The sequence below is a fragment of the Alosa sapidissima genome, chromosome 17, assembly GCF_018492685.1.
Source record: "Alosa sapidissima isolate fAloSap1 chromosome 17, fAloSap1.pri, whole genome shotgun sequence".
Lineage (NCBI taxonomy): Eukaryota > Metazoa > Chordata > Actinopteri > Clupeiformes > Clupeidae > Alosa > Alosa sapidissima.
This window is the reverse complement of record NC_055973.1, coordinates 13,271,318-13,415,005: the sequence shown is the minus strand read 5'-3', so window position 1 is coordinate 13,415,005 and position 143,688 is coordinate 13,271,318. Positions and strand designations below refer to the sequence as shown.

The window sequence follows — 143,688 nt, the reverse complement described above, 5'->3', positions numbered from 1 at the left end:
AAGGTGTGTACTGCTGAAGCATGTCTGACAAGTATTTAGGTCCTGCTCCATTTACTGATTTATAAACAAGCAATAGTGCTTTAAAGTCAATTCTGTGACTTACTGGAAGCCAGTGCAAGGACTTAAGAATTGGAGTAATGTGGTCAGTTCTTTTAGTTTTTGTTAGAATCCTAGCTGCTGCATTTTGTATCACCTGAAGCTGTTTAATAGTCTTTTTAGGAAGGCCTGTGAACAGTCCATTGCAGTAATCAACCCTGCTGGAGATAAATGCATGAATGAGTTTTTCTAAGTCATGTTTTGACATCAGCCCTCTGAGTTTGACAATATTTTTGAGGTGGTAAAAAGCTGATTTAGTTATCGCTTTCATGTGGCTGTTGAAATTTAGATCACTGTCAATTAATACAACAAGATTTTTAACAGTATCCTTTGCCTTCAACCCGTTTGTGTCAATTTGAGTGGCAACCCTAAGTCTTTCCTCATTTTTACCAAATATAATTACTTCAGTTTTTTCTTTGTTCAGCTGAAGAAAATTTTGAGACATCCAGGTGTTGATTTGTTCTATACACTGACACATAGATTCAAGAGGACCATAGTTGTTTGGTGATAGAGCTAAGTAAATTTGTGTGTCATCTGCATAGCTATGATATGAAATCAAATTATTTTGAATGATTTGTCCAAGTGGGAGCATATAGAGGTTGAATAATAGTGGCCCCAAGATCGACCCCTGGGGAACACCACAGGTCAAGGACGTTGGTGTTGAGGTACAGTTTCCGATGGCAACAAAGAAGCTCCTTTCTTGTAGATATGATTTTAACCAGCTGATAACTATGCCTGTAAATCCAACCCAGTGTTCTAGTCTGTGTAGTAAAATATTGTGATCAACAGTGTCAAATGCTGCACTAAGGTCCAGTAGCACTAGGACTGATGTTTTACCTGAATCTGTGTTGAGGCGTATGTCATTGGAAACTTTAATGAGAGCTGTTTCAGTGCTGTGATTTGCCCGAAAACCAGACTGAAAGTAATCAAAATACCCATTTGATGTTAGGAAGGTGGTTAATTGATTAAAGACTACTTTTTCAATAATTTTGCCAATAAAAGGTAGATTGGATATGGGCCTGTAATTGTTTAGCATGGAGGCATCCAGGTTATTCTTCTTGAGAAGTGGCTTTACAACAGATGTTTTCAGTGACTTAGGAAAAGTGCCAGACAGCAGTGATACATTTACAATTTGAAGGACATCTGCCGCTATGAGGTGAAAAACAGTTTTGAAGAAATTGGTAGGCAGAGTGTCTAAGACACATGTGGAAGGGCTGAGATTCTGTACCGTTTTTTCAAGTGTTTCGTAGTCTATCAAGCTGAACTCTGACATCAAGTTTAGTTTCCCTCTGTTTGTTGCTGGAAGTTCAGGTTGTTGAATTTGTAATTGAGCAGATATGTTGAGTCTGATTTTGTCAATTTTACCTTTAAAAAAAGATGAAAACTCATTGCATTTATTAGTTGAGAGAAGTTCAGGCGCTAATTGTGAGGGGGGATTTGTTAACTTATCAACAGCTGAAAATAGAATATGAGTGTTATTTGAACTTCTATTGATAATGTTAGAAAAGAAAGACTGTCTTGCTTTGCATATTTCAGAGTTATATGTGCGGAGCATCTCTTTATGGATTTCATAGTGGATCTGAAGTTTGTATTTACGCCATTTTCTTTCAGTCTTCCTGCCTCCATGGTGCTTCTGCCTCCATGGTGCTTTCTGTTTGTCCTTAACTTTCTTGAATTGTAATGGAGCAATGTCATCCATAATGTTTGCCATTTTTGCATTAAAGTGATCAAATAAGTCTTCAGAGTCTGACAGTTGACTTGACTTTAGTGAAAGTGCTTGCTCAAAGAGAGCACTTGTCTGATCATTTATGATTCTCCTTTTTACCATCATAGCTGTGTTTTGAGTGTGTGGGGACATAGACACATCAAAGAACACGCAAAAATGATCAGATATGGCCAGGTCTTTAACAGCTGTAGAGACATCGAGACCCTTTGTGATAACAAGGTCGAGGGTATGGCCGAGAGAGTGTGTTGGCCCCTGTACATGCTGTGTTGGGAGAAAGTATCGATTAGTGCAATGAATTCCTTGGCATAATTGTTTTCAGGATTATCCACATGCAAGTTTAGATCCCCTGATATAATAAGACAGTCAAACTCTATGCAAACAACTGATAGCAGTTCACCTAGCATCGATCTCAAATATGGCATTTCTAAAATCAAACTGACGGAAATCCATCGTACGACGGAGAACTTTAATCCTTGAACTTTCCCCCTATCAATCAATCAAATTGTGCCCTTGAGCAAGGCACTTAATTGATGGACGTAAGTCGCTTTCTATAAAAGCGTGAACGATCATTATTTTGTACCCAATCTCTCTTTGCTCTGTGGTGGTTACTCAACAACACTTTCGTAGAGACGCAGTGGTCCTTTTTCTCTGATGTTGAGACGCACCAGGGCTGTCAATTTGCCAGCCTTGAGCTGCATTCTCTTCATAGTCTGTAATCAAGCAAACAACCCCTTTAAAAGGACCTGGGAGGAACCCCCCTCCTGGTTTCTAGTGGAGTGGAAAAGCCATTTTTGTCACTTTTCAGTTTTTTTCATCAGATCCCCAGCCTCTTTCATCATGAGCAGTTTTCTTCTTCCCACTGTGCCTAGATTAGGGTGATCAGGACTTATGGGTTTCACAGAGGGGGGCTGTTATGCCCCATCAGAACTCTATTTAAATAGCTGGGGGAAGAGGGGGGGGGGGTTCAAATCTTAGCCTGGTGCTTTCCTCAAATCAGACTGGCATACAAAATGCAGGTACTCTGCCATGGGTAGCCTAGTAATGTGGAGCCACCCAACCCCTGGCAGTACATGCGGTTTCTTGTAAAAACAAACCTGACTCACCGGTGAGGATGTTACACTGCTGATTGGATATTAAAATGCCTCTCGGTGTGATGCAATCAACATGCAGGAAAAGTAAACACAGAGGTACCATGATGGTGATGCCGATAATGATGGCTTTTTTAAATTCAATCTTTGAACCAAAATGATGAGAGATATTCTGTGTGTGTGTTCACGCAGCGCACTGTTAGCAGGTTTAATGGCTGCGAGAGCTTTAATGAATGCTGGTGCGTGTTGCTGTAGTTGAAATCAAGGGTTTCTCAGGACCAAAGTCATCCAATAATTGTAAATCAAAGACAGACCTGGGATCCTCATTTGCACGACTATTTGCTTTCACGCATCTAAAATCATACGAGCCCATTATCTCTCCCTCTCCCTCACGGACAGACACAAGCGCGCACACACACACACACACACACACACCCAAGTCATATTTCATGTGTGTGTGTACACACATGAAATATTACTCATGTCACCTTTTGCACAGGAATGATTACTCTGTGAGGGCAGGGGGGAAATCCATGAATATAACGAAAGAAAAGAAATGAAATGAAAGACATTTTTCAGTAGGCCTAATCTGATTGTACAGATGTGTGCAAGTGTGTGTGTGTATATGTGTTGGTTGGTTGGGCGGTGGTAGTGTAGTGGTTAAGGAGCTGGGCTAGCGTGCAGTAGCCTGAAAGTTGTCGGTTCAATTCCCGGCTTCCACCGTTGTGCCCTTGAGCAAGGCACTTAACCCCAAGTTGCTCTGGGGACAATGTGATCCCTTGTAATATAGCTGACATATGTAAGTCACTTTGGTCAAAAAGTGTCTGCTAAATGTAATGTAATGTAATGTGTGTGTGTATATATGTATGTGTGTGTGTGTGTGTGCATGCGCAGCGTGATAACCGTTCCCCTGCCCTGGAGAGCGTTTTACTACAGTATCAATACCATTTGTGGCGAGACTGGACACACATGGTGTAAAGAGGTCACAGTGCCTGACCTCAATGATGGGATTCAGCAGTCATTATCAGCCAGGTGACAGCAGGAATGCTGACCACCAACCCTACCCTGAGCATTCCAAGTCTGTGAAAGATATGTAAATCCTGTCACCACAGTGTACCAAACAAATACCCCGACAGCGGACCTTCCATTAGAGCAGAGAATATGCCTTCCTGCAGCCTTTTACCACTGCCCAATCTTTAAAAGTCCATGTTTTCTGATGTGTTCGTGACCAACATGCAAAGGGATGCTGAACAATGCAAAGTGTTACACAAGATGCGACAGCAACCAGAAATGGAAACAACCCCTGCCCCCTGGTCCTGGTGACAAGCCACAAAGTTTCCCCGTAGCAGAGAGGGATGTTGCCCCGCCATTGTATGACTGTATTGTCCGGGAAGCGAAGGCAAATAATGTCCAGATAAGTGGGTATGAATGGTCCGTTAATAGGCAGAGTGGAGCAGAGTTGCGTTGACAATGACAAGATGCCCAGGGGACAGGCGTTACCCTGCCCATTGTGCAGGTTGATTAAGAGGCAGCGGCAGGGGTGGGCACACACACGGAGGTGTGGATCCTGTCAACCACGGGCGGAACACTCACCTCAGCAGAAAATGAATGCACAGGGACTGTTTGCTCAGGCTCCATCATGTGTCTGTTTTTTATGAACTGAGGGCGAGAGGGGTCTGTCAGCCGTTAAAATGAAAAATAACCCTTAATAAACTGGGCCGGGATGAATATGTTTTGGAAGAATCCTTTGGTGAGAGTAAAAAAACACACAGTATCCAGTGTTTTAGTCAACTGAAAAATTCCACATCAAGCCTTTGTGTGTGTGTGTGTGTGTTTAGCCTGAGAATACAGTTGCTAGCACTACCAGTAACCTGCAGAATCTGCTTATAGTTCATGTATTCAGAGGGAGCAGTCAGTTTGTCACCACGGGTAAATTGCTGTGGCATTTTTCTCTTGCTGTATGGTGCATGAGATGGTGATTGAGCCATGCAATGCATCAAGACTAATCAATCCTCCCAGTCAGAGAGCTGGCTATGTGGCTAATCAATGACTGTTATCAGCAAGGCCAAAAATTAGAGCAGAGAAAGATCCTCACTGTGTTCTCACAATGAGAGGGAAGATTCACACATTCTCAGTGGAGGCGGTTCATCTTTGTACTACTAGGCAGATCCTTTAAAAAACATGGCAGGTCTTTCTTATGTGAAAGCATGTGCCTGTTTCTTAAGATGCAGGTAAAATAACACAGTTGTTGTTAGACCAAATGTGTCAGTAAACAGTAAACACTACCAATTGTTTTGAGCTACAGAAAGAAAGTAAGAAAATTGTGTGGTGGTAAAACAGAACCTATATTCATCTGTGCCTGAGAGAGATAGTATACTGTAAGTATAAGTATATATACTCTTTTGATCCCGTGAGGGAAATTTGGTCTCTGCATTTATCCCAATCCATGAATTAGTGAAACACACTCAGCACACAATGAACACACAGTGAGGTGAAGCACACACTAATCCCGCAGTGAGCTGCCTGCAACAACAGTGGCGCTCGGGGAGCAGTGAGGGTTTAGGTGCCTTGCTCAAGGGCACTTCAGCCGTGCCTACTGGTCGGGGTTCGAACCGGCAACCCTCCGGTTACAGGTCCGAAGCGCTAACCAGTAGGCCACGGCTGCCCCAAGTAGAAGAGTCTCATCCTTACAGTGTCATACTCGCATCGAGGTCCGGTTCGCCCTGTCGGGACTTATTTTCCCAATAGGCGTTCTATACATTATCCCTTACTTAGCGATTAATTATAATTAGGGCTGTCAATCGATTAAAAAAAAAAATCTAATTAATTACATACTCTGTGATTAATTAATCTAAATTAATCGCATATATAATTTTTGCCGTGAAAGCATTTTAAATATTTAAATTGAAATGAATCATTGAATAATCAGCATTAGCGACATTAAAGTTCAAAAACTCTTATTATTATTTTCAGTGTTCAAATAATTGCCATAATAATCTATGATATGATCTAATATGCTGAGGAAATAAATTCAAAAGTGCTTCGGGAATAAGTTTTTTTTTCACATACAAGGCATTTCAGGCCACAGATATAACCTAGGGGACACAATGAAAATAAATTAACACTCCCCTCAATGTCTTAAACACTTATTTCTTTGCATTGATGTGCGACTATAGAGTTGATAAACTCCAGTGATATGCAAATTCCTTGCTGCAGACATTGCAGAGGACTTTATTTTCAACACTTTATTTTTATCAACACAATCAGGCCGTTTTTTAAAAGTAAATGTTCCAATCAATGATCCAGGCAGCACGTTTTCTTCTCTCTCCTTCATTTTACAGTCTAATTTTTACTGACTAGAACGGCTCGGGGTCAAAGGTCATACGGAATTGATTAATCTGCACTAATTTTTTTAATCAGTTATTTTTTCTCAAATTAATTAATCGAAATTAATCAGTTATTTTGACAGCCCTAATTATAATGTGTAGTTAGAATATACTATTCAGAACATTACGTGGTGGTAAAATAAAATTTGTGGCTTGACTACTTTCAGATCCAATTGAATTGAATTATGATCACTGCTGTAAAATTCTGTAGCATAATTCCCCCGATTCCTTTAAAAGTTTGAAATAGGCAATTCTGTGTGCTGACTCCGCAGTAAGGTCATATTTAAGACAGTTTAATTTATCATGACTATTTCTAGCGGTGAGCTAATAGTTCCTTATCTGCTGAATGCCTGATGCAGTGTAATTTAGGGCTAGTCCACACATACGAAACCGATCTTTTTTTCCTCCGTCTTCCCTGAAACCGCATCAAGAATATTTGCGTCCAAACGGATCCATCTCAACACGACTCAACACGTTACTTCATACCCCAGGCCTATAGGTGGCACTGTTTCTTTACAGAAATTGACCAAAGTTTGCGCTTTAAAAACAGACAGAATAGGCTACGGCGAAATGGCTAGTGCAAGGAAACCAGAATTGTTTGTGTGGACTGATGGTGAACTGTCAACTGTAGTCAACTGTAAAACTAATAAACTTTATTTTACGGTTTGTGAAGGGTGCAGTCCCGTCCTTTATTTGGCTAACGCAGGTAGGCCTACTAATCACCTTTACTTTCTTTGGTTGTAGGATAGTCCGTGATTCACATTAGTTTTGGCTATCATCGCAATTAGGCTACTAAACGCAAGGCTTACCCAAGTTCTAGGCTATTCTGTCGCCACATTTATAATATTGCTATAAAACCTTCGTTAGTAACAGTCAATACGTTTGCCTGCATAAATCGCGCATTTGCATTCAGTGTGCTACCATCGGCTTAACGTGAGTTCTAAGCGTCTTTGTATGCTTATATCTGATTTCACTCGACTGAATGCATGTAGGGTATATGTTGTAAGACATGTAAAATAAATGAATGACACTGGCACTACGCACAAATTAATGTAGCCTAAACTTACACCGCACTTTCCTAATAACTTAAGTTCTCTTGCGTCACTGACAGTAGCTAGAATGCATTAAAAAACACCGGGAAAAAACAGTGTTCAGTCCACCAAGTCATAAGCTATCGGCGCTGCGCAGCACCAGTTGTGATATTTATCTTACGGAGTGTAATCGTAGGTAATGTCATGTATGAAAACTAGTATTGTTAGGCAATACTATAAGTGCAAGTCCAGGGCAGCTGAGGTGTGGCGATGACATCATCGATACACAAGCAGGATGTGCGGTTTCGCTGTCTAAACGAATTCAAACGGGCTACGGTTTCAGATTTCTCCACTCTGGGACCAGGTTTCAGAAAAGTGCGGTTTCGGGCAGTGTGTTTACAGGATTCGTTTGGACGCTCGGCCAAGACGAAGCAAAACCTCTGCGTTTAACCTAAAAAGCGTCTCCGTGTGAACGGGCCCTTAATGTGTGGCTTATGCAGATCAGACAGACACACAATTAGTCACGTTAGTGTGACTTTTAGAACCTGACCTGTCAAAACGTAAAGCACAAACAACTGTCACAGGAATGCATAATCATATTGACACGCTCTGTTTTCGCTCCTTGACATCTTTTCAATGTATGTGTAAGACTATAAATATAACCGACTTTGCAGTTGAATGGGTGTCGGCTTCTCAGTGGGACTATCACATATTTCTGTTTTTTCCCCCCATGGTCCTTTGGGCTCCTCTCGTCGAGCCAGCGAGTTCACCTGATTACAAACCCCAAAATACATTAAAAATAAATGCAAATGTCAGAGGCAAAAAAATGTCATTATTTCTGTGGCACCCCTCCTGTGCTGGTGGGCCCTTAAAGAAATCTTTGATGTATAAAGCTGTGTGTAGATGTCGACAAGATGAGATACGAAGGCCGCTGCACAGCAAGGGGTCCCCGTGAGTGTGTCTACGCCAGTGGTAGGTGGCTGCATATTTTAGGGGCCAACTTCTCTTGGCCCCTAACTCAAGGGGGAAGTCGCTCTGCGGCATGTTTAATGCTTCTTGATTAAACACAGCCGACTGAGCTCCTGCCCGATCACAACGAAGCCCTTGATTAGAAGTAGAGGCTTCCAAATGCTGCGCTGCCTAGGATCTGCAGGTGCCGGGGTTACTGTTACTGCATGAAGGGCTCTTGTGAGGCACCCAGTGTGTACATGCTCCACCAGTTCCGTAAGGAAATTGAATGTAAGCAGACAGAGGCAGGTTGAAAACTGAAAACATGGTTAAACATTTATTGGTTAACAATGGTATTAGAACTATGAGCTCGGAGGCCAGCATAGCTAACCACTTATGGCGGCTGCCAACTGACCCTCTGCATTTAAAGCGCAGCCCACCCTCTTTGATTGTGTCATGTGATTGTGTCATCATTTGATTCACAAAGGTCACAAGAGCAAAGGGTTTGTTTGGCATGATCAAAGGCTGGGGTGAAAATGAATGTTGAAGATTTCCACTACACCATCCCTCCAACACACATATATATACACACACACACACACACACACACACACACACACACACACACACACAAATGCGCATGACATATGAAGACACCATGACCACAAGGGGAGCATGCAGAACGTGTGGGTGGGGAGGCAGTGGCTCATTAAGACTTCTCCACGGGTCTCAATCACAAGGCACCAGCTTCTAGAATTAGAATGGGTATCAGCATGGGTGATCATCTCACATGGACCCCTTATTGTTGGGAATTTGTAAGCATCAGATGTACACTAATGAACATGTTTCAGCAGGAGAGAGTGATGCAGAGAAAAAGAGATGGATTGAGAGAACAAGTGAAGGAGGGAGAGTGAGGAAGTGAGAAGGCATTCCACATCTCCTGAGGGCTACTGCCACAGAAGCCTCTTTTCCTATTATCTCTGGAGTAAATTAGTTTCCCCCTTATAGTCAAAGGAGGGGGGGTTAATTCCAGAATAAATTCAACCCAGAGACAGGGACAAAACTTCATTGTTGCCATCAATATGTTATTACAAACCCTTAATCATTCTTCAGTACCTTGGAATTAAAACATCTTCTATTGAGGTGTTGCATATTCATGAATATAGTTTATACAGTTAATGAAGATTAAATCAAGTGTTGTTCTAACTAATTCCAAGCAATACAAGGTTAACACTATTTGGAAATAAATCACCCTCACTTGATCAATACATTTGACTTTTTTCACTCCCTCAACACTCGGCAAATCTGTGAACTCTCCGTAGATGATCTGCACAGGATTTGTGAAGAAGATTAAATCTTCTGATTATTGACTTTCGCGCCACCATTATCACTCATAAAAAGCAGTACCATTAGGCACTGGGGCAAAGAGAGAGAGAGAGAGAGAGATAGATATATAGATAGATAGATAGATAGATAGATAGATATACTTTAATTATCCCACAAGGAAATTCAGTTGTTTCAGCAGCCTTAAGAACATACAGCAAGCACACACACGCACACATATAGTCCATACATTACATTACAACAAGAAATTACTTTCACCCACAAGACATAGCATATGGTAGCTGACAAGGTACCATACACATCCAAGTACCAAAGTGTAACTGCCTAATAAGACATAAATCAAGACAATTGCATCCATATTAGATATAAAAGATTAAAAGATAAGTTGTCTCTCTCTACTCAAAGGAGAGTCGTTGTAAAGTGCTATTGCTGTGGGTAAGAAGGTTTTCTTATATCTGTCCTTACTGCAACTGAGTTGGCGAAACCGCCAACTAAAAACACTTTGTTGTTTTGCCAGTGTACTGTGTAGGGGGTGTGATGCATTGTCCATGATGTGTAACAATTTCTGCAACATCCTCCTTTCCACCACCAACTCTAGAGGCTCTAGAGTAGTCCCCAGCACAGAGCCTGCTTTCCTAATCAGCTTGTTCAGTCTGTTAGAGTCACTGGCCCTGATACTGCTACCCCAGCAGATGACAGCAAAGAAAATTGCACTTGCTACCGCAGACTGATAAAACATTTGTAACATCTTAGTGCACACATTAAAAGACTTAACCTTCCTCAAGAAATAGAGCCTGCTTTGACCCTTCTTCTAGACAGCCTCAGTGTTATGCTTCCAGTCCAGTTTATTGTCTATGTGAACCCCCAGATATTTATAGTTCTCCACCACCTCCATCTCTTCCCCCAGGACAGTGAGGGTGTTTGGTTTAGTCCTGTTCCTGCTAAAGTCCACCACCATCTCTTTGGTCTTGGCCACATTCAAGAGCAGGTGGTTGCTACCACACCACTCCACAAAGCGATCCACCATCCGCCTGTACTCTGTTTCTACCCCCCCCCCCCCCCCCTTAACACACCCCACCAATGCAGAGTCATCTGAGAACTTCTGCAGATGACAAGACTCAGAGTTGTATTGGAAGTCAGAGGTGTAGAGTGTGAAAAGGAAAGGGGATAGCACAGCTATTTGGGCAGCTGTGGCCCACTGGTTAGCACTCTGGACTTGTAACCAGAGGGTTGCCGGTTCGAGCCCCGACCAGTGGGCCGCGGCTGAAGTGCCCTTGAGCAAGGCACCTAACCCCTCACTGCTCCCCGAGCGCCGCCGTTGAAGCAGGCAGCTCACTGCGCCGGGATTAGTGTGTGCTTCACCTCACTGTGTGTTCACTGTGTGCTGTTTGTGTTTCACTAATTCACCGATTGGGTTAAATGGAGAGACCAAATTTCCCTCACGGGATCAAAGAAGTATATATACTTATACAGTCCCCTGAGGTGCTCCTGTACTACTGACCACCCGCTCAGACACACAGCCCCCCAGCCGAACAAACTGTGGCCTATCTGAGAGGTAGTCCATAATCCAGGAAGTGATGGTGGTGGCCAGCTGCATCCTCTGCATCTTCTCCCCCAGCTGGGTGCATTTAACACCTGGATGGTGTTAAATGCACTGGAGAAATAAAAAAAACATGATTCTCACAGTGCCGTCTGCTCTATCAAAGTGAGAGTGGACTCTCTGGAGCAGGTAGATGATGGCATCCTCCACTCCCTCCTTGGGACAGCAGGCAAACTGTAGGGGGTCCAGGGAGGGGGGCCACCAGTGGTCTCAGATGGGCCAAAACCAGCACCTCTCTCCAGCACCTTCATGACATGTGATGTCAAGGCAACTGGTCTATAATCGTTGAGGGCCGATGGAGAGGGCTTCTTTGGGATCAGGACCAGGCAGGATGTTTTCCACAGCACAGGTATCTTCCCCTGCCCAAGGCTAAGGTTGAATAGGTGCTGCAGAACCCCGCACAGCTGGTCGGCGCAGGACTTCAGTACCCTGGGACTGATGCCATCTGGGCCTGCAGCCTTATTCAGGTGGAGTTTTACCAGCTGCCATTTCACCTGGTTACTGGTGACAGACAAACAGGTGGGAGGGCTGGAGGAGAGGGAGGAGGAGGAGGAGGAGGTTGGTGCATGTGGGGAGGGTACATGTGTGGAGGTGGAGACAGTGGGGCTTGTGGAGCTGGGAGGGGCGGTGGAGGTAGATGGAGGCCCCATGCTGAAGCGGTTGAAAAACATGTTCAGCTCATTGGCCCTGCCAAGGCCACCCTCCGCCTGACTCCCCCTCACCTTAAATCCAGTGATGTTCTTCATCCCGCTCCACACATCCCTCATGTTGTTCTGCTGGAGCTTGTTTTCCAGCTTACGCCTGTATGCCTCGTCGCTCTCCTTCAGCCTCACCTTCAGTTCCCTCTGCACCCTCCTGAGTGTCTCTCGGTCACCCTCCCTAAAAGCTCTTTTCTTTTCGTTTAATAGTCCTTTCAGTTCACTTGTGACCCAAGGCTTGTTGTTGGAAAAGCACCTCACCGTTCTTGTAGGTACTATGTTGTCGACACAGAAGGTGATGTACTCTGTAAAAACAGTCAGTCATAGAATCGATGTCATCTCCATGGGGTTCACAGAGCACATCCCAATCTGTGACCTCAAAGCACCCCTGCAGAAATTCTGTGGCTTCCGGTGTCCAGTGCCTCACAGCCTTTGTGGTCACTGGTTGCTGCTGCACAATGGGTGTGTAGGTGGGGGTGAGCAAGACCAGGTTGTGATCAGATCTGCCCAGGGGGGGAAGGGCAGTAGGCATCCTTCACATTTGCATACAGTAAGTCCAGTATTTTATTTTCCCTGGTATGACAGTCCACATATTGTTGAAATGTTGGAAGTGTTGCAGAGAGAGAAGCGTGATTAAAATCCCCAGAAATTGCTATGAATGCATTTGGATGTTGAGTGAGTAGACTAGCAGTGACTGTGAGTTGATGACATCACATGCAACGTCGGCATCAGCAGAAGGCGGAATGTAAACAGCGACCGCCATGACACAGGTGAACTCACGAGGTAGATAGAATGGACGCAGGCTCACTGCTAACAGTTCGAGAGAAAGAGAGAGAGATGGCACTCTTTGGCCAATGTAAAGCATCAATATTCTGTCAGCATAATATTTAGGGCATCTTGTCACAGTCATGACTTCCTCTCAGCCTCGGCGGGAGTGCAGAAGATTGTGGAACAACGAGGTGCATTTACGACATGTGTATACATTGTGGATGTGTGTGTGTGTGTGTGTGTGTGTGTGTGTGTGTGTGTGTGTGTGTGCGCACATGCGCATGCACTTGTGTGTTGAAGAGATAAGGTGGGAGGGGTGGTGGTGGTGGTGGTGGTGAAAAAAGAAAATATGACTTTTGTGGAATACAGAGTGACATAATTACTGAATAATTTCACCTGAAGCGTCCATAAAGGCTTGTTAATTACAGAGCACATTCTCTCGTTCATCACTCTAAAGAGCCTGTCACCGGCGCCAGAGCCGCAGACTCTCAGCAATAATGATGGGCTTTCAGCTCAGCCTGTGAATGCGGTTTCCCATGCTGGACCATAAAGCATGTCTTTTTTCACACCATTTTATACATAGATAGATAGATAGATACTTTATTGATCCCCAGGGGAAATTCAAGATTATAGTGTGTGTGTGTGTGTGTGTGTGTGTGTGTGTGTGTGTGTGTGTGAATGCTCAAATGTGGCAGAAAGCATTCTGATCACATACATGGTAGCGTTTAGATGTACAGAAGTGCAACTGGATGTGTCAAAGCACGTACAAAGCCCGATTTGGTTTACGAGGACACTGAAAAGACTAAAACTCTTAAGAATAGAACAAAACTGGCCAAAAGGTTAGACCAAATAAGAATGGTGATAAGAATGCTGATGGTGGAGGTCTCTCCATAGCATGCAATTTGGATGATGGCAATCTGGCCCCTGGTAACCAAGGATGTGAAGCTGGCCACCAGGGGCGGACTGCGACCAAAAATCGGCCCTGGCATATTTGGCCCAAGCGGCCCTCAAATCGGTCGGGCACACCTAATTAAATACAAAATCTTTGCATTACCCTTAAATATGCATATATTTTCTGCACTGAAAGTGATGTAGGCCTCATTGGCTATCACTCTGACTGATCAGAGGTAGCCATGGAGCACATGATCTCCATATTCAGGTACAAGCGATTATTAAAGAAGAGTTTCTGCTTGAATTCAAAGTATCATTTCAAATTATTCAATAGGCTACATTGATTTAAACTATACAATGCTCAACTGACAGGAGCACAAAACAGTTACTGAAGCCTATGTGTAAAAAGGTAAATTTTCTAGATTGTCATAGAATTCTAGATTGTCATTGTAGTACAACTGAAACAACACGAAATAAACAGGGCTGTTGCTGGAAATATTTTATTCCTGTAGGCCAGTGTTTCTCAAACTTTTTTTCTGGGGACCCACTTTTTAAAAATGACAGACTATCGCGACCCAACTCGTGACTGTGGTAGTTAACAAACTAGATCAGTGGTTCTCAAACTTTTTCTTTCATTCCCCACTTTGATCAAGGGGGCATTCTCGAGCCCCACCTGTCCCTCATCGCTCTAAGAAAGTGGTAGGTCAAGCTTACAATTGTCAAATTTATTGAAATAATGACAAGTTCTAAATATATCCTCTTCAACAGAGTTAAAATCAGCTGGTGCTGCAGATATAATAATAAATAAATACATAACACACATATTTCTGTTTTCCAGCAACTTATTAGGAAGCATAGGCCATTTTACAGCATTGTACAATATATTCAATGAAATACCAACATGCTGCATTAAATGGATCCATAATCCAGTCATACTGAGCACTGCTGGTTGGGAAATATTTTTTAAATAAACTTTGCAGGGATGTGATGTAGGCCTACTGTTTAATACATGGGATTACAAGAGTGCCTCCCAATCAGACGTTTCAGCGATTTCGTATGGGACAGGCGCGATCGAGGCGCCTGTCCCATACTCAAGTTTTTTTGGTGAATGCAGTAATCTTATTTGCTAGGTGAGGTAGGTGTTTGTCTTTGCCTTGTAACTGGACATTTAACCAGGCCTGTCGCTAGAAGGCAAGCAAACCAAGCAATTGCTTGGGGCCCCGAGCTGGCCAGGGGCCCCAAGACAACGACTGGTTGAAAATAAAATGCAACGACAAACTGTGAGCGCCCTTTTGATAGTCAATGCAGTAAAGTGCAATGACACTGTTACTGGCAATACCGGGATCCCCTCAAGGGGGCCCCTCTCAGTAGTCGCTGCCAGCCAGCCAACCAGGTTTGTGGTCTCTGCATGAAATTTGGCGCACACATCAAGTGATACAGTGAATAGACAAGGATAAAAGCTTGGCACCGGGCATTGCCCAGGAACTCCATAGCGCCCCCTTATGTCACTGTGACTTGTGGTTGGCATATAGTTTTAGATACACACACCAAATTTGGTGGGTGTATGTAACTCCCAAAAACAAACAACTTTTGTATTAACATGCCATTAGCCACACCCACAGGAAGTGAGGTAATTGAGAATTTGTGCGTTGTGGACATGATCAATTTTAACGTACTCCTCCTAGACGGTTGATCCGATTCATGTCAAAGTTGGTATACATGACGCCGAGATGTTCCTGATTCTAAATTGTGAAGCCTTTTTTTGATATGTTGTAATTTGACGAAATGGCGAAATTATGAATTTTAATACCCTTCGACACAAACAGTAAATGTGTCATAATTCATTGTGCATGGCTTGAAATGTTTAACATTTCAGAGGTCATTGAATACCATGTTAATGATAACATTCACATGCCCATAATGCATGTTTGGCATAGCGCCACCAACTGGCAACAGAAAGAATGGCAATTATGCTGATTTCACATGATCAATTTGAACATACTCCTCCTAGACGGTTTGTCAGATTCATGTGAAATTTGGCAAACATTATGCCAAGATGTCGATGATGTTAAATTGTGAAGGGATTTTTGATAACTTATATATTTGATATGATTTTAATATCTCACCACATAAACAGGAAATGTGTCATAAATCACAGTGCATTGAATGAATGGTCTGAAACTTCTCAGGTTAATAGATATCATGATTATGATGATATCCAGACACCCAATGGGCCTGCCTGACATAGCGCCACCACCTGGCCAAGCAGGAAATGTGCCAGAAATGGACAATGTTCTCTGCTGCTGCCGCGAAAATATAAAATCTCGGCAGCCATAATAAAGCGGAGTTATGCGTCCGGAAGCCAGAAGAGAAAGGAAGAGGATGACAAGAAAAAACAAGATAGTGGTAAGTGATAAATTACACTGGATAAAATAGCTCTACTTGTCTTGTACAAATGGTGTAATGTCGCAGCAGGAAGGCTAGCCTACCAAAAAATGTTAACTACCTGCCTGACGGCCCATGCTGCTTGTAACAAACTAGAACAGTTAGCGCAACTTTTTTTTCCGAACGGACGGAATATGGTTACATACTGTAATATGTTTATTAACGGGATAAGGAAGACGCAGATCTGTTCCAGAATCACTGTTTATCGTATTTAATGACATAACATTGCTATAGCTTTGTAATAGGGTTTGATGAAAGTGGCATAGCTTCTCTGCTATACTAATTATTCAACCGTGATAATCTATTTACCGAATGGGGGTTAGGAAAACCACACGATAAATTCTGTGCATCAAAGCAGACTGGAACATTCATGTCTAGTAGTATTCATGCACGCCAGCTGTTTACTGTCTTTAAAGCATCAGGTGCGTCTGTCTAATTCTCAAACAGCAGAATGCTTAAATGTTATGTTAAGCTACAAGTAGGCCTAGGTCAATGTATAACATTAGCTTGGGATGTTTTTACAGTAAGCATTGGTAGTTGTGAAAGCAGCTGCATCCCTTCTAAATATCAAAATATGGAAATGCTAACATATCTTTTCTTTCTCCCTCAAGGTGCTTTGCTTAAATTTCTCAGCCCTCAGGCTCTTCCTAAAGATACCTCCACTGATGAAGATGGCCTGAAAGGTTAAGGCTTTGCGTGCGGTAGGGGGGGGGGGGGGGGGGCTCCAGATAGACGCGCTTTTAAGGGTCGGGTTTTGATGAAATTCACCACTCTCACAACAACGTTCAAAATCTCATGTAGGTCGGGACTAACTAAGCTGCCTTGACCTGAGCGCTTCCCTGTGAATAACACAGTGCGTCCATTGCGCATCGGGTGCTACCTGCTATACCCAGGCTACAGATAAAAAAATAAATTAAAAAAACTCCTGTTTTTCACGTCAGTTCGAGCCCCACCTGGCATGTCTCCGCGACCCAGTAGTGGGTCAATCTGACCAACAATTAACATCGATTTGACACTCTTTTGCTGTCCGGGTTTGCAAATCATTCATTTAGAACATTTAAGTTGCACTATTTGTTATTATAATCACAGCACGGCCTTACTATGTTATCATTACCACATCATTACATTATCGCAATTAATAAGTCATCATAATCATCATCGTCAGCATGGCATGTCACACTTAGCCTACCTGCTCCACCACTGAGTTGTTATCATGTAGCCTCAACTAGGCTCCACCACCTGCTCACTGTCCCTCGGCTCTGTACTGTATGCTTGCTTACATCCTAGTTCAAACTCAACGAACTTTAACATGTTGCTGACATATGCTAGCCTACTTGCAATATTATATTTTTGAAGCTTCTACATTGGTGTTACTTTTGCACTATTGTCACTACCGGTGTTACATGGCAACTGGCAACTTGCGCCACGAGCCAGCTGACGGCACTCATAGAAATTGACTTCAGTTGTAGCCTATGATTAAAAGAAGTCAGCTAACGTTATGATAATTGTAACAAGTTAAAGGAGAATTCCGGTGTGATATTGACCTAAAGTGTATTGAAACATGATACCGAGTGTGAACGTATGTCTCATAGCCCATCTCGGCTTGTCCCCTGCACTCCAAAATCTGGCGCTAGTTAGCCGATGCTACCAACAGCTTTTTCAATAGTGGTGCTTCGGCATCGGGCTAGCCATGCAAATAAATCACTGTTTTACACCAATTTACGAGGCTACTGCTGCTACTGGAAGAAACTGGAATCCATGCATTTCCACTGAATTATTTTTGGAATCTGATCCCTTATCATACCTGTTCATTCTTACTCGTTGCTCGACTTATCGTGACTAAATTCAAGATGGCTGCAAACGCTAAACTTCGTGAAGATACTGTCTGTATAAATCGTCTTGTAAGTAAACTACCAGTGCTTTTTCAAAGTTCTCAATGTCTCGTTTTAAATGTCAGGGCCCTCGGAAGTACCAATGAAGTGTGGAGATACATTGAGCCTCGTAAATGGGTGTAAAACAGTGATTTATTTGCATGGCTAGCCCGATGCCGAAGCACCACTATTGAAAAAGCTGTTGGTAGCATCGGCTAACTAGCGCCAGATTTTGGAGTGCAGGGGACAAGCCGAGATGGGCTATGAGACATACGTTCACACTCGGTATCATGTTTCAATACACTTTAGGTCAATATCACACCGGAATTCTCCTTTAACATAGCTGTTCATGTTATCTGGCTACCATGTTATCATGCTACCGTTGCCCAAGCCATTTAGTAGGCCTCAAAGTATCATGGTTAAGTTTTACAAACGTTTAATTGAAAAAAAAAAAAAAATCAATAAAGTATCAAACCCATGTTTACATGTCAGCAACATTAATGTTAATAGCCTATAATCCTAAGTTTTGACTCTCCCTGTGCGCAAAGTTTGTGTAAAATATGGACACGTTATAGACTTCTCCTGCCCATTGCAGTGTGCATTTCAATGCCTGTGTTTCATGAACTGAATTCTTAAAAGAATAGGCTGGACAAAATGATAAACAATTAGGCAACACATTTTATTTGATTTATTTGCTGACGTTCATGTGGCTTTACAGACACTTCAGGTAGGGGCGGCCACAGCCTAACCTCAGTGAAACGTTTGTAAAACTTAACCATGATACTTTGAAGGCCTACTAAATGACTTGGGCAACGGTAGCATGATAACATGGTAACCAGATAACATGAACAGCTATGTGAACTTGTTACAATTATAATAACGTTAGCTGACTTCTTTTAATCATACAACTAAAGTCAATTTCTGTGAGTGCCGTCAGCTGGTTCGTGGCGCAAGTGGATAGACGCTATTACCAAGAAAACAGGTCAATTTATTCATGGTTCGATACCCATGTGGAATTAATTTATGCTATTTAGGTGTTTGTTTTTTGGGTGGCATATTTATGGTCCAATGCATGTAGTACTACATACAATTTTGACTTTTAAACATGTAATGCATATTTGTGTGCGTCTCTAGTATATCAGAAAGTCACAAATCTGCAATCGGCCAGAGAGATAGATAGATAGATAGATAGATAGGGGAGACCGGGGACAGTTGCAACGCTTTTTGCATTTGGCTCTGTTACTCAGAGACGGTTTGGATTAGACAAACCAATTTTTTATACAATACACTTACATATGTCTGTTAATAGTCTAAACCATTTAAAGATAATTACAGAATCTACATTTTTCACAATTTGCATTTGAATGTAAGGAGTCAGATGTTGCAACTGACCCCGGGCCGGGGACAGTTGCAACATTGTTTGGGGATGGTTGCAACATGTTAAAAATACAATATATTACAATATATGTCAGTGCAGCAAAATGATTATTTTTGTATGTAAATACAAGTTATGTAAGTTATAATAATATTACAGTGTTATTTATTCACCAGCTTTGATTAGATGACAATTATAGATTTGTCTAGATGAGTAGGCCTTATGTGCAGATGTCAAATATTGAAATTGATATAAAATACAGTAGGACTTTAGTGACATAGGAAGAATGGAACAATTTGGGAGGCAATTCACTTTTATTTAGACTATTGTCATGTAAAACATGTTTTTAAAAATATATATTTTATATGATCATATTTATGCATTGTACGGGACTGTACGGGGACAGTTGCAACAGTTGTTACAACTGTCCCCTTTCCTGTCAGCCATGATAAAACCTCATGTGCTAGCTTAACACATGCTAACCATAGTAGCTTAAAGTTAACATATCACTCATTTAAATCATATAAGTTTGAGCTGAATCACAAAAACAGTGACAGCAGTTTAACAGAAACAAAGCTCAAGAAAATAAATACTTTCATACCTAAAAAACAGTTTTTTTACAATAAATCCTGGAGCAGTTCAGGAATCTCCTTGCCTTTTCTCTGCTAAGGGGGGCATCCAACTGAGCATATGCAGTGTGAGTGTCATCACTCTACCTTGTTTCTGATTGGAGAAAATTGACATGTTGCAACCATCCCCTGTTGCAACTGTCCCCGGTCTCCCCTACTTTATTGATCAAGCACATCTGTCAAAGACTCGTCATCAATAATGAAACGCAGGGGCGTCGCTAGCTATTAAAAACATTCGGGGCTAGAGCCCAGAAGTTGGAGACCTTTTTGTCCGGGGGTTCGGGGGTTTATCCCCCGAGAGATTTTGAAAATCGGGCTGATGAACATGCAATTTTAACCTACTTTGAGAATGAAAAGGAAGGCCAATTGTAGTGACTCACGTCACGGCATTCTGAATATTTTGATGTTTAAAGACCGTGTAAGGAGAACGTCTCTTCTGCCAAAGTGCACCACATACAACACCCAAAATGTGACATTAAAATAGCCTGTAGAATAAACATCGTCATGCACCTCTGTCAAGTGCACAGGTGTGAGCGTTCGTCTCGGGATAAACATTTGGACGTCATCCCCTTCAATTAATGGGCTATGGGTGCCTTGAAAGCAATGCATTTGGGTTGTGTATCACGAACTTTTGCCCCCCCCCAAAAAAATCCATTCTGTCAAAATCAAGCCCAACATGCATTGCTTGGAAGCCCCCTCAAACGAGGTCAGGTTTACTATATTTACTGCGCATGTGATTCAATAGTAAATCACGATATATTGAAACTGCAGCTGATCGAAATGTCCTCCTGGGTTGCAGGAGATGATGACACACTGTTAGTTTCCACTTCTTGTCCCTGCTCTGCCCTTTTTTTCTCTAAAGAAACTTCTAATATCCATTTGTCCTTCTGTACACTTATTTCGCTAAGGCTAGTTAGTAGAAGAACGAAACAGCAATGCGTAATAGCGTAGAGGAGAATTGAAATTGCAACATTTTGCAACAAATGTTTCTAAACCTGCCCACGTCAGATTTTCTTGCGCTGCTGTTAATGCACACAATGGACACAAAACACAAAAGTCTCTACGGGGCTATTTATTTCATTCACGATTAGAGTTTTTGTTGTTGACGGCCCATAGATCCGGGGCTATCCCCAGAGGATCCGGGGCTATAGCCCCGAATGCCCAGGTCTAACGACGCCACTGATGAAACGTCATCAACGCAGCCAGTTAACATGGGAGCCAGTTGCCATGTAACACCGGCACCCACCGCAATTTCGTGTAGGCAACTTCGATTAACTTTTGATGCTCACAGAATCCTGGCTCTGAGCCAAAATGCGAGGGGTGGGGCCTGACGTGAGCTGTTATTGGATCAGTCTATTGTCAATATGGAAATGTAACCAATGGGCCGCTGATTGTCCTTCCTTTGGGCCGATCGTTGGCCAAAATGATTAATGCCTATTCTATCGGCCCAAAAGGAGCATCGGCCCACCGGGAAAATGCCCGGTATGCCAGATGGCCAGTCCGCCCATGATGGCCACCATTTATTTCTGGGGTCAAGGGTCACCCTCTATTCCTGTGACTGATCCATATCACAGTCCTCTCCACCTCCCTCTGCATTCCAGTTTGATTTTCTGCCGGCCTCGACCGCAGACTCCTGGAACGGCTCATCAATTAAAGCTGAAGATTAGGAGACCCACGAGGGAAAACTATAAATCAATGCACACAAACGAACGGATAACATGCAAGGTGGCGCTCCCAGTTTACAGCTTCCTCTTTAGATCTATGATTTTGCTCTCAAGGAAGGAGATGAAAACACAGGAAACAGTGTGAGTGTGTGTGTGTGTCTGTGTGTGTCTGCATGAGTGCATGTGTGTGTAAATACCTATGCATTAATTCAGGGGCGTAGCAAGCGTGAGGGATATGGGTGTTAAAACATCCCCACTTTTGCTGAAACACGATTCTATCCCCCCACTTTTTGAAAATGTAGAATTGAAGGGAGTCAAATACGATGAAAGCGGATGTGCTCGCACCAAGCCACTTGTTGTTTCTGTGTAGACACTAGACAGGCCCTTGTACAGAGCCCAGGAGTTGTCATTGCAAGATATTTTTGTATATTGAGAGAATGTGCACACGTTTGTCTCATTTTACTAGATTGTGTGCACAATTTAGTATATTGTGTGCTCATTTTATTAAATAGTGCGCTCATTTTACTAAATTGTGCGCTCATTTTACACAAATTAAAATGAGAGCACAATTTACTAAAAGGAGCGCACTATTTAATAAAACATACGCCCAATTCAGTAAAACGTGCGCACGATTTAGTAAAAAGTGTGCAGGATTTATTAAATTGTGCTCACAATTTAGTAAAATGTGGGCACAATTTATTAAATTGAGAGCACAATTTAGTAAAATAAGCACACGTTTTCTGGATATACACCAAAAAATATTTTGCAATGACCACTCCAGGGTTCCGTACCCTTGACTACACTTGACACGCAACTGCGTTTTGTTCTCAGAGCATATACTTTCTCTGCCTATGATCTGCAGCTTTTCTCAAACTACGGGCCTCCTCAACAAGAGGATTACTGGTCCGCGGAGCCACAAAGTTAAATTATGCCGGTACTTCTGTCACGTCTGATCATTTGCAGCAAGATATGGTAATATGGAACCGTGGACTGAATTGAAAAATGTTTGAAAACATTTAAAATATAAAAAGTGTCCCCAATCAGGAAATACATACGTTTGCGAACATGCTTTGGGTAGACTTCAAATATTTTTGAATTTGATCTAGTTCTGTCATTATTCTGTAGGAAAAATATCCCACTTGCCAGTTCGGTGTATCCTACCCTATACCCTAGAGATTGTTGCAAACGTGTGTATAATGGCAGAGCCGGCAAAGAAGCAGCGAAAATCCTTGACGGAAGATGCAAAGAAAAGGAAAAGAGCTTCACACCGAGCGAGGGGGAGTTTCGTAGAGAAAAAGCATCAGGCTTGCCTGGTGTCCCTTTAATTAGTGAGATGATCTGCATCTCCGTTCACGTAAAGCTATGGTTGTGCTAACCCATTTGCATAAAACATAATTTCTGAAATGTTTTCTTCATTGATAATATGAGGTATGTCTCCATGTAGGGTAGTGTCAAGCAGTGAAGTCATAGCAGGTAGATAATGTGGACCTACGTACAGAAGAGGGGTGCTGCTTGCTCTGTTCTGTCCCTCCCAAACTGCATTAAAATGGTGTGTTTAGCAACCAGAATTTCAAAATTTTCCCCTGTACTGGACACCTGCCAATATCGTCTGCACCCCCTCTGAGAAAATACGTCCCTATCCCAGAACCCCCCTACTTTTAAAAAGCTTGATACGCCTCTACATTAATTCTCACCTGCACACTTACACACACTTAATACAGAGAATACACACTTAATTAAGTCTTCTGAGTCTCTCTCTCTCACACACACACACACCTTTAACACATTTGTGCCCTGTCATCTTGTAAAAAAGTGGGGAAAAATGGACCGGCCGACAGCCAGGCAGTTATTTCTGCATCTGTGGCCACCAGTGACCCTCTCTCACACTGGTTAGGGAAGAGGGTAATGGCTTTGCAGATGAAAGCTTCCTTCAGCCAGGCCAGTAATGGGGTTCCGACTCACAGCTCTCAAATTTGCATTAATCCCCCCTTTGTAATCTCGCGCCGTCATCTCAATGTGTGGTGCAAAAGGGGGTCCGAGTGAGCTGAGGCAATCTCCGCTGACCGCAGAGGTCTACCGGTGCAGGTATAATGGCGGGAGCCTACAGGACTGGAGGCTGTGGAGGAGGTGAGGGTGGTGGGGGTTTTGGTCAGCTGGGGGAATTGTGCACCTCGGAGGAAGCCAATTACAAAGCCAGCGTTAAGTGCAGACTGGCTGTTTTTTCCCGCTGACCACTGGCAGGTTAAGAGGCTCATTGAAGGCTGATGCAGAACAGACGTGTGTGTGTGTGTGTGTGTCGTGAGTGTGCATGTCGTGAGTGGAGAATGTAAATGGGCTGAGACATGGGACATTTTTTATAAAGCATGATGTTATGTCACACACACACACACACACATACATGTCATGCATGCATGCATATGAGCGTTCGTCCATACACACACACATATACACATGCTCCAAATAAATACTGACTAGATTAATAGTGACTGAGACTCAGCTGGTTGTATGCCTTGTTCTATCTTTGCCCTCCCTGTATGTGTTTGGGGCTAAACCCCTCTTTCTGCCTGCTACGCACCATACACTTGCATACACGCACGCACACACACACACACACACACACACACACACACACACACACACACACACACACACACACACACACACACACACACACAGATATGCATTTCCGCCCCTACTCCCCACCCTATCATTTACCTCTGGGTACAACGAAAATAGCCCAAACAAACACTCAAACAAAATAAACAAACACAGACCACACATGGAACACACAGCCTCCCTCATTCCAAACACACACCACACACACACACACACACTCCCCTAGACACAGACAGCCAGGGGCTGGCAGGGTAGGCAATCAGAGCCTGTGCACTCATTAGTCTGCTTTATGGGGGGGACTGAGGATGAGTCCATGGGCTACTGAGCCCACCGACACTTCGGCCTTTAATCACAGATGTGATTGTGTGCATGTGTGTGTGTGTGTGTGTAGGGGAAGACCCCTCCAGCTTAATTCTATGCCTCTCTGTGTGTTAGTCACGATGGCCTGCTGTAAATTAGGGGAATAATTGAAAGATAATTAGAGTACACACATTTGCACCGACCTGCCATAAGGGGGACAGCCGACGTCAACCGGTTTGGGTTGTTAAAAGCAGCGGGGCATTTTTTTTTATTAGCGTTTAGGGCATACTTGCTCCCCGCTCCCCCCCCCCCACCCCCCACCCCCCACCAAGGACCTGACCTACCCAGACGATTCTACTCATTAGTTCTGCTTGCAGCTTAACAAGAAATTGTGTCAATAATTTCTAAACCTAAATGCTTGACAGTCAGTCAGCCTACACTGGCCACTCCAGGGGGAGGCCCTCCTCTTTCTGCACCGTGTGGCAGTGCAGCAGTGTGATAGAGGAGGGTGGAGGGGGTGACTCTATTAAAGCGATTCAAATGTCCACCAAATGGTCTCCTCTAGACATATGAAGATGTGAAGCGTGTCTGCTAGTCTTCAGCAGGCCAGTATTCTGATAAGGACGCTGCTTACTCCGACCTGGTTTTTTCGCTCACAGAGCAGCAGCAAAGGACACTGCTCACTGCTCCTGCTACTATTCAGTTTCATTAAAACCTGCCCAGAGGTGCAGAAGTCTGTTGAGGGGAAAGGAGGGGAAAAACTCCCCTCGGCGTCTGCCAACTTGCCAAATTTCTGTCTGTCTCCTCACACGGGCTCTTAGAACATGCTCCACAGGTTGCCGTTGGCGACAGGAATTTATTTCGCTGCTCCGACTCTGACTGCTACTCCGACATTTCTCAACATCCACTAAATATATCATCAATCTTAAATACACATCACTACGGGGTGTGAGGGCTCAGCCAGACTGTTCTCCTGTAAGCCATAGAGATGATGCCAGAGCTGCAAACACCAGGGAGAGGAATTAAGGGCACAACAGGATAGCTTCTCATAGACAGAGAGACAGAGGAAACACAGACGGCTTACTAACATTTTATGTTGCACTTGTATAGATTAATGTCCTGCCTAATCACATCTTAATATGCCATGGTGACGATGAATTGATCACTTTGTTGCCATACACTATTAATGGCCTACTTGATATGCCATGTTTCATTTTTGAGTTCATTTCACGGTTCTGACTAACTACTTCACCTAGGCCTAATGCTCTTGGCTCTTATGCCTTTATTCTAGCACACATAGGCTACAGTAGTTATCACCACCAGGATTAAACAAACAGGTGTGTTTATAACCAGACCCGAGTATGATTTTCCAACCTTAAATAAATGAAATAAATAATAATAATTAATGAATAATGTTAAGTTGGAGTGCCACTTCTCTTTCTTAGCACTGGTGTACTTGGTGTCACCCAAGTAGGCCTATAAATAATTAGAATTTTCCTCTCAATTAATAAGTCTCCTCCAATGACTTCATTTAAAAATGTAGGCCTATGAATAATTCACAATCGGTATCTGCATAGTAAGATGAATGTTTGTAAATAAAGGCATACAACACGTCATCTCTAATTAACATTACCAGCTTGTTGTGAAGGTGAAGACTGGGGCCCTGTCATCGCCCTAGGCAGCTTCCTGACTGCTTAAGGGAGATCGGCGTGCTGCTTTTGATCCCTTAAGAAATGCCTGACTTCTTAAGACCCACTGAATGTCTCCCTCCGTCTCCCTTAAGCCACCATGAATGGAATAAACTCGGCCTCTACTCCTGACAGCCCTATACCCATAAAGGGCTTTATTTCCCTCCTGCAACTCTAAAATCATTAGTCTGAACGGTGGTGGTCGGCCTCCTGTGAAAGAGGTTTTTTCGGTAAATTCGATAAATAAATAAATAAATAAACAAATGGGGGGGAAAAAAATAATAATAAATAAATAAATTTAAAAAATTTAAAAAAAAAAATAAAGAAATGGAAAGAAAGGAAAAGTCCCCCAATGAGGGGGGGGGGGGGGGTGGAGGTGGGATAAAAAAAAAAAGGTTTTTCGGTAGACTTCCCTCAGCACTCTTGTGGTCACCATTTCTGACCTCGCATTCTGTTGCCGTAGAGCTCTTCTTTTTTCTCATCTGCTTTTACTCCCTCTCTCACTCGCTCCATCTCTTTGTGCCATTCTCTTTCTTACCCTGTTTGTCTGTCAGTGTTTTGACAGCTGTGATATACAGATGGAATATCAAACGTATTTCCACAAAGGGCGCCCAAGCTTTTATGAGTGAAAAGACTTGTCTGGATAGAGAGAACGGAAGAGCCGGAGACAGATAAGAGATGGAGTGAATGAATGTGTGTGTGTGTGGTGTGTGTGTGTGTGTGTGTGTGGCGTGAGGCTACAAGCATCACCACCCACTTCCTACGCTACACTGGTGGCAAATTGTATCGTGAGGGACCTCCCAGCCATCCCTGGCCAGACTCTCCCTCTCGTTCCCCAGAAGAACATTCACAAGTTCATTTGAAGTTTTACAGCCCTCCATTACGGCAAACTTCACAAGACTGTCTCCCGCTCGGAAATGAATCTGTCATCATCAGGGGCCGGGGTCTCTAAGCTCCTCAGGCCTGCCAGCTCTGTCGTTTATCTTGTTCCTCAGGCTCAGGTGGGCTTAAGTGTGTTACAGGAGGATACTGTTGCCATCCTGCGGTATTTCTGTTATGCATAATTACCAACACCATGCGTGGCTATGTCCAAAGATCAAAGAAGGGGGGGGGTCCTTTTTGATCCTCTTTTTTGATCCTCTTGTTGTTCTTAGAGTCTCTAATAAATGTGGCACTGGGAACTAACAAGATCACTAAAGCATGTAAGCACTTGGAGTGTGTCAACTTCACATGCATAATTCTATAATCACGTCTGTTTTTGGCCACCATCACCAAAGTTAAGTCGGTGGCTCTGTCTTGTTTTATGTGACTTGTTTTATGGCTGTGCTAAAAAACACTACAGACCGTAGAATTAAAAAGCACTGAACTGCACTGGTGGGATGAAAGGAACAAAAACATTATTGGACTGAATCTCAAGGAGATAGAATATACTTTCCTCTGTAACTGGGATGTCACCAACAGATCTGAGATCTAAGCAGTGGACTCACACACTGCGCTGTCTGGAAGATGTATGAATAACTGACAAATGGAACAGCTTGTACCCTTCTTGCACAATCTGTCAGTACTCCTGTCTCATTCCGTCCAGGATACAGGCAATTTATATCCACAGATATATCCGTATCATAGGCCTACTGAAAGTATTAGCCAAGCACATTTAGGATATCTACAGCACACAACGTTTAAACAACAAACACCACAAGTGCTAACGTTTAACAGAGAACAGAAACTCAAAAATCAATCGACTGTGTGATGCAATCATGTTGGGGTCAAAAATGGGTACATGCGCTTCAGTTATTTTTTCATTGGTCTAAGTAGCCTATGCAGCCTGATTCTGGTCTGGCATTAAAGTGGTCTGTTTAAGCCGAGTCATTTTCAGACCGGGGTGATTGAGGAGGTAGGGGAGGATCCACTGACAGCTTTATAGTACAGGACGGTCATATCGCTCTTATCGACGCAACTCTCAGATGCTTGTCTGGGCACTGTCCTTGCCACGCGCTTTCAACAACTTCACACAGATAGATAAAAACAAACAAAAAACTTCCCAGAGCACCAGAGTGTGTCGTGTCTGTCTAATAATTGCATTAACTAGTCTCATTTTATCACAACTTTGTCAAAGTCTTTTGGGAATTGCACCAATGGCAGGGGGTAGAGGATAATGTAATCGTGTCTATCCGTTTGTCTTTCTGTCTGCCTGCATGTATGCCTGTGCTCACAACTTAAGATTACATTCATACTATTTTGTTTTCATTTTGAAATGTTTCATTTTAAATATGTTCTCTGTCCACACGCACACAAAACACACACATTACTAAATCTTGTCTGCATGAGACACCTAGACAGTATACCTGTATCCCCCATAACATGACCATTCACGCAATAACGTTGCAATAACATGATCATTTACGCAACTGTCATCATTGTAAAATGCAGAATTTAACTGCACTACAGATGATACCAAAGACAGCAAGGCTGGTAAAGCTTGTTTTCTTTTTTTTCATGTTACATTCACCGTTCTAGTATAGTGAAAGTTGAAGTGAGTCATGGAGAGTCATGAGTCAAGAGTCATGAAATATCAGACTGACAAGGAAGGAAGGGAACATGGTTGTTTTCAGATGTTTGTAGATTCACTGTCCAGATTAAAATACAAAGCAGGAGTTTTCAAATGAATATGTAGCCAACAGCAACAAAAGTGTTTCAGATTCAATTGAAAACGAAATATTGTGGATCAGGGTAGGAATTTCACGACGGCCACGACGGCCATGGCCGTCGCAGCCCCTTGCGTTGGCCGTGAGGCCCCTTTGAAAATCAGAGGTTTACAGGCCACGGTGGCCTTGGTGCCCCCTTCTTTCAATATTCTGCTTTGCATCCTACTAATAGCAATTTTATTTAGCCTGTGGCCTGTCAAAATAATCTTAGCATTCACAGCGCAAATTTATTTAGTCTTTTACACAGTGGAGAAAGTGACAGCGAAGAAAGAAATTGCGTCCAAATTCACCCATTCTCAGTTGAACTACTCGCGAAGTAGCCTATTCATCACACAGACATCACAAGTATAACATGAAAGAGCTTTTTCTCAGCTTTTAAACGATGTTAGCCGATAATTGCTGTGTTGAACGGTTCGCGAGAAAAGTAAATAATATAATTAAATTTAATCATACATTCTACTGAAGGTTTTGCGTCCCATGATCTCCCTACCCATTCATCTCGGTGGAATACTTTACGAACCCTTCTTTTAACACATGACAAACCATATATCAGAATAAACAGGAGACCTTACCGAACACAAAGGTGTAAAGCAGTCCCCTGTACAGTTAGCCTCCAAATTTGGGCTTTAAGTTTTACAATGTGTTTAAATTGTTCCACATGATTTCATAACGGGCCAAATACAAAATAAATGTTACAAATATCGCCTAGATATTGGTAAATCAGAGTACAGCTGACTAAGAATTTGTAAAAGTAGCCTTAATGATCACAAAATGCTAAGCATGCATATAGGCTATTTGAGTTTCTTAAAGCTGAGCTGTGATTAAATTGTTCAATACATGATTTCATAACAGGCCAAATATAAAATAAATGTTATATATAGCCTAGATAGTCAGATGATTTACAGTTCTATGTAATATGTCATGTTTTCATTTCATGTTTTTGTAATGTTTCATACAGTGATGCAGGTCTACTGCAGTGAATAGGCTAAACTTTGATCATTTTTATAGCCTACTACTGTATAGTTAACTTTGGCCTTGGTGCCCTGACATGTGGCCTTTGTGCCCCCCACCAAATATGCCCAACTGAAGGCCAAGTGGCCTTGCCCCCAGAATGGTGAAATTCCAAGCCTGTTGTGGATATAGCCTTAAAGTAGCCTAGTGGTCTGATTTATATCAACATTTCACACAAGGTAGGGGATTAGGATATCTCGGTCCTCCAACATGATGAAACAGACCAATTGCATGGGAGAGGGACTGCAGGCACCTGACTAAATTTTCACTTTAACAGGATCTCATGTAAGAGCTCTTTAGGCTTGTAAATAGTATAATTTGCTATGTCTGAATATTCATGTCAATTTGAACACATGAACAGTCGTTAGGCATCATGGTAGTGAGTTTCCAAGCAGTAATTGCATGGTTGTTTTGCTCCTTTTAAGTCCACTTTACAGACATGACTCAGCATTGACAGACATCAGAGATAAGTGGGTAGCTACGCTGATGTCCTCACTGCCAACCATTAATGAACAGGGTTTGAGATTTCTGGTTATTTAGTGGGCCCTTATCTTACCTAACACATGCTGTTCTGCCTAAACACCTCAAGAGCAATTTAGAAACATCAAAGGGCACTTTAAAGGAATTCCATCCTGAAACCTTTGTACAACACACAGGTACGGTACTCAACAGTAATAGGTCATTTTGAGACTATAAGGCCAGAATGCGTCATCGTAACTTTTGTGTTACAGTTTTTCTCAGTTGCTAAAACACTAAAACCCATTGGCTAAAGTTCTCAGTTGTTTGAACTCATTAAGCTAATTATTCAGTCGGTTGTCAATACCTTAAACCATTTCACATGGTAAAACATAATTTGCAGATCTCACTTACAATTTTTAGCAAAACTTTGAACACATTCTCAAAACACATTCTGCACTCTAATGCACATGCATCCATACAAGTGGCAAAAATTAAATAGAAATAGACATACACATGTCATTGATTAAACACAACCACTCAAAATTGATTTCACTTGTTTCAAATGATGTGACAAAACCACTATAAGTTCAGAGAGCAAACAGGTTGTTGAAGGTGGGAATGAGAATGGATAGAAGAAACTATGTAAGGACGAGGACGAGTGCATATGCGAGGTGAGGGACGAGGAGGATGGCAAGAAAGAGGATTTTTATTGGACACTGTAGTACAGTGCATTGTAGGCTGTATACTGTACAATACTGTAAACTAATTGTATGGCCCTGAACATTGTGCTTTCCATTTGTTTACAGTACTGACTGCTCAATAGATTTTGCAAGTTCATATCAACAAAGAACAAGAATCAAAGGACAAGTTTGTGAGATGCAGGGTACTGTAAAAATAGGGGTACAAGGAGGAGGAAGAACAAAGTAATTTCTACTTGATGTTTTTGTTTCGCGAAAGTTTGATTTTGAGCACAGGTAAATCTGTTTTGAGGTGAAAGTTTCATTTTGTGCACAGGTAAATCTGTTTTGAGGCGAAAGTTTGATTTTGCCAGAGGAGTCAGAGGTTTTGTAAATAGTGCTTGAAGCTGAGGTTTTGTGCTTAATGTTTTAAGAAAACGGAGCAAGGTTTCAGAAATTGTGTTTTAGCAATTGAGAAAAACTGTAATATTGCTTTTGGTTTTCAATGGCATATCCAATACAAACACATTGTGTTGCCTTGTCTAAAACATCTGAACTTTGACCTCAAGAACATGATCTGGTTATGGTGTGTGCAAAGTGCAAAGGCAGGTCATGATATACCAAAGCTTTAGTAGAAAAGAGGATTAGAAAACAGGTGTTTATTTTTTTTGCAGACAGGAAATTTGTCTAGTAGTTGTCGCTTGAACGTGAATACACCCTTGTCATTTTCAATTTCACAAGATTACTGTGGTGGAACGTGCCAGAAATGATTTCAGACAGGCTGTTCTCTGCGTTCTTTAAAAACTGATTTGCGCCACTTCATCTCTGGTCACGCGCGTGAAAAGCCACTCCTGGATTACCTGTCGTCAATGAAGTGGAAGGAGGACATCATCTCCACAAGTCTATTGCATTAAATGATACCAATCTTGCGGTTTATATAGCCGAATACATCTGAAGACAGCATTCTCAAGCATCCGATTCAACATGGAGCAAACAGCCAGTCAACAAAACTACTACTCAGGAGTAACTGACACCTTCACATCCAAAAGTTGTGCATCTTGTCACTAAATAAAAGATGAGAACGGCTCTCGCTGCTAAGAGAAACGGTCAACATGTAGCCAACACTGGATCGACTTCTATTTTTCAAACGGCATCCCGTTTAGCACAAAATCCTGCTACATCAACAGCTAATGCAAAGGCTATAGGAAATCAATTGTACTGGAGTGAGGACCGGAGGGGAAATGCCCGGCTCTGTAAACTGTGCTTATCTCCACTGTCAGTCAGCAAGAAGCTTGGTAGACCTACAAATGGCTTTTCCTCCATGGCATAGCTATCCGCAGTCCAAGCAGGTGGGTTTAAGGTGGGTTTAACCCAAAGGAGCACACACCTGTTTCAGACCAAACCCTTGTTTGATGCCATGTTGTGACTTTTTCCTTAATGTTACACTCAAGTGCTTCAAATCTGCACAAATGCATTTTGATTGCAAGAGGTACTGGCCCTGATTAAATATTTACTGTACGGGATTGGTTCTGACACACCAGGGTTGGGCCTAGGAAACGGAGCAGCACAATTCCCTGATGTGGCTCTGCCGCACGAGTGATACAGTGGTGCTAAATGAATTCTGAAAGGTCCATTCAGTAATCAAACTCCCAGTCCCATCCTCATCCATCATTCATGGAAGGAAATCTATTTGGGGGGGGGGGGAGACACATGTCAGAAGTCGGGTCAAGAGTCTTGGATCTTGGAACCACCCCCCGGTCTCATCACACTCCGTTTCTCTCTGGCCCTGGGGAGATGCAGATGAGTAGCGACATTATCAAAACTGACGGCATTAATATTTCTTTTATATAATGTCATAGGAGAGATGGCAGGTAGCTACTTTGCCGCACATACCTTAATGACTTGCCCACGCGTCACATTGTATGTGCTCCTACACTTTCAACCTCTGCCGTGGCCACTGAGAAATGTAATCAAGGCTGTCAATTACGCGCCCCGCCCCCGCATGACTGAGTGTGACTCCACACAGCGTCAGTCAGCCACATGGATTTCAAATGGCAATCCTTCTGCAGAGGAGAGCCTGACAGCCGAGGGAAACAAAAATCAGGTCGGGCTGCTTGAAGCGTCAGCAGCGTTGTCTCCGCCATACGACTTGGCATTGGCCCGACTCTCTTGAGGACTGACACCCCCCCCCCCCCTCCCCCCACTGTGTGTAAAACCAAATGCAGACAAATTACGAGGGCAACACTGGCGCTTCATTCATCTTGACGCGGGGAAAAGAGCACTTTAATTACCGCACTGTAAGCAGGAAAGCTTTTCCACATCGTAGATCTCTGTCAAACACTGGATTAACAGACTGTATTTGTTGTTTTTCCCCCCCCTCCCTTCCTCTCTATCTCCCTCGTGCTAGCTGGGTGGCGAGCTTCTCATTCATCTCGCGACTGAAAGCCGGGATAAACGGAGAAGTGAAGCTCTCGCCGAGGGAGAGCGGGAGAAACTTTTAATGATCTTGCTTTCCCTGGCGGTAATGGCCCAAAACATGCAGTGCCGACCACCTGCCGGGAGTGTCCCTGTGCGGTGGCCACTTTTAAAGCGGAAATGTAGCAAATGGTCACTCAGCATCTTGAAGCAGCAATACAGCTGCCACTCTGTGTGTGTGTGTGTGTGTGTGCGCGCATGCCTGTGAGTGCATTTCACAAGTTTTCTCAGACACACACACACACACACAAAGCAAATACAATCTGGTGCACTCTAATATACACACACAAAGACTAGCAGTATCATTATTCACACACACACACACACACACAGAAACACTGACACACACACACGAATCCTTGATTCACAAATCCTTGAAATACTGAGTTATTGTCCATCTCATTGCCACTAAAAGTTGTGAGAAGCTTCTTGCACAGCAGGACAAATTAGAAGTCAAAGACGTCCACTGCCTTGCTACGGAGTGGCCATTGTGGCTTTATGACACTCACAATTTCAGGCCCCATTCACAGAAGATCCTTTCAAATGTCCATTCCGTTTCTTCACCGCAGATAATGGTACAAATTAATGCCAAAGTGCCCGGTCTTATCAGCTCGGGATGGTGGAAAAGCAGCCTCGACAGGTGCTGACATGTTGGCTTCAGTGTCACTGACCCTCTGCTGCCACCCAGACTCACCAAGAGACACAAGACAGTGGACTACTGGACTACAGATAGATAGAAACCTATTTTTTAATAAGGGTCCATAATTGGTCGCATAAAATTATAATGAAATGCAGTCAAGTGTTAAAAAAAAACAAAAAACGCACAGCAGTTAAAAACACAACGGAGGAAAATGACTTTATAAGAATGCCTGAGGGCTACTTTAGCAGACAAAAAAGAAAGCACGGGAGTAGCCTCCACCACAGGTATTGACATTTACAGATGAAATATGTTTGCTGACGGAAAATGTTATTTTGCGGCGCATGGGACAAGACTAAATTATACAGCAGGTCGCAGACAGCTGATGCTGGTAATTCTTTGTGCAGGGAGTAGTGAAATAACAATTACTCTGCTTGGAGGTGAGGGCACGCTTCCAACCTATGGCCCCAGCTGGGCCTCTGTGTAACCTAGTAGCCTTTAGATGGAACGGAAACATGATGAGGAGTGCATTAATGATCCCAACCTTCTTCCCCACAGTCTCCAAAGCTCCCCAGTATTCAAAGACATTAGTTGATGGCGACATCATCATCTTCGTTTTGACCGTGAAACCAAACCATGTTGTATGTAAACAGGCTTCGGCTGACAGTGGCACACACTATGTACTGAAACAAGTTTGATGATAAAGATCCCAGGTGAAAGTCTTTGGCAGAGGTGGAAAGTGTCTTTTGGGTCATCTGCTATGTATATATACACAGACAGCATATATATAAAAGTAGTCTCTGATAAGATCAAGGTCCCTGTGAAAGTTGTGCCGGCCCCGCCACCGGCCTACTGTCCCTGGTGACATGGAAGCACCTGCTTTTTGAGGTCAGCGAGCCGGTCCTGGGCCAGTGCCCGGCGCAGCGCCTGGAAGAAGCCCAGGTAGTGGGCAGTGTTGTGGAGCATGAGCAGCACGCCAGCCAGCAGCTCATTGGTCACCAGCAGGTGGTGCACATACGCCCTCTGGTGGTTCCGGCAGCAGTAGCACGAGCAACCGGACACAAGCGGACGGAAGTCTTCCCGGTACCTGTGGGGTCAAGAGAGAAAAGCGTTTTTGTTTTTGGGATGTGATGGATGAGTCTTACTGAAGTATATTCCTCAGATGTTTAGCATTTTTCGTCTTTATTTAGACTCTGAAATGACATTCAATGACTGCAAACTGCAGACTGCCTGTTGATGATGGTGTTGCCATCCCTCTGCTAGCCATTGCACCCTCCCCCGCGACAAAAAATTACCTGCTGTCTCTCAGGTCCATCTCAAAGCGTGTCATCTTCCCCCGAGCGTCGCCGCTGCCGTCACCATTCTCTCTTGGCACTTCTCCCGTAATGACTTTCTCCTTGTCGGAGTCAAGCACTAACCCCACACACCCCAAAAAAGAGGAAGTGAACGATAGGGAAAAAGTCAGTATACAGAACCCCCCCCCCCCCCACACACACACACACACACTCTCTCACACACCCTCTCTCACACACACACACACACCCCGTCTCCGTCCTTGAGGCAGTGCAGTAATCTGTCAAAAGAGTGTTATTCCATTTTTATTCCTTGCTAATGCTCCTTCTGTGTGTGTGTGTGTGTGTGTGTGTGTGTGTGTGTGTGTCTATATATATATATATATATATATATATATATATGTGTGGTTTTAAGGGTAAGGGTAATGTCCCATTTATGCCCCCTTCTTTCCTGATTTAGGGCTGACATTTCGCCACGTCCTTGGGAGTCCTCAGTCCACTCTACTGCAATGGACCAAAGTGTGACCTCGTCGGCAACCAATCAGAGTCTACTTGACTGTGCTCCCCGCACTCATCAAATTTTCACCAGGTGCACACAGAGATGGGAGGTGGGGGGGGATACATGAAATGTGTGATATCAACTTATGGAAGTGAGTCCATCAGTGTGAATACATGTGTGGTGATGGGTGGGAGTGTGATGTGTTGGGGTGTGCGTGTGAGTGTGTGCATACAGTAGGTGTGGTTTGATTTGTGTGTATGTGTGTGTGTGTTTGGGGAGGGGGGGGGGGGGGGGTTGTATGTGCATGTATGCATAGAAGTGTGTTTGAGGTTCAGGTGAGAGTGGGATGGTATGTGGGTGTTTGAGTGTGTACTTTATGTGCATGTGTCTGTAGAGGTCCGTGTGTGTGCATGCATGTGTGTGTGTGTGTGTGTGTGTGTGCAGCCATTAAGGCAGTTCTGACCGTAATGACAAGTCATCTGGGCCATGTGTGGCACACTACTGCACTCCTGAACGACCGTGTTGACTCAACACGACAACAGGTGTGCCGGCAGCTTAGCCCGTTGCTGATGCCTATTGACAGCTGGAACTCCCTAGCCCTGTGACAGGCAGATAAATCAAGCCTCCCATTCTGTACAGGGATGTAATCAATAAATCACCTCCCAAGAGCCATTTGGTCACATATGGTCATGCTCACGGCTGAAGGGACACAGGGGACGCAGCACCAGTGTCGTCGCACAAATGCACACCATCAGGTTTTCTATTCTATTTCAAATACAGATTTTCTTTCCTTTCTTTTCCAAAGAGAGCATATTTTTTGGCAACGGAGGCTCCGCAAATGCAGAACACCTGCAACTTGCTGAGTACGCAATCAGAATATCTATTAGATTCAAAAGCCTGTAATGCAAATAGTATACTGTAAATGAGGAGTCATAAACAGCAATGCCAAGAGTACAATTTCATGGTGCATTGTTTGATGATGATGCAGAATTAAATAGAGGGATTGTATAACAGTTCATTAAATTAGTAAAATCTTCTGAAATGCTACAGAAAACATACGAGGTCATCAGGTGCTGTGTAATGATTTGAATGAGAAAGGATTCCTATGAAAATGATCCTCGTTAAATTCCTTTTGTGGAAACAACGGCCGATGGGTGCACTGTCTTACTGCAAGGATAACTGTGTGCCATCATTATGCATTTCTACCAAGTCTTGGAAACTGTGAGCAGAAGAATATACCAAATTAACCAGGCATTTGGAGAGGTAGACGAATAGAAAGAGACTAAGTGATGAGAAAGAGGGAGGAGGAGAGAGAGGGAGAGGGAGACAGACTGAGAGATAGAGAAAGAGAGAGGTGGAGAGAGAGAAAGAGAGAGAGAGAGAGAGAGAGAGAGAGCACACAACACAGATGACATTGTTGGAGGGTGGAAAGGAGTGAAGAAAAGAGCCAGGAAGGTAGTGGGGGCATGGAAATGTACAGAGGAAAGGTAGATAGAGAACTGAGAAGCACCCGAAGGATTGAGAAGGGTAATGTCAGGGGAAAAAAGAGAGCGAGAGAGAGAGAAGGTAGTAGATATGCACACAGTCAGAGTAACAGAGTAAAAGAGATAGATTGAAGAGAGGGGTAGAGAGCAGACATGTGGACTCGAGTCACATGACTTGGACTCGAGTCATGATTTTAATGACTTCATACTTGACTTGATAAAATTCGGCATGACTTGCGACTCGACTTGGACTTGAATACTATTCACTCAAGACTTGACTCGGACTTTGCCTCTTTGACTTGTGATGACTTGACATGTCTCGAATCAAAAACTAAATTTCCTGATCGTGTACCAGTCAACCCAGAGACGCTTTCCTGCGACTAAAAAAAAATAAAAAAAATAGCAGAGACAAGCGGCAGAGCACAGTTCAGTAGCCTACTGCCACTACCCTCACACGCGTTACGCACTGTGTGTAGGGCACCAAGAGACAGAGGAAGGATCAACATTTAGCCAATCACTAGTAGCTTTACTGCAAACTGATTTGCACTCTTGTTAGAGAACGTTTGTCAAAAAGCACCAACAGCATGTTACATAAAGATGATACTTTTCGAGTCCTCTCCATTAAGATCCAACTTAAACTTATGCTAGGCTACTGCATTTAATTGAGAACACATCTAAGCATGCACGAGAGGGAGAGAAAACGAGTAGGTTCCAGCTGGCTTGTCATTGTTGATGATGATTGATATCTTCTTTTAAATATAAGAAACATATAAAAAGAAATCGTGGAGGCAACAAGTACGAGATTAGAGGAGATTGTGAATTTATCCGGTTCTCACTAGTCTACTATACTGTTATAAACTATGAGATCCAGGTCACTATGACATAGCTGCACTCACTGTGATTTGGAAAGTGGACAAGAATATTATGAAGAGTTGTCTTTGCCTTGTGTAATGGAACTGGTGAGTCTTGAAGTATTCAATAATTTATTTACATGAAGCACATGATATGCCGATTGAAACGCATTCCACTCAGCTACTGTAGCTAGGTGGCTACTGGCTACCAGGCTCATAATTCACTTTTAATTGCAAACAGAAAATGTCAAGCAAGCATCATGTCATACATGCTTCTCTTTCTTTCCAAAGGAATGAAAGCTGTTTGTGCCAACTTAATATCATGCTTATCATTGTTAATATTGTGCTATACATGTGGCACAAACAATTTTTGAGTTTGTGGACTAGCCATAGGGTATATTTGAACGGAGCTGGTAAAAAAAGATCATTATGAGAACGTGTGGACAGTGCACAATGGGCTTAAAGTGACAGTGCACCATTTACAAATTAGATAAACAGCATCAAATGTGTAGTATTTCTTAAGAAATGAATACTTTAAAACACAATTACTGTCATTATTATCTTTTAAATAATATAAAAGTGTTGACCTTGGCTTCCCTTATGAGTCACCACTGGCAGACAGCCTAATAAATTGTTTGCAGGCAAATCTGTGGCCTAGCGCAGTGAAATACCATCAGTCAAATTATTACTCATCCTTACAGTGGGCTCCGCAATTTGGAAAAACATTATATATATTTGCAGCTGTGCTGAGTGTCATGTAGCTATCCGTTTTGTACAGATTACTCAGGTATGCACATGCATATGTCGTAAAAGATTACAAGACAGAAACATTGAACATATTTTAATCTGTATTTGTAAAAAAAATACTGTGGATTAGATGGAAGTGCTAAAATTATGATCGATAGTCTAATAATGGCATTATTAAGTGAAGAGTACCTGATGACTTGTTCAGGACTTGAAAAAGATTGGGACTTGGACTTGGACTCGACTTGGCTTTGATGTGACTTGGACTTGGACTCGACTTGCCCTTCTCTGTATTTACTTGGGACTTGACTTGGACTTGACTGCTAAGACTTGGAACTTACTTGTGACTTGCCAAACAGTGACTTGGTCCCACCTCTGGTAGAGAGAAAGAGAAGAAGATGGCAGATTGGGGTGAGGCCATGGCCTCTGTCTCCTAGCAGGGCTCTCTAATTGGCTGAGAAGGGATTCCTCCCCGCCCCTGACCTCCCCCAACCAACTCCACCTTGTTCTCCAGAGGTAATAGATGCCTCTCACTCTGCCCTGCTCCTAGATATTGTGACGGCTGGCCATCACCCCCACCATCACCCTCTCAATACAGTTGAACCCATCAAGACCCTCATGCACAATGAATTTGTTTTTGCTTGATACCGGTTGCGTCCAGCACCTCCCCTCCCCCCTGCTCTCTTCTTCTACCGCCATAACAGATGAAATCAATTTCTATTTGCAGACCTCTTTTTTTATCCCCCTTTATTACTTTTCTCTCAGAAACTTTTTAGAGATTGCGTCTGCGAGATTGCGGTTGCGTTACTTGAATTTCTCCTGGGGATCAATAAAGTATCTATCTATCTACTTTCCTGCATATTTTATTTAGCCAGTCAGGGCAACGATGGTGGAACAATAGAATTAGTCTGACGGTGCTTTGGGGAGGCTCCGCAATTGATTTCAGACATGGAGTCCCGTGCTTTTGTTTTCCAGGAACCTAATTATTCATTTGACCCTGAGCACATTCAAAGCTGTACGCCTAACGAAGACACTGAAAAGCCTTTTTCTCATTAAGCACAGACACACTGGGAGTGAACCCGTAGCCTCTGACAGTCAAGAATTACTAAAACACACACACACACACGCACACACAGCATCCTTGCGGTCACTTCACCTTCCAGTGCTAAACAAGTGGCCGACTTTCGACTAACTCTTGATTAATGCATGGATCTTCACTGAAACGACAAGACACACACACAAAAAAAAAGCTTCACTGCAAAATGCCACCAGACTAAGAGGCTTGATGCGACTCTGGGACACATCTATAATATACCAATGTTTCCATTCAAGCTGTCCTGTCATAAGCAGTTACCATCAGTGAAGAAGCAGGTTAGACAAACTCTGTATAGCAAGATGGATGGTTTGCTGTGGGCCATTGTGAGCACTTGCAAAAAACGCTGCCTCTACTAACCAAGACAGAATAACACCAATCATTTGCAGCTCTCGCTCCTCCATAATCCTCTCTACAGAATGTAATACTAAATGTGTTTGTAATAGTATACAGGAATGAAGGGCCATCACATGAACTCCTCAGAATCTAATGCATATGGCCCCAGCTCATATATCTGCACCATTTACATTGTTACTGTTGGTGTTGTTGTATTATAAAACATAGACTATTATATATATATATATATTTTTTTTTTTTTTCAAGATATGCAGCTTTTCACACTCGCAACCAATTCGCTTATCAAAGCTTGACAGACATGGAAAGCATTTTCAATGCAAGCACCTTGAACAACTGATTGCAGATATTCTGGCTGAACTTTAAGGCGGTATGCAGTTCCAGTAGGAAATCAATAGAACTCTCATGATTGCCAGAGAGAAACACACTGGCGGTCATCATCGCAATTTTACACAATCATGGCCTACCGTGGCCTACTGGTTAGCGCTTCGGACTTGTAACCGGAGGGTTGCCGGTTCGAACCCTAACCAGTAGGAACGGCTGAAGTGCCCTTGAGCAAGGCACCTAATCCCTCACTGCTCCCCGAGCGCAGCTGTTGTAGCAGGCAGCTCACTGCGCCGGGATTAGTGTGTGCTTCACCTCACTGTGTGTTCACTGTGTGCTGAGTGTGTTTCACTAATTCACGGATTGGGATAAATGCAAAGACCAAATTTCCCTCACGGGATCAAAAGAGTATACAGCGGGGAAAATAAGTATTGAACACGTCAACATTTTTTTCAGTAAGTATACTTCCAGTGAGGCTATTCGCATGAAATTTTCACCAGACATTAGTATTAACTTAGGTAATCCACACATATTAAAAAATCCAATCAGTAATATCCATAAGTAGAGTTATGAGTAAAAAAGTGGAATGGCACAGGAAAAAAGTATTGAACACGCTAAGAAAAAGCAGTACACAAAGGCAAGGAATGGCAAGGAACAAGCTGGAATCTATAAGTAGTTAGAGAGTAATTATCCCTCCTATCTGTGCAAATTAATATAAGCTGGCTTAGTACATACTGATGGGCTATAAAAAGGTTTTTCGTTACCAAGGTGTCACACAAGAAACATTTCATGATGGGTTAAAGCAAAGAGCTCTCGCAAGACCTTTGCAACCTTATTGTTGCAAAACATATCAATGGAACTAGTTACAGATGCATTTCGAAACTTCATCATTAACCGGCCATGCACAGGATCTCCTTGCAAGATTTCGAACCAGGAAGTCAGAAGGATTGTCAGAAGAGTAGCCCAAGAGCTAAGGACCACTTGGAGAAAGCTCCAGAAAGACTTGGATGCAGCAGGTACAATTATTACAGAGAAAATAGGTATTGCACTCCACCACCATGGCCTCTATGCACGCTCACCCCGCATGACTCTATTACTGAAGAAAAACATGTCGAAGCTCGTTGAAAGTTTGCTTTCAACATTTGGACAAGCCTATGAAATACTGATAGAATGTATTCTGGTCAGGCGAGAGCAAAATTGAACTTTTTGGATGTCATACTACATACCATATTTGGAGGAGAAATGGCACTCTGCATCACCATAAAAATACCATACCAACAGTGAGGTTTGGAGGTGGTGGTATCATGGTGTGGGGCTGTTTTTCATCTCATGGTACTGGCGGACTTCTTTCAGTTGAAGGAATGATGAATGGAGCCCTTTTGTTCCGGGAGAATCTTGCCATTCACCAAGATGATGAGGATGAGACATGGCTAGACCTTCCAGCAAGACAATGATCCAAAGCATTCAGCAAAGGAAACTCAGAGAAAGGAAATCAAGGCCCTGACTTCAATCCAATTGAATAGTTTAGGAAGTTAACTAAAGATCAGGATTCACAGGAGGGACCCCTAGAATCTTCAATATTAAAAGACTATCTGTTTAAACAAATGGGCCAAAATCATACCGGAATACTGCGACTGATTAGTTTCGTCATACAGGAAATGCCTTGAAGCTGTCATTTCAAATAAAGGCTCTTCCCCAAAGTATTTAAGAAATTTCAGCAAGCGTGTTAAATACTTTTTTCCTGTGTCATTCCACTTTATTACACATAACTCAATTTATGGACTTTAATGTTTTGATTTTTTTATATGGGTGGATTATCTGAGTTAATACTAATGTCTGATGAAAATTTCATGCAAATAGCCTCATTGGATGTATCCTTACTGAAAAAAATGTTGACGTGTTCAATACTTATTTTCCCCGCTGTATATACTTATACTTATACTAACCATTTATAAAACTTCTGTTGAGCTCAGCTACAAACTGATCCAACGCATGGGGCTGATCCATAAAGTTAGTTTCACGTTGTGAGATAGTTGTTTTAAATTACATTTGACATTTTTGTTGGGAACTTTTCAGTCGATGGTTTATCAGGATAAAGTGGAGGCAAATCAGACTTCACTTCTAATATGTGATTTTCTATCTTAGATACTTTATACTCCAGTACTCCTAAATGTAATTGACTATCACTGCATTAACAGACACTGTATGCGATTTTGGTCCGATTTTAGCCCTGATTCAGTCGGACCAGACAAATTTAAGAATCAGGCAGAATTCCCATCCAATTCATCATGCAGTTTGAACAGACTTATTCTCCCAGTTAGAAGACAACGTTCAACAATCAAGTTCAAGTTCCAGGCTGATCCAAACTAGATTTTAAACAAACAGATATGTTTGTCAACAGTCTTGTAGTGTGAGAAGTTCAATCACAACTGACTGAAACGTGTAGTGCGAGTTACCACAGCACAGTGTCTGCCAGGCTTCTGGGGCACTTCAGTTCCAGGTTACGCTACTATCAAACAATCGGTAATATGTGTTAAGGTGACATAGAGCCTCTTCTGAGCAATGTTGCCAGGAAATCACATGACCGGCTCCATGTGTTTTGATTGGATGATCATGATAATTTGCCTGGTTAAAGGTGCAGTCAGGGATTGTTTATGTTTATGTTTATATTTACATTTATTAGCAGACACGTTTGTGCGAAAAAACGTAGATTATATTTTAACCAAGGACCAAACTATACACAATATACAAGGTAGCTCACCCCTACCTTCAGTATTCCCAGAGAAATTCCACACAGAGTTCCACCTTTAAAGTTCTCCAGATGATAATTTGTTGTGCAATGTGGGTGCAGGGGCAAGTGCCCGAACAACACTGCTCAAGAACACTGCTCAACAACTGTTGCATGTATTGCTCGAAACATTAACCAGTGTATTAGCTTGTGTGTCTGCATGAGAGGAGTTGGATGGCTGACTGTAGCACACCTGTAGGGGTCCTGGTACCTGCTCTCTCCGGGTCGGGCTCAATGTCGAAGTCGAAGCACAGGGCACAGCCTCGCTCCGCCACCTGGTAAGGGAAGAAGCTCTCAAACAGGTCGACTCCAGCCTCTACACAGTCAAGGACCTCATCAGGACAGCCCACACCCTGCAGTAGCCTAGACGCAACACACACACACGCAAACTATGAACATATTCACACACAAATACACACACAAACTATAAACATATTATTCACACACAAATACACACACATACACACACGCAAACTATGAACATATTCACACACAAACTATAAACATGTTCACACACAAATACACACACACACACACACAAAGTAAGACCACACACCAAAGCACACATACTAATACAAGATATACACTCACACACAGATAAACATAAAGATGAAATAATTGTACAAAACCACAAACGCAAACAGACAACACCACACACATCCACATTCACATTACAATAAACCATTTAGCCATACCAGCCTAATTCAGTGCCAAGCAAACTCACTGAAGAGCTCAATTTAAGTGCCAGTTTCCAAACAGAGCTGGCGCAACATGAGCCCATTTCCTTCAAAGCCAAAATATTTGGAAATGTACAAACACAATTTTGTCCACAAAAAAAGGACCCTGAGGATTTCATTTTTAAGGCCTGGCATGACAAATGCCTCACAAATGATCGACTTTCTCTCTAATTTGTTTCCATGCACTAATTATAACACCATTATAGCGTCAATCATCAGACTACGTCAGCAGCCTCATTTTCCTCCTATACTTCATCTGGCATCGTTGGCATGTCTCACTCATTGTCATTAAATCAAACCACGTGAAAGGAATCCACAAGCCTCCGCTAGCCAAACCGCCAAGCACCCTGTGATACACAGACACGACAAGGTTGTCAACTTGACGGCTTACTCATATTTTAACAAGAAGCTTTAAGGAGGCGTGAAATTGGTGAAATGCGTTGGTTGGCTGCCTAATGAGGAAACGCTGATGCGACTTTACATTGTTTGCCCTGAAATAAAGCATTTCCTATAATCTCTGATGTCGCTCTCAGCTACAGAGCGGCGGATATTCTCAGACGATGTGTCAATCTGGTTCAGTTGGCTCCTGCCCAGTCACAGCAGACACCGCAGTTGACAGTAGTCCCAGGAACGAATGTGGCCCAGATTGGGGCAGCCGTGGCCTACGGGTTAGCACTTCGGACCTGTAACCGGAGGGTTGCCGGTTCGAACCCCGACCAGTAGGCACGGCTGAAGTGCCCTTGAGCAAGGCACCTAACCCCTCACTGCTCCCCGAGCGCCGCTGTTGATGCAGGCAGCTCACTGCGCCGGGATTAGTGTGTGCTTCACCTCACTGTGTGTACACTGTGTGCTGTGTGTGTTTCACTAATTCACGGATTGGGATAAATGCAGAGACCAAATTTCCCTCACGGGATCAATGGTAAGTGTTGATGCTAAGACACTGAGAGACTCAGAGACATGCCCCCCATTCAGCCTTTAGCCTGGACAGCAATAGAGTGTGGACTCTAATTCAGGCCAGATATGGTGCCATATCTCTCTCTCTCTGTCTGTGTGTGTGTGTGTGTGTGTCTATCTCCCTCTCTCTCCCTCCCTCTCTCTCTCTCTCTCTCTCTGTTTCACTCACAGTCATATTCACACTCTCTCTCTCTCTGTCTCTTGTCTCTCTCTCTCTCTCTCTCCTAAGAGACATATCAGATGCCCTTCTCCTCCCTTCTTGTGACTCAGAACTGCTGCTGACTGCAGACCTTGACACACTTTTGCCAAGTGTGCTTGGAAAGGCACCTCACTGAAGCATTGAGAGGGGGGGAAGGAAGTTGGGGCACTGGGCAGCTGCCTCACCCCAATATGAGGACACGACCAGTCACTTGGCCATGCCGGTCACATGTATCTGATAAAACATGGCCCAGCGAGTCTTAACACACCAGCCCACAGGTGTGCTGCCTTCATCAGGCCCATAATGCTGTTCAATGCTCTCATTATTGCACTGGTGATTTGTGAGAGGAAATGTGCACAGCTGTATCACCTATCTAGGTGTTTTCACTGAAGTCAACATGCAATTTTACAGACGTACAGACTAAGACTTTGCTAGACTTGGCCTAGCAAACGGCAAGTCAGGCAAAAAAAAATGTCATTAATCTTGAGCAATGGCCAGAAAAAGGAAGTCTTCAACATGTGCCATGACGATAGACTAACTCATAAATCATCTGCTTCTTCCACTGAGCAACATAGAGGTTAGATCTCATAGAGGGGCTAGGGATCATATTTTATTGCCAAACAGCAACACTGACACCATTTATTTATTTATTTTTCAGGAAAATGTCCCTGCAATATTTCCTTATAACTATCTTGGTACTGATTGGCTGCCATAACTTCCTGTCAGTAGATCCATACACCCTGAGCCTTATGCTTCCTGCTGGGAATGTGCCTGGCTCTACAAGAATCACGTGGCACGGAATGAGGTTAGTAATTAGGTGACAACCTGTAGTGCTCTAAATTCGATTTCTACTGCAGAGACTTGAGGCTCTCCCCCTCTCCCCATGCAGCCTCTGTCTACAAAGAGCAGTCCTGAGCAGTACTGAATATTATTAGTGGGGAGATTCAAACTTGCTGGAAAAGACAGGGATTTGCCAGTTTTGTGTTATATGACATCTCTCTTGCTGCTCATACGAACCACACAACAGTCCTGTCGAGAGTTATGGCAACAAGAAAGCAAAAGCAACAAGCAGATAAGCCAGTAAAAAAAAAAACTAGAAACCTAAGCTCAAGTGTTTACCCTTTTTTTTCTTCTTTTTTTGCCTGCTTGTTGCTTTTGCTTTCTTGCTGGGAATGTGCCTGGCTCTACAAGTTTGTTATGAAAATGAAATCCTGGCAAATGGGTCCACCAAGGCAATCCAAAATGTTCATGATGAATTAAATAACGCTTCAGTTCAGTTCACTTTCGAGAAAAATATTCTGAAACTATGATGGTCTAGCACAGGGAATTATACATGCTTTTATGCACACAATTCTGAAATTCTATTAAAGAGTGTTTTTCTTTTGGGACGAGCAACAAAGCCTAGAAAAACCACAAGCACACAACAAAATTATGAAAACCGAGCACACCAGCTCAAAGTGTCCCTAATAAGCTCAGGCCCCACATAAGTGTCCTCTGAAGTTTTACTCCAGACATGGTTTGCAGCTCAAGCAGGCAATTATAAAGTGTGCACACTTACAATATGCACAACAACAAAAGCAGGGTTATTATTATTAGCTAGGGGTGACAAATATTTCTCTCTCTCTCTCTCTAACCTTGAGCCTTTTGGGCATCACTGCATTGCCGCTTCAATTTCTGATGACGTGAACTGGTTCCTGATCAGCTCAAGAACTGGCTCCTACTAATGATGCCCAATGGCCCTTCAACAGAATTACTAGAATCTTTTCTAGGGAAAAAAAGTGCTCTCCACTCAACCAAGCCTGTGTGGATTCTTTCTGCCCCTGAGGCGATCTCAATAAGATGATGGCTATCCCTATATGGGAAGCTGGGGCTGAGTGTGGAGTTAGGAAATATACGCCTCATTAGCTCACACGGAGTCAAAGTGGAAATTCACCCAAATTCCAAGACGACCTCTCCATCTACTTCTCCTGATCTTTTTCCACATCCCAGTAGGCCCTTTCACACTGGCAAAATTGCCGCGATTTTATGTACCAGAATCGCGGAACGACTGTCCCTTTCACATAGACCGAGGCGGAACGGCGGGACAAAGTGTCTCGCCAAATTTACTACCCAGCCCCCTAGACATTTTGCCGAGTTTTTTCGTTCCGCCACCAGTGTGAATGGGTCAAGGCGGAAAGGGGAATCTGGGCGGGCATTCCAATGCTATGTCCAGCCCACCACAGGAGATTGCAAATAAATCTAACTGATCAAAAGCAGCAATAGCAGAGACAGCACATTGTGTCAATCTATAAATGTACAAAGTCTCCAGTCATTCAATGCCTGCTACAGTTGACTGTAGCTTGGAATGCAATCCATAATAGGCTATCCTAAAATCCTGCGATAAAACAATTGCATGAACTCATGAGCGTCTGTCTGCCCTATATGTATATCCTCTGATTGTAATGCTTACAGATATCTAGGCGATATTTGTAACATTTATTTTGTATTTGGCCTGTAAAATCATGTAGACTTATTGAACAATTTAAACACATTAGGAACCGCAAAGTTGGAGACATGCATAAAGACATTGCTGCAAATTTAAAACCGGATTACTCTGGAATGGCTAACTGTGCAGGGGAACTGTGCTTTAGGCTACACCTTTATGTTCGGTAAGGTCTGCTGTTTATTCTGATATATGGTTTGTCATGTGTTGAGGGAAAGTTCGCGAAGTATTCCACCAAGATGAATGGGTAGGGAGACGGGCGCAAAAAATATGATTAAATTAAAGTTACTTTTCTCGCGAACCGTTTACCACAACAACTAACATCGTTTAAAGGCTGAGAAAAAGCTCTTTCGTGTGATACATGTGATGTCTGTGATGAATAGGCTATTTCGCAAGTAGTTCAGCAAATTTGGGTGGGACAGAAATACCTTTACAGAGCAGCAGTTCTGGCCATATCGCTCTGGCTCACATGATGTACTGCTTTAAATGCATTATCGCTTCACTACCCAACACGCGAACAAGAAAGAAAAGAAAACAGAAACCAATGTGCTTATGTCGCGATTTCCGATAGGCCCAGGCCTAGAGAAAAGACAGCTATGGCAACCTAACAATTAGGATTTGCTTTGCCTACACTGCTGTTTGGTTGTCCCAAACTTTGAGACGATCCATACTCTCATTAACTGAATCTTATCAACCCGAACTGCGATGTTGAGTGACAGGATGCAATGCCTAATAATCTCACTGCCTTCGGCATAACTGCTAACAGTGCGCCTAGGCCTACTGTTAAACACCTGAAAAATATTAAGCTGCTGTTTTCTTTTCATGACGAGCACTAGGCCTGGCCTACGCTTGAATGATTTATGACTGAATGGAACGTTGCGTTTTTAAAGAACTGCTTATTACGTCGTGTGACAAAGTTTACACTAATCATCATCTTCTAATGTATCCTTATGTTGAGATGTCCATTCTCTTTGCCCTAGGCTATCATTTGTGCGCGAAGCATGTTTCAATTAAGACAGTACACAAGCTATTTTAATTGTTGTAATATTGAATTATTTCATGAATAAATGGCCAACGCAAGGGGCAACTCTTCTCTTCAATTTCCCTTACGTTTTATTGTCTGAAGACATCTATTGCAAGAATTTAACATTCTAACAGCAACAGCAAAGCAAATGCAAGCTGACCAAAGTGCAGTCGGTTCTCCCGCCATGGTTTTTGAAATCACACACCTGCTGTATCTAAAGGCCCACGCACATAAGGCCTACTACGACTATCACTCTACACGCCCCCTGTTGCACGTCACAATTTAATTTACTATAGCTGATCCTGCCTCCTGGCTCCCCAAAATGCTGCATCATGTGAACAGATCAGCAGGCCGGCAAATTTTCACCTCGCTTTCAGACACAAAAAGACGGCAAAAAGACGTCCCCTCTTCCCGCAAATTTAGCGTGATCTCTGTGTGAAAAGGCCTAGTGTCTCCCAAACATGGACCAGGAGCTTAGTTAGTTGCCATGACTCCCGTGAGGAATCGTGAGCATGTTGCCATGGTTCCTGGGAGTCGCGGGGCGTATAATCAGCCAAGGGTGATGAGAAGGCACGAGGGAGACAGCTTCTCAATCTCCAGCAGAGAGTGGGAGAGAGAAAGCGCACCTGGGATTGCCTTTGCGTGTGTGTGTGTGTGTGTGTGTGTGTGTGTGTGTGTGTGTGTGTGTGTGTGTGTGTGTGTGTGTGTGTGTGAGATGGAGAGCTGGAGAGAGAGACAGGGTGGGATAGCGAGTGTGTGTGTGTGCACGTGTGTGTCTGGGAGGTCCAAGAGATGACCGCGTGGATGGGCAGCAGGAGATCAGGAGAAAGAAAGTGGAAGGCGAAATTGGAGAGCGTAATCTGTGCATATTTGCATGTGAATGTGCGAGACAGTATAAAAGAGTGGAGAGGACCATTCAAGTGTGTAAGAGTGTGTGTGTGTGTGTGTGTGTTACAGGGAGGATGTGTTGCAGGGATTCACCTGGGTTTGTCTTGAGGTAGCTCAGCCATCGTTGCGGCAATCAGCTGGTTCCGTAGGTCGGTCCCCATGGCGCCCGACTGGAAACCATCCAGAACGAAGCCGGCGACCGGCCGTTTGGCTGTCTCGCGCGCCGACCGCAGACGTTCCTCCTGCACGTCGCCCCCTTCCACCACCCCGAAGATCTCAGCCTCCGTCAGCGCCTGAAATAGAAACCAACAGACATCACTCAGGGGCACATCAGTCAGTGAACACAGACATTTTCCATACAATACAAAGACGCGCCACTATGCGCGTAAAGTTGTAGATCTAAGAGGAGCTGTGTGCATCTTCAGCACTTTGACACCAGTACTGAAGATGATCCTCAAAGCCCTCCAGCATGTGGTGTTCCCCACAGCAGGGGGCTACAGAAAATTGCTCTCAACTCTCTGACAAACATGTGTCAAACACTCTGTATCTGCCATGCAAGCACTTCTGAACCGAGAGAGAGAGAGAGAGAGCGTAGGAGGACAAATGTTTAGAAGGCTGTGGGTGTAGCGTATAGACGTAAGTAGACGTTATTATATCTGCATCTGAATAGCTACAGCTATGCCAGGGTCAAAGGTTAGGTTCCTCTGTCAACAAAAAAAGTACTGAAATGTATAGCTAAACAACAAGTTTAGCTTAAATGCATATGGAAAATGATTATATGTAAATGTTATGGAAATGAGTGGTCAAATGTCTACCTCTAGGAGGGAAAAAACAAAACTCCAATTTACTTGTCCACAATTGTACAGCTGTAAGTTAAAGTGCTTTGTCCTTTGTCCACCATATTATAATGTAAGCATTGCATGCAGAACACACCACACAATTTCAAAACAAAATACACAAGACTGATGCAACGAGCCTCCACAAATAGATATAAAAGACACAGGTTTAAAACAATACTCTATATATTTTGCATATATTTTCTGTGTGTGTGTGGGGGGGGGGGGGGGGTGCATACAGTGTACCTGTGTTTTCTGGTGAAGGACGAGACACTCGTCCAGATGGCTGAGGGTTCGGTCCACTGCCTTGCGCACCCTCTTGCGCGTGGTGTTCTCCTGGCCTGTCTCTCCGTCGGCCATGCTCTGGTACCAGTCTGGCTGGATGGCCGCCTGGAGAGCCATGTAGCGCTGCACGGTCAGCTCGATCCGACCGCCGCTCCCCCACACAGACACCGTCTGCAAACCACATTTGGTGTTGTAACCATACACCAAATACTTAAGTCCATGAACACACGTTTCTTTTATTGCCTTTTTCTTTTTTCTTTCTGTATTTATACTGTATTCGTACTTTGTACTGTAATTAAGTGGAGTGTTAGGTCAGGTGAGCAATATCTGTGTCTATTTGAGGGTATGCTCATATTTTTTAAAATTGCTGCTGGATTTTTTTAAATTGCTACTGTATTTCTTATCAACTTTTGCATTTTAGGGTGCCTTTAAGATCTGGCTAGGGACAACAGATGGAAACTAGCATTTGTAGCTAACTCTGGCTTGTTTACAGCAAGTAACTTGTCTGTTGATTAATGAGCATTGTCCCTATCAAATAAAATAAACAAAAAAACATTCAGACATCAAACCGTATCTATGACCTAAGGTGTCTAAGAAGGCCAGTTCTTAGCCGTGTTCAATGTGTGCACTCAACTTGTACAATCATGGACAAATGTTTTGGCAGTAAACATTCTGGGTTTTGCAAACTTTTCTGCTTCAGTTTTTGTGGTGCCGATTAACATTGTTTCTATATTATTGTGCAGAGCGAACAGATGCACATAGCTTATATGTTGCTGTTCATGCATCGTTAATGGGAAAACAAATCTCATGGCTCAGACGGAGCCCTAAACAATTCCAGCCAATCAACACGTTGCTTAGGGAAACCGAATGGTGGAGTGACGTTTGACTGGCTGTTGAGCTCAATCAACTAATTAACTTGTTTGTGATTTATTAATTTATTATATTATTTAATTACAAACACACATCTCGTGGTCAGGGTTGTGCAAAATTCAAGAATTCAATTGAAACTGGCTCTTAAATTTCAATTCAGTTGTTTCATTTGCATTTCAATAGAGGTAGCAAACAGGAAGCAAAATTGCTATTTGAATTTTGCATAACCCTGCTAGAGGTGTGAATGGCTTAACCTCTGACCTTATTGGTGATGTAACCTGGAGGGTTGGGCGAGGCTGGGTCATGGAGAGAGCAGTACACCACTGTGTCATGGAGACCTGGGGCCAGAAAAATGAAGGGCATTAAGGTCTTCTCTTCATGCATCCCGCATGTTTTTCAAAGACCTGACATTTAGTTTCTGAAACTGCAATTGTTGTAGTCGAAAACATCAGTGTATGCAAACAAAAGGTTACAACCTTTGCTAAAGACTATCTAGTGAGGAGATGGGAATTTTTATTTGTAAGGCTTTAACTCATTGCTGAAATCCATGGCTGCCTGCAGCAATACTCAAAAAAGGGCTCCTCCACACTTGTGACTTTAATTATGTTTCTAGTCTTCAGCTTGTTTGCTGAGGGCTAGAAATGGTTCAGTGATTCGCTCAGCAATCTACCCCTCTCTCCCTCGTGCTGCCAGGGTGCACCTCTTTATTCTGCTCTCGCCTAATCACATGCACTAGGTAGCATTTGATGAAACATACATTTACCACACTCAGTTTGCCCTTTCAAGCAGCGACCACTGAAAGCAAGAAACAGCAAGAGACTATACCATTGCGATAGATGTCAATTGTCTTGATCAAAAACAGACAGAACAAAAAAACAGACTACCATCTTATTAATTATGTATAATATAAAAGGGAAATGAATCTATGTGGCGTTTACAATACCCTATTCCTAACCAGCTCAAGAATCAAAAACATTATCTTTATGTCAATGTGAGTAATTAAGTGTAGGAGGTGGGCATATAAGCAATGCCATGTAAATAAGGCATGAATTCAGTTCAACTACTTAACTGCTCGCAGGACATGCAGCCTACATGTGCGACCTAATTTCAAAAGAACATCATACAGAATGCAGTATGTATGCTACAATTCTAGTTAGTATATGTGGGCAAAGAACATTTTTCATTTAAAATGCATGGTTTTGTTTGATAGATATGTGTGGATCCAGAATGTTTTCAATTCTCTTTTCGCTTTTCGCTTTTAACCATTTCCCCCTACAGTTGCATTTGAAAATCTCCAACTTATCAGTCTTGTGCATAGCATATCCATGAAACTTTACCAAAGTGTTTCTTTTTCAATATGGTTAACTATCTTACTCAAAAGCTAGGCTATACATTTTCAAGTCAATTACTCTGCTCTTAGCATTTGTAGCCACTATGGCATGGATGGGTGTAAGTGAGTGAGGGAGTGAGTGGTAAAAGAATAATGAACAAGGATGGCGACAGGGGAAAGCAGAGCTGTTCATTGTGTAGAGTGAGCAGGATGTGCTACCTGGTGAAAGTAAATGAGGGAAGCGTGTGAATGTGAGCATCTCTGAGACAGGACTCAGGAGATGACTGATGCCAATCTGGCCCTGATCTGGGACAAATCACTCAACCATATGACCTGTATGACCTGTTTTAAGGATTAAATTTGAAATATCTCCACCAAGTTCCACTCATAAAGCTGGAGACACATATAAGCCATATTGAACTAAAAGCACCGATATTAGAAGGGTATCGCCAAGGTCAAAATACCCCATTTTTTTGGATTGATAGTTTAGGATTGGTGTTTTATTAAAAGCCAAATTTGTTGTCTATTAAAAAAGAATTTTCCGTAATCTGTAGACCTAAGCGATAACTGATGTTTATGTTTTTTGCTGTAGTATCTTTTCAGTATTGGTATCTAGATACTTAAGCAAGTTATCATATCTAAATCATAATTTTGGTATCGTGCCAGCACTGTATTCAAAAGTCAGGAAGGTAAGGAGTGAAACTCAACAATCAACATTGCCTCAACACGATGGCTGACACAAAAGCAAAAAGGTGTGATACTTTTGTTTCAGTAGTATGAAACTGGCTGTTGTTTTTCAGGACGACTAATGAGAACGTGAGATGAGAGCAGTACCATGGAGCACAATGCTCACCCGCAAACTTCCGTACTCCTTCTTTAAATTCCTCCAGCACCTCCTGATGTTCTGCCCTGCGGGACACCGAAAACACATTAAGCACAAACAAATTAAAATAAACACATTAAGCATACATATATTTCTTTTGTGTGTTTGGAAGAAAAACAATAATTGAGTGACACTAGATGGACTGACAATATGAGGAGTGTTGTTAACAACCCTTTTCCACAGCTACCAAGTTCACAGCCGTGAGCCTTCATTCTTCACTGACAACCTAGCAGCTATGTAGTCAGTTCTCTGAACCGTGCAGTCACAACCTGCCTCCCCAGGCTAAGGGTGCCACAAGAAACCAAGCAGCAGTCCTACTGCATACCCTCAGTCTTCCCAGGTGTATGACACATTTCCTTCATTCACCCCTCTCACTAACAGGGAGGTGTCTAAACTCCTGACATGCAGCTGTTCTACTACAATCCCTCTGGACTCTATTCCAACAGATCTCCTCCAAAGTATAAGTGACTCCTCTCTTGCTCCTTACAAGGTTGCAAGAAACATGTGTCATGACTGATAACCAGCAAACCTTCTCTGACCATGTTGCTTCACTCTATTCAATGTAAGAAAAATCAATACCTAACCCAACACATAACCCAGCTCCTAGTTAAGACTATGGTTCTCTTTTGCCTTGACTACTGCAATGCCCTCCTCACTGGACTTCTGGCTTGTGCTGTAAATCAATACTGAAGGTCCAAAACACGGTGACATGTCTGGTTTTCAATCAACTGAAAAGGGCAAACGATACCCCGCTGTTCATAGCCCCGCACATCAAATTCAAGTCACTAATGCTTGCTTACAAACTGATGGATGGGTCTGCCCCCACCTACTTAAATGCTCTCATAAAGACTTATGTTACCCCCTCGGCTGCTGCGCACCTCCAAGGAACATCATCTAGCACTGGCGCCCCAAATACACAGCAATCCAAACTATTTCCATCAGTAGTCCCCCAATCGTGGAGCGACCTGCCAAATGCCATCAGAGTAGGGGCCACCCCCTCTAACTTCAAGAAGCTCTGCTCCAAACACTTTTAACAACCTATAACATGCACTTCCCACTCTTCCCTCCTCTACCCCCTTCTTCTTCCACATCACTTTGACTAGTACTAAACGTCTGCACTCTCATCCTCTAATAAGAGTAATGATTGATGCAGTATTTATTCCTACATAAGGTCTCCTCTGCACTGTATTTTGAATACAATGACTCCTCTAATAAGAGTAATGATTGATGCAGTATTTATTCCTACATAAGGTCTCCTCTGCACTGTATTTTGAATACAATGACTGACTAAATTAATAAATATAAGTGTGTGTGTGTTTGTGTGTGTGAGAGAGAGAGAGAGCGAGAGAGAGAAGGAGATAATGTGTGTTTGAGTGAGCAACTCACAGAGTGGCAAGGGTCACTTGTGTGACAGCAGGCAGATTGGTCAGAGTGTGTAGGGTGTCTTGAGTCAAGTGTGGTACTGAGCCGCAGCGTGTGTACAGCAAGCATCCGGGAGTTTCAAGAGAATGCCCCCCTGTCTTTCCTAGTCCTGTCAGCACACCCAACCGACATCCCTGTACAACTCGAGATATCTCCAGCTTCATAGCATGAATTTCGTGGAAGTCGCTGTAGAGGAGTGGTTGAGGCGCTAAGACAGAAGAAAGGGCAAGGCACTTTATGAGTTTCACCAAGGCAAACACGACAAAATGTTAAGACTCAAGCATTTCCAAGACATTACTGGCTGACATAAAATGCTGATGTCTACATTTCATGGTTTCAGCTGTCTAGACTATTGTCTGGACAGCATGTGAGCATCGCTGAAAATATTCACTTCACTGCTTCAATTCTGCTACTTCTGATAGCATGTGCTAGCGTAGGTTAACGTTACCACCAGTTCATACAGTTTTACCAAGATGTAAATGTATAGTTATGTAATGCCATTAGGGTGATTCATAGCAAGCAATTGTAGATTTCTGTTTCTTTGCATCATAACTAGTGAACTGAGGTGTAGCCTTGTACTGTAACGTAAAGCTGAACAAAATTTCCTAGCATCTACACTTACCGCATGTAGCACGTGAAAACTACACGTCGCTTGTCTCTGGTTTACGACGTCATCGTGAATGTAGCGAGGAAGAGGGCGGAGTTCAATTGGATATAAACTTTAAATATGGAAATAAACCCTTTTTGTAAAAAGGATCATTATTATAAAACTACTCGCTAGTCATCAAATAGGTAATCATAATAATTTCAAGCAGCAACAATCATCGGACACCATGGTTTAAACACAGATAAGTATTTAAGCCATTAGACACCAGTAGAGCAATGTTTATGTGCATGAATGTTATTTTCCTATTTTTCAATGATGGCAACTAGCCGCAAAAGTACCAAATAAGTCATCTAGTTTATGTTTGTGGCAAGAGGCAGTTGCTATAGTAACAGAAAAGACGCTTTAAATGGTACTATATTCTGGGAGTTGTGGTTTGGTTCGGTTGAAGATAATTACGACCGAAGCAACTAAAGAGTACTTATTAACTACAATACCCAGACTGCATTTCTGTCCAATGTCATTCCCAGAAGTTTACATCTCAAACAAGGGAGACCACAACAACACCTTTGGATTAGACTACAGTTGAATTTAAAAAAAATATTAGGCCTAAGAAGTGGGTTTACTTGATACAATTTTAGTATAATTATAATTATATGTTCTACGATCCTCCATTATGAAAGACGGACACAGAGCCGACCTTTTCCGCTGGAAAAAAATAACTCAAAGCAAAAAGCCATCAACCACGAAGGTAGCCTAAAGCTTATTGTCATATCCGATGTTCAAAATGTGAATGTTTGACAACTTAACGAAGATTTGTTTGACTAGAATTTGCTTGGATGACGTCCACTTTAAGTAGCCTGGGCCTATGGGCATGGGAGCAATTCAAGCTTTCTCAGTATTTCTAGTTGTAGATTAGCTATAAGCTTAGCCCATGACCTAGGGGTTTAGACTTTTTAATAGGTTGTTAAAAAGCTCGTCCATACATTTTAGAAACATTTTCTATATTTGATCATTTTTCATTTTAAGACAGAAAGAATAATCCATGCCTCGTCTTCATTAGGCTATTGCAAATTCCTTCACCTTTCTAAATCACCTATCTTATGCCCAGCAGCAAACTGATCAGACATCAGCAGTCAGGGGCAGGATATTGCTGTGAAAATGTAGGGGGAAGACATCACTCCAGTTCTGGCCTCTCTACATTACTGAATATATCACTGACTTTAGCCCTCTCATAGCCTTTCTAAGAAGTCCTTGTGAGATATAGGCTATTTTGCCTATATGTATCCTGGACAAGACAAGAAAAGTAGGGGTATGAAATTATGTGTAAGTAGCCACTTGTATCAAAGAGCTCACAGCTTTTCCAGCAGCTTTATCTGGGTGGATCTGTATGCTGCAGCCTGTGGTTTGCCAAATTACCTTTAAATGGTGCAATAAAGATAAGAAGTTTGCACTGATTTCCCTCCTATTTATTTACTGTAGGTGCAACGTGATAGCCATGATATAGACCATTGGATAAAGGTAGGTAGTTTAATTCTCACAACCCTTTCAGCCACACTGTAAAAAAGGAAAAGTCAGGGCTGTCCTTACAGAGAATTATGCTTAAAGGCCAGTAGAATTTGGAATTTGGAGCTGTAGTTTATGTTATGTCTTAAAGTATTAAATATCAAAGTTATCTTCCTTTACTAAGTATATCTGAATGCCTACTCTCAGTACATGCTACCTGTATAACACAATCACGGTGAAATTACATGAATATTTGATGTAGGCCTAAGCCCAATCAATTTCATTGGAATTACTTAATCAAATTGGGTTATCACAGCATGAATCAATTTTGTAAACCGAATTCTAGACAGACATGTGCAACCAATGTACACAATAAAATCAAGTAAATCCAGTGATTTATTTTTTTCAGTGCAACTGTCTCCTCTGTCTCAGAATAAATAATGAGTAGGCTGTATGTGATCTTTGCATATAATGTGCCTTTTTATGTAAAGCTTCAAAACACAGACACACACAGACAGACACAGACACAGACACACACACACACACACACACACAGACACACACACACACACACACACACACACACACACACACACATACACACATTTCCCTTGCCGCTGTAAAAATGTCTTTTTTTCCCTTAGAGAGTGGAGAAAGCTTCAGAGTTTGCAGTCTCTGAGGTTTTCTCCCTTAAGAAATCCAAGACTGGCATTCACCATCAGGCAGTTTCATTGCAGAGCACAGATCAATTGCAAGACCACGATGAGGCATACGGTGAAGGTAAATTGTAACAAAAATTACCACCAAGTTCTGATTATGTAACAAAAGACATGCCATACTCAGATATGTCATTCAATGTAATAAAACATGAAATATTGTGTGTATCCACATGCAGTGAATGTAATGTCAAGCACATGCTTGTGTTAAAAGCAATTTTCACTTAGCAGTAAGCACACAGAGGGAATTCTGAAGCTGTTTTTGGTGTATGGCACTTTGGTACTCATTGTTCCTATTGCTCTTTACTCTGTAGCGCAGGCAATTCTGAGCGAATGGATGAACCAAAAGTTGCGCCTTGAACTTGAGATGGATGATGAAGAGGAGGAGGAGATTACAAACAACATAATAGGGGCCCCTGTGTTGAGGTCACAGAATCATCCAACTGTGCCACAGTACAACAGTTTTCATGGTATTATTTGTTTGTTTGGTTCCATTTTTGAACAACTGCTGTGATGTTACAATTGTTATTTCTCACCTTCGCACATCCTTTGATGTTCACACTGTGGCATTCTCCTGGTCCCTCAGACATGTATGCCAACCTGGAGCAGGAAGAGGAAAGCTTTGTGGTAAATAACATCCTGCAGGAGCTCATGGAGCATGACGTGTTGGATCCTGGGATAGTGGAGGACCTGAGTCTGGACTCTGCTGACAGGGCCAAGAGGAGAACACGGAATCCGGGCCTGACCATGGAGGTGCGGCACAGACAGGTGAAGGAGAACCGACTGAGGAGAGACGTGGAGCAGGAAAGGGAGCGACGGGAGCGGGAGGCGCAGAGGGAGGTGCGCGAGGAGGCCCAGAGGAGGGTGAGGGAGGAGGAGATGAGACGTCAGCAGGAGATGCGGAGGAAAGATGAACTCCTGCAGCAGGAGGTGGTGCGACTACGCCGAGAGATGGAGGAGAGGAGAGCAGTGGAGCAGCTTGCTCGGAGGATGTAAAGTTGCCATGGCTACGGCTGGCCCACATTTTGAGCCTGACAGAGCCTTTTTCTCAACACTGTTGATACAAAAAAAAACATTTTTCAAAAACATGAAAACAGTTCCAAGTTCCATAAAGCTATATAATCGAAGGTCTTTAGGAGAGCAAATAAAGTGTGTGTGGGTGTTTGTGCTTTTCACACTTGGATCGCGTAATGTGTTCAGAGGCATTATATGTCTAAAAGCCACTTGTTCTTTATTGCAGGGAAAAAGAGAGGGAATACAGAGAAGCCAAGCAGAGAGAAACTCGGTCCATTAAACCTGCAGTGCTCGCATTAAACTCCCAGAAGCAGCGAGACGAGGAACAACTTGTGCAAGAGCAGGTGGACGCTAGAGTCCACATGCTGAATCTACAAGTGAGGATTTGGATTTGTTGTCAGTCTATGTGTGTGTGTGTGTGTGTGTGTGTGTGTGTTTTTGCGTTTATGTGTGTGTGTGTGTGTGTGTGAGAGAGAGAGGCTGCCAAGAGAACAAAGAATATGTATTCACTGTCAGTCAGAGAAGGTTGAGACAGGGGAGCACTTTCTTCTTCACTGCGAAAAATATGACCTTTTCACCAACTTCCAAAAAAACATATCAAAATTTGAAGACAATGGTAAAAATCGCCATACCTCTTGGCGAAGGGCCAAGAGAGTGTGTGTGTGTGTGTGGGGGGGGGGGGGGATTATAACAATACAGGACAACACACACCTTTTGTTGTGACACTGGAGGTCCACAGATCCTCTCATTTGGTGGATTCAAGTTGTGTACAGTGGGTTTATCCATTGGACTCGCCAATTAAAAAAACCCAAAGACAGTTAGATTTCTAAGAAGATTGCACTAATGTCACTAATGAAGAGTGCTGAGGTGCATGAAAAAGTAATTGGTTTGTGTTAGTAAGGTTGTGTAAGTGAGAGTCATTGATGATTTTATAGTTGAAGTTGTAGTTAACTGTGTGTGTGTGTGTGTGTGTGTGTGTGTGTGTGTGTGGGTAGTGCCTGCAGAAGCACTTCTCAGCCTGGTTCACCTTGGTGCTGGCACGTCGTCTGCGTCAGGGCAAGGCGGCAGCACTCTGTGATTGGAGGAGAAAACTGCGGGTTTGGCGGGAATGGCGAGCCCTGGTGTGGGCCAATAAGGAAGAGAGAGAGGCGGAGAGAACCGAGGAGGAGCTGCGATTGGAGCACAGGTGAGACCACATGGTCACTTCTACACCAATGACACACAGTATCCAGGCCTCTATCATCTTGATCAAGAGTATTAAGTAGGCCTATGCCGTAATTTCCGAACTATTAGCCACGGTTTATACATTGATTTTACAAAAAAATTTCAGCTATGAGGTTAATACACGGGGGCAGTTAATATGGTATTAATATGTTTTTGTTTTTTTTATTTGCATAAAACACTGTCCTGCGGTTTATACACAATGAAGCTTATACACAGGAAATTACTGTATTATGTTTTAGGTTTAAGTTGTTGTTTTATATACTCAGGAAGGTAGATCAGGGTACTTTCTCGAAACACACATACTGGTGTCACCTTGTTCCCATAAACTGATATACACACATGGATACACATAATTCATGCACACTTTTAACCAAAACCAATTTTCATTTTATTTGTTTGTTCTGTCTGTGTCTTGGGGTATTTCCATTTTATTTGTTTTTCTGTCTGTGTCTTGGCGTATTTCCATTTTATTGGTTTGTTCTGTCTGTGTGAAGCACATTGAATGATGATCATGTATGATAACGTGCTATACAAATAACTTTGACTTTGACTTTGACACATAGATGCAGAGTTAGTTAAGATCTTCCTAGTAAACAAGAGCTGCTGGGTTCCCAGTGGTGTTTGTGGGTGTGGTGGAACAGTTGTAGCATTGGCGTCTGACAATCAGTCGATTCCTGAACCCACCGTTGGGAGTCCGTGTTTGGAAAAATACTTACCAGTTCCCTTACACACATGCATATGTAGTGAGGCTATACAGACTGACAAGGATTGAGTGTGAATCCTACACTCACCCATTTGGTCCTGAATAAAGTCCTTGAATCACAGTACTAACAGAATGAGAAAGGGAGAGACATGTAGTCTCATCAGAGAGTAGAGTAGGCTGTTGAAGGAGTGTTTGGAACTGCAAGCTCATACAAATGATTATCATCCTACTGCCTAAACATTAAACAAGGGCACTTTTAATCATCTCTGCAATTTAGTTTGACCATGGGATTAGCATTTTTATGGAATACAAAATGTATAGGCCTACTCTTCCCTATCAGAAGTACCCGTCCTTTGGGTCTGTTTGAAGTGAACAGACACTGGTAAAATAATGAGTTGGCACGCCAGCTTACGTTTTGTGCTCCCAAAACAATATTGAACAACTGCTCAAGGTTTGTTGAGCCTAGCTTGAAATTAGCCTTGGACATTATGCCAGAACAAGCACTTGAATTATGGGAGATAATGATGGTTGTAACACAGAGGTAAAAAGTGTTTGATTGACAGGTTGATATCCCTTTAGGCGTTGTCAAGTGGCCGCAGAGAGTGACCGTAAGAGGCTGCTGAGACGGTGTCTGAATGATTGGCAGCTTTGGTGTCGAATGGAGAGAGAGCGACGGGAGCTTCTTCAGCAACAGGAGGAAACCAAACGAAAAATGGCTGCCCTGATTTCTGCTGCCGTCTCAGGGAAGTTAGGGTCTGAGCATGCCTCTGTTCAGCCAGTCACAGACCTACCTGAGAAATCTAGCCAATCAGAACCCATAGATACAAAGGTAAGCCTTACCTAACAAACAGGCTGTCTTCATTTCCTTTCCAAGTATCCACTGTCTTTCTTTCTCGCTGTCTTCCTTCTCCTCCTCATCTCTGCCTGTTGCTGTCTCTCTCTTTTCTCCCTCCTCCTCCTCATCTCTTTGTCTCTGTCTTTCTCTCATTCCCAGGGACAGAAACAGAGTATCATTTTACAGCAACATTTGTAATGTACTGTCCTCCCTGAATACTGAGTCATGAGTGTGTGTGTGTGTGTGTGTGTGTGTGTGTGTGTGTGTGTGTGTGTGTGTGTGTGTGTGTGTGTGTGAGAGAGTGTGTGTGTGTGTGAGTGAGTCTTTAAAGGGAGGGTGGGGGCGGTTTTAACAACAGTGATGGTTTATGAATGAAACATGAGGTGAGGTGTTCAGCGAAGTCACCCAGCCCAAGCCAGCCAATAAAGCACACAATTGAAAGCATTTGGTCTCCCATATTAATCTTCGAGCGCCTCGCACTGTGCACACAATACGCCAGCGAGAGCCAGCACTGGCCACCTTGGATAATCAGTCATGTTTCTGTCAAGGAAGTTTATCAACAGAAGTGTGGAAACTTTGTTCCTTTGGTAAATAATTAAATGAGATAAAAGTTTCAGTATTTCCTGGGCAGGCTGGCACTGAAATGGAACAAGCAAGGGAGGCAGGAGAGGATTTTCAGAGTAGCATTCTGAGTGAGATTGTTTGTATGTAAATGTAAAAAAAAATGAATAGAGGCAGAGGGCCAAGTAGAGTTGGTGAGGGTGGTGGGGGGGAAATGCCAGGAGAAAGCGTCTTCGCCTGAGGTACATCTGTGTGCCGTGCCAGAAATGATCTGGGAAGTGTCATCACACCCGGCCCACCCAGGCACTAAGGGGGGTCTGACGCGCAGTCATGCACGGCCATCTCCGATTTGATGCCCTTCTTATCTCCCAGCAGGCTGCCATCCCTGCATCGCAATGCCCTGGCACCGCGTCCGCCTCCCCTCTAATTGCCACGGACGTTGCCCGGGGCGATGCCCGTGGAGATGCCTGTGGCGGTGGTGGTGGCTCCCTTCCGAAGCAGGCTTGGCAGGTCACCCGCGGGCACGGCGCCCTGAGTGTGGCCGAGCTGCAGCAGCTGGCCAGGAGGAAGGGCCTCCAGGAAGGACAGCTCGCCGATGCCCCCCGACGTCCTGGAGTGGAGCTGCGCGGCGGGAGGTTCGAGCACCGGCACGCCACGCAGCAGCAGGTGATCACCGAGCAGCGGAGGCTCCTGAGGGAGCAGCAGGAAGTGATCGCTCGGCTGCAGGAGACGCGGAGCATGACCGAGCTGCGCCAGCGCGCCACCGACGCGCAGACTCGGGCCGCTGCACAGACCCCAGCGGGGCCAAGGCTGCCAATCACACAGCTTAATGACTTCCAGCAGCCACCCAAAAACCTCAAGGGCCCCAGTGAGCCAATCACAGAGAAGAGAGAGCCAGATGATGCTAGGTGAGCACCTGTTGAGTGTTGACCTTTACTAATGGTCCTTTGCTTGAAACTGGAAGTGTTGTTTACGTTTATGTTTTAATGGGAAGTTCTGTGACAACAATTTAGTATTCTTTTAGCTGTGTGTGTGCAGTGACTGTGTGACAGACGGTTGCTCTAATATTCATTGGTTTTACTTCCAGGCCCCAAGGCATCTCAGGGAAAACCAATATGAGCAACATGGCCCTGAGAAACCCACAGAGGAAATCCACAGCCCTGCACCCTACTGTGCAAGGTCAGACACACACACACACACACACACACACACACACACACACACACACACACACTGTACAAACACATCCACTATAGTGATGCCAGGGCTTTGGCCTGATATGTCAGCGATGATGCAAGAGAAAGAAAAATTAATTTCAAGGCTCCAACAGCCTTGAAACGCTTTGACAGGAACCATGGGAAAGTTTTTTCCCCCTTTACCACTCTTCGTACATTTTGCTGAAGTGCTACGTGGGAGGAATGCAAGAAGAAGCGCAAAGTATCGTCATCATGTGAGCACATAAAATGCACGCACGCGCTTTCCCATTCTTTTTTTTTTTTTCGCTCTCAGCTCTACTGCAACCTGCATCATGTCTCTTTGGAGCCAAGCATCACATCTGGAGAGAAGGGTATTATTGCAGAAGACTATTGTTGCAGTAACTTTAAATTACTTACGTATCTCTTTATCTCAGTCTCACTCGGTCTTCTCACTCTTCCTCTCTCTCGCTCTTTCTTTCTTTCTTTCTCTCTGAGGTCCACAGACTTATAAACTTGACGCACACAGTAGACCAGTGGTCCCCAAACTACGGCCCACGGGCCGGATACGGCCCGCCACCTCATTTTGGGTGGCCCCCCAAAACATATCTGTGGTATATCGCATCTGGCCCGCACAAGAGTATGACATCGCCAAACTGTAACCTCCGTAATTTCCCCCATTCATTCTTTATGGCGAGTCTTACCAGTACACGTGTAATACTCTTTTTGTCCACTGGTGGTTGTTTTGGCGCTGTTTCGCGTTTACCATTGAAAACGGAATGAAATGTAGGCTTACAAACAATGTAAAGAGGCCTATGCTGACTAACCTGGCAATAGCCAGATGAATTTCGCTCCGCCTAGCTCCACTCATCCATCTGGAACCGATCCATTGAAGTGTTGCTTCAGAAGGCTGGGCCTAATCAAAAAATGCTTGCATATGATTGAATAAGCCACTTGTCCGTCATCTATTGACGTGCTACTTCAACCACTCACATCGAAGCCAACCCGTGACGCTAATAACAGACTCACAGTCGCTTCTACGCTATGTCACATCTATGAAACTCCCGCCCTGCGTCCTGATTGGCTAAACCATAAAGTTGGTTGGAGAAATCACTCTCAATGGAAGAGGTCCCAGATGGATGTGAGTGAAGCTAGGCGGAGCTAAGCGGAACGACATTCATCTGGCTAGGGTCAGGTTATATGCTGACTGCATCAGTGCTCAAAGTATTCTAAAAGTTTATCAATTAATTGTTAATAACTAACTAACTTCTATTCAAGTCATATTTCTGGGACTTCCTGGGATAATTATTTCTATTTTTTATTCACTTGTTCAAATGTTCATCCAAATTCACACTTCACAAAGTTCTCATCAGGTGAGTGAAAGTTAGAATGGTGGTCATTTCAGATGTTTTTGCCAGCACTTCATAAAACGTGGTTATTAAATTATTTGTAGGATATTGCTTGTTCACAACTTGAGCTGTGTATGCATGGCATGATAATATAAACACTGTGTATGCATGGCATGGCAATATAAACACAGTTAACAATGGTATTGAATTGCAGTAGCCTATGATTAAATGTTGTTCACAGCACTAAGCTATTTAAGGTTACTAATATACTCCGAGTCTCTGGCCCTCTCTTAGAGCCAGGCATAGTGAGCTGGCCCTCGGAAGAAAAAGTTTGGGGACCACTGCTGTAATGCAACTACATCCACTCTGTTTATCTGACGGGTCTCTGACCTCTCTCTCTCTCTCTCTCTGCAGCACACGCATTTTCAAATTTACACACAGGCACTGGGCCATGGCCAATCAGAGGGGAGGTCCCGCCCTTCACTATCTGTGATTTGTTTAAAGCACGATATTGACCAAATATGTGTCTGTTATTGAACCAAAGGTAGAGTTTCAATGCGGACACTTTCCTCTCTCGAATAGCTATGCGACCAAATTGGTCGCACTCTGTAGCCCTGGAATGAAAGGAGTGAAGCACTGGAATTTGATTGCGGTCGAGAAACAAATTGCAGGAGAAACACATACAAACAGACATAGTGGATATTCTATAAAATATTCTTATGCTGGTGATAAAACTGTAAATGAAACTGTAGGTTTTACATGCATGAATTAACATATATTAGTGTTACTGTGTGGTTCCTCTTATGTGTGGTTCCTTGGTGTATGATTGTGACAGTATAGTGTATGATTGTGACATTCACACTGTTTGATTTATTTCTTGTTCATGTGCCCAACTACAGAAAGAAAACATATTGCTCTTATAACTCGGTTTTACTGCATCCTAAAATGGGTCAACTATGCGTGTCAGCTACACAGGGCTGGCACCTCATCTTGGAGGAATCAAACAAAAACACTTGTTATCCATTTGTTTGTGACAGTTCGATTTTTTTATTTGTTAAGGTTGTTTTCGAGGGTGAAGTCTATGGAACATTTGACCAGTAGGCCTACCATTGATCTAATGAAAGTACTTACCTTAAAGGGTAAAGGCTGGTAATTAAATCTGTATTCCTGGGAACATGTGAGATTTACATCGATATCTAATGCTGCTCTCTGAACCCTCCTGACCATGCTCCCTCTTGCTCTCAAACATGTTGAATTAATTGTAGCACAACAGTTGTGTTGCTTTAAAAGCATGATGTGTTGAATTAAAAAAACAGCTAGCTGGATTAAAAGACAATATGTGTGGAGACAAAAGAGCAGGCATATGTGAACAGCAAAATACTTATATCTACATATTTTGATCCTGCGTGAATTTGAGAACAGAGGTAGAAAGTGTTCAGATGGTAATTGCTCTCATGTATCCCTCTCTCTCTCCCTCTTTTAATAATCCTACAGCGATGGAGGAGAGAGCTCGACAGCGCGCTGAACGCAGGAAAGAGGTGGAGGAGAGGAAGAGACAGATAGAGGAGGAGAGACTTGTGAGTACTGTAGTCTGTGTGTGTGTCATATTCTAACTTCAATTGATGTCTGTGGGTAAGAGAGGCCCAATTAACCTGACCCTAGCCAGATGAATTTCGCTCCGCCTAGCTCCACTCATCCATCTGGAACCGATCCATTGAAGTGTTGCTTCAGAAGGCTGGGCCTAATCAAAAAATGCTTGCATATGATTGAATAAGCCACTTGTCCGTCATCTATTGACGTGCTACTTCAACCACTCACATCGAAGCCAACCCGTGACGCTAATAACAGTCTCACAGTCGCTTCTACACCATGTCACATCTATGAAACTCCCGCCCTGCGTCCTGATTGGCTGTACCATAAAATCGGGTGCAGAAATCACTCTCAATGGAAGAGGTCCCAGATGGATGTGAGTGAAGCTAGGCGGAGCTAAGCGGAACGAAATTCATCTGGCTAGGGTCAGGGTCAGGCGCATTTTTTGCAAGGACGTAATTTAAACATACCCTTACCTTACTTAAATAAAAAAAATGCAGTTAATCCTTTAATGAACATTAATCATTTACTATTCATCTCAAGGTATGTTCAAATGTTCACATTTATAGGCTGTTGATGCTGTCTTATACAGTTCTGTGAGGATTTTAATTAAAACATAGCCTTACCTTTACTTGAATAAAAAATGCATTTAAGATGAAAAGGTTCAAAGGTTCACAATTATCTAACTTGGTGAATTTAGTCCTCTGGGCTACTGACTGTGTGTGTGTGTGTGTGTGTGTGTGTGTGTGTGTGTGTGTGTGTGTGTGTGTGTGTGTGTGTGTGTGTTTCCTCAGGCCCAGCTGAAAGCAGCAGAGGAGGAGAGACAGAGGGTGGATGAGGAGGAGAAGCGCATCGCCGCAGAGAAGAAAAGAGAGGAGCGGAGGAAGGAGCGGGAGGTGTGTGTGTGTGTGTGTGTGTGTCTGTGTGTGTGTGTGTGTGTGTGTGTGTGTGTGTGTGTGTGTGTCTGTGTGTGTGTGTGTGTGTGTGTGTGTGTGTGTCTGTGTGTGTGTGTGTGTGTGTGTGTGTGTGTGTGTGTGCTTGTGTGTGTGTGTGTGTGTGTGTGTGTGTGTCTGTGTGTGTGTGTGTGTGTGTGTCTGTGTGTGTGTGTGTGTGTGTGTGCGTGTGTGTCTGTGTGTGTGTGTGTGTGTGTGTGTGTGTGTGTGTGTGTGTGTGTGTGTGTGTGTGTGTGTGTGTGTAATTTCAGCCTACACAGTGAGATGTTAGGATTTGGACATTGTCTGTTCATGTTGACTTCTGTTTAGGATGACATCCTGGGAACAGTTGAGGTCGATGTCATTCTTTTTCTCAACGTAGGTATAGGCTGCATTATATAGGCTGCATTATGTTTGTGTTTGTAACATAGATTGTTATTGGAACATGCACTAATACGTTTCGAAAATGTCAGGTGTATATTCTTCCCAAGGAGAAGAAAATCTGAGTTGAAAGCCAGGTATGGAATAAAAAGTGCTTGTATGGTAAGTGGCACTGTAGGGTGAATGTGTGGGTGTTTGTGTGGGTGTGTGGTCGGAATGGCAATATACTGTTGTGCAGTGGTTCTGGTCTCCACACTGTGGGCCGCAGCACACCGGTGTGTTGTGAAGGCTGCACAGGTGTGCCGTAGAAAAAGTCCATATTGAGCTTTTATTATCATTGATAATAGTTAACAATCAGACAAACAGACTGTGGCTATTAAAATATTTCATGCCATTAGTTCAATACATCATCATCATCATCATCATCCTTATTTTCACTTTCCATCTAGGTACCGTTTTTATTGGTCAAGGAAAGTTGCACCTGCATGCAACTGACAGCCAATAACGGGTCAAACACTGTAGAACAACATAGCTGCATTCAGACATGGGCAGTATTTCAATTATATGTATGTAAAATACGTATATTTAATTACTTTAGCGTATTTTGTAATTTGTATTTTGCAGGATTGGAAAAACTCAAATGTAGTTTGTAACAAAATACTTTGAGGGATTGTATTTGAGTATTTCAACTACTTAAATACTTACTGTAAATAAGCCAAAATGTCATCACTCAATTAAATATACTAACCGCTATAACCATGACAATAGGCAATGCTTATCATAAAGCCAAAGGTCAGAATCTCTGTGAATCTGGTTTTAAGAATAGGCTGGGTGCCTGGAGATATCCTTTGGGCAATTCCCTATATTCAACTGTAAAGTTGACCTAAACATGTCATTACCTTTTTAGGAGAAAAGCATGAAATGTTTACCCATTTTCCATTTTTCTTGCTGTGGTATGCCACATTGTGACCAACTTAAAAGTGTTAGATCCAACTTTCTTCTATTGCGATCCCCTCTGAACATGTGTAAAGTTGAAAAAAATGAAAAGAAAAGTCAATTTGACCCCATAACGTTGAGTACCTAATAGCTGATGTTCATTCTTACTGTAGGACAGTATTAAAACTTGGATTTGACATGAGGATCTATGTAAGGAGTAACATCATCATGAACTTTACCCATGCTGAATAGAAAAAATATATTACAGCAGTGAGCAACAGACAGACAGTAAAATACAATCAATACTTGAGCTAAAGTCATGGGTTCACGTATAGCCTGCCAACATTAATGGCATGTGTCAAAATAAAAAAAAAATAGTTTTAAATAGTTTAATAGACTCGATTTTTCGATGACGTGGGGGTAATAAACGACAATTAACATGTTATTTTGTCACTTTTGTATGTTTAATATCATGGTGGTGTGCCATGAGATTTTCTCTCAGGAAATAGTGTGCCATGAAAGTTTGGTGAACACTGCTGTAGTGCATGGGAAAATGTCTTGAAATGAATTGCATTGCTGTTTTTATTTGTTTCCTTATTTATCTGTAAGTACCCAATATGTGTTATGTGTGTGTGTGTATGTGTGTGTTCAGAGGGAACTGGAAAAACAGAGGAAACAGGAAAAGGAACAGAAGCTGCTGCACCAGGCCAAGGAGCACTACCAAAGGAGCCTGCTGCTCCGGCAAGGCCTAGCGCCATGGAAACGCCTTATGGAGCAGTGCCATGCCAACACGCAGGTGAGCAGTCAGACAAGCCAGACGGCCGCCCCACAGTCACGACACCCAACACCGGCGCCACCTGATCACCAGCCTACAGTCAGAACCAAGACATAAGACTCACAAGTGAACGATCCCATCTGCATACGATATAGACACAGACACACCCATGCTGGGTTACAGATGTATACCTCCATTTTTCATTGATACAGATCTTGCTCTCTCTCTCTGTCTTTAACACAGTCATAAACAGACTTAAATCCTCTTATTGATATGTTACAGTAACATGTTTAATATCTAAGTCCTTATAAAGGCTATTTGACCTAAGTGTGACCCATATCTATGTACATGCACCTGGTCTAGAAAGTTCACGGAAATATTATGCAAGCAACTGAACATATGAAGATCTTATTTGTAAAGTAAACCCACACACACCCACACACACACATTAGTAAGTGACACCGGAAGGCCAGCTGTTCCTTGTCACATGAAGACATTCTCATTTCCTGTGCTCAGATTATGTGTACGGTGTACTGTAGCTTTAGCACCTGCTTGACCACCTGTTATTTAGAAGGCTTGCACCGAACTGACATCTGATAATCACAATGAGGGAGGGAGGGAGGGAGAGAGAGAGAGAGAGAGAGAGAGCGAGAGAGCGCGAGAGAGAGCGCGAGAGCTCAAGTGGCAAGAAGGTTAGGGAGAGCAAGAAAGAGAGGATGACAAGGAAGTGAGAGAGTGGTAGAATGAAGGCCAGTAAGAGCGCGAGGGAAAACAAAGAGATGAGAGTGAGAGAAAGGGTAATGAGGAACAGAGGAGAGAAAGAGAGAGAGTGACAGAGAGAGAATAAGTGAAAGGGTAATGACACAGCAAGTGATAAAATAGAGGGAGAGTGTGTGAGTGTGGTATGTATGTGTGTGTATGTATGTGTGTGTTTGTTTGTTTGTGTGTATGAGAAGGTGGGGGTTGTATGTGAATTGAAGAGTGTGTTCTCGATGGAGAGTGTGTGTGATATGAGTATGTCTTACACCTGCTCTGTATCCCCCCCCCCAGCTGGCTACCGTCCATCATGGCCACTGGGCCCTCAGACGCTGCTTCCTGCTTTGGCACAGTGCCAACCAACAGCGCCAGGCTAACCGAGAGGCCTGTGCCGCCCACCTCCACCGAAATATACTCCTACGGAGGAGCCTCGCAAGCTGGAAGCGGGTATGCACATGCACACAAACACACACACACACACACACACACACACACACAGAGATGTGTATATATTAGAAAAAACACACTGACACACACACACAAGCTCCTAAATGTTCAAACACATGGACACACTCATTCACACACTCGAACACACAAACACTTGTAGCAGCAATCACACCATAATCTCATTTTGGAGAGGAAGGCTGTGGAGTTGCAATGAGGAGTCTGATTTGTACCCCCTGTGTGTGTGTGTGTGTGTGTGTGTGTGTGTGTGCTTGTGCGTGTGTGCATGTGCACGCGCTCAGCTGAAGGACTACCGCTCATTCCTGGAAGCGCGGGCTCAGAGGTTCTGCCGTGAACGGGTCCTGCGTCGAGTCTTCATGGCGCTCCTGGATTACGTGACGGATGAACGACTAGCGGCGTGGGACCGCGAGCAGCTGGCACAAGAGCACAACACCAGGTAAGACTCACCTGAGTGCAGGTGATGCGGAGCAGTGGTGAAGGTGGGCTGTGGTGGCATGGTGTCCTACTGTCTCGCTTTTGTGTGCTATGTTCACGCTATCTTCAAGCAAGTTTTTAAAAAAACTTTTTTAAAAACTTTTTAAAATCACAATTTTCATTTCTCCTCCTTGTCCATGTGTGTCTTTCTCCCATCTGCTGCTTCTCTTTCTTTTTTTTCCCTTTCTCCCTTCTATTCTTTTCCTCCCCTGTATCCCTCCATTCTCTCTCCTCTCCTCTCTTTCTATCCCACTTTTCCCCCTCTCTCTCTCTCTCTCTCTCTCAGGCGGGTGGTGCGTAGTTGTTTCCTCAACTGGCGGCGTCTGCCAGAGCTCCAGAGAGAGGAGAAGGAGAGGGAGGTCCGTAGGGAGCAGCTCCGACGCAAGGTAGCTGAAATCCTGCCTGACTTCCGAACGTCCTCCAGGGATTCTATCAGGAGCTCAGTCCTACCTCCCCTCTGAGTCACTGACACACTTTCAGGGGCACACACATTGACGTGAACAGACAAACCCTCACAAACACACTTGCACAGACCTACCATTCCAAGCTCTCAGCCTGAAGCAGGTCGTGTATAGATTCTTACTTGTGCCACGCACATCAACACACTTACATACATGCATGCCTGTGAGAAAATACATATGGCTGCATGCAAGAAGATGCAGATTCTTGGACCTGGACATTCACACAATCACTCAATCACTCGCTCACTCACTCTCTCTACACACCACAGACACATTCATGTACAAAATGCAAACTTCTAGTCTCAAAATTGGACCAAGGTGGAAGTTAAAAGAAAACATCACACAATCACATAGTGGTCCACTATTTGTCTCTGAACATATATTTTATTTCATTTCTTTCCTCAAGTTTACCAATTGTTTATTTTCTTCCATGTGTTATCTTAGGGACATACATTATGTTATTCTTATTAGAACTAAGCTGTTTCAGATACTGCAATTATGCAGGATTGTAATTACAACTCAATCAGGAAGCCAAGTTGTGTCTGAAGTGAGTTTGATTGGTCTGTGCTTTCATGTATGCTTCTGTGATGAAGCCTTCTACACACCTTCTCAAACACAGATGGTACAAATTATCCTAATGACGCCCCCTGAAAGTGTTTCATCTATTTAAAGAGGTGCCTTACACTTTGCGTCTTCAGAGGGGAATGTGAGACAGGCAGGCAGGTGGAAGCGTTCGAAACCACATCTGCTTCATCACCTGTAAATATTCATGAGTCTAAAAAGTCATTTCTAGTGACATATTCACCAAAAAAAAAAAGTGTTGGCTTGTGAAGCAGCTGCCTTTAGAACAGACCTGGACGGATGATGTTGGACCTGGATCCATGCAACATCTGGGAAGGAATCACCGGGGGTGTTAACTAATGATGTTTTTTACACAGTCAGGGAGGAGCCAATAGGGGTGATTGAACTCACTTTCGCGTTCTAGAAGATTGATTCAGAGTTCTGGCAATAAGCAAAGATTTCTATTGATGAACTAGTGAACTGTCTGGTTGACTTTGAGAAGGCCATAATTACATCACTCTCTGGAGGGCTCAGAAGGTCAATGGATCAACAGTCAAAGAAAGAAATGAGGCTTTGGACAAAGATAAGCTGCAGAGAAATAAATAAATGGAAAAGGCAAGACACACTGAAATGCTTCTGAAGGTGTGGTGCTGATGTCACTGTTAGCTGTGTTTTACCACATATCCCCAATACCCACCCCATAAACCTTTTCCTCACACACTCAAGGACTGTGTGTACCTGTACCTGCACTGAGGAGAAGACATGGCACAACAGTGCCCCCAACTGGAGGTTTAGGGAACTGAGCCAAAGAGCTGGAGTGGCTGCTTCCTCCAATGCAGTTCCACCACGTTCAGGCTTCCAAGGGAAACCAACACAGCAAATCACAACTGTTTGACGCAGGTATGTCAGTGCTCAGAATATCAAAAACGGAGAAGAGTCAGAAACCAGAGTTTGGTAGGCTGCCTGCCAGTTGTTCAACACTGAGGGTGAAGGCTACATAGTCCTACACTAATTCTGTGAAGGCGGGTGGCGATCGTTCGGAGGGGTCGTTGTTGTCGGCCATAGTCAGGAATTCTGCCCAGTTGTGGCGGAAACCCTGCGAATAGACGCCGGTGTCGATGATGAGGCCCCAGAGGAGAGTGCGGCCGGTCTTGTCCCGCAGGGCGAGCCGCGCCTCGCGCTCCGTCACGTTGTAGCTGACGTTGATGAGCTGGAGGACCAGGAGGTGGAGCATGCCGCCCGTCACGATGCTGCTATACCAGGCACAGGTGAAACAGAGGGCCGAGCTGTACAAAACACACACCTGCGATTATGCTATGTCTACACACACACACAGGCAATATATGGAATATGGAGTGACAGTGGTTGAGGAGCACCTATCTGAAATGAAATATGTGTAACTGAAGGGGAAATCAAACAAATCTCACAACCTGAATTGACACTATGCGCTCTCACACCTCACACCTCACACACTATTCTCTCTCGCTCCGTCTCTCACACTCACTCACACACATACACACATGCAAAATCTGCTTTACCATGCACAGGTGAGAGAAGTGCTGAGCTGTGCTAGGTGCACTCCAACGCCACAAGCAGCCATCAAAACAACAAATGAAAGTGCTGAACCACACAAAACACCACTTTAACATTCAGACACAGATGCTAGCTCAAAAACCACGGGTGGGACACAGCACTAAACCACACACACGACTAATACCAAAGCAGCTTTACCAGACACAGGTGAGAAAGCACTGAGGTGTGCAAAAGTCTAATCCATGTTCAGCCCCCTACAATCCCTCACAAACACATAGACCATCATATGACTATAAAACACAAATACAGTCTCTTACAAACATACAGGCAGAAAGCATCAACAGTCCCTCACAAACATACTGTATAGACCTTCATTCGAGTACAAAACACAAACAGTCCCTCACAAACATACAGACCTTCATTCAAGTGCAAAACACAAACAGTCCCCTACAAACATATTATACCTTATAAGTAAATTGCACAAATACTAGCCCATACAAACATATAGACCTTGATTCAAGCAGAAAGCACAAACAGTACCTCACAAACATACAGACCTTCATACAAGTAAGAAGCACGAATACTGGCCCATACAAATGTATAGACCTTCATACGTGTAGAAATATTGACCAGTCCCTCATAAACACACAGACCCACATATGAGTAGAAAGCAAATATATATATAAATATATATATAAATAGCCTACTATTCAAATATCATACAGTCACAAACAAACATGGCAGGAGAAAGAGGTTCTAGATGAATGACACAGTTACATGAACATTCATAGTCATACTGCACAGACATGGGCAAGCACAAACACTGATTCATACACTGGAGTAGTTACACCTGTGATGACATGAGACTTAACGCTACCATCTCACCTCCCGGGGCGTGCTGTAGACAAACACATTCACACCTGAAATGTAATATCCTCCTACATCGTCTCTATTTCTCACATTCCTTCTCTCTCTCTCTCTCTCTCACACACACACACACACACTGATGACATTCATTTACAAACTAAAACATACTACACTGCAAAAACTCATTAACTAAATCTGGGCCAATTATGTCGCTGAGTGTGTATTCCTAGCACCTATGGGAGTGATTATGGTGGGTGGTGGGGGGGCTAGCCCAAGCTCCAATTTTAGACATTTAATGCCCACCTGTATAAATTGTGCTTAGTGTGCCCCAGATAAATGAATGAGTAATAAAGCACCATTAAATGGCTGTTAGAGATTTGAGATCTGAATAATTAATAAATAATAGGGTCATCTGTGCTGAATAATTGAATAATGTTATTTCTGAGAGGGATGAGATCACACAGACACAGCTCTTGTAGCACAAGGAAGAGTGTGCAGTGGTATGAACACTTACCCACACAGTGTCCATGTTTGTTGGTTTAACGCATGGTCAAACCATCCAGGACATGTAAGTAAGTGTGTATCTAAGATCATGTTTGAGTGTGTGCGAGAGTGTGTCCATGAGTGAGTGAAGTGTGTGTGTGTGTGTGTGAATGTACTGTATGTATGTGTGAGTGTGTGTGTCTGTACGTGAGTTGAGAATGAGCATGTGAGAGTGTGTGTGTGTGTTAATTGTGGCTACAAACCTGTACAGTGTATGTAGGTACTGTATGTGTGTGAGAGTGAGTGTGTCTGTATGTGAGTTAAGAGTGTGTGTGTGTGCGCGTGTCAGTTGTGGCTACACACCTGTACTGGCTGTAGACTCCAGGGCAGTAGAGCAGGGCGATTAGCACATTCTGGCGGGGGCACACGGTGCGCAGCACCAGGCTGATCCCGTACAGGGAGGTTAACAGGAACAGGAGGAGCGTCATCAGGAAGCTGCGATGATTGGCCCGCCCCACGCAGCTGTTAATCCTGCCATGGCATTGACCCACATGACACGACAGGACACGACACACAGACAAGAGACTGGCCTTGAGCCCTAGATCATCTCTCTCCATCACACACACACACACACTGAAACGCACGCCATCAGTAACTCTTACACACTCGAACTTCTTTTCACTCACACATTCAATCTCTATCTCCCACTTAGCCATGGGCTCAAATTCTCTCTCTTGAGCATGCCATCTGTACCTCTCTCTGTTCTTTCAGTCACTTATCCCCACATATCCTCTTAATCTCTGACCCCCCCCCCCCCCCCACACACACACACACACACACACACAAACACTTTCTTTTTCACACACTCTTCGCACAAATCTCGTATGCACTTGTTCACCCGCTCCAACCCCTAGCTCACTTACACCATACATCCATGGAAAATGGGACAGAGACTGACAAAAAGCCTGAAACTGTATATCCCTGGGGCATACATTAAATGCACCATATGTAACACTCTCCATTCACAGTCATGCATGCGTCTGAAGAGCTGAAATGTCCGCCACGTTTAACTACAGAGATGTTAACAGCTGAGGAAAATGTCATGTTATGTTAGGTTATGTTAGAGAGGTGTGCTACATTATGAACAAAAACATATGGTCAACCACCGAAGTAGAAAGGGTGAGCAGGGTTTTTTAAGCCAAAGATGTTGCCATGAGGTTGTGGCAGTGTGGCAGATGAATTGAGAAGAAAAGACAGAGACCCTGCTGGACAGACAGAGGAGCGTTTTAATGGCAGAAACCCACCAGACACAATGGTGATCCAAGCGCTGGATGCAGGCACTGCAGATGCGACAGTGTCCAGCCCGCGGGGGGCGCACTGTCCTGCACCAGGGGCACCAGCTCTTCTTCTTACTGCCCATTTGCCCCGATGGGACCTCCTCCACTGCCCCGTCACTGGTTTTGTGCTCCAGCACCGCCGTCCCCCGATTGGCTATGACCACCTGGTGCCTGGTTCCGTTCAGGTGGGAGGAGTCCTTATCAGGAAGTGGACTGTGATAGGTGACGGTGCTGTGGGTTTCAGACAGGCGGGGCTTGACATAGCCCGGGCCCCTCTTGGTGTGGACAAGGGAGACGAGAGTCAGAATCACACCCATCGTCACTGTGGCCAGCTGAGTGGACGTGACGTCGCCGCTGGGGACTATCTCTGTGATGAAGAGGTAGTACATGTAGCCCAGAGAGAAGAGCGCCAGACTCAGGAAGAACAGCGTGCGGCCCTTCTTGCGGTGAGTGAAGTAGTAGTACCACAGCACCAGCCCAGGAAGTGCTGTCAGGACTACAACTCCCAGAAGGATGTGCAAAGCTGCAATGCGCAGCAGGACAGGAAGCAACACAAGGGGCGGGAGCAGGGACAAGTCGACGCGCTTCGCCCCCTGAATCCACGGCACCCGTAGTCGGTCAGACACAGAGTCTACCACTCGAGACAAAGAGTCTGGCTTTTGAGCCTCCCGTTTCAGCCACCTGAGAAACAGAGATACAGTGAGGGCATGACAGACAGACGAACATATATGCCCCCATGTTGACTATACAAACCCCCAAACAAGTTAAATTCAACATTAACAAAAAACGTCAATCATGCAATGAACAAACTGATTTTAGTTGTACACTTTCATGTTCCAAGAGTAAAAAATGTGTCTTTTAAAATGTAAAAACTTCATATGAAGACAAGAGCAGCCCCCAAAAGAACAAGAACACTTGATCGAGGGTTGCAATCAGCCATATATTTACGTTCAAAAGAAAATCATGTATGTCAGCAAAACTACCATATTGTCATTTCTACACTTATGCCACATGCTGTTGGATGTGTATTTGTATGGATTCCATGAAGTACTTCATGCCATGTTGATCTCTTGAATGTCAAAAATGTTACTTGTTTCAGGATGAACATTGAACATCATGACTTTAACATTATACAGCACTAAACTGTCAGTTGACAAGTGCCTTTGAGTACTGCAAATGTGGACACTAGTACATGTGCCGCCTAGAGTCACTGCCTATGAAATTGCTGGCGGCATATGGGCTACCAGACCAACAGCACAGTGTGTTAGTTTGCCCAGTTCCTGCATCCAAATGCCACATGAAAGTGGATAGTCAGTGTCACTTTGAGCACATGATGTATGCTGCTTCCGTCTGGCACCCTCCCTCATATCGATGACCTTTCCCTTTTTATAGCAGACATGGCAGCCTTCACAGATGACCCACACCCATCCCTAACTAACTGACCCAACCCTGCCCAACCCAACCCCCACTTCAAGGTAGCCAATTTTAAAACAGGGCTGTGTTTTATCAAAGCCTTATTGTGCAACAGGTAGTTGTAAGAGACGGAGAGTGCTCAACTTGATTGGGCTACCAGTAATTTAACAATGGTCGTTGCACAGCAACACTTTCAGGAAATGCACCCCTGATTGGCCAGATGCTGCTGTGCTAGGCCCTTGTGCCGTGTCCTCTCTCCTTACCTATCACACGCATCGTCCAGGTCCTCGCAGTCGCAGCAACACGCCGCCACATGGTTCCGGCCTCCCTTTCTGTCCACATACTCACAGCAGCACAAGGGGTCATCAGGCTCCGGCGGCTTATGGACCCCCCTCTTCATGATGCCCACTGTGTTGGCCAATAATTGGTATCTTGGCTCAAAGAGAGGTCACATAACACACCTGTGGGTGGGCAGAGGCTGGTGAGAGTTGGCATTGGCTCTGGGTAGAGACCTGCTAAGCCATGTGGTGAGCTGGATGCCATTCATGCCATCCTAAATGTCATGGATGCATTATCACTTGCCTCACTGATCACATCATCAGTTGCATTTACACAATCCATTTTTAGCCAGGGTATGCTATGCATGTATGTCAAACTAACATTTCATATTGTGCCACGTTATTATCCATTTAGGTAGGCCTACACAGTGGTTTACTGATTGCAACTTCTGCAACTTTCCCCATTAGGTGTAGAGAGCGCACGGACAGTGATCAATAAGGCTGAGTGGACCTATGAGCAGGGAGAGTTTAAAGACGTGAGGGGAGGTAAAAGCCAACAGCTGGTCAATACGTGCACGGAAGGCTTTTCCTGTACACTCATGTATTTCTGATGGAGCGTTAACTGTGTTGTAACGACATCTTCTGTGATATTCTGCTTCTCCTTACATATTCACTGCGACACTGAATATTCTGTTTGCCCAATAACAACAATTTCAACACACACATAAATCTTTCTTTATCATAACGCAACACTCAACCGAGTGGTACTTATGTCGTGTCAGACAGCAGAGCTGCTCTGCTTGTCCTCTGGGAGAGCAAGGTCAATGGTCTACTTCCAATTCGTTATAGGCCATTATGTGACCATTTATTTCAGGCTACAAGGTGTAGACTAGTTGCTGTGCGAGACGCGTGGAGAAAGCGAGACGGCTGTCACTTGGTCATTTGAGCTGGTGTGCCAGCTCAGCATCGCTTTATATGCAGAATGTGAGGATTTGAAATGTGGCACAGCACAAAATCAAGCAGAAGATGAAAACGTTCGGTATTCAAGAAGGTTGCTTGTGACTTCCACGTCACTCAGTCGTAGCCTACACAGCATCGCCAAGACCTTGACAGAATGTGTAAGTCTGCAACGGTCTAGCCAACCGCGGTTATCACCTCCCCTACCACCAGAGCATAGCCTACACGTCGTCTATCTCGTAGCCTAATGTAATTATTTAAAGATGCTACAAAACAAAATCGTGGTTTGACATGGCCAAAGTCGGCAAATTAAAATGCGCTCGGAAACGGTGGCGACATGCCGATCCTAAAATCCTATTCAGCGAAACATGCTGTTTGAGTTGCCAGTTGAAACAACAGGTTAATTATGGTTAATTATGACTGAAGTTTCATTTGAACTATATGAATTATGAAAGTTGAGCCAGACATGTCCACCAGAAGGAATAGCCTACCCATTCCCTTGTATCAAAGTCGCACTCATTCCGGATGTTTCTGTGGAGCACTGGCAGTAAATCAACCATGTTTAGAACAGTGGTGAAAGTTGATACTAAGTATTCGATAGCTTGAAACCGTAGGCTATCATTTCACATGAAGCTTAACACTGTCCTAAACTCGGCGTGAACAATATTTAGTCTAATTTCTAAGATTTACCATTTTATGTTTACGTCAGACACTTCCTCGTTGCTTACAGGAAAGTCAACTCGTAGGCTATCAAAAGGAAGGCTAATGAATCTGAGATGTTATTCGCATTTAAAACATATTATGATACAGTGCAATTAATGAAATCATATGGCATAGCCTACCTGCACATCAGTAACTGTGTGGATTTTCCATTCAAACCCGACACATTAGTTTAACTGTGGTTCCGCCTGACGGTTGTCACTCATCTAGTTTCATTTCTGTCCATTTCAGCTTTTCGTCCGGCTAATGCAAACGCAGTGGTCATATCCAGATGACGCCACTACGAAGATAGCCCTCGATGATGTTGATGGCCAAGTTGAAAGTTTAAAAGTGCGAGAGCGGCGGTCGTCAAATAGGCTATTTCTGACACGCCTGCCTGTTCTGTTTACGAAGTGAAGAGCCTAGGCTCTTCCCTATATCCTGACGTCAATAGAGACTAGGCTAACCCTTTACTTTCCTCTCATGAACTTGATAAAACTATACGTTCATATAATAGCCTACAAACATGTTTTAGGGGTCTTCTAACACTTTGATTGTTACCTGAAGTGTGTTTTGAGTTCCCGGTCAAAAATGACCACTGCATTTAACTTGTTATAAATCCATAGTAGCCTAGCCTAACACATATATTATCATCTAATGTTGTGACAGACCTTTGTATCAACTTTGTAATGGATATTTTTAACTTCTATTTTCTATTTATGGCCGTCAGGCGTCATTGACTTGATCTCAAAAAAGGTAATTATATTGGGGAAAGGATCGAGTGGGGGCTGGCATAGAAGCAAAGAGGGTAAGTGTGTGTGTGTGTGTGTGTAAATGTACAGAACAGAAGCACAGATAGCCTACAGTCCATCTGATCAATCGGTATGTCCCTGGATTAAATCGTATACAATGACCATTTTCTCACCCATTTATTTCTAGTGGCTGGTTTTTGACCTGGAATACACGTGGGTGTTCTTAAAGTTAAATAAAACACCCAAATTGTTTTATTTGTTCAGATGCCCTGTGTTAAAGTCAAGGAGCCTCGTGATAGTCAGAGTAAATTATCAATATTTTTGAGAGAAAAGAATTGTCAATCGGTCAAATTTGACCAACACAACAGGAGGGTTAAGAGGTTGCCTAGTCTATATTGTGCTGAACAGAAAGATAGCCTACAAACATTGTGTAGATCAATCTGTCTGGTAAGACAAGCCTTCATCATGAAATAGTTCACATCTAGTTTAGACAGTTCCAATGATATTTTTGGAAATCTATTTCTGACCATGTGTTATAAATTCTGTGTGACACACCACATTTAAGGGCTACCTCATAATTGCAGAGCTGCTCGCATTGCTTCAAAGTGGCACTCATGATGTTTGCCACCAATCAGGAGTGTTTCACCCAGACTCAGGAAAAACACATTTAACTGTTCCAAAACGTTGTGTAATAAGTGGAAAACTAAAAACGGCAAGGAAGCAAATGTCAATTCCACCACCATGTTTTAATTGCTTTTAATAACCATTCATTTATCAGTAAAAACTTCATGTAAACACTCATCTGTGCAGCTGAACTGAAATCAATTAAAAAATCTGCATTTCTGCATTTTGCCCAATGATTGTGTAGTGCTGTGTGCTGGTTAGTGAACTTAAACTTGGCCATACTGAGAAAAAAACTAAACAACTAAGTCTAAGGCCAGCCCAAGTCAGGATGTCCGCCAAACTGACAAGGTAGTGATGTGAAGGCAACATTTATGAAAGGTAGTCACAGTGTTTTGTAATAGGCCTATATGTATCTACATTTAACCATAGTGTACAAAAGTGGTAATGTTTTTTTCTATGCTGTATGAAAACTATTTTCATGTACGGATCATAGCTTTAATAGTTTAAAATCCAAAGAAAAAAAAAAACATTCTACCAGAAAGTTGAATTTCTGTTTTACATAATTAAGCCGAATAATCCCTGAGAAAATGCAAGTTCTGGAAGCAATATACAGAGCATCAGCACCCTAGTAGTTACACCACACATAACCCATTAAAGAGAAAATAAAATTCATGGAATCACATTCGTAAATATATTAACATCTAGTGAGACATGACAGATAAAATGTAAAATATTGCAAAAATTAAAATGACAATGTATGAACATGTGCAAAACAGTTAACTTAGAAGGCCATATGGTAGTATCAAAGATGTACAGGTTCACATTATCAACTGTTGTCCCTTAAGTTCTCAAAATGAAATAAATCAAGATATCTGTTCACTAAAGACACAATGTCAGCTTGTAAACAAGTATTTAGCAGAAACAATAAACAGGGATATATGTTTACGTATGACACATTTACAGTTGACAGACTCCAGGCCTAACTGGATCAAATGAAGGACACCCTAAACTGGCTCAAGAGTGAACTGAAGTCAAAATGAGGCCAAAGCAAAAGGTTCACACATCTGTCAATCAAATGAATAATGGCCCAACTGAGGACAAGAAACTAACGACTTGAGAAAACAAACCCTCCTGTTTTCCCACCTTCCTTCACTTTGTACAGCCAGGAGTGCTGACTCATGGAAACACACAGCCACCTGATATTGCCACACAAAAAAAGATGCCCAGAGACAATACCCATAGTAACCAGCCATCTCGTGAGTGACGTCTCCACGGTGACGTTTCTCGGGTTTGTGCGTCATGCGAGATGGATCCTGAGAGCAACTGACCACCCCCGTCACACTGTATAAGTCTCATAGCGGAGTTGTGGTTCTGTTGTGGACCAATAAGTTCTTCTGTAGCACCACCAAAGAACTCCGAAGCTACAAGAAGAGCCAAGAATAAGTAAAAGAGATGTTTAAAGTGTAATTGTAACTGTACACACTCTGGACATACAATACCACTCACACACATGAGACGAAACCAGAGAGCAAACAGGTAGCGTTACCTGCTCTAAAAGGTTGATTGAGTCTTGTAGAACTGCTCGGAGTAAGTGCATATCCTCATGGGTCCGATGTGGAGTGCTTTGCGTGGGACCAAGATTTGGACCAACGCTAAAGAATGAAGAGCTGGTCAGACTAAGAAGGAGGACTGCTGTACTTTAAATTGAACTTAGTTCTGTTTTTGGACTATTAAATGTAAATTGTGATAGAAAATAGAGAACTTTAAATGTTATCATTTAAATTGAACTTGAAAACACCCAAACACACAATATTGTATGGCACAATTGTAAATCCAAATAGAAACAATCCCACGCATCACCATTCTCAAACCTATCTCAGGCACTTAGAGGAAACAACTAAAAACAGGTAAGACATGCAGAATGTTGAAGAAAGCCCCGGCTGCAGGTAGTCTCACCTGGGCTCTGCCCTCTCCCTGAGCCGATGCTTGGTGCTTAAGTACATGCGATGAGCCACATCCTCCATGGCCCACAGCTTAAAGAACAGACCCAGGTTCAGCACCGTCAGGATCAGAAGACTATAACGACACGTACAGACAGACGGACAGATATGATATTTGGATATCATTTACTAGGCAAATTACTACAACGGCATGTATAAGGAGTTCAAAGCGACCTGGAGCACTGTGTGTGGTCCTTGGGAATCAAGCTAATTAACCCCAATCTGAGACACACTGAGCTCTATAAGCTGAACTAATTAAACTGTGAAATGTGTCACCACAGGATATCTACAACATCAGCTCAATTACTGTGAGCTGGAATGGTAGGCACAAAGGTTGCATAAAAATATCAGCTATACAGGGTAAACTGCCTTAATACAGATGTGCATGAGCACTGTAAGCACAACACAATTCATTCATGATTGTTTAACCACCCATGATCATGTCACACAAACCACAGGGTACCTGTATGTAACGTGTTGTGTGTGTGTGTGTGTGTAGTGTGTGTGTGTGTGTGTGTGTGTGTGTGTAGTGTGTGTGTGTGTGTGTAGTGTGTGTGCGTGTACACAAGTAAGTGAATGAGAGACAGACATAAGTGTTTTTGTTCTCTTTACTCACATGAAACTCATCCCAGCCACAATGGTGGCTATGTTCCACCTGTGGGTGCTCTTCACATCCATGGGGCCTAGAAAAAGACAATGGTCTATGTAAGAGAGCATGACATAATGCAAACTTGGCGTGACCAGGAGTGAGTGGGGTTTCTAGGATAGTTTGAATGGGTCACTGAAAGTTACCTGTAAGATATGCATGAACACTGAGGTGAACTTGGCAGTGAACAAAGTATTGTGTAACACTGTAGATAATAGTGTGGCAGTTGTGGCAGTTACAGTCAGTGTGCACACATATCTGACAAGCTTAAATATGATATCTTGTCCTTCCAAAGACATCGTAAAGTAAAATGTTCAAACAAACGTTGGGTTGGGTTTTTACAGTGCAATTTACAAGCGTAATGCACATACCCAAGACAAATATTTATGGTTAAGAGTGTCTCATGTCCCTTAAAAGGGTCACAACCATTTTAAGAATGTTCGAACTCCAAACAAATATTTTGATTTGTTCGGATAACACTTACCTATATGGCCTTCTCTGCGCTGCTCTGCGTCGGGCCCATACTGCTTGCCAGGCTTCATATGCTCCTGGAAGTTTCGACTGTAGGTCCTCCTCCTCCTCCGCAGGCTCGCCATCTTCCCAGCATCCCCGGGGCCCTGGGTCAGCTCCGCTTCCTCCTCTAATAGCTCAGCCTCTGTTGATGGGTTGTACAGTTTGACATTTGGATAAGGAGACAAATAAGTTCAGGTTCACTTGTTCACATTGGCATTATGGTTCCAAGGTCATTTGTTGTGTAAGCACTAAGCATCACTATGGAGAAAGTCAAAATATTGGAAAAATCATTATTAAACCATTACATAAATTACATAGAGAGGAGTACATATTAATGTAGTTCATATGCACAATAAATAATCCAACTTCTTCAAACAAGGCAAGAAATAAACAGCTGTGCTGCTATCTACCCAACATCTACAATGGATTTATGGATATAGATGTATAGGGACATCAATGTATTCTTCAAGATCAGAGATCATCTACTACCCTCTTGCCCTACGCTTCAATGTTAAACCACAGCAAAGGCCGGCATGAAGGTCGAGGCATTGATCAGATGGGTAAAGTGTGCTCGTTGCCTCCTGGCCTCTTGGTAATTGATGATGGAATGGCAAAAATAACCTTCAGGAAATGGACGCGAGTTATGCTCTTTTTCCAGTGTGGGGGGTTACTGACACTGCCCCAGCTCACCACTCTCGCTTCTCTAATAGCCTTTAAGAGCTACTTTGATCTGGTCAATTTTGTTCATTACTACCCCTCTTCTGCCCCCCCAATCCCAACATATACACCAATCCCCACTCCACCCCACAGAAAGGCCATTAGGATGCATTCCCTCAGAGGAGGGGAGGGGCAGCTGTCTACTGAGAAGTGCTTACTGTCAGCTGGCAGTTCACCCCAGCTAATTGACCTACAGCGGCTGCACAGAGAGACAGAGAGAGACAGAGAGACAGAGAGAGAAACCGGCAGACAGAGAGGCAGTGAGGCACCTTACAGCCCCTTAACACGTGGTGAATGACAAAAAGATAGATGCATACAGACAGAGGCTGCCTCAGACGCGGAGGAAGGAAAGGCTGAAGAAGGAGGAGGAGGACAACAGAGACTAACTAACCGAGGCGCCTGCCATACTCGTCCAGGCCACTCCAACAGTTCTTGGTGATGAAAGACTTTACCAGACCCCACGGTTGCTTTTTGTACTTCACATCGGTGTACAACCTACAGAGAAGACAGAGACAGAAAAGAAAGAGAGAGATACAGTAACCAAAAGCATAGAAATGAATAAAAACATTCGGAAGTTCCTTTTCCAAGTGGGGAAGATCATGTGCATGTTAACATCTAGGGAAAAAATAAAATGTTACACATCTGGTATGATTACCAATCAGTTAAAGTTCCCAAAACAGGTTGAAGTTTTTTCTTTGTGCTCTAGATCAAAAGTTTCAGCATTTTGAAGATAATGATGAAGTGAAGTGTCAGGCATTAGGGGTTTGTGCTCTTGAAAAGCATATTTATCTGAAAATTGTGAAAGATATTACCAACTTTTTTCTTATTCTATTTCTGTTTATGCTATACATATTTCCCTTTTTATAGTTGTGACAAGAAAATGAAGAAAAATATATATCTAAAGGGTTTTTAGGATACTTTTAAAATATGCTGTTCTGTAACTCTGTTACCATGAAAATGGCATGAAGTCCAAAAAAAAAATTATTTCCAAAAGAAAGTGCCTTGGTAGGACCAGAGCCATATAAAGTATCGCTTTTAAGTATGTGTCACTTAATATTTATTTCTGTACAAAACCAAGACGGGAGATTCTTTAGAAAACGCAGTAGCACCCACCCCATAAGTGTAGCCTAGGCCTATCTAAATTATCGTTATAAAAAAAATGACCTAGTACGTGACTCAAGAGCTGTAAACAGTGTTTTTGAGACTGCGTGTAGCCTACAAAAGCGCATGGAGATTTTGATTTTGCAACGAGAAACTGTAACACAGCTAGTCTAAGTCTAACATTAACTTGTTTGAGTTCTCCCCAACGTTCTCTGGTAGTTCTTCACGGATCTGATCAGTAACCCCATGGTAATGCGATGCGAGTGATCATAATAACATATAAAACGCGATATAGTCCTTGATAAATAACCAGCTATGAACTCATAAACAACAGCATTTTGTCACCGTTTGTCATTCACCGTGCTGTGAATACAGCATTAAGATGCTAGGCTAAAGAATTGAGATTCAGAGAACTTGCATGGTTGTGCTCATCCTGTCAGAAAATAGCAATTTGATCAGTGATCATGCATCATATCAGCGCAAGCTTGGTTTGAAACTGGTTTCTGGGGATGGGGTTTAGACGATCCTTCACTGGGCTAGTGCCTGCTGTGTTATGACCGTGCTGATGCTAAGCTGCAGCTCCCTCAAATCTATATAGGTTCTCATGCATATTAGGCTAGCTTTTGCCAATGAAAATGAATGCAACATAAAAAAAACAGTAGGCTACTGCTCCTAACTGAAGAAACGTTTATGTTACTGTAAGGAAATTATTATTATCATTGAATAACCATTTGCGTAAGCAGAAATATTGTTGAGCTGAGTTCTAAGAACAGAGAGTACAAGTTAATTGTGCACCCAGACAGACAAGAACTGCACCCTGTCTGTGTCTGTGTGTGTGTGTCGGGGGGGGGTTAGATAAGAGTATGTCACAATGAAGTCGCTATGTCTTGCTTCCTATTTTCTGTGTGCATCTGTACAATAAAAGACACAGCTTTTGGGCTGCAGAGTCAGAGACTGATGGTGTGAGGAATTCTTCCTTACATTAGCAGGCTCTCCTCTTGGTACCAGAGTTTGTGGGCAAAGCCATACTACGTGTTGTGGTTCTTGTATGTTGGGGTTAAATTCCCTGACAGTTACCAACAATGTTAAAGGAACCATATGTAAGATTGTGGCCAAAACTGGTACTGCAATCAATTTGAAATTACTCTAGAGCGTTGTATCCCCTCCCCCTCCCCCCTGAGGTTGGCAACCCGGATGCCGAAACACTACTGACTTTGTGATTAGTAGATAGGTGGAGGGTGGCGCATCAGGCCAAAACACAACATGACATGACAAAACACAACATCAACATCAGTTGAGGGCTGCAACTTCACTTTTTAAATGACAATATCCTGGCCGGACTACTGTTGTCAGTGATATAAGTATTTGAAATGAACATGATTTCTTAATGTCTAGTGACATATCAAGGCCATTTTATGATTAATTGAAATACATTTCTTGCATACGATTCCTTTAACAACAAACTCAGCTTCACTGCTGCAAACAAAGTTGGCTATATGCTTCGCCATATAACGAACCAGCTAGCCTTGTGATAACAAAATCTTTACCTTTTGTTTAGTCCACTGAAAGTTATCCACATATCAAACGATTACATACACAGTTATGGAGGAATTGTTTTGGGGAAGCAGTTGCACTATATCCCACTTTTGCTGCCTTTAAGCCACTTAAATCCATAGCCTAGATGAGCATTGCGCATACGTTACAACTTGACGTGATGGTGAAGCTAAATGCCCAAGAAACGTCACGTCAAGTTGTAGGCCTACTAAACGCAAACACTTAATGACAGCTTGTTCGTGGTGGTGTAGTGCTGCCTAATTGAAATGGGATAGGCAAGTATCTTATATTCGGCTATTATGTGTGGCACATTTATTGGGCTTTTAGCCTCTTTTAATTTAGGCCTATTTGATGAGGAACTGATAAAGACTGAGCAGCAGAAAAGTCATAGTCGATACAGCATTTATTATTATAATTAGGCTACTGATAGCCTACTATTACTTTACTACTATTACTGTTAATAATAATAATAATAATATTATTATTATTATTATTCGGATGAGGCAAAGGAATGTAAATCTGAGTCTGAAATGTTGGCTACAAACAGTCTATACTGCTGTAACTGCACTGCTGCTATTATTAATTGTTAACTTCCGGGAACTATTTGAGGCTTCCATTAGCTGCCATTGTTGAAAAAAAAAAATGGAACATTAGTGTCAATGGAGTTGTCGCAACTCTACCTTTATATGGCTCTTGGTAGGACATTTAATTTAGTATATTTCCTTTGAAAATGTTCATGCAAGTAAATATTCTCAGGTTAATCTGTGTAACTTTGTTACAGCAAAGTCACAGAATTCTTTCTATATCTTAAAATGAGATGTTCTGAACAGCCCCAAAGTTGATATGTATGGTCACAATTTAAACAATAAAATGTTGTTTTAACAATAGAAACATTTGTAACTGTTACCATGCAACTCCGTTACCATGACTTATGAAACATATGTCTTAGAAGTACACCAAAATTAGTCAGTCACAAAATCTTTGGTCATATTATAGGAAACAAGTATAGAAACACTTCTATATGAGTTTTTCTTAATGTTATATTTTGAGAACTGCATGTTTGATGATGTTGATTTTAATAGTAAAAAAGTGATTTTCAGTGACTCCATTATCGAGCACTAGGGCACATACAAACTGACATATTGTTCTTAAATTTTAGTTCATTAATTACTGAGTGGCACCACAAAATCTAGTGGGAGTGTAACTCCATTACCATGTGATCTTTCCCAAGTTTTAACATACTGTTCTATGTCCTACACCTCAACTCTACCAGGGTTATTTCATCAACTGACAATTTTTACAGACATTCTGTTACCAAAGATTACACAAGTTTCATATCCTGTGCATGGATTAAACTTATTCCTGGAATAAGATAACTTAAATGGAGTTTTGTTTAGTGTATGAGGCTAGGTTTAACACTAGGCTTAATTTATGCACAGGAAACTTTGCATGTATGCATGTTCTAACTGTTGTTTCACCTTAGGCGACACTTCTTCTTAGAGCTGCGGATGATGCAGAAGCGGTTCTTGGTGTAGAAGTAGTCATGGTAAGGCACGTCGTGTGTGTAGACCTCAGCATCCACCATGTAGTACTGACCCTCCCGAGACTCCTTGTATAAAGTCTGAAGGGCGGCCATAACAAGAAGTGTGTGTGAAAGGTGCAAACCATATTAGAGAGGTAACACACACACACACACACACACACACACACACACACACACACAGTTATAGTGCCATGCATGTAAGTGCCTGTGCGCGCACACACACACAAAGATGCACCCGCAGAATTGAACATGCCCACACACACACACACACAGACACCACCATGCATGTGCGTGCTTGTGCGCACATACACAAAGATTCCCCCATGGAATTGAACACACACACAAACACACGCACACACACACACAGTCATTAAACAGATGCTCTTATCTAAAATGACAGAGTACACCAAACGCATTAATTTTATGAGTGCTTATGCTCCTAGTGAAATTAATCCATGACCTTGGCACCATTGCTCTTCCGGCTAAGCCTAACACACACACACAGTCCTCTGTCTGACCTGGTACTCTGTGACGGTGGAGGACTTCCCCACCAGTGGGTTGGTGATGGTTACTGTGTAGTTCATAGTTCTCTTCATACTCCCCGAAGAGTCTCTCTGCCAGGGCGTGGAGGTTGCCCCTAAATAACCGCAGAACGCAGACAAAAACAAAAATCAAATTCATGATTAAAAGGGACATCAGGAAAAGGGTTATTGCCACATAGGTTTCCACATGCAAGGAGTAAACCTTGCCTGTGTTGCAAAGTGTACAAGTTATTATTACAAAGGGGATCATTGTCAAGTGTGACATATGATCATGGCATTTGACATATGGCATAACTGTGACATATTTCATAATACAACACAAACCAGGAAATCAATCAATACAAAGGTTGATACAACAGACACAGTTTTGTTACACATTTTGGGCTTTGTTTAAAACCACCATTAAAGAAAAACAGAACCACCATAAAAAAAAAACAGGATCCCTTTAGGTAGGAAATCACAGACTGATGTCACCTCAGGGCTTATTTTAGCCTGGCTGACACTCAGGCATATGGCACACAGTCGAGGGACATATCAGCGTACCGCTGAGGTCTGGACAGTGGCCCGCTCACTCACACTACTCTCCCATCCAATGCATGAAGGCCACTTAATGACTCCACTCTTATACAAGGTTCCTGATATCCTCTGATTGCAAAACAGATATGGTCCGGATTTAACAAGGTTCTGGGTTGTATCTGGATTTAAGATCAGGGCCAAACTCGTTTCAGAGCTGGCAGCTGCAGAGGTCAATTATCTCAGGGAATTCAGTTTTCATTGACGTTTCTGAGCATAATGGGTTTGCTCCATGTATCTACATGAGGTAGTTGCCTCTTATGGAAGTTACTATAAATCATTACTGGTTTGACCTGCAGAAGCCGTACTGTATGACTCAGCATAGCACCTGATAATTGTGTTAAAAGGGCTACGGCCTAACTTTCTTGTGTTGGCTTGCATGCCAATTAACAAAAGGTATTATACACATTTTGGCATTTTGCTCAACTAATTCATGATCAAAGCAAGCATAGCTGGAACTTTGACAGTGAAAGGTATTGTCTAATACAATAATGTCTGAATGCCAAATACAATACACTCTAAAATTTGATTAATCTTTGTCAACATGGTCTGTAGATAATGTGTACCAAATTGAGAGATTCAGATGAACAGCCCGAAGGAAATAGATTAGTTTCTCTTTCAACTTATTCAAAAATGGGTATGGTGTGAAGCTCGAAACGTAACTTCTGGTGTTACTCTAAATACACAAGTAAAAGGGAAGCTAGTGTGCGGATATTTCTTGAGATTTTCTATGGCAATACTTTTTTTATCCAGCACATGTTTTTGGATGTGGGCACTTTACGTTTTTGCATTTTTTGCAATCAAACATGTTCTGCAGTAGAATGAATAATAATAATGAGGAAGAATCAGAATAAGAACAATATAGAATCCAGCAGCTTCACTGCTTGGACCCCTAATAATGTCCAATGAAGTCACCTGAGATTTTTTGCACGTGCATGAACCTCCGGTTAAAGTTGGAATCAGTAAAGAGCACCTCAAACATCTTTTCAGCACTGATGTGGAACACCCGGTTTATAAAGAGACGGCCCTGCACCTGTGCCTGGCATTCCTTCTCCTCCTCTGCAGGAGAAAAACACACACACACACAGAGAGAGAGAGAGAGAGAGAGAGAGAGAGAGAGAGAGAGAGAGAGAGAGAGAGAGAGAGAGAGAGAGAGAGAGAGAGAGAGAGAGAGAGAGAGAGAGAGAGAGAGAGAGAGAGAGAGAGAGAGAGAGAGAGAGAGAGAGAGAGAGAGAGAGAGAGAAGAGGTGTCAGTAAATCTACACAGAGCCTGACAATGAGAAAAATAACATTGAACTGGACAGGGCTGGACTGTGCTGTACTGACACATAAGAAAAGTGGCTTCATTTCCACTTTTTGTGTGGTGGGCATTAAAACTGCCTGAGAAAGTGATAAAAACAAATGAACAAAAACAAACAAGCAACAAAACACAAATGACCTTCAGGAGTTGACAATGCACCTGCAGCAGCAACACGATTGTGGGGGATGGGCTAATGGGCTGGGGGGCAAGCCTACCCTTCTTTCAAATCTGTAGCTATACACTTACACTCACACAATTATACACCACAGACACACATACACAGACAGGGCCAGTTCTAGCCTACTACATTTGGGGGGGCTGGTAGAAATTTTGGGTGGGCAACATAGCAAAGTGGCCAAATTTGATCAAAATGTACATAAACACAAAACATAAAAACAATTGATACTACCTAGTTCGAGTTGCTGCAGCCAACAGCTAGGGATGGGCAGTATTTCTGATACATGTATTTAAAATAGGTATTTCAAATACAAAATAGTATTTTGTCATTTGTTTTCATTTTGTTGAAGAAAATGGCTTCATATTTTGTATCAAAATACTTTATAGGTGTGTATTTTTTTATTTTTGGTAAAACCAATAGCCTACTTTTGGAGATGTGATCATAAAAGTGAATGTAGCCTCTGAATAGTGCTGACCTAGTAATTTGCCCAGACTTGTTGTGATTATAATATTGAGATTCAGAGTAACTTCTAGGTTGCTCACATACACAATACACCACCTCTCATACCAAGCTCAAGTTTCTTGAGAACTTTAATCATCCAATCGGAACACATGGAACCAATTATGTGGTTCCCCTGCCACATTGCTCAGTCTGGGCATGCACTGACGATGTCAGAGTCTCCACTTTGTACTGCTTGACAAGTTCAGTTGTAACTTTCTGAGTGCATCTCTGATACAGTATTTACTATGGCTATGAGATGTTACAGGCAGGTCAGCATGGTTGATCTGTTCACTGTTTGCAGGTTATAGCATGTCTCGTACAGGCAGAGAAAAGCTGTTGCTCTCAAACACTGTCCACTTAATCAACAGAGTCAGTGTATTGATGAAGGAATAGATTAAATAGACACATATGGAAGGTTTGCAAAATTATATATCATGCTCCCATTCAAGAGTATTTTAGTACTTTCAAAATACAAAAATACAGTATTTTATTTTGATACATGGTGTGGCTAATGTATTTTGTAGTTTATTTTGATACACTTAAAATTAGGGTTTTAATATTTTATTTTAAAATACATTTTGATGTATTAATTGCCCTGCTAACAGCTAGAGCAGCTAGACAGCAACAGCTAGAGCAGCCAGGCAGCTACAGTGCTACATTCTGGTGGCATTTTTAAAATCAGAGTGTAGCACTGTAGCTGCCTGGCTGATCTAGCTGTTGGCTGCAGGAAGTCGAGGTAGACAGCACCGATTGTTTTTTTTTTCTTTCGTACCGACAGTACTCTGGGGGGGGGGGGGGGGGGGGGGGGGTGCTAGCTCTGTAACTCATCTACATCCAAACTGGGTTTGAGGCTACACATGCACAACTGAAAAAAAAATTCTTAACTTTGTTTGGGTGGGCAAGACACAATGCTTTCTGGCTACTGCCTAGAGCCGGCCCTGTACACGGATCTGAGGATGCGCCTCTGCTTAGCACAGACACCACAAATGCATACACACAGATGGCTGACCACGTGCTTCTGCCTCCTTTAGTCAAGTACGTGCTTCCATGCACACACACACACACACACACACATTTAGCCTTCTCTGGTCATGGACATACAGTTGTGCACACAAACACACAGGACTGACCAGGTTGTTCGGGCTCCTCTGCGCTCTCACTCTGTTCAGACAGGCGGTCCTCATTAGCGTTGAGGTCCAGGTTTGAGCGTTTGGACGACCTCTCAGAGCTGTGACGGTCTAGAGAAGGCACAGGACTCCGCTGGAGAAGTGGAGTGCCGCAGGAGTCATCCTAAAACACACAGGCACACACACCAGTGGTAAGAATCATATCAATAAGATATCATTGTCTGTACCACTACCCTTTCATGAACCATGGGCCCCCACCTATAAGCTTTTCTAGCTTCTTTGAGGGACCCATTCACTCTACCCGTCTGTCTTTGTACCCCTACTGGTTTACTGTAATGTTGAAGTGGTATTGTGAATAAACTCAAACTCAAACTAGCAATTTACATGAATTCGTTATTGGCATGTAACTGTAACTGTAAAAAAGTAATTCCATACTTATAGCTGCATTCCTTATACAACGACAACCCCATTCACCCACCTCACCACTCCAAAAATGTATCTGACAAAAACTAAAACAAAAAGACTTCTTGAGAATGTTTTTGCAGGCTTGCACTTGTGTCTCTCTAGTTTAACTGGTAGAACAAGGTGCCCATCAGAAGAACTACCCCCCCCCCCCCCCCCAAAGGAGCACTACCACACACATCCTGTTTGTTACTTTAGATAAACACATCAGATGGGCATACTACTAAATGAGATAAGACGTATGCTGAGCCTAAAGCCCAAGGTGTTTTCAAATTCAGAAAGTGGGGGCAAAGGTCTGTCGCTGTTATCTTCACACTTCAGGCTTTAAGTATAAGTATAAGTATATATACTCTTTTGATCCCGTGAGGGAAATTTGGTCTCTGCATTTATCCCAATCCGTGAATTAGTGAAAGACACACAGCACACAGTGTACACACAGTGAGGTGAAGCACACACTAACCAGGAGCAGTGAGCGGCCTACTACAGCGGCGCTTGCGAAGCAGTGTGGGGTTAGGTGCCTTGCTCCCCCCCAGGCAAAAGAATAAAAGTGTAAACAAACAAACCCCGTTAGGTGAGAGTGTGCTTTTCTGTCCGAGAGAGGACTGCGTGTCGTCCCCTAGAGGCGTGGAGGCCTCATAAGAGGCTAGCTCCACCTGCTGGAGCCGGAGTGTAGTGGGCCTCTCCAGCCTCCCGGGTTGGTCCTCTGACTTCATGATCAGGCTGCTAAAGATAAAGAGACGAGTCCGTTAGTAAATGTATTCATTTGGCACTTTTCAAAGGGCAACTTGGTGACATTGGAAAAAAAGGTACATTGAAGCATGTCTAACGCGCTGTGTTGCGCGGAGTTGGTGAGAAGTAGCTGACAAGCCAAAGCATCACAAACTCAAAGTTCTCCAAAACCACAGAGTACCAATCAGTCTGAGTACTATGATTCAAGTGTGTTCACGTGTGCATGTGCGGGGTATACATTAAGCGTCAACCATCAGCAGAGCACAGCAAGGATGGGGAATCCTAAAAGACTGATTTGACTCAAACAGGGCCCTTTCAATGTGCCAGATGTAGGTTTTAGCATATATTTCACATAATTTGTCTCTACAACACTATAAAAAGGTGCATTTAAATATTGTCAATATTATTGTGTGTGTTTTTGCCTGACTAACAGAGGAAGAGACACAAAATAAAAGACAAGCAATGAAGAATGAACAAACTCAATTATGATTTTGCCCATTTGTTGCCCATTTCAAAACCACAACAACTCCTTCCTTTGTTTAAGACCTAAACACATTCAGATGGACAAGACGCGTGTGGGAAAGTCGATCATGGCACCTGGGATTGGTGGGTGTATTGGCATCTGCTGATATCTGTGCGTTATCCATTTCATCGTGACTCAAACCCAAGTCATTTCCATAGTGCTGCTTGACCATCTGCCACAGTTCTTGTCTGGTTAGTGGCTGCAAGAGAGAGGCACACATTAAAATGAAGAGACCAGTTCCGATCATTTTTCTTTGTCAAAAGAAAGAAGGCCTGTTTAAACCCAATCTCGCCTCTTCTCACATTGTTCACTTCTACAACGCACAGCTCCAACCTGATTCAGGCTGAACTTGATCTTTATCTGGTTAAGTTTCACCTAGGACAACCGGGCATGGGCAAACACAGCAGTTACAGTCAGGTCATCATAAAATATGCCCGCATTAGTCGATACTAGGCCTACTCCCGTGCCAATAGCGCATTAACGCTTCTAGAGTGGAGTCAGCGCTCTCCAGGGCAAAGTTGAGTAAATTAATCATAAAAGTGACATATCAATCTATGAAGGTGGAAAACAGGCTAACAAAAGAAAAACAATACAAGTACAAATTGACGATGCCAATGGTAGATACGCTGTTTAACACCAATTCCTGAACAAGTGCACTCAAACGGCCATATGGTTATCACAGAAAGAAAGAAAAAACAACAAACCAAAAAACACCTTAGCTTGTGAGAGAATTTTGCGCAGGCCATTCATTACGCACGCTCGTGTATTAAACAAACCAACACCAAAATAAACTCTTAATTTACTTACTTTAGTTGAAGCCGCTTTCTTCCCTCTAGTTTGCCAGCCTGACTACCTGCCTCGTCACCTAGGCGAACTATACCTGTGCGCTGTCAAATGAGTATTGTCCAAATCAGGAAGTTATCTCGCTTTCGGCAAGTCCATAGAGCGCTCCGCCCATTAGCGTAGTAACAAAGTCAACAAATTCTTTCTTAGCATAATTAACTCACACAATAATTTCAGACTGTATATTGAACATCATAGGACAGTTTCTTCACGTTGTCTGCCAGGCGTAGTTGTAGTTTGCTTTAAGGGAGCTCGTGCAGTAACCTAACAAGCCACACCTCAAAGGTCATTGAACTTTCCTTTCATTTGCTAGCTTGTCAAACTCCCGAATGACGAGACTGATTCAACAAAGACTTGTTTTTTTCAAGCGTGAGGTCCCCCGACCCATGGTCTTCAGAGTATAGTTTCATGCTAGGAACAACAAACAATGGACAGAGAGGGCTGTACAAGAAAACTTTACATATGAAAGGAACAGGTTACCTGACACCGTTTCTTGTCTAACCAGAAACTGCAATAGGCAGCACAAGGCGTGTTTACATTTTGGAAATGCACGTTTCAGTACCACCAGCAATCCTACATTTTCTTGTAGTTTTAGGGTCAGTCGTAAAACCTATTCTAACTAAGAGACTAGCCTTCTACAAATAGCCTACCTTATACATGTTAGTCCAGCTCTCTTGTGTCTTTCTGATGACACAATATAGTGTTGTTATTGCCTCATCTTTTATCTGAGTCTTTTAATGGACAAAATACTTCCCTGTACTTGGTCTAAAGGTGTGAAGCATCAGCTACATAAAACGTCTTTAAACTATTTTTTTTTGTTTTTTATTTATTTATTTATTTATTTAATATTTATATTATATTATTTAATATTTATATATTTATTTCAAACTATTTGAAATTGTTTTGTTCTGCATGTAAACCTGAGTTGGATTTAATTTGTTATATTAAAGATTAAATTGATTAGATTAGATTATATTAAGTATTGATGTTGGGCTCTGTTGAGTCTGTGAGTTGAGCAATATCCATAAATCTCATTATTGGCTACAGAATAGCTCACATATGTGTTTGGTTTGCATTCAAAATGTACAAATGCATACATATATAAAAAATATATACAATTGGAAAAAGATGTGTGGCATACTCGACACACAAATATTATGTTCACTATTCACACTTGACAGACAAACAGACAGCCTACAGAGTGTGAAACCACGTAGACAAAACAAAACAAAACAGCTAGACTGAGTTATACCTTATTCAGCAAGGTATTCTGCCACATCCGGAATATGCTCTGGAAACTTTTTTCCCTGGCGGCGAATGATGTGAAGAACAGCTGTATGGAAAGTAAACAAATAGTCACAATACAAATAAATATCTAGATAAATACATTTCCCAAACATACCCCTGGAACTGCTTCCATGTTTGTGTTTGTGTAGCTCAAATGGTAGAGTCAAAGGGTTCACCCAGGGCATGTGATATACCCAGGGCACACTGAGAGAAAGTGGAATAGAACATTATGTCCAATATTCCAATATGTGGTTTAATGTTCTGCATTATGCCCAATATTCCAATATGTGGTTTAATGTTCTGCATTTCTTATTAGTGGATCACTTTGATACTAAAACGTATGATTCTATGTAATGACTATGATATCTGTACTGTCCCTGTGTATATTTGTGTGTGACTGTATTTAGAGATAAGCGGGAATATTATGACTTTGCAGTGTTTCACTGTTCTGCATGGTTGCGTAGCTATCTGCTCCGGATTGCCAGGTTGCCTTTAATCAGAGTCTGATTCAGTGTAGTCCACGTGAGATGGAATGACCAACATCATCTCCCGTCAGCCTGGAAGGCTACTTAAACCCTAACTATTTCCTTGTCTAGTTAGAGCAGCTGATGGATCTTTAGGTGAAGTCATGCTGTCTCTTCCTTGATGCGCATCATTGTAAATAAACTCTGTTCCTGATTTTTCATGCTATTGGTCTGACAGGGTCTTTATTCATCTGTGGTATCAAAATTACCATCAACACACACACACTAATGGCAAAATGAACATCTGCATTACTCTATACGTTGCTTAGGAAAATAGGGTGTGCTAAATAAATCTAAAAAAATTAAGCAGGGTGAGCAGCATACCTTTTCTGCATCTGTGGAGATCTGAATAGCGTTTGGAATCCATCTTGCTGTCTTTTCTCTGGTCATGGCTGTGATATCCATCAGGTTCACGACAATCTGTGAAAAATGTTCATATGCAAAAAGATTGAAGGCATATTCATGAAAATGTAAAACTGTGGTTTGTTTTCTAGATGAGCATTTCATTGTGTACTAAGTAGTGACAGGGATATTAAGTATCACAGTGTCTCCAAATCAATATGGTAACCTGTGCTTTTCAAACATTTGTATGTCAAAAACTTCCATTGCTTGCATGTAATGTTTTAATTAATATAAAATGACATTAACTCTAAACAGCAGTATCCTTTTTCCAGAAGCAGTACTATTACAGTGTCCTATATGTTCTGTTGTTATTCTATTTATCAAGCTTGCTTGTGTCAGTATAGCATTCCATATCACTGAATAATTTCACAGCTATAAGGACCTGACAAAGTCCTTGACTGGTGGTGTTACATCTTTAAATTTACACTTCAACGAACTTCTCACCTTTGTTCCCCGAAATACATTACTGTAGAAACACAACAAGTTTTCCGACAGGTATATCCGTCCCTGCAGTAGAAGGTCCCTCTGGAGTGCACAGGTGTAATCTGAAAAAAATATCCGTTGTCATGGGGATTGATATGATATGAAGACTCGTTGATATGGTATACACCTTACAGGATAAAGATGCTCCTGTAGCGACCTTTATCTGGGTATAGTTCACCTGTGATGAGCATCTCAGAAGCTGCTTGTTCTTTGAACAGCTTTCTGAACTCCTCATTCCTCTGCTTGTAGCTGGTTGGTGGGACTTGAGGTGTTGTTACAAACAGTCCAACTGAATCAAACCACTAATTTAAACAAAGAATGAGAAATTAGCTTTAAGATGTACAGGAGATTGTCTATAAAGAGGATAAAAAAATAAAGACATTATAGCCAGTAGAGGGCAGTATTCTCCTAACACTTTCAACGCTAACAAGAATAATGAGACAGCACCTGTGACATATTGTTAAATTGAACACCAAAAACATGTTGGCAACTATTTGGGTTTCATGGCAGTTGCTGATTGCATTTTTTTTTTTTTTTAAGCTTCCAGGCCTCCCCTGTGTTTCACATCATGGTAAAGTCTGCATGAATGCAACTTACGGAGGGATCAGAAAGTTAGTGAACAAGCCCTCATGCACTTCATGATTTCACAGTGGGATAGCTCTTGGCCTCCACAAACTTACCTGAAACACGCATCAAAGTCTGTCTGTGAGTGTGGAGAATGAGACTGGACATCTAAACTAGTGTTAAGGGCCCTAGTAGTGCAATGGCAAGTACATGTAATGCACTTACACAATGTCTTTGAAAAGAAGTTACTGGGTGTGAGTGACTATGTTCTCACTTAACTCTTTGAAGCAAGCTGATTGAATCAAGCAGGCTATGTTTTAGAGAAGCACTATTTACTTGCACTATAATTACTCATAGTGAATTCAGTCTCATGGCCACCTTACCAAACAACTTTGACAAGATTTGGGAAAGATTCTTGAAAGATTGTAGTCTTTTAACTAATTCAAGGATCTATACCCCACCTCAGCCTCTTCTGTAAAGGTGTCACCAATTGTGGTGGTGTCCTCAGGGGTGTCGTTCGCCATGCCTGGGTTCGGCAAATGGGTCATCAGCAGTATTTCTTTACAGACTTGACAGAAAACCACACCCAAATGAAAGTGCACTTTACTCCACTGGACCTACAGCAGAGGAGTTTATGTGTGTCAGGGTTATTGTTCAGTTCAACTTTTCCACAATTGATTGTGTGTTAAGGAAATTCAGTTTATTTATTGCTAAATTATACCAGAGCTGCTAACTTTTGGTCAGTAGATACATTTCATTTCATTTCAAGCATGGGAATTCATATAGACTCTTATTGGTGTTTTGTTATATAACTTTCAATATAACTTTGTATTTGCAGAATAGAAATCACCCCTTTCCCTGCCATTTGCCTTTTCCCCCAAAAGATGCACTCCCAAACTGACAGGAAATTTTTTCAATGCACCAAGGGAATATGCCGAGACTGACTGATCCTGACTTGATTTCATAGACAACTCAATGCACCACCGCTTAAATTCACCTATGCCCAGGGGTGAAAGTAAGCCGGTACTTGCCGGTACGGAGTACCACTAAAATATTTGGAGAGTGTACTATACCCTCTAACTATACTGTCTCTGAAAAATATAGCACTTACAGCATGACAACACAACTGCTAACGTCAAATTACCAGAAGCAACACGTTTCCCCCAACATATATTTCATATACATCGTTCTGAACTGTATCTGAATTGTGTCTAAACCGTGCAGCTGGACAGACAACGAGCAAGCTATAGCGCGCGTACAGTAGCCTACAGTAATTGCGCCAACGTGCACTGGTATCCAAAGTGTTTTAGCAGACGGACGTTTCTTGGAAAGTCTCCCAAATAAAAAAAAAAATACAGGCTAAAGAAAAATATGTTGATGTTTCAATAGCCTATTCTGGTTTTATGTGTGCAGTGTTTCGCTGGAGAGACAGGAGACAGACAGTGCGTGTACGGCTTAACCAGATCTTGCGCAGCAATAATGAAAGTGTTTTAGCGGACAGAAGTATGTTGCAGTCTCCCAAATAAAAAGGCATGACTCAAAGAAACGTGTTTCATGATATACAGTAGCCTATATAAAAAAAATTGATTGGAAGTGGGAGCGAGCAGAGTAACTAGGTTAAATAAATAAATGTTGAAATTAAGTGTTTGCAATTTATTCATAATCAAAAACAGATGCAGGTGGGTTAAAGAGTGATACTAGAGTGACAAGTCCTAGCGAATGCTTGATAAGTAGACTATAATACAGTAAATAAACAAATAAATAAATAATAAATAATTAGGCTAAGTGAAATTTTCGGCGCGCGCTCTGGGTGCGCATTATAACTCTATATCATAGTACCACCAATAAATAAAAACTACTTTCACCCCTGCCTATGCCTACTTTATTTTGTGACAAAAAAATAAATACATAGTGGGCTTAGTCTTTTGTGACTAAACAAAGTTGCAACAATGGAGGTCCGCATTCAGAAAATATAGCCTACCTACAATAATTCGTCAGATAATTTCTGATGGTAGCCTATCATGAATGACTCCAAATATAGGCCTACGCATATTTTGGAACTTCTGAAGTCACGAAAAGCAATACTGCCTGAAAATATATTAGCCTAGGCCAAATATCACAAATGTTTTACAAGTTTAACAACTAACTTGTAAGGTTTACATATCCTACAGTTAGAGTAGCCTAGGCTATTCTCTGATCGTGAAGATCGGCTAATCTTTCTTCACAGATGTGATGATAAACCAGAGGCGCATTGCCTACCTGGACGCGAAATGAAGTGAGATTATTATCTCCCGCGGCTTCTTTTCCACGTAGATAGGAAGTCCTATAGGCGTAGTAGTCGTATGGATATTAGACTTGCATTTTCACCATCAGCCCCTAATCAACCTTTGAAGTTAAAATGTCTATTTATTTCTTCTGTTCAGGGAATGGCTGAGGCCAACACGGAGCCGAAACTGCATATCACCTGGTAACAGGTGCGCGTGTCTGACATAACCGGTTCACGAGGGAAAATGCCACTTGCTATAGGAAATGCTCACGCCGAAATTTGCATTCTGTACGGACGAGTGTTCGTATGGTTCCATAAATAGACCATCCATAAAATCACTTATGCACTGGATAAATCTTATCATTTTAGACATCCTTTTACGTCGGAGTGACCAGTTTACTCTATGTGTTGTTTTCGAACCCAAGGTACAGTCTAAAGCTTTATGGTTGATGCCTGTATTGGTCTGATTCACCATTATCAACCTTATGGTTTTATGAAGCTACTTTATGAAGTAAAACTTAGTAAGACCAGATTTCTATTCCTCATGACTGTTCTCTTACCAAGGGATTTGATTATGTTTGGCAGGTTGTTGGAGGTGAGGTACCAGAGTTGCAGCATTCCAGGTGTGTATTGTAAGGAGCAAAAATGAGAAAGAGGTGTATACACACATACACACACACTCACACAGGCAAGGTGTGCATGCATGACCACACAGATAAAATACAGAACCCAACGTCTGATTCCTTTATTGTCCGCGTTTTATTCTTTGGGACTGAAACATCTGGTACATGAGCAGTGTTGAGAAGAGAAACAGTTTTCCACTCACGACAAATACACTGGACAAACACGTTCAGAACACAATCATAAGAAAAAAAAACATCAAAACAAAACAAACAAAAAACAAACAATGCAGGCTTCCACGTAAACAGCCCGCAATAAATATAGTCACTCTGCTTTGTAATTATGTTTATCAATTTTCTGTACAGAGAAGAGGAAGAGAGAAATAATTACACCAACTGAATTGTGAAAGCTACAACTAGAAGACATGACTGTGTTCAGGGGATGGAGAAGGGGGGCAGTGCAGGTGAAAGACAGGGAATCGACTTTACGATCTCACAAAACACATCAACAGACACACTCACACACAGACACACATAAGTTCACAAAAAAAAAAAAAAAAACCCACACACACACACACACACACACACACACACACACCAACACGCTCTCAGACATTCTGGGGGTTAGATCAGGTATTGGCCCATGCAGGAAAAAAGAGACATATTTATTTGGTGAGGATCTCTCACACTCACTCACACACACACACACACACAAGATTGGAAACACGTAAAGCAGTGGAATGTGTGACACTGCAACAGAAAGTCCATCCACTGCAGAGAGAGAGAGAGAGAGAGAGAGAGAGAGAGAGAGAGAAAGCAGACATGGAACAGGGAAGTGGAGGAGTAGGAGCGGGAGGAGGGAGAGGTATTGCACTGCCCCAGAGGGGTCAGAGGTCGAAGGGGAGGTCAGGTCACAACTCAGTCCTCCAGGGTGCGGAAGGAGTTCTGCATGTCCTCGTGCAGCTGGGCATAGTCAGCCTTGATCTTGGCCTCTCCTTCCTTGACAGGGTCCTGCAGCGGAACAGAGGGAGAGCGAGAGGGTCACCAGACAGACACAGCAATGCAACACAGCAGTCTGAGATGATACAGGCTGGCAGAGGAGGTGGAAAATATCAAGGGTGGTCTTTATTCTAGGCGATAAAGAAAAATAAGCATAAGTACGGAGAAACCATGCTCACGATGTACTCTCTGCTGATTGAATACTGCTGACAGGGATATAAAGGGAGATGACACTGGTTTCCTTTGCTAAACTGCATCCCACACTTATGTCCAGCTTATTTCACTCAAACCCAACAACTTTCCAAGAAAGTGTCTTATAGTGACATCCAGATGGCTGATGCACAACAATGGGAAACATTCTTTTAGTTATAGGACGTGACTCATTCTCCTGTTGCCATTGGTCGAGCAACAGAGGGCAGAATACAACAACGCACAACAGGCCTGGCAACAGCCTCAACGCGTGGGTACTTGGGATCCATACAAGGCTGTAATTCCAGTTACCACCTCTCCACCTCCATTAGTCACCACCACATATAGAGCAAACATTATCAATCAAAGAATGTAAGCATTACACTTAGAAACTCAGAGACTGACTCGAGAGGTTCTGGTCTGAATTGGACAGGTTCCACTCAGGAGTGTGGAACTGGGCTGCCCAACTACCCATGGGAGGGAAGGGCCCTGTACCTTGAACTTCATGGAGCTGATCCTGTAGAGAATCTCGCCCATGTGCTCGCGGATCATGGACCAGGTGATCTTGTTGTCGCTCTGGGCGGTGGTCTCTACGGCGTGGCGTGCCATGTCATAGAAAGCGATCATGTTGGACAGGATGCCCACCGTCTTGTAGAAGGGGCAAAACCTGTGGAGGGCAACAAGAAAGGGTTATAACAAGAACAACAACAATACAAACACATACTGTACATATATACAAAACTACTGACTGTAGATACGAGTCTGCCTAAAAAGTGATATTCAAAACTCTTTGATCAGTGAGCTGATTTTTACACAAAATTCTTTTACACCAAAACATCTGACAGAGACATTAATATGATGAATGTATGTCTACTATACTAAATAATGCAGAGAGTGTAACGCATTTGGTAAGTAAACAGGTTACTTGAGCATGTTGTTTGTACAAGCACTGATATATACAAAGTATATGTAAAACATAGGGCAGCAGGTGTAATGTGTGTTTATGTATTTGTGAGTGGGATGTTCCACCTGTCATAAGGGGTGTATCCATTCTGTTGCAGGAAGTCATCCTTGATCAGCTTCGCTACCTCCAGGGTGATTTTATCGGTCTCAGCCAGTGAGGCCTATTATACAGAATGTATATATAGGAGAGAGAGGGAGGGGGGATGGAAAGAGAGAGAATGGAAAGAGAGAGAGAGAGAGAGAAAAAAATGGAGAGAGAAACAGATAGATAAATAGATAGATAGATAGATAGATAGATAGATAGAGAGAGAGACAGACAGACAGACAGAGACAGACACAGACGGACGGACGGACGGATGGACGGACGGGGAAGAGACAGAAGGCAGAAACACTTTTAACAATGCCCATGAAACCAAAGGCCACGGTATGTGAATGACAATGCAGCGTTATTTATCATGACAATTGCGTCATCAAAGGACAACAGAAGCATACATAACCCTTGCGTAGAACAACCAGCAGTCACTCCCTCCAATTGTACCCAAAACACACTTAGCTCTCTCCACCCACAGACACACACACACACACGTGTACAGACGCAGTTACCTTGCCGACCAGCTGCACAATCTCAGCCAGATCCTCCTCTTCCTGCAGGATCTCCTTGGCCTTAGTGCGGAGTGGCACAAACTCGGGGAAGTGTTTGTCGTAGTACTCGTCCAGAGCGCGTGTGTACTTGCTGTAACTGATTAGCCAGTTGACAGAGGGAAAGTGCTTCCTCTGAGCCAGCTTCTTATCCAAACCCCAAAACACCTGACACGCACACACAAACACGATTTATAGCAGCAGTAGAAAGCAAAGCAAAGAAAAAATTCTACGCCTGAAGACATTTTCAAAACCGTCTATCCCGCTACAGGCATTTGGTATGATAATCCATTATCAAATCTTCAAATCTATTTTCTAACAGCCCAGCCCACACCTGAATTCCAGTGCCTGAGAACTGTGACTATACTTTACAAGCCTGACCAATGGGAATCCCTTGATGATCAAGTGGTGTTATATTATGATATACCTGCACAATACCCAGGGTGGCAGAAGTCACAGGATCTGAGAAGTCACCACCAGGAGGTGATACACTGAAAGAGGAAATTATAATGATTAGACCAATCTCTGTCTCTATGGAACAGCTGAGACAAGAGGTATGGCTTAGAAGAGGGAGGCTGCCCTCTAGTGTTGGAAAGCTGTACTTACGCCCCCACAATACTGACACTGCCCTCTCTCTCAGGGTTGCCCAAGCACTTCACGCGGCCGGCACGCTCGTAGAAAGAGGCCAGACGGGCACCCAGGTAGGCAGGGTAACCGCTGTCTGTGGACAGAAACACAAACAGGTTTAACCACATATTCCTCTGAAAAGGGGCGTCAGGAAAGCTATTGTTTTTAGTATTAACGTAATAAGTAGATAACAAAGCCAAAGCACTTTTAGCACTACTTGTGCTAACAGGGCACCTGAATGTTTTAGAAAGTACAGAACTGAATGCTGAATGCTATCCAGGTCCTCCTTTAACACCATGGACATATTGTCTATTGATTCGATGAGCACTCTGCAAAATTGAGAGGGTCTTACCAGCAGGCATTTCAGCCAAACGCCCAGAGATCTCCCTCAGAGCCTCAGCCCAGCGAGAGGTAGAGTCAGCCATCATACTGACGTTGTAGCCCATGTCTCTGAAGTATTCAGACAGGGTGATTCCTACAGACAAGCGCACATAAACATAAACACACAAACAAATGCATGAGTTAGTGTTCTATTCATCACCATAAAGCATGAATCAACAACTATTTCTAGCTCACTAAAACTCGATTTGGGGTTATGAGTTTCAAGTTTTCACAATACAGCTCAATCATAAAACTATAGCTGTAATAAAAAAACACGGAAAAACACTTAACATTGGGTACCGGGTACCAAGTTGGAGTTTTAGTTATTTTTCATAATTGGTGATTTTTGATTGGCTGTTACCTGTGTAAATAGAGGCTTCACGAGCAGCCACAGGCATGTTGGAGGTGTTGGCCACCAGAGCCGTTCTCTTCATGATGCTTTCTACCTTTCCATCCACCTCCATGGTCAGCTGTTGGACAACAACACCATCACTCAGACTGAAGGCCCAATCAAATTCTAAGCATACTGCTGTTGTCATAGTGATAGAAGTGACATCATAAAGGAACGGACCTCAGGGAAATCTCGCAGTACTTCAGACATCTCATTACCACGCTCTCCACAGCCTACATAGATGATAACGTCACTGTTTGAATACTTGGACAAGGACTGGGAGATCACAGTCTTGCCACAACCGAAGGCTCCTGGGATGGCTGTGGTTCCTCCCTGGACACACCTGCACACAGGCAAAAAACCCACATGAAGCTCATGACATCAAGATAACAGAATCACAGAGAATATACTTCATTTCATATTGACAATATATGTAGTTTAAGCTATGTAACTACCCATAACATCTGCTTTATGACACAGCAGCTGGGCATAGCTACACTTAGAGGTATGTTCATTAAACTCAAAACATGAACTCCTGTCATAGTCAAATGCCATGGACTGGGACTGTGTGGACTCACGGGAAGAGGGCATCCAGCACCCTCTGACCGGTCAGCAGCGGATGATTGGCGGGCAGCTTCTCAGTGACGGGGCGCACCTGTCGCACAGGCCACACCTGGATCATGGTGAACTTCTCCTTCACTCCCTCGAACTCCAGCTCCAGAACCACATCCTAACACACCACAACACAGAACCCGACGTCAGCAAGGCTCGCAAATGCATGCTTGCTTCTCTTCAAGAGCAGCACTCTTCATTTTGTAGAACAAAGTTGGTTTAGGGACAACTGTGGACTCTATATGTCTAGTGACTCAAACTGCCCAGTGTTTAAAGCAACAGTATTCTAGGTAGTTAGCTTGTTCACTTCACACAAAAACTCCTTCCTTACTGTAGCTTGATCAATGTTGACTGTTATAGACATAGTCTCAAGAAACCTGATGGGATCGCATCACACATCATAGCAATTTGGACAAGATATGCCACAAACATTCAATCATTTAACATTTGTACATTTAACTAAAATAACAACTGTGTGAAACTCATTCTATTTGAACAGCTTTGAATGATGTTCGAATGACAACTTATCAGACAGGCACATTGGCAGACATGTTAATACAGTGTTTGCCGATGGCAATATCAGTAATTAATTTTGCAAGTTTTCAATTAGCTGCTGCTTACGGTATATACTGATATACTCATGCATCCTTAATTCCAACACTTTGTGATCAGCACAGCATTGGATTGGCTGTACGCATTGTAAATGTAATATATTGTAATCGCTCTTGCTAATCTCTCTTGTCTAGTGGTACATGTTACTTAGTGAAGCTAACTTGTAGGACCCCTGCCTCTCACCGAGACATCGTAGTTCCCAGGGGGTGCCAGGTATGTAACTGTGCCTCTGTTTCGTGGTGGCAGCATGATCTTGTGCTTGATGAGGGAGTTCTCAAAGACATTGCCATAAATATCACCTCCTGTAACATGGCTTCCGACCTAGACAATTGTAGAGATAAAGGTTTATAATTAGGTAAGAGGTTTACATTCACAAAAAAAATTATTTACACCACATAAAACCACAGCAATCAGAAACATATGTGCATATTTGCCTTCAATACAAACAATAAACAAGCATGCACATTGCAGTCATATATATTTATAGTACTGTGATTAGTCACATACTCGTAGGTTTTTGGATGGGGTAAACTCCCACTTTATGTCTCGGGTCAAGGATCCGATGTTGATTCCCCTGGGGATGTAGATGCTCTGGGTCATGTCGTTGATGTCCCTCAGTGGTCGCTGGATACCATCAAAGATGGAGCCCATGCAGCCTGGCCCCAGCTCAACGGAGAGGGGTTTCCCCGTACGGAGGACAGGGTCCCCGACAGACACACCCGCTACAGGGGGGTTCAGGAAAACGCTGGGAAAGAGCTGGCCCCCACACACACACACACTACACACGCTGCACTGCTGGCACACTGCACTACTGGTGATCTGGGTTAGATTATATCACACAGTGAAGCATATGAATGCAGACAGACCTGGACATGCAGACAGGGAGATAGTTTATTGCATACTGGGAAACACACAGCGGCTTGGTGTGCACCTCGTCATCTCAATGATTTTTGAGGCAAAAGTCTGGCACGGAAAAGCAGAGCCAAGATAAAACCGCATAGGTTGGCTTCATTACTGAGTGACCTGTTCTCTTCGTAATGGACAGAACTGAGCTGGTGGCAAAATGTGATCTCTGTTAATGAATAATGCTTTTGGCAAGCCACTTTGCAGTTGAAAACAAACTGCAAAGTGACTAAGGTTTCCAGCGACACACAATCCTGGTAAAAAGGCAATGACAAAGACTAATGTAAATGACTAGATGTTATTCCCACTGAGATCTCTCCATTCTTGGGCCAGCGCCAACCATTGTTTAGCTGTGTAGAAATGGAACGTCACAATCACTTGCAGATTGGATGCATTATATTTTCATACTTGGCGTCATTGTTTAATTAAAACAAGGGGAAAAGGCAGCTGCAAGACATCATGAATGTTTCCAGATGCATTATCCAGAAACAGCAGGATCATTCTTCTGTATAAGAAATAGAACATGCTTTTGAGCAATTCTGATTTAGTTTTGACACAGAGGTACGAGTATTTGGATTTATCTGCATTAAATCAATTCTTCCACATGTGATATAACATCTACTTCAAACCCTTACATTGCCATCTGCTGCCTTTGTCTTTCAAAAACTCTACACAAAGAAAAAGCAAAGAGGTTTCGCAACACAATAATTCATTGCTAGGAGTTATGGATCAAAAAGATGCTAAAACATGTCACATGTGGACGCTGACTTAAGGATACATGTTTCCTCATACACCTGGATGGTTGCCATGTCACCCTCCAATCGGATGATCTCCCCCACTAGCTCGCTGTGGCCAACACGCACCAGCTCGTACATGGCTGCTCCCGCCATGCTGGAGGCAGTCACCACTGATAGTCACAAACAAACCAACCGTCAGTCAGACATACTCAAAGAACAATTAATCAAGCAATAATCAATTAATCAATAAGCAATCATACAGGGCTGTTCCACAAATTACATTGGTACTATAGGGTAACAAAGAAGGAAATATGTTTTAAATTATAGTAGGCCTACAGTGAGGTCAACAACTTAATTGACATTTATGTGAGATATTAAGCCATTCATTTTTATGACATATAGAGATGCACCGATAGATCGGCTGGTGACCGGAATTGGCCGATTTTCAGTGATTGGCCATGACCGGCGACTGGCCGGTCAGTCTAAGACATGCCGATTTTATGCCAGTCAAATGCACTCGCCTGCTGCAATTGTAACACCCAGATGAGTTTGCAAAGTTTGAAGAAGCTAGCAACCAGGTCAACACTCAGGGCTGGACGTAGGGCTACACAGAAAGCGCTAATAGGCTATTGAGTTTTTCTATCCAGCGAACGCTGCGCTTTGCCATATTGCGTGGATTACTAAGCTGTCACTTCATAGGTTACCTAAACATCGCTCATCACCGCCCATCCCTGCCGCTAATTGCGTGCCCACAGCTGAACCACAAGCGCAGCTGAACGTAGATAACCGATTGCGACATTAAAAAGAATAAAAAAGTTTAGCGATCATAGGCTACATGATAATAAGATGTCAAGATGCAGCGACATACAGTAGGCTAGCCCTAGTAGTTCTACTCCACTTAAAAAAATACTAGAACCATTTACTGCAAGTAGACTAGGGCTATGCCTAGCAGATTGAGAAGTGGATGTCGTGAAAGTGAACAAACTATAGCCTATTAGAAAGTTGCCTACAATGTAGCCTACATTGAAGAAAACTGATGCTCTGAATACTGAATCAGCTGTCTCTGAAAGTTTCTATAGCCTAATTGATGCATTTAACCGGAATTTGGATTTAAGTTTTTCACTGCAAAACAGACGTGCGCTGTTTTCATATATGGTGGAGCACCTAATCGCTATTAGTACTTCTCCTCCCCTGTGTTTGCGTGATGGTTAGAAGAAATGAAATCGGAATCGGCTAAAATCGGTATCGGCAGGTGAAACTCTATGAAAAATCGGAAATCGGAACCGGCCCAAAAATTGCAATCGGTGAATCTCTAATGACATACAAGTCACGAATTCATTTAAAATCTTAATTCAAATAATGTTTTATCTTTACAGAAAGAATTGACTAACCAGGCCCGGAGACTCCGTGCACATATCCAAACTGGCTCTCCCGCTCCTCATCGCGAATCTTGGGCAGCTTCGAGAAGTCCATCCCGAAAGAGTGAGTCTGCAAGAGAGAAAGCTTGAGCGTTTTCATGGTTCACTACACTGAGCAGAGAAAGATACCTATATTTTACCATGTCACATTACAAAAAACATTTAGTATTGTTAGTATTTTTAAAGATATGAAGCAATTTTATTAATCCAACCAAAATCTGTGTGCTTTGTGACACGAGGGAGAAATGGTTTTCCAGACCGACTCAGTAGTAATCACCCTTAACTGATTTATGATCATCTGAACTAATTGCCTATGGTCTCAGTTATAAAACAGCAAGAGTAAAGCAAATAATATTCTGCAGGTTTGTCAGAAATTATTAAAAACAGCCAACTAGATCCTAATTTTATGAGTACATGATAATAAACTTGAACTTGATGGGGCAATGAACTGAAACAGGACACTTCACCCATTAGATGCTAAATATTTGATTGATTTGCATTTTCACAGTTCACTTCATAAAATCACTAGTGCTAGGAAAAGTATTGATCAAATGACATACTAAGTACTGGACATTCAGTTCAATATGTAGGCCTACACTTCAAAATCCCAGTGGGGTATCCTGCTTACTCAGGACCCCCCCCCCCCCCCCCCCCCACACACACACACACACACACACACACAGGTGCATTCCCTCTCTCCACTTGAGCACTCTTGAATACGGACTACGGAACGATCACTAGCGGCAGTGACAAACAATTTCATCCGATTAGCCGATTTCCACCCTGCCAACACTACATCCAGCATTATTGGCATCCTGAGCGGTAACCATGGCAATATTCTTTATTCTGCTGCAGTAGAAGATGGGCAGCAGGATAAAATGTCACACACACACACACATCCGGGCCTACATCTCTCACACACACACATCCGGGCCTACATCTCTCACACTCACACACACACAGGCGGCAGAATTCGCATTACACTAAAGGACATGCATGTGCATACACAGACAGACACAGACACACACATAACCATCTGCTCAGATCTAATCCACAACATAGATCCTGCAGGTGCTCAGTCACTTTAAGACACATCTCTGGTTCCACGCAGGAAACAACACTCACCGCTCACAAGTCATGCCACACTACCTACATAATTAATATCATTCATCACTCACTAGAGCACACTCATGATCAAACATACAACCACATCATTCATTCATTACTTTAGATGGGCATACCCTCTCCTTGTGCCCTATTTGTCCTTCCCTAGCCTAAAGCCTCACTAAGCTAATCTTAAACCCAGCAGAGATGATCTAAAGGGGGAATTCTCAAACAGCTCCCCTGCCTGTCTGGCCTTGAATAACAGCCTTCCTCTTATAAATAATAATAATAAAAAAAACTGCAACTGCAGCTCCTTTAAAAACACATATCTTACTACAACATTTTCAAAGAATTCAAACATCTATTATTTTATTATCTATTTTGTTTTTAGATTTTCGCCTTGCTTATCATAATGTTTTTTTTATGAAATTACTGGCCACAAACAAGTCCACTATTCAGCTAATGCAATGCAGTGAGTGATTAAGAGAACTGTACTTCCTCCCTTTCTTTTGATAAGCTGCTGATCACAAGGCTCTGAGTCCAAAAATGAATAAGGAATTCCAATCCAGAGTTAACACTTGCAGATGTGCGAGGTCCTACTCACAAGAGATGAACACATCAGTCACATGGTAAAGGCACATGACTGAATCATAAAGTAAGGAGTTGTTTAAGGAAGTGAAAAAATAAACCTGTCTGGAGGGGAAATATTGAGATTGCCATAGGATAAAGGGAAGTGCTAAAAGGGAGTAAACTATCATGCATTCAGCCAACAGCTCATACATCTAGCCATTTTAGGTACGGCTGTGCTTAATGACAACCGGCAAATACATTAAGTAACTGTCTTAACTATTAAATGTGTCTTAAGTCTGGAGAATCGTAAAAAATAGGAAGGAATATCCGCACACAAGCTCCCTTTCTTTTTCTTTATTAAAGTTACACCAAAAGCAGCGTTTTTCGAGCCTTGTAAGCTCTTCATCAGACTGAGGCTCTACTTACTTTTGGTGTAACTTTAATAAACAAAAAGGGGGGCTTGTGTGCGGAATCTGCGGATATTCCTTCCTATGTTTCACGATTTCACTTTTTTATCCATCACCTGCTTATGGATGTGCGCATGTTACGTTTGTTTGGTTTTAGTCTGGAGAATCCCAATATTGCAGCATCAGCCACAAACCCATAGTGTTTCAACAGAGGGGAAGAATCACACAGAAGTCAAACTTCCAGGTTTTCAAACCAACCTAGTCACATGACATTGGTCATCAGACATCTAAAATCCTTTCATCAGCTACCCCATACCCTCAAGGACACACTGGAACCCTAAATTGGCATGGCCTCTGAAACACTGCAGACAGCCTTTTAAAAAATGCAAAGAAATGGCAACAGTCTAGGCGACCAAAATAAATACAATTGTTATTTAATAAAAACTGGGCCGTGATTAGAAGCCGCCGTTTTAAATATAATCGGAGGCTGAAAATGTTTAAACATTCCACATTAGTGTGTGGATCTGAGGAGGTCGTGACAGGTGCACTGCACACGGTTAACATCACCGTGTTAATTGCAATGCTGCGCGGTAGAGCCTACTAGACGACAACGACCATACGACAGACCTGTCACATGCCTCGGCTTCCTAAAGAATAAAAAGATTCAATCGCATCACATTACAAATACCGAAATTAGCGAGTCAACAATGAAATGCCGGGCAATAATCAGATAAACCACCATTGTGACCATGGATAACAACCGAGATATTTTCGAGTCACGATTCTTTGAAGACGTGGAGTCAGCTGCAGCAAAGCCATGACTGAAGTCACATGATCACAGTCTAAACATCCTTTCACTTAGCTCTTACCTTTGATGGCCTACCTGTCCCTTTTAATTCGAACAAATATCGCTGTATTTTAACACTAGACCGTACATTATTTACAGAATCTGACAGTGACTGTCAATTTAATGACATCTCTCTTTTAACATTACCTAGCATAGAGAGCACCAGCTATCTGACGTTAAATGTCAGTGGATGGCTAAGGCAGTGAATCATTGGGGACAAATCTCTAGATTTAGTGATGCTAGCCAGCGAATGTGTCCGATTAGAAGGCCTACTAGTTCTACATTTTGTTGGAAGATTCCATGTTCTTTTTAACACGCAGCACTGGGGACGGGTTTACATTTTCTAAATTATAATTGATAATATTTTAATAGCGGTCATCGCAACAACGATAGTTCATCTAACCAACATCCACGTTAACGTTAACAAACGCTAACGTTAGCTAACATCAACCCTTCATGGTTTGAAGCAATGTCGACATTTCAGTATTCAGCTTGTTAGTTTACAGCAACCTCCTCTAGCGCTCTATCAAATACTGTAGCTAAGTATCGTATATTGGAATTAAACAGTTGATATTTAAAACTGTATTCACTATCATACTAGGTAGCCTACAGGTTAGCTACCGAGCTAGTCGAGGTCATCTGGAAGCGTCAGCAATGAATGAAAAAACGAGGAATTGTCCACCTAGTTAGTTGCAAAGCGTAACGATATAACGTTTGTCAGCCCGCTTAATTCTCTACACAACCGAAGGCAAACATTTATAATTACATACAATCAAGACAAATACATGAAAAATATTATTTAAAATAGCAAAGACGATACCTTTGAGTATGAGAAAGATCAAGTGTACTGTTCCTCTCCCTCGAAAAATATGAGCAGCTTGCGATGCGAGAATAGTCAGGTGACTTGCTGCTTTGCTGCGCACACTGGCTGCGTAAACATGAAACGGAGCCATTTTGGCTCTAGTTCTACTCATTACAGTCTTTACAGTAGGCTACAGAAGTAGGCCCACAGTTCAGGAACAGCTCTGTTCTAGAATCTTTGCTTATGAGTAGGCCTACGTGTTCTAGCCTACTCATGTTCTGGGAGGCTTTGAAGACCTACATGAGCATTACCAATGGACTTGAGCCGTAGTAGCCTACAGGCCATTAGGCTATTTGCTGTTGAAATTAATAAATGATAAACTGATAAATTAGGCTCACTGTTGTGTCTTCGTTTAGCCTAAACCTAGTCTAGCGTAAAGCGTTAAATAAGCAAAAATGCCATGTCAAACAGTGCTTGGGGTAGCCTGTATAGCCCGGTATAGCCAAGACTGACGTCGATGGCATTTGGAATGGAAACACTGTGATGATTCTATCTATCTATAAAGCACAAAATCTCTGTCTCTGTCTGTGGCACCCTCGCATGGTCAAGACCCCGGTCCCATCTGCTCCAGTAGAGCGTTTATTTTCCTTTGCTGGACTGATTAACAGGCTAGTCTTCTGAATGCAACACTGTTTGGAAAGTAGTTGTGCTTTATAGGGGGAATTATCAACAAAAAAGGGCCTAATTGTTACGCGGTGGATGCACCAAAATTGGTACAGACACACTTTATGATTTAGGCTATCTCATCATTTGAGAAGGGGTGCACAAAATTTCTGGTTCATTTAGGTCATTTTTTAAGGGAAAATCCAAGATGGCCGCCTAAAACGACCCAAGGATAATAAAACATTACATAGTTGGGCATCATGGTTTATTTTGCTACTTTATTATTTTACATTTGATATATATAGAGATGGTTAACAAATAATATGTGCAAGATAACCCATGAAAATAGTCTTACATGCCTTTTATACAGCTTTAAAGGGGGGAAAACAGGCTTAAAATGGTCAGAATGACTCCCCAAATGAATCCTCATCTGAGAAGGTAATTAATTATTATGTATGCATAACATAAATATTTTTAAAATTTTTTGGAAGAATTACTCAATGATTTTCAAAAGACAGTTTATTGCTAAAATGTCCACATGAGCAGAGATCAAAAGACACAAGTCATTGACCAAATGTTATGCCAGTGTTAGCGTTAGCATTAGCCAATGTAGAACCACTAGCTGGGTTAACAAAGGCATCCCTAGGCTAATTGTGTCCCCGTGATCACCTGGGGTCAGGGGCGCCTTAATACCACCTGAGGCCCCTGGGCTACATGTCTTTAAGGCCTCCGGCCCGTGCGCTTTTGGTTAATAAAGCCTAACAGTAGCCCATCATTATTGAGCCTATGTAAAACATTTATATAAACATGAACAGAAAGCCCTCCTTAACCACGTCATCTATCCATGACATTGCTTATCAAAAAGGCTAGCCTACTGCACGAAAACAAGCGTTGAACTTTTACGACACTGGCTGTAGCAGGCTAAGTTAAAAGATGGGTTACACATACCGTATGGACGTTTCAAGCTTTCAAGCATGTGTTTGTGTCGGGGGGGTTCGCCAGGAGTTTTTTTTTTTTTTTTTAATTATTAGCCTATTCTGTCTACAGTACATAACATACCATTTTTTAAACGCAGTTTGGGAGGGACAGAAATACTTTTAGCCTACAGAACAAGCAGCTGGCTCATGTGACGTGAACATTAGGCCTACGTAATTTAGAACGACCATTAACCGTATTTGCACACAAGTAGATCCATTTTTTTTGGCCGTATCACACTTGTATGTTATGGTTAAGGTTATGGATTTAGCAGACGCCTTTGTCCATAGCGACACATAAATACAAAACAACATAATAATATTTAATATTGAACAGGGAACAGATTAAAATGTAGGTCAAATATAGTAAGGAGAATAGTTGTACTACACAATAATATCAATTCAAGCAATAGCCTAATAAAAAGCAATGTAAAAAAGGGGAAAGGCAATAATAAAACAATAATGTCAATTCAATCAATAATATAAAAACAATGACATGCTAAGACTACATTAAGGAGAATATCAATAATAAACAATAATGTCAAATTAATTAACAGCCCAATTAAAATAAAACAACATTATATAAACCATAACACATAAGCGCTTAAACAACTAGTATGTGTTAATTCGCCTAACTCCTTGTGAAGTTTAAATGAACGGCCACGTTGCATCCGAGCTGTAAAATGCAGACGTTCAGAAAATTGCAACATTGTAGCATATGACGGAGGTGGCTTTTAGCTAGATGGATGACAGCAGGCTAAGTAAAATAGCGATGTTTCAAAGCTAAAGTTCATCAGAATCTTGGGATACGCCCGCTTGACAATGGGAGAGATAGAACTAACGACTGGCCTTTGGCCGTAGCAACTAGCGCTCTAGAATCTGTGGTAGGCCTAGCAACCATCCATTTAGAACTAGTAACGGCAGTTTGTCCTGCAAGTTGAGAAATTAGTTGATATGTGACGGAAGAAATTAGTTCTACAAACAAGACAGTTTTAGCGGTTAAACAGGGTCTCTGCAAGGATGTCATTGTCATTGTGCGATGTGCTCAATTAGGCTAGCTCCAAAGTAGGCTAATAACTGACGCCGCGAATACGGACACGGCCGTTTATTATTATAGGGAGGGAAAGTAATCTCATCGCCATCTAGTGGTTGCGTTCCTAGAGTTTAGCGGAGTGGATGGGATTTTTTTTTTTAGAAAAAATATATCTCGGTGCACATTGGGATCTTAATTTAATGCCTTCCATATGTTAGGCACTGGGGTCCCCTCTATTGCTTCAAGTGGTCATAACTTATGTTTAGGATCAGTTGAATTGTTTTGAGTTTTTGTCGTAACGCGGTGATAAGGAACTACAGCTGCATGTGACGTCACATGTTTGGGCGCTTAATCACTGATCAATACCCAATTTGCTTAACATATTTTTGTAATAACGGAACGTGATGTAAACCGCGTGGTGATAACCTTTATGTCAGGATAACTGGTGTTGTGCTTCTACTCACATGAAGAGCTAGCTGTAAGTGTTAAGTGTCAATGCTAATCAGGCTAATAAACAAACCATGCTACCGTGAGTAACGTTGAAGGGTAAAGTCACGTGATTTCTTTTGTAGTTCGTTTATGAAACAAAAGGAGCAATTTCGATTTTCTTAAATAAGGCAAAATAGGGTCTGACATTTTCACAGTTAGAATATTATTACTGTATAGACACTGAAAAATATTTTAGGTGTGGTGAACTTAGCATGGGCAATAACAGAGGAGGAAAAGTGGGGTGAGCATGCAATCAAACTGATGCTTCACTTCAGCCAGAAGAAGTCTGACCCACCTGCTATAAACTCACTCCTTCCTCTCTTTCATGAAAAAGCTGCCAGCTTTGCCATGGTATGAATGTTGTAAAACAATTGACAGAGCACCTAAATCCCAGCCAGGTTCCAGTTATGACATTAGACCAACCACTACTGTACATTTACAAAAATGGTTCACCGGAGTGATCCAGACTGTTATGGAGAGAGGTTTGTGATGCTTGGTGGGTTACACAGAGATGGCTGTATGGAACACAATCAGATAACTTTTAGATGGAAGTAGTTGAACAATTGCACTATGTGATAATGGGATGGCTATTTATGGAACAGCAGACTCCTTCTAAAGGGTGGGCTGCATGGAAACCATTTCCAGAAGTAAAGGATGCCTTCATTGCTATGACAGCAAATCCTTTTCAACTGCTTAGCCAGGAATGAAACATGTTTGCATTGCTGGAGAAGTACACTTGTGTTCTTTACAATAAGAAAACGGATCTTGAAAAAGTCAATGATCTCAGGAAGGACTTGTTTTCTCAAATATGTCTCTCAATAGAACATATCCCTCCCACACAGGCTGCACTGATACAGCATTCAAATAGAGCAGTGTACCATGCTAGCATTTGGTCCAAAGGTCTGCAGGCTACCCAGTCAGTGTCTTCTCCTGAAAAATATGGATGGACCAAATTAGATGATTTTTGGGCACCTTTATGGATACTTTTACCAGAGACAGTTGTAGAGAACCTCTTACATGTGGCAGCAAAGGTGAGCCTCTCTGCTCTCGAAAGTGCCGATGCTAGGATTCTGGGTTGCTTTGCACAGTATTATGCCAATTTGCCAGAGCATGTGAATAGATGCAATATATGTAGACTAGGACTAATGTAATCTAGTGTGGTGTTTTACTGTGTCTTAAGAAGTTGCAGGGGACATGTGTGCTTAATTATATGTTTTTTATGAGGTCTGCCTGAGGTGCTTGAGTGTCTGTGTTTATAGTATCCTTGAGACAATTGGTGGATATATACTGTAGATAGCCATAGTGTAGCCGTATTGTCTGCTTAAAACAGAGACATATCTATAAGACACGACTTATACCTAATTTCATGCTTTTAGGAGGTTGTATAGGTGGCCTTTGAAATAGCTGCCAAAATGTGTGGATAGGCAGTGCAGCCTTTTTTCAATTTCTTTAAAAATTCACTTACCGTTTGAGATTTCTTGGAGTAATCTTCCAGGATAACGTAGGATCACCCAAGGGACATATATCAAATTTCAAGCTTTTAGGAGGTTGTTTAGGTGGCCTCTGAATCAGTTGTCAATTATATGGGTGGCCATTTTGAATTTCTTCAAAATCTCACTTCCTGTTTGAGATATGTTTGGTCACCCCTTCTATGATGTCTTAGGGTCACCCAAGGAATATATAAGCTTTTAAGAGGTTGTTTAGGTGATTTTTGAATTAGCTGCCAAATTTGTGGCGGGGAGCGCAGCATTTTTCAATTTCTTTAAAAACTCACTTCCTGTTTGAGATATTTTTTGGGCACCCCTAGGATGTCTTAGGATCACCCAAGGAACAAATATACCACATTTCAAGCTTTTAGGAGGTTGTTTAGGTGATATTTGAATCAGCTACCAATTTTGTGGCGGGGAGCACGGCATTTTTCAATTTCTTTAAAAACTCACTTCCTGTTTGAGATATTTTTCGCCCCCTCTTCTAGGATGTCTTAGGATCACCCAAGGAACAAACACACCAAATTTCAAGCTTTTAAAGGTAAACTATGCAGTATTGGCAATTTCCTTACTGTTTTCTCAGTTTTTGCTTCTTTTTCGCTGGCTTTGTCATGACGAATGTCCATCGCTACCTTTTTTCTAGCCGGTGCCTGGCGTGTATGTGTATTTGAATGCAGTAAAGCAATTCGTTACAGTCGTTATACTTCCTGACATTGAGGCCATCGGCCCGCCGGCCCACAATTCCAAGGGTGGTTTTTCTACTCACAGGCGCTAGGGAGAAGCGAGACGGCAACCATTCAACCCGAAAAAAAGTCATATAACCATTCCAATGACTCTGAAGCTGTTAAATGAAGGTAAATTAAGCGAAAAAACCTGCATAGTGTGCCTTTAAGAGGTTGTTAAGGTAGTGTCTGAATCAGCTGCCAATTTTGTGGCGGGGAGTGCGGCATTTTTCAATTTCTTTAAAAACTCACTTCCTGTTTGAGATATTTTTGGGCACCCCTTTTTAGGATGTCTTAAGGTCATTAATTCTTAATCTATAATCTACTTAATTAAAAAAGGGTTTTAAGGTCAAAAGTAAGGCATTTATAAGGGCTAAAATTAAGGGGTTTTGTTTCGTAGTGACAGAGTATGCTGAGATATGGTACATTTTGACATGTTTATTTCCGCAATATTCTTTGAATTGTCACTGTGTAACATGACCTTGCTGCCATCTGTAGGTGCATAATATGTACTGTATGTTTTTACTAGGACTTGAATGTTGTTGTTGTTGTTGTTGTTGATGGGTAACTAGTGTTTTTGTAACCTAAGTGTAATCACATAATCTGAGTAATTTCAAGAATAAATCTGGGCAATTAGATACATACAGAGACAGTACGTACCTGTCTACATGCCTAGGTCCTAGGTCTACATGGACTTTGAGGTCAGATAAGTGTAATTGTGGAGACAGTTTCTCACAGAGTTGGATATGGTAGTAAAATAATTCAAGGTGATAAGATTCACAGTGTCTTCGAATAGTCAGCCCTCTTTACAGTAAAACGTAATATTTTCACAAATGAAATATAGGCTATTTCCATAAACCGAAGGTGTACATGGCAGACCTGGATGTTCCAAATGAAACATGAATCACATCTAAGCACCAAATATGTCTTATTTCATATATGTCTTATGTCAAATAGCTCTTTTACCAATAAAGATACTCACAGCTTATTGCAAAACCAATAAGTGAAGATCGAAACAACTTCAGTTCCCCAGTGGATACTTTTTGAAAGTGTTTCTATTCAGAATACAAAAAAGATAATGTGAGAAAATTCCAATACAGGGCCCCTTGATGAATTCAACTGAAATAATAGCAGAATAAACACAAACCTAGCCCACACACATATTGACTGTTAACACTCAATATGTTCTGAAGAAGTCCAGACAACGACTCTACTTCCTTCGTCAGCTAAGGAAATTCAAAGTTTCTACATCCATCATGAAGGCCTTCTACACTTCAGCGGTTGAGAGTGTTCTAACTGGTAGCATCATCACCTGGTATGGGAACTCCACAGTTAGAGATTGTAGTACTCTGCAGAGAGTAGCGCGCTCAGCTGAACGTACTATAAGAACTCAACTCCCTGCTCTACAAGATATCTATTCCAGAAGAGTAGTACTCCTAAGAGCCCAAAAGATTCTGAAGGACTCTTCCCATCCTAACAATGGATTATTCCTACCGCTGAAATCAAGAAGACGCCTATGTAGTCACAAAGCCAGAACTGAGAGACTCAGGAGAAGTTTTTATCCCCAGGCCATCCGAACTCTGAACTCACACTATACTGACTTTGCACACATTCACTGCTCAGCACTCTCAAACATTTCCCAACTCTGAACTCACACTATACTGACTTTCACTCCTCAGCACTCATGACCCCCCCCCCCCCCCCCCCCCCACACACACACACCTACAAGACTTTTAGCACTTTTACATCCCTCTCCCTATGCTACAGACCTTTTATTTATTTTCTTATTTCATCACACGTCAAAACACACACACACATATCTGACTTTCTCCAACTTTTGCACATCTCCATAGAACTTTTTATTTATTATTTTTGATTTCTCCTCCATCTACCCATGTCCTTGATTGCCTAGCCTTTCTGCCCACCCCATCCCCAACACACACACAAAAAACACACACACTTACATCATCACTGTCATCACCTCACATACATACAGCACACTGCTTATTACAGTAAACCTCCTCTACATACTTACAGCACACTGCCCCCACCTACCCACACACACACTACACACACACACACAGTCACTGCTCCACTCCCCTCCCGCCCACACACACATCTTCACTGTCATCACTCACATACATCATACATATACTCTGATTGCAATAATAAGTCCCTTCACCATACTTGCAGTACACTGCCCCCCCCCCCCCCCCCACATACACAGCACATTATTTAATCAGGAAGCTTCTCCAACACACATCCCCAACATACTTACAGCACACTTCCCCCCCCCCCCCCCCCCCCCCAAAAAAAAAAAACACAGCACATTGTCTCATGAGGAAGCTTCTCCAACACACATATTGCACACACTGCCCTCTCCCCACATACACAGCACACTATCCCATCTCCCCTGTCATCCCCCCCAACACACACACCAAGACCCCTGGCAGTTGGGTTAGCCCCTTGAGCCGTGGATCTGCCCAAGGTTTCTTCCTTGGTAAGGAAGTTTTTCCTTGCCCCTGTTGCTCTTGGGTGCTCCATGTTGGTGTCCCCCCCCCCCCCAATCCCAATCCTCCCCCACCTTTCTTATGCAGCCCTTGCCACTTAATCTACTAAACCCCTCTTCTACTGCACTTTTTACCCCCCCCCCCCCCCCATAAATGCACAAATAGGCTGACACCAGACATAATTTCACTGTAACTATATGCATGTGACAATAAACTTCCTTGTATCCTTGTATCCACCAGTTTTGGGAAACAATCTGATTCAGATTGACATAACATTAATCTACAGTGTAAACTGGCTACAGTTAAATATCACTGTTTTATGTCAACTCTTATGTAGGAATTTGCTAGAATTGTTCAATTATAAGGTGGCATGAGCTACAGTATATTCTGCAACTCTAAAATGTTACAGCAGAGGCACTGTGTGGCTTCTATCCATTAGACTGGGATGCATTTGTGTCACGTGACTGTGTCGTTTGTATCTTCTGTATTTGATTTTTGATTCCAATTTATCTTTTCTTAATTGGGATATGGGATATTTGATTTATGTTTATGCTTATGTTTTAGATTTAACATGTCTGTAATGGGTTTTCGTATTTAAAGCAGTTTCAAATCATGATGTGAAAGGTCAAAGTTCATCTACTTTTCCCTTCGCCGATATGTAATTATTTTGTTTCAGGTTCATCAAAGAACGGCCAATATCATGCACTGGGTATCCAGGAATATTATTTGATTTTACACGACATTTTGAGGAGGAGAAAAAAACATTCTACCAGGAGCAAAGTGTGAGGGGTCAGAGTTGACAGCAGCGTCGGCTGTGGAGGGAGAACGGTTAGCCAGCTTGCTAGCAACATACATGTGGAGGGTACCTCTGGAGGCAATCATTATTCGAACTGAACCCAAATCACCCTTTCTTACCATAAAATACACTCAACGCATATTGCATATTGAACAAGGACTAACTTCTTTTCGCTATGAAAGGGTGAGTAGCTACGTCTAAACACGTCTATTCACCACGAGTAAAGTTTTTTCCTTTCTCTTTTTTTCCAACGGGGGGCGGGGGAGGCGATAGAATGCTAAGCTAACCTAAGCTCTCCGCTCAGTTGGGCTAACGGTAGCTAATGGTAGCAAAAGAATCTGCCAACGACAGCACCACAGTTAGCCTAGCTAGCTAATATTTCTCATAGCGATTGGTTTAAATTAGTTGTTAACTCGACACTGTGCTCTATGATTGTTAATCACACTGTTGTTTGTTTTTACACTGCCTTTATGAACCTGACATTACAGTAGTAAGCTTGAGACCGGTGTGTGCTATCTTCGTGTGGCGAATCCTAATTCGAGATTCGTTGAGTCAGACACCCAGGCTTTCTAGCTAGCAAACCACGCTTTTACCATTTCAACACCTTAAGGAGTCCATTGATTTACAATGTCAGTGTCTTTCATTGTAATGTTAGGTTAGCTAACACTTTCGGGAGTATGGAATGCTATACTCGGTCATGTTGACGCTATTTGAGAGGCGAGTCGGTATTGATTTATGTAGGCTTACTTGCTACCCTAGCTACCTAGCTTGCTAAATTGTCCCTTCGGAGTTTTGAAGTAAATTCTCAAGTTAGCTAGCTAGCTACTAGCCAACTAGCCAGCCTTGATTGTAGCTGTCTTTGTAGCTACGAGTTCACAGAAGTTACTTTTAACTAGTGTCCCCCAAAACAATATCTGTTGTGCTCAGTCTGTTGTACTGAGCACTACGTTGTTGGATGGTAGGACAACAAGGGTGAATTTATTTGCAACATGATCTTTTCTTAGGTGCAACCTGTTATTTTGTTACAACGACTAACAACGTTAACGTATGCTAGCAAGCCGAATAGTAGGATACTACCTCATTTAGTCCAGCTATTAATAACAGTTATAGTAACAGTCTGCTGTCAGTTTGGTTGTGGTGGCACTCTGAATAGCACAGTTACCAAAGCTCTGTGTTAACTTAGCCCTGCAGTATCAAAAGTAAACATTTTGAAATCGTTTAATTTATTAGGAGGCATTGCAGGAAATCAGGAAAGTCATGTTAGTAACCTGTCAGTGTGCCAAGTGGTGCCAATCCAAACAGAAGTGTTTAAAATTAGTTTGCCAGCTATTCAATGTACAATGGTACCATGCCTTCTGGATGATGTAACATTGTGTATTATAAATTGGTTAACAAATAACTTAATTTCAATTGGTTTGAATGAAATGATTAGGTGCTCAGTTATGCTATTTTACTTAATGCAGTCATTATTTCATTTTACAACGCCTACTATAATGGTCTAGTATTTTGTAATGCTACTTATATAGGATCAGTTATAAATGGAATTTTATCAATCTGCAGTATGTTGGCTAATGCATGTCACTAAAAACAACTGCAGAATGAAATCCATAAACTTGTCATTGAGGTCAGACAAGCGAACCACAAGCAAGGCACTGTTGGTGTCCAAGAGATTTTATGTGGATTTGTTGACCAGATGTCTTAAATCAAACCTGCAAAAGTTGCCAGGTCTTTCCCGTCACCACATCCTATCTGGTGGCTGCGCAAGTGGTGCCAGGCACACGTGACAAGCAGCTGTTGTGTCGTAGTGGAGGTTTAGCATGTAGTTACCCCTATAAATACCTCTCACGTCCTGCAGCCAGGGTCAAGTAGTGGCAATAAGACAGATGCTGATGGGACTCCGTAACAAGTTAGCACTGGAGCAGGTCTAGACTAGGATTAACCTAGTGGTTTGTGATGGCATGTTGCACTTTTGTTAAAATCAATCGAGACCTTGATGCTCTCAGTGCTTGTTTGTAGCTTTGTGTGAGGGAATGTTCTGGGAGCAACACTGTGATCCACCATAAGTAGTTTCACTGTCGTACGCCTCTGGAAGGTCCCTAGGCTGACTATTAGGGTTGACAAGGTGGAAGAGAGAGTCATTTTTTTGTTAAAGTGGTGCATGTGTAATGCTTGACCTGCAAGTCTTGTTGATGTTCAGCCATTGACCGTTTTGGTTTTGTTCCAGTAGCCGGATCGAGCTGGGGGATGTTACACCCCACAACATTAAACAATTGAAGCGACTGAATCAAGTCATCTTCCCCGTCAGCTACAACGACAAGTTCTACAAGGATGTGCTGGAGGTTGGAGAACTCGCTAAGCTAGGTAAATATCTGGTGCTGGTATAACTAAAACAGCATTGGAACAGCAACTATTTAGTGGAACTCAAAGCAAAATGGACGTATCTGACATTTCTTCACTGTATGAGTTTTAAATGGCTCTGTTTGTAGATATATGAAGGTTGTTTTTGGATTCAGCATTGCTCTGATATAACATTGTACCACCTTTCTTCCAGCTTACTTCAATGATATTGCAGTAGGTGCTGTATGCTGCAGAGTAGACCACTCTCAGAATCAGAAGAGATTGTACATCATGACACTAGGCTGCCTAGCACCCTACCGAAGACTTGGAATAGGTAATATTGTGTGTACATGACGCTAGATAAATGTTATTGTCTAATTATTCACATGGCGTTAGGACTCTGTTTTTTTTTCCATGTGAAACACTGCAGGAGTTCGACAACAGTGTGTGTTACTCTACAGAGATGGAATGTTGGCTAGTGCCTATTCAAATTTTAATGGATGTAATTTTGTGGCGACTGATAACCATTTACAGAAGACCACTGGAATGACTGAGTAGTAATAGTTTTATTTGTTTGTTTGTTTGTTTCATTTTGGACAAAGATGCAGGCCATGATTACAGGTTCAGGTTTCACAAAAGATTGTTAATGTTTGAGCTTAACATCCAATCGAATTATTCCCCTTCATTCCATAGTCATGGAGCACCATGTTGATTGGCTAGGACTGTTTATGGCTTTATCCAAGCCACTATATTTGTTAAGTGTACACTGAAGGGACAGCTAGAGGACTTCACACCGTGTATGGAATTACAATAACCGACTACACTTGTAACAGTGTTAATCTAACATTAACACTGTCATTTTGATAATGTGATATGAACTTGGAAAGTACCCTGACACACAGTATTTTATGATGCATCATGACCATTTGCAGGGTTATTCCCCAGTCCCATGTCAAGGCTCTGAGAATATGTAGTTGTTTCAGCAGTGCAAATAGATTTTTTACTTGCAGTTATGGTAATGACCACATTTCGTACCCTTTGTATACCATAGATACACATCTTTTGAATATGATTTAACTTTTGTTTCATTTACAGGGACAAAGATGCTGAACCATGTGTTGAATATCTGTGAGAAGGATGGCACTTTTGATAATATCTACCTGTGAGTATCTGTCATGAGCTTTTCACTGATAAGGGTTTTAAATTCAGATACATGATAATTTGGTGAATCTGTCAATCATAAAAATCCATCTACTGATTTTCCACTGAATACGTAATTTCAGGAACTCATTTCCCATTCCACCACCAAACCTTGGGAAGGTTGGATTACAAATTTAGATTCACTAACTCTAGTGTCTATCAACAAATGTGTTATTGGGATTGGCTGGGTGTATCTTTGCGCGTATGTGTTAGCCAGTATAACTACAGTGTAACTACATTTTATATGTACTTGTAATAGGGGTGTCATGATTTTGTGTATCATTGTTCACAATCAGTCAGTGTTACTACAGTGTCACCACACGTTTACAAATTCTGACTTCAATAACTATGCACTTGCAATACCTGTGGGTTGGGAGTTTGGTTCCTCCTTGTGACAGTAGGCTCAAGAGATGGCTCATAATGATTTGCTTCCTGTCCTTGCAGTCATGTGCAGATTAGCAACGAGTCGGCTATTGACTTCTACCAGAAGTTTGGCTTTGAGATCATTGAGACAAAAAAGAACTACTACAAGAGGATAGAGCCTGCAGATGCCCATGTGCTTCAGAAGAGCCTGCGCAGCCCGTGTGCGCCCCCTGCGGGAGAGCTGCAGAAGGCAGACTAGAGGCTGAGCCATCGAAGAAACATGGTCTTGCCCCATCTCCCCCAAAAGGAACTGTGACAAAAGCCCCAGGGTCGACACATTCACCACTTAATTGGAAAACAAAAGTTGTTTTAATTTTTCATGAAATGAAATCAAGTCCCTGTATTTTGCCATTTCTTTTTTTTTTTTCTCTTCTATTCTTCAGTTAGGTATTTGAAAACAAAACAATTGTTTTAAGAGTTCAAATTGCTCCAAGAGGCTGCTGATTTTTCTGACCGTTAAGAGATGGTGAAGGTTTCTGTGTTTTGCAAAGCGTGCTGTCTGTGTGTTCTTTTAAAATCGTTGACTTGAGGTAAGGGGACGATTTTGTTTTGCTGTTGTGGACATAAACAGTCGAACTAAAGAGGGAACATCTATAGAAGGTAGGATTGCTGTCGAAGAAGGATGTCCCCCTTTCCCCCCAGATGGTAACCTTGGAGTGATGCTTTTGAGGCATCATGGTGATGCACAGAATTCTCAGAACTCCATCCCCTCGCCACCTGAGCCCATGGACAATTGGGAAGGGAATCCTGCTGGTGGTTGAGACTTGTTGCTTCTTTTGTCCCTGGCAGTGCGAGAGCGTTGCACAAGATGCAGTGTCTCCACTGTGACATGAACCTCTCTGTCGCTGTGAGATCAGTGCTGGAGAGTGGAGAGGGGCACAGGGGCCCCCTCTGGAAAAAAAAAGCGGGAGATTGGTTGGAACGATTTCAAGGTGGGGGGAGACTGGAGGAGACTCCACTCTCTTTCTGAATGTTTTGGTTTCTCTACCCATTATTTAATTTCCCTTGGAGTTTTATTTTTATTTTTTGTTACATTGATGCTGAATGGCTCAAGGCTTCTCTGAAGGTTTGATTGAAAACCAATGCTGCAGGTGAGATACAAATACTTAAAAAGCATACAGTGTGCAGTTAAAGGGGCAACACAGTGTTGTGAAAGATCAAAACTCCCCACCCTCACCCCAAGATGTAAGCATCTTGAATTTCCAATGGAAAATATGTTCGCCTTGGTTGGCAGGAGTACCAGTGTTTTTTCTCTTTTTTTGGTTAAGGCTTACTGTAGTACAACTGCCCCTCAACAGGAGCAGTGAGAGTGGCTTGTGGACTGTGACCTACTGTGTGTGCTCTCTTCCAAGCTCTGTATGTGTGTGAGTGTGTGTGAATTTGATTCTTTGAGGGTTTTTTTTCTTGGCACACTGGCAGCTAAAATCTCTCCCACAGTGTACCTGTACCATTTCAGTGATGTTCACTGATTACAATGTCCACCTTATATACATGTGGGACTGTTGCAGGTCAATCCAACAGGTTTCTTATGAAGAATGTGGGACAGACCCTCAAGCCCTCAGAGAAGCCTTGACCCTGTGCATGCATGGAGAGGATTGTCCTTTCCAACGTAGTTAAAAGCATGTTTTTTTTTTTCCTTTCTTTGAAGAATTTTATCTTTTCTGGAGCTCTATATTGTAAGACTTTTAAACCTCTAAATAAAGGAAATACTATTTGCAGTAAGCCTTTTGTCCTCATGTGTAGCTTTGTCACATAAGTTCACAAGTTTGCCTATTTTATCTGCAAGTCTGTATAAACGCAAATTATACAAATTAAACTAGAAATGCAATTCCAAGGAATTACCAGTGCATGAAAATGCTAAAGTTATAATGTAAAATATGTATAGTTAAAATAGATATAGTCTGAGCGAATTAGGGTTGAAGGTGGAAGTAAATACAGCAAAAGGATATTTGGTATCAATCGAACCGTAATTTCATGTAGATTAAGAATTTCAGGTGCCTACAGCGCAGATTTGTACCAGAAAAAAGATATACAGCTTTGAATGGACCATGGTATAATGATTATTGGGCCAAAATCGTATATTATCACATATAGATATTACTGATATCTCCCATACTGGTAAAAGGATCTTTACCAAACTTGATGTACTTACTCACCATAAGTTCTTGATGAAATTAGTAGGTGTTTAATGTCTTGGGGTCAAAGGTCACGTGAGGTCATACTTGACATGCAATGTTTGTGTTATACCTCTCAAGCAGATTGAAGGATCCTCATTAAACCCAACACAGATAATTAAGCCTGAATTAACTGATAAGGCATTAAAGATCATGGGATCACAGGTAGAGGTTAAAGGTCATGAGGCATAGAATCAGCTATCTGAATGGGTATTAAAAAAGATTAAGACATTTATTAAAGCAAAATAAACTTTATTTTCTGTATAAAAACAGTTGTTTCAAAATCCACATCTTATTTTAGTATTGTAGTAGTAGCCTCTCTGAAACCAGGGGAAATCAAAATAATTGGCTGTTTTAAAATGCAAACATCTGTGTGAATACCAGTTTTAAAATAACTGTTTCAGTTCATAAATGATATTGGAGTAAAAAACAAAGTACTATTTCATAACATTCAGTACATCATTTAGACAAGCTGAATAGCAGAAGTTTTAGATTAAATCCAAACCATTTCTGTCAAACATCTGATAAACATTGTCATCTTGAGCTATTTCCTTCAATTTAAATTATAACGCCAGACGAGCAATATAAATGTCTATGTTGATAGAATAGTGTTAGAAATAAAAACTATCCTTGCATCGCATTGCAATAGTTATACTTTGTTCCCTGAAGTTGGTAGTAGGCATATAAGCAACGGCAGCAGCGGACTGATATTACCTAGGATTTTACTAGGTATTATGGTGGGTTTTCAGGATGTGAAGGGATGTAATCATGGGTTTCATAAAGGGTTATACTATTGCATGGGGTTTCATGTTTTAGAAGAATATAGTCATAAGTGTCATAAGTCTTAATGCCACTGCATTTGCTGTGAGCAGTGTGAGGTCATTGTATCTTGTGTAGGCCAGACCAACTGTCAGAAGAGTGGGGTGAGTGGAAAAGTACTGGGGGTACCAGGATGAGAGGATCTCCTCCTTACATGGTTAAGGGAGAGGGGGTGTTATCAAGCTGGTGAAGACTGGACAGGACAAGGATGAGGAGGCCACTGTGCCTTATGAGTTAGGGCCTGTCCAGCTAGGAAGAGAATAAGATAAGAAGGCCTTATTTCACCAAACTGGAAGGAACCAGAAAAACTTAGGGTTACACTATTTTACATATGTTACCTTTGCATTACATAGGTTTGCATATAGTTTTATGCATGATGGGAAGATGGTTTCCACCAATGTAAGCGACCCTGCTTGGTACTGATTGGTGAAGGGTGTTGATGGAGATGGCATGAGAGGGTGGCACTTCTCAAGGGCTGAGGAGTATAAAATATAGTGTACAGTATAGCCATCCGTAGGGGAGATCTTGTCGGGGGCCCCAGCTGATGACATCTCCTCCCTATTGCTTTGATGGGTGGGCTGTACTATCATTGGAATACGGTGAATAAAGATCAACAGTCTTCGGAAAATCTTCTATCTACATTGTCTCCTTCGGACGCCTTGTTCCAGAGTGCTAAATTACTAAATAGTCAAGTGGTAATTGTTAAGTGGACAATTGGATTTGGAAGTGGACATTTTCTAGCCTGGAAAATCCAGACCCTGGTAATCTAGATAGATTAAGGGTCTGGCCACGAACAATGTAATGGCCCAACTCGAGGGGCAGCACCAAGCATGCATTTGAAAATCTCACTGCATGCAATTGGATAACACTAGACCAATGTTTACTCTGAATGATTCCGGACTTCGACACAATTGGATAACACTATGACCAATGTTTACTGACCTCCAACGTTGCAGCGCTGTCATCATCAGTTTACCTCGCCTCTGGCCCGCATATATCAGATACGCCGATTTGATTGGTTCCCCGGGATGCAAGGGGTAAAAGTAACCTGCATCATTGCTCATTCCATTGTGCTCTCGCGAGAACTCTGGATTTCCAGGGTAGACATTTTCCACGACAGTATCCTGATTGGAGTGCGCTTCTCTGTTTACTTTTCGACGCAGTACTACTAACCACTGCTAAGAAACTAGTCCCTCAAAATGTTATGCAATCATTGAAATGCAAGGATAGAATAATGTTAGAAATATAAAACTATCAACACACAGACATTTACATCGACAGTCTGCCGTTATAATTTATTTGTCTGCCGTTATAATGTATTTGCCTGGGTGTACTGTGGAGTAAGACTGTTTTTAGTGGCAGGCTAACATACTGATTACTTGCGCTAGCTTAGCACCTGCAAACTCTACAACTAGAAGGACTGGATGAAACGTGTTGAAAACGGTCTCCACTGATAAATATCACACATGCTAACTTGGAAATGAGGTCCTTTGTCCAATATCCTGAACAACCCTTTAAAAATGTGTTGTTGCCTATAGCAATGCTATAGTAAATCAGCTTTTGCAAGCCAGTGCTACAAGATGATAACCTGACCCTAACCAGATGAATTTCGCTCCGCCTAGCTCCACTCATCCATCTGGAACCGATCCATTAAAGTGTTGCTTCAGAAGGCTGGGCCTAATCAAAAAATGCTTGCATATGATTGAATAAGTCATTTGTCCGTCATCTATTGACGTGGTACTTCAACCACTCACATCGAAGCCAACCCGTGACGCTAATAACAATCTCACAGTCGCTTCCATAGACATAATATACATAGACGCCGCATTGGCTGCTGGAAACAAGAAATGCGGCCGCCATCTTGGACCGGTCATACTCCTCATTGCGTTGCAGCAGAAAACACAAGATGACAGCACTGTGCAGCATGTTCCTGCTCAAATCGGCGGACCATACTCGGGGGATTTACTTTTCACAAGTAAGATTTAACATTACCGTACTATTGGTTGTATTTTGTATTTTCGAACAATGTGGCCTGTATCATAGCTACATGTATGACCTTTGCAGCAAAAACAACCGCGTGAAAATCTGTTCGGTATTCAGTGAGATATGATTAATTAAGTGTGCTGACAGCTCATTGCACCGGCCAAACAGATTACACTGAGTGGAGTGGATGACCGGTCCAAGATGGCGGCTCCAAATCTCGTCAGCGCTAGTAGGGAGCAGCGGTCGATGCGGCGTCTATGTATATTATGTCTATGGTCGCTTCTACGCTATGTCACATCTATGAAACTCCCACCCTGCGTCCTGATTGGCTGAACCGTAAAGTCGGTTGCAGAAATCACTCTCAATGGAAGAGGTCCCAGATGGATGTGAGTGAAGCTAGGCGGAACAAATCTGTTAACAAGATGACGACTCACCTCCACATTGGCAGATAACGCAAAGATCTGCGCATATGCCAAGTTCCTCTTCAAGTGCTGTCTCATCATCCATTGCAGTGAAATGGAAAATAATGAATCAAGACAGTACTGAGCACAACTAAATACTGATATTCATCCCAGGGGAAAATATTGCTTCTTACAACAGTCTCATCTTTCAGAAATAAAATTTACGAAGATGATTAATTAACACGAAAACGTTGCCTGGTGTCCCTTTAAGAGATTGACAAATTCGTATTTAATTATATTATTGATATCTACCGTCAAAATCTTCCAAAATATTTAGATATTATTTTTTGCCCACCCGTAACTTCAACTGAACAGATAACAACGGACATGCCACATTACTAACATCAAAACCTTTAAGACAATGCTAGTCTTCAGGGTTACAGAAATTGCCAGGAGAAAGTGGACAACACCTTGTCCATGAAGGGAAAAATAGCAAGAGCCACAGTTAACAGTCATAGCAGCACAGCACAGAAAGCTATAATTTACAGCTGGAAGTAGCACTGCTTGTACTGTGGAAAGGACTGCATGGACAATATTGAAAGAGATTGGTCAGGTCATGACTATGCTAGTGGAAGTATTTCACTGCTATGTAACTAAGCACATTTGCCAACAGTAATTGCAATCAGAATCTTGATTCTTATACAAAGGAGGAGTATTGAACTCATGAACTCGTACTGTAGGAACTCCCCATGTCAAAAACAACCAAGTCTATATGCTAAATTATGTAAAAATGCTATATATACAGTAATTGAATTGAACATGGCATGTTGATTAGCATGTCTCACCGTCTATAACCTTGTCAGGGGATGAAACTGACCTTAACCTTTGACCCCATGGCCCTGAGTCCCTAAGTTCATCTAACTTGTATAGACAATAAATGTACTAGAGTTAATGAAGATCCATCAGTCTGCTTTGGAGATATGAACCAAATACTGCATGTGAGTTATTTGTGTGACCCCTTGTAACCTTGACCTTTGACCTCAAGACCTAAATTGTCTTGCCAACTCTTTGACAACTTATAGTGGGTAAGTAGACCAAGTTTGATGAATATCTTTCAATTGGCTTAAGAGATATCAACTAATATCAAGATGTACTAACATACGTTTTTGACAACAACAAAAAAATTGTGCCATGCTCCATTCAAAGCCCTATATATTTTTTTTGGTACAAATCTGCGCTGTAGGCACCACAAATTCTTAATCTACAGAAAATTACGATTCAAATGATACCAAATATGCTTTTGCTGTATTTACTTCCACCTTTGACCCTTTTCTAGGCTAATTCGCTATAAGACTAATAATACAGAGTACTACTACGGTGATGCTAGGATAGATGGTGGTTGCATAGCTTAATAAAAGTTGATAGTTTAAAAATAGACCGTTTAAAAGTTGAATGTAGATAGTTTAAAAGTTGTTGATAGACAGCTAGTTTAATAGATAGATAGTTTAATGATAGTTTAAAAGTAGATGTTTTTTTCCTTTCTTTGAAGAATTTTATCTTTTCTGGAGCTCTATAATAAGAATAAGAAGAAGCCTAGGAAGAACAGTACAGTGCATTTTCATGCACTGTAATTACTGTGCACGTATATGTACACAGTATTATTGGGGGCTCGCATTAAATCACTAGCTTCAATGTAGTAGACCCCTACCTGAGGTGTGCCCGCTGTGATTGGTTTACCCCTTGGTGTTCCACGTTGTGATTGGAAAACTCCCTCTCAGAATGTTAGGTTGAGAGGACAGCTCTTTGTCAAGCTAAAGTTTTGACAGGCTTGGTCCAAAAATGGAGAGGCTACAGGTAAGCTGAGGACAACATTAAAGTGTTGTTAAGCCTTACGGAATATCCATAAGAGTTCTTAATGTATTGTTTTGCCAACACAGCGAGCCAACAATGCAAACCTTGCTAGCTGGATTGCTGCGTGCAAAGCAAACAGAGGAAGCTAACTACTACGCTAACATTCGATAGCAGAGTGCTTTGCTAATTGTGAGTCGAAGGTACAACAGGGGACTGTACTATGTGTAGATAACTCTTAACGTTTTTACTAAATGCACTCAGTGTGACATTTGCCTAGTAATATAGTAACCTATAATCTACCTCGTTAGCTAGAATTAACCGAACGTTAATGACCGTGTATAGCAAACCAACTGAGCTACAAACCTTTCCTAGTGATGGGTATGTAACCAGACATTGTTTACAAATGTAAGCTGTTAACCACAAAATACTCCTGTTTATTAAATGACTTGATTAGAACATGTATTAACTATTGGAGCTCACATTTCACTGTTAAATGTGTGATGTTAAGACTGTCTTTTAGCTGCTATCTAACGTTAACGTTGTCCAGATTGGTGGTTAGCTAACGTAGCTAAGTTGGATAATGGCGATAGCTAACTTCAGATGATCATCATACACATTTGCTTTCTGATCTCCTACATCATCAGTAATGTTCACTCTGCCTGGTCGTAACACTCAGAAAGGTAATATAACAAGTTGACCTAAATATGGCACGCATGCATTATCTGCTGCCTTTGGAAAATAGATATGGTTATATTGATACGGCTAGCTAATAGTGGTGGTAACGAATAATAAAAGTAAAACACGTCTAGCGGATGTGTGGTAGGATTTGATAGCTAACGTTAGACCGTATAGTTTATGTAATTAAATTGCACATCAGGAATTAACCAGACTGTTTTTGAACATGACTTGGAATAACTAATTGTGCTGTCAACTTGGTAAGCTCACTAACTATTACCAAGTGGATGACGATGACTAAGTGTGTCTTGCCTTGTTGACAAAGGTAATTGGTCAGGTAATTATCCTAACCTAACGTTGTCTCATTGAAGAACTCCTCTGCTGAAGTTGGTGTATTGCAAGAGTTGCGGAAGTGTCTGAAAGTGTGTTAACCTGGCACGTTTGTTGGGAAGAACCCCCTGGCTGGTGTCAGCCGTAACGGGGAGGTAGGCTACGTTGTCCTAGATAATTGCCTTTCATCCAAACATTTTGTAAAATTGACATCTCTGTTCTAGTTGTTATCATTCATGTGTCTTTATATTTTTTCAAAATCTTTTGGCACATGTGGTTTTACAGGCCTGAAAAAGTGTCAGGATGCCAGAGATAACACAAAGTCAGACCCCGGTCCACAAATCTCCAAGGTATGTAGTGGTTAATACAGTTATATCATATGTTGTAAGCGTTTCAGTTCCTTTTAAGAGGTAACTTACTGAATGGCCAGTTGTCCTGTTATTGTGAAATGATGACTGAAATTAGGAATGCAAAATATTTATTTTTTTGGAAACCAGACAAAAGGCAAAATATGGGAACACAGTCTTCAGCTCTATAGATACGAAATAATATTGATGAAAGTTGACATTCATACTAGAGGTTTTCATTACTAATACCTAGTTTTGTTGTCTAAGTAGGAGGAAGAAAAACAAAAACAAGGAGAGTCATAATGCAGGTGAGCGATTTATCTCTGGTGTTTTTATGTACAGCCCTCTCACATCTATTGGCATCTTTTGTAAAGATGAGTAAAAAGAGGTTTAAAGAAATCATGTTTTGGCAACAAAGATAAAATGACAAGATTTATTTGTTAGACCTCTTTCAACTAATCTTTAACAGGGATGGCAATACATTTGGAGGGTACTGTATATGTTCATGTTGTGATGTAGTCAAGCACGAGAGCTATATCTAAGTATGCAATCTGTTCACAGTTGAAAGACACCGTAAAGAGAAAATCAATGCCGGCATCAACCGCATTGGAGACCTATTGCCTTGCTCCCCAGCTCTTAAACAGGTGGAATGTCTAATACAGATTACTTGCTCGGATATCACACTTCATTCAATCCCATATCAAATTGTTAGCTTGTGTTGACTGCGGCAGAATATCTAATTGTCTTTTTCTATTTCTTTCCCTGAAGAGCAAAAACATGATCCTAAGCGAAGCTCACCGTTATATAACAGAACTGAAGCAACAGAGTGATGAAATGCTTCTCACTGGTGGTGACAAGGGGCAAGGTAAAATGTGTTTTGGCCTGCCTTTGCACAGTCCTTTTTTCCTTTGATCACTTGCTGTATGTTTCTTACAAAGGGTGTCTTGCAATATAAAAAAATGTTTCTCTAATTCCATATTCACTTGTGCTTGTGCAGCGGAAGAAATAAAGCGACTGCGACGGCAAGTTGAGGATCTGCGCAAGGAAAGTGCTCATTACCTTGAGCTGCTCAAAGCCAATGGCATTAACTTCCTTGATGACCCAACAATTCACTGGAAGGGCAAGCAGCGTAGTGCGAAAGTAGCTAAAGTAACACCAACTCATCTGCTGTCCAAGGGAATCATTGTCTATTCCAGTGGAAATACCACCTCCCCCTCTAGTAAACAGCCTGGTCAACAAAATCTTATCCCACAGCAAGACAAACAGCCTGAGACTGCTGTGATTGTGGAACGTGCCTGTGATGTTAGACCAGTTGTCCACAATGGAGCACCAGTCCATGATGTCATACCATCCTCCACTCCACAACATATACCTGTAGCGACCCTTATTCCTGCTGTGACCAGGATTGGACTCGCAGTAGTTGAACAGCCTGCAGCAGTGGCCCCAGTTGCTCCGAAATTGCCTCCCCCTGTGAACTACATCACTTTTCAGAGCCTGTGCCCACAACCTGCAATCACTGCCCACTTGCCTCAGCAACCCCTGCCAGTCTCTCCTGCCCCTACCCTTACGTCTGGAACCATCTCCACTGTCTTCCCAAGGCAAGGTGTAACCCATCTCTCTCGAGGTGCAGACAGCAGACTGCTGGCCCCGGATGTTGCGGTAATGGTCACCTCTTCCAATCAAACTTTACCGTCTAGTTCAAATCTCCTCAGTGCTGCAGGGAATACTCAGACAACATGGACAACATTGCATCTAGCAGGGAACACGGTGCAACCAGTCTGTCAGTCATTGCCAACTTCAGTCAGCAATGGCGGCAACAGTGCTGGCCCGCAGCAGTTTTCTGTGTGCTCTGTTGGTGTGAAACCATCAACCCAGCCCACAACAATTCAGATCCAACAACAAGCTGTTGCCATGCCACAAGTTGCTTTCTCTACATCTCTCCCACTCCAGCCTTCACAGCAGCAACAGCCACAGCTTCAGCCCCAGTCAGCCATTTTGCCCCAATCAACATTGTTAACTCACCCAGTCAGTGTTTCCCAGGGTCAGCCTGTCCTCTTACCCCAATCAACATTGGGGCCTCATTCACAAGTAACTGTACTGTCTCAGCCAACCATGCAACCTGTAGCTCAGCCGCAGCCAGCTCTAATATCCGTAGGCCAGCCCAAGCCAGTTCTGCTACCCCAGACTAAACCGCAGCCAGCCTTACTTCCCCAGCCTCAGTTGGCAGTGATGCCTCAATCTGCTGTAATATCTCAGCAACAGTCTGTCGCACCACCACAACCCCAGCCAGCTCTATTATCCCAGCCTCAGCCCTCGGTTGTTGCTCAGCCACAGTCAGCAATAGTGCCCCAAGCGCAGCCAGGCCTTAATCAGCGGCAAGCTGCTGTGGTGCCTATGCTTCAGACCATGCAAGTTTTGCAGGTTAATCCTGCTGGAACAACGGTTGCTGCAGTCCCTGTGCAACAAAACAATAATCCAAATGTTGTTATCTTGCAGCAGGCTGGTTCCTGTACAGCCCAACAAGTGATGAGGGAGGATCTGAGCAGCCAGACTACCCAGACACCTTGCCAACACATTGTTATTATTCAGGCACCTAATCAGACGCCTCAGACACCACAAACCCCCCAGACAGTAGTTCCTGCTGCAATGCCTGTATTACCTGGCAATATTACAACTTCCAACGCACTTTCTGTTAACAATAACCAGGCGGTTTCAGGCAAACAGTTGGTACATATTCTTCCACAGCTTTCATCACAGGCCCCTCAGACCATCTCTATGAATGGACAAGTATTTGTTTTGCAACCAGTGCAATCGCCTGACAAAGGGAGTGGTCTGGCTGCACCAGTTCCCCAACAGATTAGTCAAACATCTTCTGGTGAAGAACAGAGCGGTAGTCTCACTGTCCACAGCTTGGGCTCACTTACAAGCCTTAACCAGACCGACTCACAGGTTACTAGTCAAAGTATTGTCCAAGTGCACACCATTGCTCCACCGTCACATGCAGTTGTGCAGCATAACTTGCCTACCACTAATTTAGCTGTCAATAGCTCTGGGACAATGGCTCCCACTTCCACAGAAACACCTGCACAACCCAAGCAAGTGAGTAGTGAAGTCAAAGGGCCTGTGAAAAAAATAGGACCTTGCAGGAAACCAGGTAGGAAACCTAAATCTGCTAGAAGTAAAGACCTCAAACTGGGACGGTGTCTTCTCCCAATTGCAGCCAAGCCCACAACACCGCAGACTAAGCCATTTGATTCAGTCCAGCTTCTAAAGCAGTCCACTACTGCTGTAATTGCTCCAAAAACATCTTCAAGCTCTAAGAGGACAGTCACTGTCAGTTGTACGAACACTGTGCAGACCACAACAGCAGTCACCAAAAACAGTCCTACTGTGATGAAGTCACCTGTCACTAGAGTAAATCTCACAGCAAGTGGAGTTTTAAGTACAAGTGCCAGTTCTTCTCAGAACACCCCATCAATCAGTGTTGCTGTTTCAGAAGCTGTGGTAACGGTAACCAGTATCCAGTCTACACTGGATAAGTCAACAGTTGCTTCTCCAGTTACTAACTGTAATGGTGTTAGCACCACATTGAGTGTCCCATCAGCAACACCAGTCAGCTCTGCTCCAAGTAGAACGATGGCCACATCCATTAGTTTTACACAGGAAACAATACCTGTGTCTAAACAAACGGCCAAACTGAGCAGATCTGCTGCTGCAACAAATTCATGTTCTTTGAATACATCAATAGACAATGGTGTGCTGATGACAAAAGACACAACTGCAGTCTCTTGCGTTGACTCCATTGTGAAGCCTCTATGTTCAGCAGTCAGTGTTCAGCCTGTGAGCAGAGAATCCCCTCAGACTAAAACAGTTTGTGTTGGCCTTTCTGTGCCCAGTATACCTTCAGCAACAAGCTATAGCTCAATGGAGACTACAGCATTAGTTACCTGTGTTGGTTCCACTCATAGTAAATCAACAGTTGTACCTTCCAGTGGTGTAATGGTTACTCCCATTCCTACAATTCACACCTCTGCTCCAAGCAGACCAGCGATTTCTGTACAGTCAAATCAGCCACCTTTACAGTGTCATAAAACTGCAAATTTACTGGATTCCTCACAGATTTGCCGTTCTTCTACTTTGCCTCCAATTCAAACATCTTGTGCTGAGCCTTCATTGCAGTCAACCCCATCAGCCACAGCCAGCCAGATGCAACCCCCTGAGCCTAGGAAACGAGATAACACAAGTGGATCTCGGAGCCAACCTCAGGAAGTAAGTTTGGCTCCTCTACCCTCTACACAGATGAGTTCTGCTGAATTGAAACTTGACTCAAGAAAGGAGAAAGCGCTTGTATCTATTGAGAAAGGTCATTTGCTGACTGATAGATGCCCAAGGAAAGACTCTTCCCACCCTCAAGAGGTGTATGCATTAGAGCAGGATTCTTTGGAACAGCCCCTTATTTCAAATAGCCAGACAGATTTGCCACTCTCAGCTGGTGGTAGAGGGTTTTCAGTTGCCTCCATGCTTCCTACTGGCCACAGTACAAGTGCTTCGTCTAACAGCTTTGGAACATTCAGTTTCACACCTGAGCAGGCAGAGATACTAGCGTTGGTTACCGCTTGGGATCTACCCAAATCCCAGCAAGCCCCCAACAGCAAAGAAAGGAACCCAGAGCAGCAGTTCAAGCCAAGCAAACACCTGGATCTGCCCTTGATAAAAACCTCTTCCCAAAGCTCTGTCAGATGTCCACCAGTGGAAGGAACAACAAGCCGGCCAAATAGACCACCTCACAGTGTGGCTTATTCACAGTCTCAGTCCGCTTCAGTTGGTAGTCTTAATGTCAACAATTTAATACGTCCCAGTTCCAGTCAGCCTTATCCTGGGTCTCCCAGTCTGGCCCAGCAAGCCTCGGTTCCCTCACCAGGAGGCCCTGCTAACTTGGTGTCCCAACCATCCACCCCCGTTCTTCCAAACTGTTCAGTATCTGGACAGCTGAATGAGTACACACCCCTCAAGAACATGCGTCCACATGGTGGTGGTGTAGCAGAAAGACATCTGAAGGAGCTACCGAAGCGTCCAGCCCAGGACGATGTGATGTTACCAAGTAACAAACGTCCCAAAGGCTGCCCGCCTGGTAATGTCGGACGCATGGATGTCAAGACTGCAGATCACTCCCAAATGATTATTGGTCAAATGACCCCAATCTCTTCAGCCGTCATGACTCGAATCAACCCAGAGAGCTCACTTTTTTCCAGCAATGGCTTCATGAGCACAGTATTGAGACCAACCGATGGCCATTGCACCTCTCAGGTACTCTCTCAAGAACCCAATCAGCCTGGTGTAGTGCATCTTCAGCCCAGTCACTCCCAGAATAGTGCCCAATCACAGCAACACATAGGAGGAAACCCTTACCTGAAGCATCAGCAGCAAGAGCAGCAGAGACATCACCTGTATCAGCTACAACATCATCTCACACAATCTGACAACACACAGGGTCAGCTGCACAATATCCATCAAAGAACGATGCAGCAGGATCAGCATGTCCACAAAAAGAGGGGGATGGTCCGTGGGGGTCAGACAGGACCCCCTGTTGGTATGCAGCAGAAACAGCATCATTTGGAGAAGAGCGGGTTACAGCAGCATCCGCCATCTCAGCAACATCAACAGCATCAACAGCAGCAGCACCAACAACAACAGCAGCAGCAGCAGCAGCAACAGCAAGCACATCAGCAACAGCAGCAACAAGCACATCAGCAGCATCAACAACAGCAGTTGCAGCAGCATCAACAGCAACATCATCACCAACAACAGCAGCAGCAATCCCAGCAACTCCAGCAGGCCCAACACCAACAACCACAGCCACATCAACAGCAGCAGCAGCAAATTCAGCAGCAGAGTTCTCACTCACGCCACCAACACCTTCAACAGCAGATTCAGCAGCAGCACTTTGGGGGACGACTGCAGGAGAAGACATGCGAGGCCCAGCCAACAGGCCCGAGGACTCATCAGAACAGTCATATGGGGCAGCAGGAGTGTCAGAGTGGGCAGGACCACAACACTGTCCAAAGACTCATGGGTTCTCGGAGTCTGGAACAGCAGTTGACCTCACAGGCTAATAGCTCTGCATCTCGTTCATCTGACCTCACGTGTGCTCCTTCACGACACGAGCGCCAGCGTCTTTCTAGCTACTCAGCAGAGGCTCTCATTGGGAAGTCGTCCTCGAGTGGCGAACAGCGCATGGGGCTTCACCTGCAGGCTCCACGTGGTAACAATCAAGATCAGCCAGACTTGCGCTATTTGGAACGGGGAAAAGGGAATATCAACCACAACCCAGCAAATAGGCTGCCACCTGACCACCCTGGGCCAGCTGATGTCCAGCGTATTAATGAATGCCCTCCTTTTAAGACCCTGAGCAGTAGCCACCAACTTGGCAATTTTGAGGTGCAGGTGTCCCGTGCAGGAGATGCCAATAAAACTGTACCTCCAGTGCAACGGGGCCCTCAAGTGCAAGGCACCTTTCGAATGGGCCCAAGTTCAGGAGGGGATGGCCGGTCGCGCGTGCCTTATTCAAGCACTCATGCAGGGCCACAGGGCATGCAGATTGGGGTAGGGCAAGAGGCTTGCCAGAGCTTCATGCAAAGTCTCCTGGCTCCACATCTACCTGAACAAACTGGACATCAAAGATCACAGTGCTGCCCCCCTGTTAGCATAGAATATAGCTGTGTGCCTGGAACATCTGCTGGGGATTTGCAGGCCAAAGCTTCTAGTCCTAGTCTATCCTCTTCTCAAAAGGCTCCTGCAATGCGCCTTGGGGAAAGCAATAAGGGACACATACCCCAGGTTAGTGGGAATTTGCATGGCCAAGGAGTTAGGACAGGACTCCCCCATCTGCCAACACCTCAGAGTAATACTGAACCAGGAAGAAACTCCGCTCCTTCTAGACCCCTGTCGGCAGTCAGTCAACGCACCCGCCATATTGGACAAGAGGCTCAAAGTTCTAAGATTCGACCAGGGGAACGGCAAAGGTCAGGAACCGTAAGAACTTCAGACCCGTTTGAGTCTGAGGGCTCCCTAACACTTCCTTCCACTGGAGGTGTGATCCTTGGGCGTCCACAGACAGGAGCTGAGACGCGAAGGGGCAGTATAGTGCGCTTCATGCCCGACAGCTCACAGGTTAGCAGTGAAAACAATCTGGTGTCTGACCAGCACCTCTCTCAGAACTTTCCTAGTTTCCCTTTCATCGCAGACGGCAGCATGAACCCACCGCCACCCATAAATGCAAACTCTACTTTCATCCCCCCTGTTAGCCAGTCTGGTACATCCCGCACCCCAGCCCTTCTACCTGTGGAGCCTCAGAATACCTTGCCCTCATTTTACCCCTCCTATTCCCCTGCAGCTCATCCCAGCCTTCCAAGTGAACTCCCAATACAGTATTTCTCCAACCAAATGTTTACAAGCCCAAGTACAGACAAGAGTAGCACCGCTCCACTCAATAACCGTTTTAGTTCCATACTCTCCCCACCACGACCGGTTGGCTTTGCTCAAGCCAGCTTTCCACTGCTCCCAGAAATGCCTCCCATGCCCATCGGGAACTCTTCAAGCATCACCCCTCACCTTCCGAACTTCAATTTGACCTCACTATTCCCAGAAATTGCCACAGCAATGCCACCAGATGGTTCGTCAATGCCTATGTCCCCGTTGCTTTCTTTGGCCAATACGTCATCTACAGACTCTAGCAAACAGACCAACCGCCCTGCCCACAACATCAGTCATATTTTGGGGCATGATGGGAGCTCTGCTGTCTAAACAACACTTGAGACTGTTGGTGATGA

The 143,688-nt window shown here is 42.7% G+C and overlaps 7 protein-coding genes across 16 annotated transcripts in view; 3 read left to right on the top strand and 4 right to left on the bottom strand.

Annotated features, from left to right (window-relative positions):
* Nucleotides 1-34,215: 34,215 nt before the first annotated feature.
* qtrt2 (queuine tRNA-ribosyltransferase accessory subunit 2) lies at nucleotides 34,216-62,141 on the bottom strand. 3 transcript variants are annotated; one of them, XM_042067152.1, is made up of 10 exons: nucleotides 62,075-62,141; nucleotides 58,830-58,893; nucleotides 55,432-55,675; nucleotides 54,016-54,071; nucleotides 52,094-52,170; nucleotides 50,924-51,133; nucleotides 49,935-50,134; nucleotides 43,751-43,920; nucleotides 35,424-35,541; nucleotides 34,216-35,215 (listed from the first exon to the last, which is right to left on the bottom strand). In XM_042067152.1, exons 2-10 carry the CDS (start codon nucleotides 58,861-58,863, stop codon nucleotides 34,978-34,980), a joined length of 1,347 nt encoding a protein of 448 aa, XP_041923086.1. In that variant the 5' UTR covers nucleotides 58,864-58,893; nucleotides 62,075-62,141; the 3' UTR covers nucleotides 34,216-34,977. The 3 variants fall into 3 exon arrangements, with proteins under 3 accessions (XP_041923086.1, XP_041923087.1, XP_041923088.1); XM_042067153.1 differs by lacking the exon at nucleotides 62,075-62,141 and having other exon boundaries at nucleotides 43,769-43,920; nucleotides 58,830-58,885; XM_042067154.1 differs by lacking the exons at nucleotides 58,830-58,893; nucleotides 62,075-62,141 and adding an exon at nucleotides 56,090-56,319.
* On the top strand, nucleotides 56,583-72,477 carry ccdc191 (coiled-coil domain containing 191). 4 transcript variants are annotated; one of them, XM_042067151.1, is made up of 17 exons: nucleotides 56,739-56,822; nucleotides 57,186-57,397; nucleotides 57,554-57,592; nucleotides 58,222-58,357; nucleotides 58,608-58,763; nucleotides 58,880-59,285; nucleotides 59,534-59,684; nucleotides 60,303-60,493; nucleotides 61,814-62,063; nucleotides 63,003-63,538; nucleotides 63,718-63,809; nucleotides 66,667-66,749; nucleotides 67,557-67,658; nucleotides 69,664-69,807; nucleotides 70,837-70,989; nucleotides 71,289-71,443; nucleotides 71,768-72,477. In XM_042067151.1, exons 2-17 carry the CDS (start codon nucleotides 57,353-57,355, stop codon nucleotides 71,940-71,942), a joined length of 2,814 nt encoding a protein of 937 aa, XP_041923085.1. In that variant the 5' UTR covers nucleotides 56,739-56,822; nucleotides 57,186-57,352; the 3' UTR covers nucleotides 71,943-72,477. The 4 variants fall into 4 exon arrangements, with proteins under 4 accessions (XP_041923083.1, XP_041923082.1, XP_041923085.1 ...); XM_042067149.1 differs by lacking the exon at nucleotides 57,186-57,397 and having other exon boundaries at nucleotides 56,583-56,822; nucleotides 63,006-63,538; XM_042067148.1 differs by lacking the exon at nucleotides 57,186-57,397 and having other exon boundaries at nucleotides 56,583-56,822.
* On the bottom strand, nucleotides 72,294-80,522 carry zdhhc23b (zinc finger DHHC-type palmitoyltransferase 23b). Its single transcript, XM_042067155.1, has 5 exons — nucleotides 80,214-80,522; nucleotides 78,400-78,597; nucleotides 76,691-77,404; nucleotides 75,750-75,917; nucleotides 72,294-73,789 (listed from the first exon to the last, which is right to left on the bottom strand). The coding sequence occupies exons 2-5, from the start codon at nucleotides 78,534-78,536 to the stop codon at nucleotides 73,507-73,509; spliced, it is 1,302 nt and encodes a 433-aa protein (XP_041923089.1). The 5' UTR covers nucleotides 78,537-78,597; nucleotides 80,214-80,522; the 3' UTR covers nucleotides 72,294-73,506.
* Nucleotides 80,523-81,549: 1,027 nt separating this feature from the next.
* Nucleotides 81,550-102,037, bottom strand: gramd1c (GRAM domain containing 1c). 2 transcript variants are annotated; one of them, XM_042067360.1, is made up of 18 exons: nucleotides 101,818-102,037; nucleotides 100,020-100,175; nucleotides 99,173-99,296; nucleotides 98,956-99,056; nucleotides 98,434-98,529; nucleotides 97,551-97,631; nucleotides 95,530-95,654; nucleotides 94,767-94,923; nucleotides 93,745-93,904; nucleotides 91,551-91,694; nucleotides 90,039-90,157; nucleotides 89,456-89,598; nucleotides 85,714-85,817; nucleotides 84,577-84,747; nucleotides 84,063-84,129; nucleotides 83,403-83,522; nucleotides 82,993-83,098; nucleotides 81,550-82,867 (listed from the first exon to the last, which is right to left on the bottom strand). In XM_042067360.1, exons 2-18 carry the CDS (start codon nucleotides 100,104-100,106, stop codon nucleotides 82,799-82,801), a joined length of 1,974 nt encoding a protein of 657 aa, XP_041923294.1. In that variant the 5' UTR covers nucleotides 100,107-100,175; nucleotides 101,818-102,037; the 3' UTR covers nucleotides 81,550-82,798. The 2 variants fall into 2 exon arrangements, with proteins under 2 accessions (XP_041923294.1, XP_041923292.1); XM_042067358.1 differs by having other exon boundaries at nucleotides 94,767-94,926; nucleotides 101,818-102,036.
* A 517-nt stretch (nucleotides 102,038-102,554) lies between these two features.
* atp6v1ab (ATPase H+ transporting V1 subunit Ab) lies at nucleotides 102,555-114,802 on the bottom strand. The gene is made up of 15 exons (XM_042067361.1): nucleotides 114,664-114,802; nucleotides 110,889-110,985; nucleotides 109,539-109,667; nucleotides 108,365-108,579; nucleotides 108,041-108,178; nucleotides 107,212-107,363; nucleotides 106,814-106,976; nucleotides 106,604-106,712; nucleotides 106,214-106,336; nucleotides 105,841-105,955; nucleotides 105,662-105,725; nucleotides 105,199-105,402; nucleotides 104,662-104,756; nucleotides 104,128-104,299; nucleotides 102,555-103,455 (listed from the first exon to the last, which is right to left on the bottom strand). The coding sequence occupies exons 2-15, from the start codon at nucleotides 110,968-110,970 to the stop codon at nucleotides 103,363-103,365; spliced, it is 1,854 nt and encodes a 617-aa protein (XP_041923295.1). The 5' UTR covers nucleotides 110,971-110,985; nucleotides 114,664-114,802; the 3' UTR covers nucleotides 102,555-103,362.
* Nucleotides 114,803-123,319: 8,517 nt separating this feature from the next.
* naa50 (N-alpha-acetyltransferase 50, NatE catalytic subunit) lies at nucleotides 123,320-129,001 on the top strand. 2 transcript variants are annotated; one of them, XM_042068321.1, is made up of 5 exons: nucleotides 123,320-123,502; nucleotides 125,547-125,680; nucleotides 125,871-125,990; nucleotides 126,752-126,818; nucleotides 127,301-129,001. In XM_042068321.1, the coding sequence occupies exons 1-5, from the start codon at nucleotides 123,495-123,497 to the stop codon at nucleotides 127,476-127,478; spliced, it is 507 nt and encodes a 168-aa protein (XP_041924255.1). In that variant the 5' UTR covers nucleotides 123,320-123,494; the 3' UTR covers nucleotides 127,479-129,001. The 2 variants fall into 2 exon arrangements, with proteins under 2 accessions (XP_041924255.1, XP_041924254.1); XM_042068320.1 differs by having other exon boundaries at nucleotides 123,322-123,502; nucleotides 125,544-125,680.
* Nucleotides 129,002-134,394: 5,393 nt separating this feature from the next.
* Nucleotides 134,395-143,688, top strand: part of LOC121688328 (basic helix-loop-helix domain-containing protein USF3) — a 9,714-nt gene continuing 420 nt past the window's right edge. Inside the window, exons 1-7 of one of the 3 annotated variants that reach the window (XM_042067831.1) lie at nucleotides 134,395-134,510; nucleotides 135,554-135,667; nucleotides 135,798-135,862; nucleotides 136,127-136,167; nucleotides 136,421-136,503; nucleotides 136,628-136,724; nucleotides 136,857-143,688. The exon at nucleotides 136,857-143,688 is cut by the window's right edge and continues 420 nt beyond it. In XM_042067831.1, coding sequence (XP_041923765.1) covers nucleotides 135,816-135,862; nucleotides 136,127-136,167; nucleotides 136,421-136,503; nucleotides 136,628-136,724; nucleotides 136,857-143,662 — 7,074 coding nt within the window. In that variant the 5' untranslated portion in view covers nucleotides 134,395-134,510; nucleotides 135,554-135,667; nucleotides 135,798-135,815 and the 3' untranslated portion in view covers nucleotides 143,663-143,688. Of the gene's footprint in view, nucleotides 134,511-134,530; nucleotides 134,697-135,553; nucleotides 135,668-135,797; nucleotides 135,863-136,126; nucleotides 136,168-136,420; nucleotides 136,504-136,627; nucleotides 136,725-136,856 lie in introns of those variants that run through there. The other 2 variants (XM_042067832.1, XM_042067830.1) reach the window with 2 other exon arrangements.

Coding starts and splice junctions, on each gene's coding strand:
- zdhhc23b (XM_042067155.1), bottom strand. CDS start 78,536: ATGAAGAGGGGGGTCCATAAGCCGCCGGAGCCTGATGACCCCTTGTGC. Junction 77,405..78,399: donor CTGGACGATGCGTGTGATAG/GTAAGGAGAGAG, acceptor TCTGTTTCTCAG/GTGGCTGAAACGGGAGGCTC. Junction 75,918..76,690: donor TTGGATCACCATTGTGTCTG/GTGGGTTTCTGC, acceptor ATGCCATGGCAG/GATTAACAGCTGCGTGGGGC.
- naa50 (XM_042068320.1), top strand. Junction 125,991..126,751: donor CTACCGAAGACTTGGAATAG/GTAATATTGTGT, acceptor TTTCATTTACAG/GGACAAAGATGCTGAACCAT. Junction 126,819..127,300: donor ACTTTTGATAATATCTACCT/GTGAGTATCTGT, acceptor CTGTCCTTGCAG/TCATGTGCAGATTAGCAACG.
- atp6v1ab (XM_042067361.1), bottom strand. CDS start 110,970: ATGGACTTCTCGAAGCTGCCCAAGATTCGCGATGAGGAGCGGGAGAGC. Junction 104,757..105,198: donor TTGTGCAGCTGGTCGGCAAG/GTAACTGCGTCT, acceptor TCTGTATAATAG/GCCTCACTGGCTGAGACCGA. Junction 104,300..104,661: donor GGATACACCCCTTATGACAG/GTGGAACATCCC, acceptor TGCCCTCCACAG/GTTTTGCCCCTTCTACAAGA.
- qtrt2 (XM_042067152.1), bottom strand. CDS start 58,863: ATGCCACAGTGTGAACATCAAAGGATGTGCGAAG. Junction 54,072..55,431: donor CAAGTGACCCTTGCCACTCT/GTGAGTTGCTCA, acceptor GGTGTCCCGCAG/GGCAGAACATCAGGAGGTGC. Junction 51,134..52,093: donor CAGGTTACATCACCAATAAG/GTCAGAGGTTAA, acceptor TGTGGTTTGCAG/ACGGTGTCTGTGTGGGGGAG.
- ccdc191 (XM_042067148.1), top strand. CDS start 56,748: ATGAAAGACGGACACAGAGCCGACCTTTTCCGCTGGAAAAAAATAACT. Junction 60,494..61,813: donor GAGCTGCGATTGGAGCACAG/GTGAGACCACAT, acceptor ATATCCCTTTAG/GCGTTGTCAAGTGGCCGCAG. Junction 63,539..63,717: donor AGAGAGCCAGATGATGCTAG/GTGAGCACCTGT, acceptor TTTTACTTCCAG/GCCCCAAGGCATCTCAGGGA.
- gramd1c (XM_042067358.1), bottom strand. CDS start 100,106: ATGACCCATTTGCCGAACCCAGGCATGGCGAACGACACCCCTGAGGAC. Junction 99,057..99,172: donor TTCTGAGATGCTCATCACAG/GTGAACTATACC, acceptor TATTTTTTTCAG/ATTACACCTGTGCACTCCAG. Junction 84,130..84,576: donor GCGCAGAGAAGGCCATATAG/GTAAGTGTTATC, acceptor GTCTTTTTCTAG/GCCCCATGGATGTGAAGAGC.